This window comes from Lissotriton vulgaris, chromosome 6, assembly GCF_964263255.1.
Source record: "Lissotriton vulgaris chromosome 6, aLisVul1.2, whole genome shotgun sequence".
Taxonomy (NCBI): Eukaryota; Metazoa; Chordata; class Amphibia; order Caudata; family Salamandridae; genus Lissotriton; species Lissotriton vulgaris.
The window spans coordinates 1,708,538,627-1,708,682,805 of record NC_141694.1 but is presented as its reverse complement, the minus strand read 5'-3'; positions in this window follow the sequence as shown (position 1 = coordinate 1,708,682,805).

The following is a 144,179-nucleotide window of genomic DNA, read 5'->3' as shown; positions in this document are numbered from 1 at the left end:
CAAACTGCTGTCGGCGACGCCTGTGTGAGAACAAAAGTACTCGAAGCTGCCGCAGACTGACACGATGACGCTCCACCTGGCGCTCACCGAGTGGCTCAAAGCACGCTGCTGCACCAAAACTCATCAAGGCAGCAGAAGCAGTACAAACGAAGACAGACGTCATAGAGTCAAGACGGGTGCCGCTCTGAAGAGGTAAGAAGTGCGCAGCTCGTGCACATTTCGAAAATTTAAACATGTCAGCTCAACAGTGATGCGTGCGCCCCGTGCGCATTTCCAAATTTAAAGATGCCGGCACAACAGTGACGAAGAGGCGTCACACACAGCTTCAAAGTTGTACGTGCGCCCTGTGCACTTTTCCCAAAATGAAAGATGCCGGCAAAACAGAAATGGAGGGGCGGCCACTGATACTTTTAACTGTGACAACAGCCAAGACCTCACGACACTCTGAACAGGTGAAGTAACACTCAGGGCAAAGTAAAACACTGTCCACACTTGGAATGAAAAAACGAGACTTCACAGACTTCACAGGTTGCTGTGCTTGAGAGAGTGTACTGCCAGCGCCAGGGCAGCACCATAAGAGCAAACATAAATAGTGCTGAAAATAAATGCCCACACTGTGTCAAAATACACAAAACACAGTGGTTGTAATAAAGGCGAACTGTCAATGCAAACAAGAAAGCCGGAAGGCACAACAGGGTGATCAGGCCCGCTGAAATAGTGGCTCTTGTAGCTGGAAACAGTCAGTGTCCAGATGACAAAGAAACGGCAGTTAGTTCTCTCACAACACAGACGCCCAGGGTGCAGGCTGTCCAAGATAAAAAGGACACTGGCGGGGTTTGCTGGGCGTTACTCCAATTAGAAAAGAATATAAACTTACTTCTGTTTGAAGTTTGACTAGGTCCCAAAACAGTCCTTGGTTTCCTTAGTGCTGAGTTGCAGTCCTCTTTATGCGCAGGATAGGTTAGTCCAAGAAACGTTGCCAAAATGTGGTACACAAACAAGGATGCGTAGTCCAGGTGTAGAAGTAGATCCCTCTTTATTAGCAGGTAGTAAGGTGGCAGGTTACAGGATAGGAAGTTACAAGGAGAAACCCCACCAGGAGAGAGCTACCAGCTCCTCAGCCTGAGATGACCAACTGACAATCTCAACACAGTGAGGCACACTAACATTCCATGATGTCACATGACATTCTGATAAAGTGGTAGAGAGGGAAAATACATAGAACCATTTACCACAGAAGTCTGCCTGCACGTTCTTCCCAGCAGTTAGCCCCACACTCAAGCTTCCTGGATGGGGAAGTTCTTTTGAAGAGCACAGACAGAGCCTGGCCATTGTCATAAACCTATTGAAATTAACATTCATTTAATTTTGATCGCCAGCCCAACAATGATGGGTGGCACAAGGATTTCTTTATCCTTGCATTTCTCATTGCCTGGAACAAGAATTTGTTTTGCCAGGCATTTCACCTGCATCCCTCCCTTTTTGCCAGTCCCCGGCTGTGGAAACAGTTCAATTGCTCACAGTTTGGACGGAAAACAGGTACTTCCGCCCAGGCAAACTTGTAAGCTAAGCAACAAGCTTCCAGCAGAAAAAACAGTGGGGAAAATATTTTAGAACACTGAGGGCCAGATGTAGGTAGGCTTTTACCGGGTGGTAACGGCCGAATTCGGCCGTTACCACCCGGTAAAAGCAATTTGACATGTAGGTCCCTGTAATTTACAGACTCGGTAAATTTACCGATAGGTAAATTTACCGAGTATGTAAAATACCGAGTCGGTAACATTATGGATACCAGTAAATTGGTATGTAGGTGGGACTCTTCTGAGTCCCACAAGCAGTACAAAATCGGTATTTTACCATCAAATAATACTTGATGGTAAAATACCGTTTCAGGTGTGCATGCACATGTGTGCATGCACACCTATGCCATATGACAGGCAGACCTGCCCTTAGGGCAGGTATGCCTGCCACATGGCACCCGAGCCTCTTTTGGGGGTGCCAGAGGGTGTCAAAGTGACACCCCCTGCACCCTTGTGGCTATCGGTATTTACCGATGTGGTAAATACCGACCGGTAAATGCCCGTTCATTCCTATGGGCTTCAAAGCCCATAGGAATGCATGGGCATCAACTGGTCGGTATTTACCGCATCGGAAATTACCGACTGTTTCCGATTCGGTAATTGCACATCTGCAATTACCTACATCTCGGTATTTTTATTTTCCGACCTCTGAAATACCGAGTCGGTATGACTCGGTATTTAAGAGGTCGGAAAATAAAAATTACCTACATCTGGCCCTAAAAGTGCCAAAATATCAAAAAATAAACCAGATAAAAATGGCAAAACAATTTAGTAGAAAAGAAGGAAAACATAAGGAATAAGAAAACACTAAAAGAACAATTATTCAGGATGTTGTTTAGCTTCTGGTTAAAACTGTCCCAGGCATACACCGCTGCTCATTCCCCTGACCAGAGTGATCATGTCTGAAGGTGTGGCCTTTGCCCATACAGAGTTCCTAAGTCAAGCACCATGGGCCATGCTCTGCACCCAATCCTCATGTTACAAAGCCCACTACACAGCCTTTAGCCAGGCAGAGCAGTCAATCGGTGCATAGGAAGGGTTTTGGCCTAATCCACACACAATAGTTGTGCCTAGGGTGATGTTTTATAGTAGTTTATCCCTGGCTAACTTATAAGGTAGAGAATGAGCAAAAGTTGGCAGGTCTTTGGCTCTGCTTCTTCTGCACTCTACACAGTGGTGGCTGCTGCTGATACGAAGTGTGGGAGGGGGGCATCGCAGGGGCAGCATGGGGGAAAAACTTAAAAAAATAAATAAAAGTACACTTAACTTCCTGCTGCCGGCTGCCGCCTCGGTCATCCTCTGTTCCCACGCCTCACCGTGTGCGTGTCTGCTGCAGGAACTACAGTCCTCATGATCACAGGCTCCCATATTACTCAACGGTTAATCCCAGCACGTCTTGAGAAGCACTGGGATTGGCATGAGCGGGTTTGTTTTCCACTCCAAAGTGGACTGGGAGCCTGCGTCTGCTGTTTATTCCACCTGGAAATACAGATCGGGTTTGGGAGATGTCAGTGCGTGTTTCGGTATGGCCCTCCTATCAGCCAGCCAATCAATCAATCAATCAGGAGTTTGTTAAAGCACGACTACTCACCCGTAAGGGTCTCAATGCGCTAGGGGTGGAGGGGTGGATGGGGTGCAGGTTCCATTCCATCAAGGAGGGGGTCTGTCGAAGAACCAGGTTTTGAGGTTTCTTGCAAAGATGGGGAGCGATGTTGTCTGTCTGAGGTGGAGAGGAAGGGCGTTCCATGCTTTGGCCGCGAGGAAGGAGAAGGAGCGGCCTCCCGATCTGGTCTTCTGGTGCAGGGGACCATGGCGTAGGAAACCTGGGCTGATCGTAGGGTCCTTTGGGGTGCGTGGAATTTGAGTTGGCTGTAAAGGTATGCTGGTCCGGTGCTGTGGAGGGCCTTGTGTGCGTGGGTGAGCATCTTAAAGGTGATTCTCACCTCGACGGGGAGCCAGTGGAGTGTGCGCAGGTGCTGGGAGATGTGGCAGTGTTTCGGCAGGTTGAGGACCAGTCTTGCGGCGGCGTTCTGGATGTTCTGTAGCTTGCGGATGAGGTTTTTGTTTATTCCGGCGTAGAGTGCGTTGCCGTAGTCAAGTCTGCTGGTGACCAGGGCGTGAGTGACTGTCTTTCGGTGTTCGAGGGGGATTCATTTGAAGGTCTTACGAAGGAGGTCCATTTTGAGCTCGGAGTCCAGGATGATTCCCAGGTTGCGTGCGTGGTCTGTGGGGGTTGGCGGGTTTCCGAGGGCGGTGGGCCACCAGCTGTCGCTCCAGGCGTCGGGGTTTGGGCCCATGATGTTGGTGTTTAATTGTAGGCAGCTGTGTTTCATCCATTTGGCGACGGCTTCCATGCCTTCTCGAAAGTTGCGTCTGGCAGTTTTGGGCTCGTTGGATAGGGAGAGGATGAGCTGGGTGTCGTCTGCATATGACACGATGTTGAGTCCGTAGGTTCTGACGATGGGGGCAAGTGGAGCCATGTAGACGTTGAAGAGCGTCGGGCTGAGGGAGGAGCCCTGGGGGACTCCGCAGGTGGTAGGTGTGGGGTCCGAGAGGAAAGGGGGGAGTCTGACCCGCTGCGCCCTGCCGGAGAGGAAGGAGCAGATCCAGTCGAGGGCCTTGTCCTGGATTCCTGCATCGTAGAGTCTGCGTATTAGGGTGCGGTGGGAGACTGTGTCGAACGCCGCTGATAGGTCGAGGAGGATGAGGGCTACTGTTTCTCCTTTGCCCAGTAAGGTGCGGATGTCGTCTGTTGCGGCGAGGAGGGCGGTTTCCGTATTGTGGTTTTTTCTGAAGCCGGATTGGGAGGAGTTGAGGATGTTGTGTTCTTCAATGAATGTGGCGAGTTGGCTGTTGATGGCTTTCTCGATGACTTTCGCTGGGTACGGGAGCAGAGAGATGGGTCTGTAGTTTTTGAGGTCGGTGGGGTCCGCTGGGGGTTTCTTTAGGAGGGGGTTGACCTCGGCATGTTTCCAGTCGTCGGGGAACGAGGCGGTCGCCAGGGAGCGGTTGATGGTTTGGCGGGGCATGGGTGCGATGGTGTTGGCGGCTCTGTTGAAGATGTGGTGGGGGCAAGGGTCCGTGGGGGCCCCTGAGTGGATTGACTTCATTGTCTTCAGTGTGTCTTCGGTGGTGAGGGCTGTCCAGTCATCAATCGCTGGTTTCCGGGTGTCGGGGGTGGTTGGTGAGGGTTCAGTGTGTTGGTTGTCTTCGTCGAAGTTGTCGTAGATGCTCTTGATTTTGTGGTGGAAACAAACAGACCTGTGCGCTGACAGCAGTACCCTGTGCCCACCATACCTGCTACTGATGGTCCTGCCCCAAAAGCCAGATGCCAGTTCCGACTCCTACAGGTAAAATAAAATGATGATAAAGCAGTTTTATTAATTGCTTTATTATCATTTTATTTTAAGTTTTGATCCGCTGCTTCCAGCAGTGGGGCGACTCTCCTCCGCCATATCGGAGGAGCCGCCCCTTACCCTGCAGCAGAAAATCTTCTTCTGTGCAGCAGCTGCTCCTTCTATCTCTTCAAGATGGCATGAATAATAGGAGGGTTCTCTAAGCAAACGGGACCCTATTATCTAGAAAAAGAATGTTACACTTTCTGAATGCCATAACTTGTTTTTTGTGGAAACCACTTTCACTGAATTACTGTGAAACAAAAGGTAGGAGACAGGAGATGGAGAAAACAAGCACCTACCAATGGAGGAACTTGCCAGTATCCATAAGACTTGCCAGCCTCTCACTCACAAGCCTCTTTCACTGAACATTCAAACTTTTTTCAAGAACACTGTGCCCAAAACTAAGTTTCACAGCCAAACTCGCTCCACTCCCGGGTAAATTACAAAAGTGAAAATCTCAAAACAATACAATAAATCAAAATATTTACTATCAAAGGCCAAAGCTCTATAACATATGTATTTACAAACCAACACTATTGTAAAAACAAGTCATTGGTCGATGGGTGGATGAAAAAATGTTTATTCGAGTTAAACATATAAAACCCACCGGTGAGGAGAGCAGAGCACCTCCAGCACCAGTCAGCTCCACACCGTTAAAGAACACACACATTCCAAGATGCTCACTTGGCAGCAGCAAGATTCCACATTCTTATAATGACATATTAACTCAATGGCATGCATGTCATTCCACTCAAGATGTTTCTTTTTTTTCTTTTTTAATATATATAAAATATAATTCAACAAAGTCCAAAAGGCAAAGGAAAGAGAAGAGAATGGAGACTAAAACAACAAAGAAAATCAGCAACAATGAATTACTTTAAAATGAAGTCTTCCAATTTGATAGTTAATTTAACCACCCTTTTCCGACTGAACCGAAATGTCATCTCCTTCCTGCACAGATCCCTTAGAGCAAAGAGAACTATCTGTGATATTGGAATTAGGGACACAACAGTCTCATGGGTATTACCACTGGAATCAGGCGACTCTGGAGGCAAACTTACTTTAGAGTCAGAGGACACAATGGTCTGCTGGGTATCAACAGCAGAATTTGTCATACAAGGAACAGGCAGTTCACCACACTCACCTCTACAAGTTTCTCATTTAAAGCATCTGGATCAAAAGACCATTCAGAATTCAACTCATTAAGCATTCTTTCCTGACCAGGTTTTCACACAACTATGGAGCTTTTGTTCCACCGACCTCTTTTAAGTACAGCACTGCCTGATACTTTAATAACTTTTACAGGTACAGAAAACGTTGTAAACCAGACTTTATGATACAAACCCAGTCACCTGCACCAATCATCTTGGATTTGCTGCTATGCAACACATCACGATATTCTTTGTTTTTCAATATAGCTTCATTCAAATTCTTCTAGACTTTACTTACAACATTCTCACAATCTTTGTGAACACTGGTGTCAAAACAAGGAGATACAAAGGTACAACTCTTTCTCCTTCTCATCTAGTAATACGGAGATTCTCCAGTCCCTGAATGGGTGTGGTATGATAAGACCACAGATTTTCTTTAAGAAAATTAAACACATTCTTATTTCCAAGAGCAGCCTGTCCATTTGCTTTGGCACAATATAAAGGGGCTCTTTCAACCTGAATAACACATTTCTTAAGAAATTGTAACATCTTTGAAGAAATAAACTGAACACCATTGTCAGACATAAGCAATGTGGGAAAACCTTCAATTTGAAAAACATTTTCCAAAAATGTAATGACTTCATCAGTGTTAGGATTCTCTACAAAGGTATGAGAGATCCACTTGGAAAAATTATCCACAAGCAATACATTTCGTAAGGTCCTGAAAAGTCGATGGATGTCTTCTCCCAGGGCCTTTGAGGACCATCCTGAAGACTGACAGGGTCACATGGGACCTTCCAATGCTTGTCCGACTGCACACACACTGAACAAGCATCCACAAACCTTTTCACAAGCGCATCCCAATCCAGGCCACCCATAATACTGCTTGAATTATCTTTTGGTGCCAGATACACCAAGATGACCATAATGGGCCAACTCAATGAGTTTAGACCTAAGACCCACAGGAGGAACTACAAATTATGCTTAACCAGTATGCCGTTCTCAATACTAAGTTCACTAGACACCTGAGCGTAACTTTGCAACCCTGCATCCAGATTTCTACGAGGTGGCCATCCTTAGTCAAGATACTGCTTGACTTTATTCAGCAATACATCCTCTTCATAACACGTAATCCACTCCACTTCTGAAATATTACCATTGCAATTGTGCAAGACATCCACCACACCAACTAAACATTTCTGCTGGTCAGCAATTTTTTCCTCACTCACGCTTCCGGATGGTAATCTAGTTAAGCAATCGGCTGTCACACTTTTCCCTCCGGAGATATACTGTATCTCAAAGTTGAACTCTTGTAGCCTTTCAATGGGCCGTATAAGCCTTGAAGAACTCTTGCCAGACCGCACACATCTATCATGTACACTAATGGCTTGTGATCAGTGACCAACATAAAAGGCTTTCCCTACAAGAATTTCTTACATTTTTCTACAGCCCAGATACACACCAGCGCTTCCCTCTCAATCGTGCTGTAGTGTAACTCTGCACCCCTGAATGCTCTGGATGTAAAGGAGACCGTTCTTTCCTTACCATCTACAAAATGACTGAAAACGGCTCCCAACCGAATTGAACTGGCATCAATAGTAACAAAATATTTACTATTGGGATCAAACATTTTGAGGGTAGGTGCTTGTGAAATAAGTGCTTTGACTTTGTCAAAGGCTGAATCATGTTCCTCCAGCCAAACAAAATACACACCCTTCCTAAGAAGTTGCCTTAAAGGCTCCACAACCACAGCACATCCTTGAACAAATCTGATGTAGTACTCTCCAAGTTCCCAATAAGGATCTCAGGGATTCCTGGTCCTAAAGTTTGATGGCATTATTTAATGCGCTGGCCAAATCAGCTTTAGGATAAATGCCCTCACTTGAGATTTTGTGCCCCAAATAATCAATTTTCTTCACGAAAAGCTTGCATTTTTCTTTGCTAGCTGTCATACCTCTGGTTTCCAACATATAAGTACTGTATCCAATAACTTGCCGTGTTCCTCATGGGACTTTGCGAAAAAGTTTATATCACCCTGGAAAACATGTACTCCCACTAGGTTCTGAAACAACACATCAACCAACTTCTGAAAAATGAGAGCCGCTGAAGCTAGCCCGAATGGTATTCTCAACAACCTATACACACCAAAAGGAGTGACAAAATCTGTAAAATCCCTAGAATCATCATCCAGCATTACTTGATGATATGCCGACTTGAGGTCGAATATAGAAAAATACTTAGCATCATTGACAGCCTCCAGTAATTCCTGTATCCTGGGTAACGGTGACTGTCAATAGCAATATTCTTATTCAGCAACCTCAAGTCCACACACAGCTATAAATCCCCATTTTTCTTGAGTGCAATTACAATAGCCAAAACCCATTCGAAGCTGTTAGTGAGTTCAATAATCCCTTCAGCACACAAGGTATCAAGGTGTGCTTTGTGCCTTTGATGAACCCATAACTGTACCATACATACTTTGTGTCGAACAGGTGTGGCACTCTTTTTTACTTTAATATCATGAGAAAAACCCTTCACTTGTCCCACTTTATCTGTAAACACAACATTATGCTTGGCTATGAGATATTATCCGTTCTTTAGTTTTGGATTCCAATTTGATTCACAGAAATATCTCGTAAGACAATAGGGCAATCTGTGCCAGGACAAAACGTTAATCCGAGTTTGCCTAGATCATACCATCCTACAATGTTTTTCCCATTAACTGCAACTTATATTTTTGTAAAAATGCTGCGCTCTTAGAAATCCAAATTGTTTCCTAAGTAGCTCAACATTTCAATGTCAAAATTGCCAAAAGCTTTAGGGTTAACATCATTGATTATTAACTGCATACCTTTCCATTTTTCTTCAAAAGTGACATCAGAAACAATAGTAATAGGGGAACCTGAGTCCCTATCACCTCTAACCTGACATTCCCAATGTGTACTTCCCATAAAGGGGCCTTAAATCCTACACCCACGGCATTCACGTCCAACCAAACCATGTGAAAATCAAATTCTCTAAATTGTCAATAACTTCACTGAAGGCATTCACACTTACACTTGCTCCACTCTTCATACTTCTGTACACACTTTGGAAATGACCAAATGTATTGCATTTCTTGCACTTTCTTTTGGTGGCTGCGAACTCTGCGCTTTTTGCAAGATGTGACCTGTATCAGAATTTATAGCAAAAGGACTTGTTAGGCCTAACAACACCACTAGATCTAACCATTTTCTTCCCTACTTGAATTGCACAGACCGAACTATTGACATAGCATTCTTCTGAAGACAATACTTTAGAGGATTGAATAGATATTTCTATTCCCTTGGCTATATCTAAAACTTCAGTTAGCATGGGATTACAACCGGCCAATAACCTTTCTTGTATTATTTTGGATTCGTAATTAAAACAAATTGGTCCATTATGTAGATGTGTTAAACAACTAAAGAGTGTTGTATGGTTATACAGGACCACACGTAGGAGCAAAAGGATAAGGAAACCGGCCTCACTTAGGTAGGTTAGGAAGGACCTCACTCACCACCTAGTGTTGACATGCTTCATCATTGGGCCCCACTAAAGAGGCAGAGTGCCTCTTTAGTGTGCTTCGACGCCAGATTTACTGCGGAGCAGGATTTGTGAGTCAGGGCGTGCAGTGAAAGTAAATTAAATGGTGGTGAAGGGTATATAAAAATGTCTAAGTGTAGCCAAAAAATTATTTATTGTATGGTCACTTAGGGCATATATTAAAAATTATGTGTTGGAAAGTAGTCCAAAATTAATTGTGTGGTTATTTCAAAGAGTTATCGTCAGTCAACATGTTTCTGCCTATGAAACGGTGTAAAGTTACCAGGCATTCATCAGGACTATAGGAGTGTTCTAGACCCTGGCGGTATGGACGCGCTAAGGCCCACCCTTACCTAGGGGCGTGAAAGTGAAAAGGGTGAAAAAAGTGCAAAAGGGAAGAAAAAATATCTTCCTTGTAACTCCTGGTTTAGGAGGCTTCTAAACATTAGGTTTCTGCGCTTTAAAGGTGTCATAAGGGTACACCATGGGTCACGGGAGGGGGGTGGAAGCGTATTTGGCACACCGCCCTTGACGCTAGGCACCCGCTGTGTACCTGCGAGAACCCTCTGACCGGACCCCATTATGTAGATGTTCACATTCGATCCAAACTCGCAATTAGTTGCAAGTATTCTTAATTCTGCAACAGACTCTTCCCCAAACTGCCTCCTCTTATGAAAAGCATGCTGTTCTATTAAAACATTAGGCTCAATAGTAAAGTGTTTTTGAATCTAGCAACAACCTCTTTAAATAAGTCCCAAGTGTCACCTGCATCCGCCGGTTCTCCTATAGCAGGTACATTTTCAAATATTTCAATAGCTGCTGAACCTAAGTAAGTGAACAGTAGTGCTTTTTTCCCCTCAGCACAAAACATTTTCCTATCAATAGCAATAGGGTAATTCTCAAAGGTTTTATACTATTTTTTCCAGATCAATGCTGGTTTCCCATGTACAGCCAAAAATATTGATGGTTGGTTAAACATCTGTGACAAAACCATTACAATTCAACTGCAATTGAACACAAATTGTAAACAAACACTAGCAGCTAAGTTAAACGATTGTTGATGATAAAGCAACAAAGAAAAATACTCCAGAAAATAACAAAGGGAAAAGGTCTCAGTCAGACTCAGTTGTGTGCATCACCAATATGTGACACAAGGTAGGCTTGAAGTTAAATGTAGATGAAATCTTCAGAGTGTGCACATCACTGATACAAACACACACTTAGAATAGAGTGTGTGCATCACTGTGCTTGGGCATGAAGAAAAAGAATGAGTAGTAAAAGTGTGCATATCACTGGTTTAATAATACACACACCATTCCAAATGTGTGCATCACTGATACACTATGGGGTCCATTACGATGTCGGGCGGATCGCCACCGCCATGGTGGCGGTGGCGATCCGCCCGACATAAATACCCACCTGCCACCCTTTTTCCCCCCGCCACATTACAATGGCGGGGGACCGCAATGGAGGAAAACACCGCCCGCCACATTTCTGCCCCGGTCGCCTTGCGGCCGGGGCGGAAAAGGAATAATATGGTGGTGGTGTCTAATAGACACCGCCAGACATATTATGATGTGAGGTCTGCAGTGCCTTTCCGCGGCGGCACTGCCGCCACGGAAAGGCATGCAGTCTTCACTCTGGGGGCCCCCTGTGGGCCCCCAGAGTGAAGTACAGGTGAGGGGTGCACATGGGGAGTACCTGTGGTACCCCCCTTCAATGTGAAAGTGCATTTTCAGCATTGTGGCGGGTGGTGCAGAGAGCACCACCCGCCACAATGCTGAAAATACAGGATGTGCCCGCCACTGTGGCGGGCACATCCTAATGGCACCCCCGGGACCCCCGCCCTTATGGCGGGCTGTCCCGATTTACGATGGGATGACGGGCGGGCAAAGTCCGCCTGTCATCCTAATGGACCCCTATGTGTTGTACTGCACGATAAATAGCTGCCCGACCAGCTGATCGGAGTGTAAACCTACGGCCGATTCAAAATGTCCGTCAGGTACAGCTTTGCTGACGTGATGTTTCTCCATGACGTTGGACTTATTGTGGTGGCCCTTGACGTAATCATGTGACTTGTAGGATGACAGATGTGAGCTGGAAGCAGCGCGAGTCATACAGGATGGGTTGCACCCATCCTCAGAATCAGCAGCGTGAGTCACACAGAATGGGTCGTGTATCGGTACCCACTCAAACTGCCAACTGGCGCCCCCATACAGCCAAGTAAGAAACAGTAACTTGAATTAAGTTTAAAGTTGAGGAAACAGCAGTGGTGCTCCTGTGGCATGTAGTAGTGCTAGGAGCGTGTAGATCCTGTCGATTTCTGGTGATTTTAACAACAAGAAAAGGTATACTTCAGCCACGATGTGCAGAGCAGTCTCCGGTTCTTCCTTCACAGTGGGTAGTTGGGCACCATTCTTCCCAGTCATCGCCAATATAAAAACAAGTAGTTGGTCAATGGGTGGATGAAAAAATGTTTATTTGAGTTAAACATATAAACCCACCGGTGAGAACAGAGCACCTACAGCACCGGTCAGCTCCACACTGTTATAGAACACACACATTCCAAGATGCTCACCTGGCAACAGCAAGTTTCCACATTCTTATAATGACATATTAACTCAGTGACATGCATGCCATTCCACTCAACAACTATTTATTGGGTTTAATAAAAAACAAATACATCTTCTAATGTGATGGAGGGTAATTTTACTGAGTAATCAGACCTTTGACTCATCAAGGCGCACATTATAATTAGCCTTGAATAATCTGCGCTATTTCTGTCCTTCGAAATTAAAGTTACCAACGGTCTAGTTAATTCTGGGATGGTGGAAGTAATGTGGATCAGAAGTTTGGGAAAATACCTTACAGGAATCGGAATAATGCATAGAATTTAAACCACTAAGGTTTCTATTATTTAATTGAACATGACTGATACACTAAATGTTTCCTTAAATGGATCCTTCTTGTCTGCAGGAATTCCTTTCATGCCTCTTTAGATCTCTCTTGTTACAGATGGGAAATCAGTGAATTCATCAAAAGGGTGAAACGTGGCAACTGTCTATTCGATGCAGTACCGGGCTCCTGTTTCTTGCACTGTTTGCAGGTACTCGTTAATGTCCCACTACAGAAGGTTGTGCTCCTCTAAGAAGACCATTACTACTACACTTCTGGGACAGACATTTTGGATACAGACAGTAGCGCGCTATTGCAGTTTTTTCTTCATTGAGTAAACGTTTAGAAACAATAGGTACAAAACGACTGCAGGTGCCATTGGACATACATTGTATGATATGGATTAATTTAATGCCACCGAAAATACAAGATTCATGGATATGATGGGAATTGGCGTTTGTTCTTCAAGAAGGCTGAAAGGCAAACGTCTAGGTCCATAACATCACTGTACCCCCTGAAGATAGCAAACAATGTAACTGGCAACATGAATTGTGATGGCACAACTCATATGTACTAACTTATTAAACTAGATGAGCTATGCAACTTTCTTCTACAGTTGACTAGTGAAGTCAGAACTAGTCTATATCTTGAAAAATAAGTAGGGTTTTTTTACAGCTATTTAAGGTTTTTGTATTTTATATATGGGAAAATATGCTCTTTGTTGTATATTATTAGGATATTGCAAACTATGGGAGTTTCATGACCATAAATAAAGACTGAGGAGCAAGTGACCTTGAAAAGCTTGTGGGGATTTGCAATATCCTTTCAAGTGTACAGTTAGAATATGTTGGGTATGTGTCGTTTACTGTGTATTATAGCCTCTTATGGGCCTTGAACAAGTTCTTATCATTGAGAAGTAGGTGGCAACATGGTGAAGCTGCTGCATTTTTTACTGGGCCATTGAGAGACTGTGGGAGGGGCCAGAGTGCATTATGTATACTGTCACTGACAGGCTGTGGGAGTTAGCTGCAGCAGCGTACACGTCCCCTTCTGAGAGAAGAAGGCAGCGGGCTCGTGCTGGGATGCATGTCTTCTCCTGTGACAGCCTCTTGTGTCACCAGGAGACCACAAGAGTCAGTGGACCAGTGCCCGCATGTAAAACTGTTTTGCTGAAAAAGAGAAAGAAAGCCTGCACAAGGCTCTCTGCTCCCATGGGTGAGGTTGCAGAAGAGAAGGAAGCCATTAAACCAGCAGTGGGAGGCACACATCTGCTGGACTTATTACAACAAGTAGTGATGTAATTCTCATATCATATGTGTGTTCTGTGTTCAGAATGCTCCTGTAGCAAGAAAATTATGTGCACACATATATTCACTTTCACTATTTACAGAGGAAAAACATGACAGTGATTCTTTTTTATCGCACAAGTCTACAAGCATTTGGCATGACAGTCATCTTTAAGTAAAGAACTGTATTTGCATTTAAAATGCTAGGATTATTTGGGTCTATAAGGAATGAAGTGGAAATGGAAGTGCCCCAAATCTGTGTGCTTTGCGCAATAAATGAATTAGATATAAAACACAATGTGAGAATTAACATGCCTCAAAATATTAACATGTATCCGTTGTAACGACTTGCTTGGTAAAGGAATGTGTTGTAAAGATGCTATCGTGGTTTGGTTTGCGTTATTAAGGTAGGCGTGGTAAATGCATATGTGGGTCCGACATACAACTCAGTCTAATAGATGCAGATCTAAATGGCTCTCCTTCATAAATATCCTAATATGAGTCGAGGAAAGGAATTAATTTCCTTCCAAAGCTTGTTAACTTGGAAGAAAAACTTGAAAGAATGTTCCAAGCCAAGGAGAACATATCCAACATTTGCTGTGCTGAAGTAAATACTTTTTGGATTGTATGATCATAAATATTTCCAATCCCCTTTGAAAAGGTCCCAACAAGAGGGCTCTCTTTTCTGGAACACCAACAGGTTTGGACAACTTAAGTGATCCGCACACAGAGGTCATGTCAAGTTTAATGGTTGTGGCTATTTTAATTCCAGAGTTGGCTACAGTGATGGAAAATTAGGAAGCTGAGCAACTAATCATACTGTAGCAAGGGGACCTGTGGGGGTTCCTGAAGTTGTAACATGCCTGAAGATATCAGGATTAATGGGAGAGACAGAAGAAACATAACCGTAATGGACACAAGCTGTTGGTAATTGTCAATGGAGATGGTTGCCAAACATCCGATATATTTGAATCCAAGGAATAGGGGTCAGTTCTTGGTGTCTGTAACATTATCACAATGATTTCATTGGATGCAACTGAGTTAAAATCGTAGGAGGCCTCATAATAAGTATTCCCTATTAGTCTAAAAGGTTGCTCTTTTACTAACACTGCGTTGGGAGAATGTACTATGTTGACAGTGAACAAATGTGCACCTCAAAGACACAGTTGAAAGGCGGAAAGTTGAACTGATAACTTCACATATTCAATCAAACTAACATAAGTAACAAACTGACCACTTTTCCAGACATGACATTTCTTAGTATAAGCTTTGCTTTGAGAGATGCTGGAACTGAGCAAAGAGAAGCGGTTTGTACACAGTATAGATAATGATGTTTGGCCATTATGTGCGATCATGCTGTGTCCCTGCCCTGGATGGTGTGGGCATGTGATTGGGAGCCTGCTCTGATCGCCACTACACACATGTGTGTCCGCACACAGACAACCCCACACCCCACCCCGATGTTCAATTTGTCTTCAAACACGCATGCCCAGTGTGTTGTTGTGAAATAGAGGTGAGGACAGGCAAAAGTAGGAGTTTTGCCATGTGTCAGACTGAGAAAGCATCTTTCCTTGAGCACAAAGCAGTCATAGCTTTCTGCACTTGGCCACAGCCTTTCCTGCTGTTCCACTGCAGCCTTTCCCTTTCTGTTTATTACCTCTCACTTGCCACCTGCGCCCAACAAATTGGTCCTAGGCATCCTCAGGCCCTGGATGGAGAGAGCTGCCAGCTCAGTTTTCTGTTTCCTGGAAGGGACGAGGCCTAGCTGCAGGTGGCTCAGTGACATGTCCCTGCGGCTCCCTCCACGCGCCACCAGTTGCAACCTTACCAAGGAGCTGGATACCGTTGAAGGGCCACAGGCCAATATTTCTGAAATTGTCTCGTAGACAAGTGATGAGATGTGAGAAAAGCAGGGACTCAGAGTTAGTAATAACTGTATATATATATTACCTACTGGCGGTTGCCAGTAGGTAGTTATACTTAGGATTTTTTTCAATCCAAAATCTCAAAATTCTATTGTGAATAACTTTGGCGCCGGTTGACGAATCTACGTGAAAATGTCCTCAAATTCGCCTCGCGGAGCTCCGGTCCTTCCTTCAAAGTTGGGGGGGGGGGATTCGTCAAGCAGGGGCCGAGATAAAAGGGGGGTCCCAAAACGTGTTTTCCCCATGTTAATTTCCATAGGGCGGTCGACCTCACTTTTAGCTCAAACGGCTGAATAGATTTCCACCAAACTTGGCAAAATTGTAGAGACTGGTAGCCCGATGTGCCTTTGCTATGTCTCAAGATATGTGCTACAGGGGATTTTGAGTAATTTAGGTTAAAAAAATATATATATCTATAAGCGCTCCCCGGTACGCGCACCGGGGAGCGTACCAGCACGCTACGTGAGTTCGCGCGTGGAAAGCGAATTGACTCTCGGGTGTCTGTAAACATTCCAAACAGTCCGGAGTGCCCGCCATCTTGTGTCTCGGTAGGATCGAGACACAAGATGTGGCCAAAACAAAGGGGGAAATGACCAAAAGGGGGCAGGGTAGACCCCCCCTGACTCCCTAGGATTGATGTGGGGGCCATAAAAGGGCCCCGAGGGGCAAAAAAATAATCTTTTTTTTTCAATTTGCGCGGGGGTGCGCCCGGTACGCGCACCGGGGAGCGTACCGGGAAGCGTACCATGGGGAAAAAAGAATGACAGAGTTTTTAAAAAATGTAGTCTTTTTTAAAAAATTGGAGGTAGTTCTAAGAAGAACTGTTTCTTTTCTTCTTTTTGTTGTTTTATATTTTTTTATTGTTTTTTTGAACATTTTTTACTATTTGGGGGTTTTCTGAACAGTTTTATATTTTTTTTGTATTTTTCATGGGGAGAAACAAAAAACAGGGAATTGTAAATGGCTCAACTGGAGCAAAAAAATAACCAGAAAAAATTAGGGATTTTTCGGGCACTTATGGTTATTTCCAGCACAGATGATAAGTTTTATACTTTGCTCACCATAGCAAATTAACTTTCCACAATATTTGCACATGATTTTAAAATCGTAATATTTTGGTTGTATGATAGGCATTGTCTCTGTAGCCTCTGAACCCGATGGATTTGGTTCTTTCGATGTTGAGGATCTTGATGTTGATGGGGGTAGCTTACTGCAGAGGTCCCTTACCTCTGCAGCAGAATAGTTGATTGGGTGCCAACGGATCATGTGCCGAATCATGGTATGATTCCCGAAGGAATATATTTTTTGTTAGGGTTCCCCCTGGACAGCTCTGCATCACAAATCAGACAAGTTACCTTCGCAGCGTTGACTTTTTTGTAACCCCTTGGGATTTTGTAGAACTGCCATATGAAGTGCTCTTTGGGTTTGTAGGGCTGATTAACTTCAGGCAGGAAATGCCTTGTCTGTCCCTCCTCTTCATCATCCTCCTCCTCTTCTTCTTGACCACCAATGTGATCTTCTGGTGGTCTTTTTGATGGTGGTGGTGGTGGTGGTGGTGGGGCAGATGCTCCAGCTGCTGCTGCTACTGTAGCCATTTAAAATTAGAAAAGATTAGAGACAGATCTCAAAACAGGTCTTCCTCAGTCAAAGGACAAAGTCAGAATAAGGAAAAAAGGTGGGGGCTTTCATCATTTGGAGAAAAAAAACTGTTCTGGACCAATGAAAAGTGTTATTTTCAAGTCACATGAGCAGGGTTTCATCATTTGGAAACCAAAAGTGTTGTGAACCAATGAAAAGTGTTATTTTCAGGTCACATAACCCGACGCGCCGCGTAAGCGCGTCAGGACGTTTTGCTCGCGTACTTCCGGGTGCGCTTACGCTGGGCGTCATATGGCGCATCACGCGGCTACGCGATACGTCACGATGTTGTTTTCGTTCGCGGCAATAGCGCTAACAGGAAGCTCACCGGTACGCGCCCTGGGGCGCTTCAAAAGACTACACTTTCCGGGGCACGCACCGGGAGTGCTCCAGGGCAAAAAAATAAATAAATAAAAAAACAATATACATAAAAAAAATTGTTGAACATAAATTTATAATATAGAATTCATTTTCACAAATATTACATTTCATAGCTATAGACATTTGCTATTAAAAAAACTTTGAAATTCACTGAAAAAAACATAGGTTTGGGGCCTTATATATAGTTAGGAATTAGCATTTAAAAAAACCTATGAAATTCACTGAAAAAACCATAGGTTTCACATCAGTTTTAGTTAGGAATTAGCATTTAAAAAACCTATGAAATTCAATAAAAAAACCATAGGTTTCACACCAGTTATAGTTAGGAATTAGAATTTTAAAAACCTATGAAATTCACTGAAAAAACCATAGGTTTCACACCAGTTATAGTTAGGAATTAGCATTTAAAAAAACCTATTAAATTCACTGAAAAAACCATAGGTTTCACACCAGTTATAGTTAGCTGGAAATTTTACTGACATAAAACCATTGAAATTCCAACGTTATAGTTAGTTGGACTCACTATAACAAGCGCGCCTGCAATGCACTGCTGATGACGTCACATATTACATCACTCATGACATCGTCAGTGACATCACTCATGACATCACTGATGACACCAGCCAGTGAATGTGTGTCTTTCTGAAAAATTTATATGTTTGATATTTGTATTTGTAAAGGTTGAATACGCGAAGGGCACAAGTGGATTGCCCATTCACGACAAACAAACTTTTGGACATACAAACTTTCAAAATATACACCACCTGGCAGTATTGTGAGAGACCATGGCAGCCAGTTTGGAAACGGAGCTGGAAGTGGCGGCAGATGCATTGTTTGCACAAGTGCCACGAGGAGCAGGCAGCAAACAAATACAAGCTAGCGCCGCCACGGCAGTTAATCAGGACGTCAAAAAAATGTTGAACTTGCTGGAAAAGAAATCTCGGTCTGAGATTACCAAATGGTGGGAGCACAAATCACTCACTAAGTATGAGGAGGCTGGGCGGGTCCCGAGAGGGCTGCATATCATGCTGGCCCCGAGTTTTGCGGACCCCAATCCCAACATGCTGCGTGAATGGGGGGAATTAAATCTGGGAGCCTCTATGAACTTAATTAAGCTCCTAATCAAATATGCAATTTTGGGCCGCGCTGTTTTACTGGACGAGATAAAAAAAATAAACACAGACCTGGATGCTTTCACAGACAGTGAAACCCAAGCAGTGATTATCAAAGGACGCAAAGACATTAGCAAGCGTTTAAAAAAACATGAAGATAAAATAAAGCTACGCAAAGTAAACAAGTTTGCCAGAGATCTCAACGACTATGAGACAGGTCAAATATATACAATTGCACGCAAATTTGACCAGGTACAGGCAGTTCATCAAGACTCAGCTGAAGCATTGGAAAATCAAGAAATGTCGGCAACGGATACCATTTCGCTTGCCAGCTTATCAAGCACATGCGGCTTATTGTCAAGCTTGCCCGAGGATAATTTACCACACGCCGTCCTCGACTTAGGTGAAGAAATTGATTTTTTAGTCGAGGCTCAAATGCAATCGTTAGGTCCACGGACGCGGTCACGGAATGCAGGAAGAGGAAGAACACAAGGCGAAGGGCAAGGAGAAAACGTGCAAAAGCCACCGCAGCCGCAAAAAAAGAAATGGTTCACAAAGAAAAACAACAAACAGTGATAAACGCAAGCACCATTATAAATTTATCTGACATAACGTTAACCAAGGCTGAGCAACAAATACTTTAGCTGGGTCTCAATTTTTGCCCAGAGAGCTCTTTTGACTATACCAACACCAGAGCTGATGTCTTCTTATATATTCGAAAATTAAAACTTAAGAAGTTTTATGCCATCAAATATAAATCCAATGTGAACTCATCAACAGCCACTAGGGAAGCCAATTCAACTGATGCATCCCCACTGGTTCCTGCCAGTGATGCCAGAACACTCATAACGCTTTGCAATTTGAACAGCGGAGCAGCCCCACCAACTTTGAATATGGATGTTCCTGAAACACAGTGTGAGCTGCGAGCGATCGACATTCCACAAAAGGGAGCCGGCGAGAGCCCCTTCAAACCAAAAAGTAAATTTGTCCCCGTCATGCCAAAAGACGCAGTGGATATTTACCATGACTGCATCATCGAAGATTTGAAAAAACTTAACAAATCTACAGTAAAAAAAACATGTCCAATTTTCAGACCAAACAATACAACAATTTAATGGCCAAATTATCAAAAAATCAAGAAATAATCGTGAACTCTTCCGATAAAGGAGGAAACATTGTTTTGTGGCAAAAGGACCAATACATCAAAGAAGCAATGAGACAATTAGAAAACGCCAGTTGTTATGTGAAAAGCAACGGCGTTCAATATAAGCACGCCAAAGATAATGTAAAAAAAATGCTGGTATCTTACAAAAGAAACAATTTGATTACAGCTACTGAGTGTGCTTTTCTTTTGGTGGAACATCCAGTCATGCCACATATGTATCTTATTCCCAAGGTGCATAAAATGCAAAATCCAACACCAGGGAGACCCATCATCTCAGCGATCAAAAGTATGGGTGAGAACATTTCACGGTATATTGATTTTTATTTACAGGAGCATGTCCAAATGTTGCCAAGCTATATCAAAGATACAGGGGACTTTTTGACTAAGCAAGAGTCCATACAGTGGCAAGAAAATTGGTGCTTCATCACTCTAGATATTGAGTCACTGTACACCTGCATTGAGCATACGCAAGGTATAGAGGCGATCAGACATTTCTTGGGACGCAAAATGATATGTGACTTGGTGCAATGGTGCCTCAATAACAATTATTTTTTGTTTGGTAAAGACATTTGGAGACAGATACGCGGTGTTGCCATGGGATCCTGCTTCTCCCCCAGCTACACGTGCTTGCACGTGGGGCTGTGGGAGGAGCAGGACCTGATTGGCGTCCCTGGTTTTGAGCACATCAAGCACTGGATGCGTTTTATTGACAATGTTTTTTGTATATGGGAGGGTGATACAAACAGTGCACAATTATTTGTCAATGCGCTTAATACCAACCATTCTAATTTATTTTTCACATCTAACATCAGCACTACATCTGCTGAATTTCTTGATGTTTGCATCAACATCAATGGTGCTATGATTGGTACATCCCTACACAGGAAACCCACTGCTGGTAATAGTATTTTACATGCCAGCAGTGGTCACCCCAAACACGTCATAACCAGTATTCCTCTGGGTGAATTGTTGCGTTTAAAAAGAATTTGCAATACACAGGAGAAGTTTGAGGAAGGTGCAGTTGTGATGATGGCTAGACTCCAGGCAAGGGGGTATAGTCAAAGCTGCCTATCCAACACACTAGAAAAGAGCAGAGAAAGGTCAAGAGTCTCTTTGCTAGCACCCAAACCTCTTGACGTTAATGCCAGTGCAGACACTACCAGACTCATAACACCATACAGTAGGCAACACCGCCAAATCAAGTCTATTGTCAACTAACACTGGGCAGTACTAAAGACTGATGGTGTTCTACGCGACATGACTCCAGACAGACCAGTGGTTACATTCAGGCGTGCATTCAGTATGCACAGCAAGCTGGTCAAATCCAGCCCTGATCTACCCAGAGCTAATGAATGGTTTGGAGGCAAAGGCTTCCACAAATGTTTCTCATGCCGAGCATGTAAATTTGGGCAGAACACCACCCATTACAGCACTCCATTCTCCGATACAGAAACACCTATTCGTGGCAACTACAACTGCCGAACGGAGTTTGCGGTTTATGTCCTGACATGCACCTGCGGTCTGCGCTATGTGGGCAGTACCGGTGCTCAGGTGCATGTCAGGATACTGCAGCACCTTCGTGCCATTGTTAACCACGATGGGGCTTACCCAGTGGCGCGTCATTTTAACATCAGACATAACAGGGATCTGTCTTGTCTCACATAATATGTAATTGACGCTGTTGCCCCACTCAGACGCAGTGGCGACCGCGACAAACTACTACGCCGAATGGAAACGCGTTACATTATTAAGCTCGACAGCAAACAACCCAACGGGTTGAATGAGACAGAGGATCTGCACAATTTATTGTAATATTGTTGATCAATCACACAAACACTGCAGTCAGGTCATTCAAACTCATCAATGGAGGTTCCAGCTATCATTTCATAGTGTACAGGATATTGAAGTACATATGATTTAAACATTATGTAATATATAATAATGTACTCAATTTTGGTGATCTGCAGTCCTACTACTGTTTTTAGATTGGTTGTTTATGTTTTTGAACAATGCAGTCTTTTAAAATCATTGGTTAAAAAAAATTCTTTAGGTGGTTTATTTACACTGTGAATATATTTGAGCACTCTTTTCACTTTTGCATATATAATTTTTGTAAATAGTTCTTAATATTTATGAAATATGAAATTTATTATGTATAAATTTTAAATAAATATATAGGACTGTAGCTCAATATCACGGTTCTACACTGAGGTGCATTTTGGTGGCATGTCCCCCTTTCTTTCACAAGTTCCAGTCGAGCTCTGGATCAGTTTTCAACAGTACTGCAGTTAGGCCCAACATTTAAATCTTTTTATAATGCCACTATACATTATATACTTGATTGTTCCATTTGTTTGATTTCAACTGATCAAGTTATGAGTTATGCAATTAAGCATATCATTTAAGATTCAGTTTATGGACAATTTTCATGCATTTGTGCAGTAAAGATAAATAGTCTTTTAATGTATTTGTACAGTAATATATATTAATTCCCATGCATTGGTGATCATTACGATGAAATTGACATCAGACGCATTATTTTTGCTATTTGAATTTAAATGCGCTTTATGCAATTGTATCCAACATCTGTGATGCTAAATGTGTACAGAGTAACGTACTGTTGCTTTAAATTGTTGAATCCAGGCCGTAGGCTGGACCATGTGATGCACGTGTGGAAGGTGTGGCCCATAGGTGGGGTCAGGACCAACAATATAAAAGAAAATTCCAAATAAGAATGTGGTGTGTGAACAAGAGTACGCTAGTACTCGAAACGTTACATTTTGAAGGCTTGTGAATAAAGACAACTTGCCTGGATATCGTGGGGTCCGCCTCTTCTTTCGCCGCTTGTGTGGAGGTTTGAAGATTTCTCGCTATATATATATATATGTGTGTGTGTGTGTGTGACTGTTGTGGTTTTCTATAAGAGTAAGAGTTTATGATTGTGAGTGTGTGTGAAGGAATGTGTGAGAAAGAACATGTTTTTGTGTGTGTATGTAACTGCCTGACTAAGGAGAGAAGCATACCAGTGCATAGTATATTTAGGCCTTATGCCCTGTCCTACAAGTATGAGAATAGGTCACGTGTTGAAATCAAGGTTATTCATTGCAACTCAGAGGTCATGTGCCTCATACATAAAAAATAATGATGTTCACTTGACACTACTGGGAGGAGTGAGCATAAATGGAAATAAATGTTTTTGCAATCACAATTGCGTATCTATTTCCACTTAATTGAAGGTGAAAAGGGAGAAAATGCCAAAGCATCAATTCCACAAGGCAACTGGATTCTAAAGAAGGTACAAAAGCTGGTTCAAGAAGCTGCGTTCAGTGGTCTGTTGAGTGAGACAATGGTGTAGCCCTGTTGGAGTGGAGGGGCTACGAAAGGTACCAGCTTGTGGAAGAGTAAAGTTCTCAAAGCTGCCGGAGAGCATAGAAAGCAGAAGCACCACAGCACAATAGTTCACTTGGATATGGCACAGTCATTGCCAAAATCAAGATGTTGAGGAAAACAAGACCTGCAATTAATAATATAAGGAGAAAATCAGGATGAAAGTGCGAGCCAAAGGGGCTCCTGATGCTTGCTATAGCTCTGAAGGTCTCTGTGAAATAATAAAACAGTCAGTGCCAACACTACTAGAAGTAATGGTCACGCCTGTAGTGTTGTAGACAGGGAGCACAGAAGAGAGGAATTACCCAAAAGTCACTGTATGTATAAAGGCTTAGGATGTGGTCAAATTAAGCTGTAGACTGCAAAGTGGTCAGGTCAACAACATGCTGCTGTTAGATAAACATCCTATTGCATTCAAATTTAAATCAATGTTGCCATTTTATCGAAGAGCAAGCATAAGGTACTTCCCATTTTCATAGGAGATAGGAGATACGTGCTATGTATACGTTGATACCAACCCAGAGAGAAGATTCTTTCCTTGGGATGGAAAGATGTGATGAGCAAGGAAATTATAGAATGTACCAGCAACATTAGTGGAAATTCAGTTAGAGATAATGGTGTAGATTTCAAATGTTGAACTATGTACATTCTGTTCACAAATAACTTCGGAACGCTGTGAGGTTATATGAAGTAAAAATACATCTTGACTACCTGTGATGTCCAGTAGAGTTGAACAAAACTCTCGTTAGAATTTCTCTCTACCTAAAATGTGGTGAATCCTCTTTTATAACTTTTAAGTGGAAATTGTAATTTGAAACTCAGAATGTACCTTCTTTAACACATCAATGAAATTGTTATCAGCAAGCAATAGGATCATAAGGCCTCATTTATGGTTTGATGGAGGTTTAGGGGGCCAAAAAGCATCCAGCTTCCTACCGTCCAAAACCTGCAGTTCATAAACCCGATTTAGAGGAGGAGATACAGATGGGTTTCTATTAGTGGAGCCTCAATTATTCTACTAATGGTAACCTGTTTTCTGGTATTACGTGTGCGTCAGGACCACGGGGGCAGAATGCGGGCCTAAAATCTTCATTTTTAGGTCCTTTATGTCTCTTTGTTTTTTCCCCCTCTCCCCATTGGTTTTGATTATATGAATCACTGTAGTTAAAAGATGATTTATCTATATCAACTTGAATATACATTTAATATTATTTTTTATTTGTATTGTTTGCACACAGGTCTAGAGCACTTTTTGATCATGGAGAGTACTAAGATCAGCGGCGCACCATTATAATGATCAACATGGTAGAAAGCTTATTAATGTGATTACATGCAGAGAGTAGCCTACTTGGGCTGGCACCAGTAGAGCCTGTTGGCTGGTGAACAACCTACAGCTGTACGGGTAGGATAAACTTGTTCCTTGTTAATGTGAAGGAGCAAGTTGGTACAGCAGTTAAAAAAATAATAAAAATAGAATGGTATATACCGGGACATCAGCTGAGATCCAGCAGTCAAACGTTGCTCTGTCCCCGAAGAATAAAAAAAAAGCAAAATGGGGGGTGGGGGGGGTTTTGGGGGACACCATCTTCAACCTAGCCCAGAAACACTGGAATGTTGTGCCAGAAGACATTCGGGCCTGTACTAATCTGGCACAATTTAAGAAACGTCTGAATACCTGGCTATTTTAGGGAAACGGTGCTCAACCTCAGCATCATCTACTGTCTGTCTCCTGGGTACTGAGAGATCCCTCCGGATAATTCGTTGTGCCATACAAAAAGTATATAATAATAATAAAATGATCGGACTCAAAATTGGTTGTAAATTAAAGAGCTGCATCCTACCAAATAACACACTGGGCAAAACACAATTTGTCATATACAAGCACTGAGATATATATGCCAAATAAGCACACAGAGGTTACTGGTTGGAGACCGTCCTATATTAATGAAGCAGTATGCCTCATGGATGTGGTTTGAGTTCGGTATGTTACTTTTTAATTAGAAACCAGGCATACAGAATTATAAGTAAATATTATTATGAACTAACACATTTTGGAATATGACAGCGTTTAAATGTATTCAACAGTTTTTGTTCATCAATTGTATATGTGAATAGCAACAATAACAGCAAGAGTAATCACACTGACACAGTATTTGGAACACACACATGCCAAGATGGCGCTTGCTTTCGCACTGCTCTCCCGACATCCAACATGTTGATTGTCCTACGTTGTTAGTAACTACAATGTTTATGAAAAAGAGCATGGCGGCTGTCATGCAATACCGTGAACAAGGCGAAAGCAGAAACACGTTGGTACAAGGTATCACTGCAGGAATAAATATTTGAAGTATCCCGGAGTTTCTTGGTAATGTTTTGACTGTGGGGATGGTTGGTGGACTTTTAGGGCTGCCGAAGTCCAATCAGGACTGCAGTCAAGTTCAGCCTTGGGTCTACAGATCATACTGTGATTTATATTCAATTATCATAAAATTAAACAAATAATAATATTGATATAATTAAACAACATAAACAAATATTTAAATCTGGGAATAATACAGATTCTATACCAACTCTAGTGTGTGCAGCAGTAGGGAAAGTGTTGGACTTCAAAGGGATGAGATTTACTATTCCCACTCCAGTTTGTGCACCAGACAGTAGGGAAAACGCTGGACTCTGCAGGTGTAAAATGTACTATTCACACTCCAGTGTGTTCAAAAGTAGGGAAATTCTTTCACTTCAATGCTTTCTCTACTGTTGCACGGACTCCAGTCTATGCAACAGTAGAGAAAGCATTGGACTTTGGAGAGGTAAAAAGGAATATTCTCACTCCAGTCTGTTCAACAGAAGGGAAAGCGTTGGACTTTGAAGGGGTAACATTTACTATTCCCACTCTAGTCTGTGCAACAGTAGGGAAATTGTTGTACTTCAGAGGGGTTAAATTTACTATTCCCACTCCCGTCTGTAGAACAATAGGGAAAGCATGTGACTCCGGGGGTGAGGGTAAAGTTTACAATTCCCACCCCAGTCTTTACCACAGTAGGAAACGTGCTGGTCTCCAGAAAGGTAACATTTACAATTCCCTCTCCAGTCTGTGCAACAGTAGGGAATGTACTGGAGTTTGGAGGGGTAACAATTACTATTCCCATTTAGGAAAGTACTTCAGTTCAAAAACATAACATGTATGAAACGTAACCCTATTATTTTAAAACCATTTTAAAACAAACAAAAAACTCTTAAAATAAACTTGACTGTTTTACCAATAACTTGTAATTCATTTATTTATTACCTAATTAAATTGCCACATTATACCCCCACAACCCTACCAGCCCACACTACAGTGAAAATAAATAAATGTAACACAATTAACAATTAATAACATATTAGTTAATAATAAATTAAGTACTAATTATTCATAACCTAAAACACTTTCCTCCCTCTACCCCTACAAACCCAAGAGCCCACACATAATATGTAACTTAAAAAATATAACCATTAAACAATTTAACAAATCAACAAATAAATAATAATTGTTTATTGTTATTTAATTAGTTCCCTACCCTGTACCGCCACAAACCGAGCAGACTGCATCTAATATATAACCTTAAAAATAAAATTATTAAACTATTTCATAGTTAATAATCAATTAATTAATTAAAAATGCATTATTAATTAATTGTTAACTAATTTTTACTTAATTAACTTATCCCCCATACCCCTGCAAACCCAGTAGCCCACACCTAATACAATTATTACACAATCTAAATAATTAATAATCAATTAAATAATTAAGAATACATAATTATTATTTAGTTATACTTAATTGACTTCTCACTCTGCTCCTCTACAAACTTAGCAACATGCTACGACATTATAAATTACTATTAGCAAGTACACTAAAATCATATACACCACTTGAAATTTCAAACCATATTTAAAATATTATTAACAATTATACAAACAATAACACCTACAATTTATATTAGAATTAGCACACATAAAGATAATTAAAAAACAATATGTTTTACAACTGTATTATTGAAAACAATATTTACAAGAACAATATTATTGAAAACGATATTACCTAACCTCATAGCTGCTATTACACATTCCTCCCCAGTGCTGCGCTGTCCATTAGAACTAGTGCTGAATGGACGTTCAATGGTCGTGCGCAGCACTGGGGAGGTAGCGCTGCTGACGACCATTGGCCGTCAGCAGCACTTAAGGGGCTAAACAATTGTTATTCTTGACAGTCATATATTTGCATCACAATATTTTTGTATCACAATATTTTTTCTCTGATATTTTTTCAACTCGGTGGGCCCAATTCACAAAGGTAAGTTTAGACCAAAAGTCTAAGTTTACGACTTTTGGTATTCATGAAGGGACTTATGAACACTACCTTTATGTCTGCAGAGTTCTTTTTTATATCATAACTTTATTTCGATCACAAAGATCTTAAAAAGTACATGGAAAAAAGGCAAGTTAAGATGCATAAAAAGATAAAAGCCATGGAAAAATACAAGACTTCCATATATACAAATAGAAAATACAATTAAAAGATTGCATACAATAGATTTGGAGCGTTTGATTTATAAAGCTTGCCAATATTTGGCCAAACCGAAAACTATTACTCTGCGAGTATCTGTGGATAAAATTCTCAATATATCAAGGTAATGGCCTGGACTTATAAGCCTACACAAGGGAATTATCCACTTACCCGACAGAGTCTTATAATGGGGCAAAAAAATAACAAATGCACTATGGATTCGGGGCTTTCTTTATAAGCTGGACACTTGTCATCAGAGGGAACATTAGAACACCACTTATTACAAAACAGTTTGGTGGGAAGAGACTTGTACCGAAATTGAAGAAATGATTTACGTGCAAGGGGTGGGACAATTTCATCAATGGTTTCCTCAAACAGCAGAACAGGTTTAAAGTGCATGAATTCCTGGGTCAGAGTGCCCACCGGTTTAGACACATATTCAAACAAGATAAGCTCCCAGTAGACAGTTTTTACCCTGCTCTCTGATATTAAGCACATGGTTAGACCAATAACCCTTCATCCCTAATTTCTTCAACAGGTTTCTCAAATTTCTAAAACAAGGGATGGTGGTTACCTGGGACTGTTTCAGTAGACCCATCAACGCAACTCAGTAAGGGGCAAGCTCCTCAATGGACTACAGAGGATGCCAAAACATTAGGTGCTTGTAATTCAAATTATGGGCCAGTTCCAGATCGATTGTGGTCATAGGGGTACTAGTTGGTAAGTTAAAAAGCGATCTTATGAAAGGGTGTTCTATGGTGGTAAGCCAATCCGCTACCCCATAGTTTAGCCCCATACAATGTGCCCCCTAAGACTTTAATATTATAGATTTCAAGCGCTGGGGCCACTTTCCTTGACACCGTATTTTTAACGATCTTACTCATGTGAGTGGTCAATGGATTATTGTCATCTGTATTTTCTCAATATAAGGTGTCCAACACAGGCTTCAGATTTTTATTTATGTATTTTAGTTTTTTGAGGAGCTTTAAGTAGCACAAACATGACCTGTCTGGGTATCAGAGCGCGGGACATTTAGCAATCAAGTCATAGATAACAGGAAAAGAAAAGAGCAACTGACAGAGAAGGAAAAGCACTGAGCACAAATATTCAACATATCATTCAACGTGGAGTTCTAAGATACAGGGGAGTCCACCAGATGCTAGACAAGCTGAGAAGGTTCAGGACTCCTAGAGAAGGAATCTATGCATTAGAAGCTCTTTTACTTCTTTTTTTAAGGTGTTTGTCGAGGGGTTTGTCCTGGTTTCTGGTGGTAATATGTTCGAAATTCTTGGGGCAAGGTGGGAGAAGGAGCAGTTGTATGTCTTGTTTTTGTTGAACTTCTGTGGTTTCAACAGAAGACATTTAGCTCTTCTTAAGGAATGACTACCGCCGGATAGCTCGAGTTTTTTGGCCACGTAAACGAAAGTGTTATAGTGATGGGTCTTGTGCATCATGCATGCAAATTTCAATTGGATTCTATCTTCCAACCGGATCCATTTTAGTTGTTTTAGGTCTGGATTTATGTGGTTGATTCTTCTGGACCCTGTTATGGGTCTGCTAGCGAAGTTCAATGTTGACTTTAACAGATCAAGCTTTACTTTGGATAGACCAGCAAGAGTAGCACTCCTGTAATTACTCCTGATTACTCAAGATTGTACTGCGTACAGAAAGTCCACAGGGGCGGGAAGGGTTTTATTTTCCTTAGAATGCTCATTTGGTAATTGGTTCCCCTGATGGTTGCACTGATATGATATGAATATTCAGATGTTTTTCCAATGTTATGCCTAGAGATGGGGTAGAGTCAATAATGTGGGGGGAGCAGTTGAGAGCTGTTAGTTGTTCGAGCCATTCTTCTATGGAGGCAGAGAGAGTGTGAGTGGCAATCAAAAGGAATTCTGTTTTGAGGGTGTTAAGCATGATGTGATTATGGGTCAACCACTGTTAGGTTCTCGAAAGGATACCGTTGACCGTTTTGATATCTTCAGGTGAGAAGATTTTCAAATACAATTGTGTGTCATCAGCATACGTGTTTGATAGCTTTTGGTAAGAGGTTCCAGAAAGAAGTAGAATAGTGTAGGTGAGAGCATGGAACTTTGAGGTACTCCAATTGTTACCGGCATGAAGTCAGATAGGGATTGATTGAGTTTGATTCTCTGCATTCTATTATGAAGGAACTATAGCCCCATCCGATTTTTGAGGAGGTCAATCAAACTATAATGTTTGACTGTATCAAATGCAGAGGAGAGATCAAGAAGTATAAGTAGACAGGGTTCTCTCTGACAAAGTAATCTGTATCATTAACTATTTGTGTCAGAGCCTTTTTGGCGCTATGTCCAGTTCTGAAGCCAGATTGGCAATGGTCTAGAACACGGGTACTAGTAGTACGGCCCACGGGCCGCCAGCCACCCGGCAAGCCTTCCTTGGCGGCCCACGGACCTTGCAGACATCGTACCCGTGTTTAAAAAAAACATTTTTAAAGAGTGTCTGCAAACACTGCCGGTTGCAGCAGCGACACTCTGAGAGACTCTGCTGCTCTGTGGGGGCCGGGCGATTCATTCTAGCAATACTCAGAGTGGAGCTTGCAGGGGCGCTAAGAGGAGGTGAAATACAACACAGCCCCATTAACATGGAAATGGTCTTTTAAAGACCTGTAAAGTGCTCGGGTGCGGCTGTGTGTGTTCATGGGAAGCTGTCTCAGCCTGGGCTGACACACAGGCAGTTTGAGATGACAGAGGGTGACAGAGGGAGGTAGAGGGAGGGAGACAGAGACAGAGGGAGAGGGAGGGAGGGAAAGGGGGAGAGGAAGGGAGGGAGACAGAGGAAGGGAGGGAGCCAGAGGGAGAGGGAGGGAGACAGAGGGAGAGGGAGAGGAGAAGGGAGACAAAGGGAGACAGAGGAAGAGGTAGGGAGGGAGAGGTAGAGGGAGAGGGAGGGGAAAGGAGACAGAGAAATGGAGACAGAGAAAGGGAGACAGACAGAGGGAGAGAGACAGACAGACAGACAGAGGGAGGGAGATAGACAGAGGGAGGGAGGAGGGTGACAAAGGGAGGGAGACGGAGTGAGGGAGACGGAGTCGGAGTGAGGGAGGGAGGGAGGGAAGGGAAGGGAGAGAGGGAGTGAGGGAAGGGGAGTGTGGGAGGGAGGGAGGGAGGGAAGGGGAGTGAGGGAAGGGGAGTGAGGGAGGAAGTGAGGGAAGTGGAGTGAGGGAGGGAGTGGGGTAAGAGGATTGAGGGAAGGGGAGTGAGGGAAGGGGAGTGTAGGAAGGGGAGTGATGGAGTGAGGGAAGGGGAGTGAGGGAGGGAGGGAAGGGGAGTGTGGGAAGGTGAGGGAGGGAGGGAGGGAGTGAGGAAAGGGAAGTGAGGAAGGGGGAGTGAGAGAAGGGGAGTGAGGGAAGGGGAGTGAGGGAAGGGGAGTGAGGGAGGGAGTGAAGGAAGGGGGGTGAGGGAAGGGGAGTGAGGGGGGGAGTGAGGGAAGGGGAGTGAGGGAAGGGGAGTGAGTGAGGGAGTGAGGGAGGAAAGGAGAGTGAGGGAGGGAGTGAGTGCGGAAAGGGGAGTGAGGGAAGGGAAGTAAGGGAGGGAGGGAGCGAGGGAAGAGGAGTGAGGGAGGGAGTGAGGAAAGGGGAGTGAGGGAGTGAGGGAAGGGGAGTGAGTGAGGGAGGAAAGGAGAGTGAGGGAAGGGGAGGGAGGGAAGGTGTGGGGGAGGGAGGGAGTGAGAGAAGGGGAGTTAGTGAGGGAAGGGGAGTAAGGGAGGGAGGGAGTGAGGGAAGGGGAGTGAGGAAAGGGGAGTAAGGGAGGGAGGGAGTGAGGAAAGGGGAGGGAGGGAGTGAGGGAAGGGGAGTGAGAGAGGAAGTGAGGGAAGGGGAGTGAGGAATAGAGGGAAGGAGAGTGAGGGAGGGAGGGAGGGAGAGGGGGAAGAGGGAGAGGGGAAAGGGGAGGGAAGGGGAGGGAGGGTGAGGGAGGGTGAGGGAAGGGGAGTGAGGGAGAGGGAAGGGGAGTGAGGGAAGGGGAGTGAGGGACAGAGAAGGAGAGTAGGAAGGAGAGGGAGGGTGACAGGCAGACAGACAGAGGGAGGGGGACAGACAGAGGGAGGAGGACAACAGAGAGAGGAGGGCAACAGAGGGAGGGAGATGGAGTGAGGGAGACGGAGTGAGGGAGATGGCGTGAGGGAGACGGAGTGAGGGAAGGGTAGTCAGGGAATGGGAGTGAGGGAGGGAGTGAATAAAGGGGAGTGAGGGAGGCAATGAGGGAAGGGACGTGATTGAAGGGGAGGGAGGGAGGAAAGGGGAGTGAGGGAGGGAGGGAGGGAGTGACAAAAGTGGAGTGAGGGAAGGGGAGTGAGGGAGGGGGAGTGAGGGAGGGAGAGAGTGAGGGAAGGGGAGTGAGGGGAGGGGAGTGAGGGAAGGGGAGTAAGGGAGGGAGTGAGGAAAGGGGAGTGAGGGAGGGAGTGAGGGAAGAGGAGTGAGGGAGGGAGGGAGTGAGGGAAGGGGAGTGAGGGAAGGGGTAAGTCAATTCTTATCTATTGTTTCCACGACTGTAGAGATATATTTCTTACTCTTGGGAAACAAAGTTGCCATGTTTATGTGGTTGTCAGAAACTAATCCCTATTTGTGAATTTGAGAAAGTTTCTAGTGACCTCTGAGCTAGCTGGTACTCACTATTAAGTGTAGTATATTCGATAAAAACCTAGTTGACCTCAGTCCTACATCTAATCTATAGGATATATTATTCCAATGCGCAGAGCCTATATGTAGTTCCTATATTCCCAATAGGCTTTGCGCATTGGAATAATGTATCCTATAGATTAGACGTAGGATTGAGGTCAACTTGGTCTCTATCAAATATACTACACTTAATAGTGAGTACCAGCTAGCTCAGAGGTCACTAGAAACTTTCTTCAATTCACAAGAAGGGATTGGTTTCTGACGACCACATAAACATGACAACTTTGTTTCCCAAGAATAAGGAATATATCTCTAGAGTTGTGGAAACAATAGATAACAATTTCACACAGTCAATCGTGCATGCTTCGGTTCTACATAGTTGCAGAGAAATAGAGAGACAGGCGTTTTCAATAAAAAGGGTTTATTGAACAGTCTTCTTTCTCATGCAAAAGAAATGAACTGCTACAATCGGTTTGCAGACTGCAAAGTATAATGCATACAGCGAGAACAATATTATATGCTTTGATTCTACAGAGTTGCAGAGAAATAGAGAAATGGGCGTTTCCAATAAAAAGGGTTAATAGAACAGTCTTCTTCCTCATGCATGAGAAATGAACTGCTACAATCGTTATGCAGACTCCAAAGTATAATGCGTACAGCGAGAACAATGTTATAAAATAATACTGTAAGAGCATTGTATGGTTTCTAAGCCATAAATATACATACATAAATAACAATGACTAAAAATACTCAACTGGTGCTTCTGAAATCCGCCTACCCCAGTGTACCTAACCTAAGTCTAGTAAGAGGGAAGAAGTAAGTATTGTGTAGCATAGGTTTAGTTTTCTTTGCCAAGAATCTATCCAAGATTTCTCTTAGGTTCTAATCAGCTCCATACCTTAGTTTAGAATGTAAGAGGTCTGGTATCTCTGTCTCGGGGCTCGATTTCCCAACACCCCGCAAGGAGAGGTTGGAAACATTGGAGCTGGATTCTCAGCAAGAGAAATGCAGTCTCTCGATCAGTGCGTCAGCTGGAAGGTCGGCTTCCTTCGGCATTTGCTGTAGCGAGCTGCGTCGAGCAAGTAGATAGTCGAACTGCTCCGAACCTCCATGTCTTACCGTAGCAAGTGAAGGCATATTTTACCTTGAAGGTGTCTAGTTTGACGTAAAGTTGGGCATAATAACATCAGGAAAGAACCCCTAGGGAATAGTAGTTCTTCGCAAAGTACATGAGTTCTTGGACAAATCAATATTCAGGCAAGGGAAGGTCCCTGACAGCTTTAAGCCGATTTTCCAAGAAATCATTGTGACGTTTGGTATGGGTGGAAGTAGCCATGCCTGTATTTGGTCTGCATGGGCTATGTCTAAATAAGGGAATGACTTCTATGCCTATATTAGGGCAAGGTGAATCGTACCTATATAAGGGCATAAATCGGGAATTCACTTAGAGCCCAAAACGCCACACAACACCCACTCCACTTTATTATGTACGGCATTATTAAGTTCTAAACACATAAAAACTTATCTAAACGTGATGTGTTAAAAAACACACAAAAATGCATTGGTATTGGTTGTACATGTAAAAGAGCAGTTGTGCTGTATGCATTAAAAGGTATGTTTCATTCAAAGCATATAGATGACATTTGAAAATGCTATCCGAATGATTCACGAAAATACATTTATGAAATGGCTCTTAAATACAGAAGAAAAAGTCGAGTCCATTCCATGGCAGAACATATAAGCTGTTTGAATGTGGACAAGGTCACATATTGTCTCTTGGAAGTCTTTCAAATAATTCTTGTTCTCTAAGAATAGTTCTACTTTAAGCAGATTACTTTGTGCCAAAAAGAAAAAATACAAATTTGGAAAAAGTCTGATCATTGAGAGAAAGAAAAATAGAGTTCCAAAGTTAGAAGTTTGTTTTGAGAAAATGAAGGTCGAATTCAGAGTCTCACATAATACTGTGTGCCAACTTGAAAAGAGTCAGTATCAGTGTTAGGAGAAAACGTCAAATCTTCTAAGCTGGTAAAGAATTTGTCTACTACTGTAGGTGAAAGTTGGACTACCTCGTTAAGCAGATCAATAGTACATAGATGCGAAGCATCGCCGTCAGCCGCATTAGCAATGTTCGAAGTAGATGGTACCTGAGCGCCTGTTGCACCACGTATCTCACCGTCAGCATGTTGCGTCTGTGAGATCTTAACGAATGCCGTCATCAGAATTGGTAGCTGCTGGGGACAACATAGTGCATGAGCCGTTACTGGTCCAAGCAAAGTATCAACTTCCATTGGCAGGACTGATGGGAGTGTCAGACAGATGTCCAGCATGCATTTATCTCCACTTAGCAGGCATCGCAGAACAGGTAAGATGCAATCTTGCCACATTGGTCTGAATGATAGAAACCACGTGGTATTCAAATCTCTCAAACGAGTAAGTCCCTGAATCTGTATCATGCGCTCACGACACTTCATTGCCAGGAGGGTATTCTCCAAGGTGATCTGGGTGTCGATGGTGACTTGACCTGCCATATCTGAGCAGAAGGAGCAAAAATAATATCCCTGTTACGAGTCCCAAAATGAGAGGCTGGCCTCCAAACACAGAGTGCACGAAGTTTGGAAAAATGACTAGGACTGCTTCAAAGGGTGCTAACAGTCCTGAAAAAACTGTCTTAAATACATGTACAATATCACTGGTATCAGACATGTTCAAGATACGACCTAACATTTCTGAAAAATGTATAGGGCAGTTTGTGGATAAAAGGGCATGTATCTCTGCAGAAGTCCTTACAACTTGCAGATCATACGTCACTTTGGACGAGGTCGGTGGCACCGTTTTTTGTAAAAGAATGGCTTTCATTCTGGTTAAAGTATCAATTCGTGTAGAATAGATGTTCAGTGAAAGCCATAACGGCGACTCCCCGTCTGTCTTAGTTTTAGGAAACAATACTTGCATACAGCAAGTGACCCTGTCTGACACACTTACGAGATAGGATCTTCCTGGCAACATGCCACAGCAGCTGTGATCATTCAACATAATATAACTTCCTAAAAATTGGAAAAATCACTGCAGCTGGAGAACCTTGCAGGTGGCGGGATAGGTTGTTTGAGGAACCATCGCAGGCCCCGTGTAAATGAATACCCTGATGTAAGTGTGAACCGCTTAGTGATTTTTCACAATTTGTACCACTAAGAAACACTTCTTTTCCCCCACTCCAACATCTGTGTGTATAAGGTAGGATGTCTTGATGTATTCTTTACCCAACCTTTCATATACGCCTGCTGGTATATGTTTTAAGCAATACTGAAATTTGAAAATTGTAACAGTGATTGTACCATGTATTATCCATTCTGCTGCTGGTTTCTCAGAAACAGTTAATGGCAATCATTCCAGCTTTTCAATGCTCAGCACCGTATAGTCTGCTCCTCTTTGTGCCAAAGTGATTTGTTTATCTGTAAGGCTAAATTCAGAAAGCAATGACGTGGTGTTGATTAGACGCCATGGCAAATAGCCTGAACGAAGATTATGTAACGTCCAGCCCAATAGCATTATAGAAAGCAATTGTGACTGACCATGTTGCAACATGACCAAATACTGTTCCATTATTTCTATGGCACAGGATCCTTTGCTGTCAAAAGAATATATTCTGGATGACAATTGTTAACCCATTGTCAACTACAGAGAGAGATTTCTCTAAATTATTACGATCAATTTCGCATATTCGTTCTACAGTCTCTGCTTGCGTAATTTTCCACGCCTCATTATAAATAGCATAGATACTGGTGTATATAAAACTGTTATGACGCGGTTTGTTAAGTCCTTATAGGAGGTTCCTTAAATCAACGCCATCTTTAAGTAAAGATAAGTGTTGTTGTATATCTTTTAGTGTAGATTTGTGTAGCCACTCAAGGCACAGTTTTCCTACAATGTATGATGTTACTATCCCTGGATGATGTCTCTGGACATATCTTGGATCTGGCCTAGTGAATGTGAGCCCTTGTGTTCTATTCAGGAATCTATCTTGGCAGTTGTTTGTGTCTTTGGGCCAGATTAACCATTTTTTCCAATCAGGATCTGTTCTGTTTTTAAGTAAAATAGTATTTACGTCGACCACCCCTTCTGTAGTGTTCTTACTATCAGTTGTAGGTTTAGGTGTAAACGGATTGTTTAAATATTTTATCTTGGCTAACCCAAGACAAGATGTCTGTTGAACACTGTCATTCAAAAACATTATTTGTTCATGGATGATGCAGGCTCTAAATAAAGCTTCTAATCCCTGCACCTGCCAGTCTTTTGTACCCCAGACAGTTTTTGTCTCAATGTTGTCTTTCCAAAAGTCAAATCCTAATGTAGACAGCTGAGCATAAAAGGCCGCAGAATGAATTTGCTTTGTGTTTGTCAGCATACTTTTCATTCCTGTCCTATTAACATTTTTATAGTAAAATGATTCTGGATTTGAAACATTAAAACCTGGAAAGTATGGAAATTTGTCATAAAACGTTTTCGAGCTACCCTTTGGTGGCGTTGGACAATGTTCCCATTAATATTAAGTATAAACATTTATAGAATTTGCAGATTTGTGCAAAAAATTATGACCGTAGTGATTATAACAGTACATTTGTCCATAATCTGATGAACCTTCTAAGTATTCATAATTTGTAAATTTTGCAGACATTTCTAAGTCTGACATCATATTATTAACAGTCTCAAAGTCCCAATGATCAGAAAAGGTACTAGACGAAACAAAGTCACTCAAGGAAACTTTGAATTGGTGTGGAATTTTCAACAGCTCGGCAGGACCAAAGATGTCATAATCAGTTCTGTCCCAAGCTATACCACCAGGTATAGGAATGGCTGTGAAATTCACTGATGACAAGTCTCTTTGTTCACGATGAGATGATTTGTGTGGTTTGAGTAGTAAGTTGATGTTCTTACTTCCTGTGTCCTTTTTAACATATCTTCCATTTATCAGCATTCCCAAAGTTAATACAAGAGTCAACCTAAGTAGAAGAAAAAGTACACCCAACACAATCCAAAGTTCAATCCATGGTGAAACCAGATAAGTCTTTTCCAGTTGATGAAAAAGTTCTGCAGCTGGTACTTCAAAAGTTCTTTTAGCTGGCCTCGTTTCAGGCTCGCTGGGATCCTCGGAAAACATATCAAAGTTAATGAGGCAGTCCTGTCAATTGTAGGGATTGCATCAGGATTAGTTGAAATCGCTGGAACTACTTGATCACTTGTAATATTAGTATAGTCAGATGCTATAGCCTATATCATTGTAGACAGGCGTTTCTTGACGACCTACCATTTGGGTCTCAAGAGGTACAAGTTCCATGGCTTTGTTGCATAGTCCTTTTTTTGGCACTGCAGATTCCTCAAAGGCAATGAGTCTCTCAGTTTGAACCTCTTGGATAGTTGCCAGATTCGGTCGTCTGCCACATCTTTGGAGTCCACTTGGCCTACTACTTATGATCGGCCACATGATGTGGTTTTACCAGGTCGATCAACACAAACTTGTTCTCCATTCTTCCAGCGAGGGGTGGCAGTAACACTGTTCTTGATCCGTGGATTGCTAAGACAGGTACTGGTTGTCTGTAAGAAGGCCCAAATTCCTTCTTGTCCGTGATCTTTCCTCTGACTAGATCCCCAATCTTTGGAATCCAGGCAGGCCTTGTTGGGAGGGGTGGTTTCTCTTCAGTGGTCGTTGGCTTCTGAAAACTTTGCTTTGGCCTTTTATTATTTCATTTAAGTCCTGCAAAACAGCCCAACGATCTTTGATATCAAAAGGTTTTTGTTCTACCACTGAAGTGTGACGATCAAGGTCCTGGACAATCATTCTAGTTCCAAAAAGGATTTCATATGGAGTGATTCCCCCTAGAGAACTTCTTGGCAGATTGCTAAGACTACGTTGGACACTTATTAAATGCTGAACACACCCGTCACCCGAGTCTGATACCCTAGCTGTTATAGATCGCTTTATATCCCATTTTTTTCTTTCCACAACCGAATTTAACTCAGCATTGAATGGACTTGAATACCGCAATCTAAAGCCCAGTTTGGCCATGGCCTCCTTGTAAGCCTTTGAGCTAAACGCAGGACCCTAGTCAGAACGTAGAGTGCCGATTGCGTATGTACCGATAAAGACTCGAAAATCTTTTATAACAATTCGAGCGTCAACCGAGAGCTGAGGCCACATCCAAATGAACCTTGAGCATGAATCCACTGTGACCATGATATATTTATAGTTACCATCCCTCTGTAAGGGACCTCAGTGGTCCAGGTAAATGCAAGCTAATGGTTTATCTGAAATTAACAGGGGCGTCTGTGCAGGACTTTTCACTGTAGAGACTTTCATCTTTTTGCAGATTTCACATTCCAAAATATAGTTTTGGGTCTGTTTCCTCATGCGCGGCCACCAGTATCTCTGACACTGTGGCGGAAACACGTGCATGTGCAGAGGTGAGCCCTTCATGTGCTGCTAATATTAGTCCTAATCTATGTTCCATGTTTGGAATTACTCTATCCCCCACTCGAGGGATTCGAGCAAACAGAACATTATTTGCATCAGTTATGTATGAGTATTTGAGTGGAAAGCCTTTTGGTAAAGTTTTACCACTGTCTTTGCTTGCAGCACTGACAGTTTGCATTATTTCGCCTTCTATTTTCGTTTTTGAACGAGTGATTGCAGCTACGGAAGCCGTTTGCACAGCTGCCTTCGCGGCTTCATCAACCATTGAATTCCCTGCAATGTGAACGCCATCACGTTGATGACCAAGTGTATGGATCACATGAGCTTTTTGTAGTTCTTTTTGTAACTGAATTATTTATTAACAAAGCAACTTATGCTTGATTGTGCCACCTTTTGCATCTTTGAAACCGTTTTGAATCCAATTCTGCAAGTATTCATTGTAAGATTGAACGCAATATTAGAAATCGCACAATATGAGTGTGGGGAATTCGCGATCAGTATTTCAAGCGCCATCTCGAATGCTTGTAGTTCAGCTTGCTGAGCTGTACAATCTCCTAGAGATTGAGTTTTGTTGACCATAGGTCGGAATTTACCATCGCGCCAGCGACATTTAACGATCGCCCACGCAGCACTATAAGCTTGTTTACACCCAATTGTGGGTTGTGCTGATCCGTCTGTATAAATTATACATTCATACTGTTCTAAAGACAGAATTTCAGTAGGTAGAGGACATTCTTGTTCGTATTGTAGCAATTCTTGTGTTTTCAAATAGGGGTCAAAAATGAATTCAACGTCTGTTGCAGCAAGAGAATTAACCCATTGTATCCATCTCAGATGTAGAGCCTTTTCATTCGGAATGCTCGCTTTTGTCACTGCCTCTAAGGCAGGTACAGAAGTAATGACCATTATGCGCTTACTCTGTACGAGAGCTCTCTCTTTTGCTACTGCAGTTTGAACCGCTGTCAGAATTTTTTCTGTAGAAGTGAATTTCATTTCAGTTTGTGTGTACTAGTGTGATTTATAAGCTATTAGTACTTTTTCTCCTTCATGAAAGTTTAAGTATGTGAATCCGCATCTTCCTGGAATGATTCAGTTACAAGGTTGCATATGTTTACGTGTGTTTGTAAATGTGTTGTTGCTAACATGTCAGTTTGCAGTGAACGCAAACTTTCTGTGTGTATTTGAGTCCCATTAACTGTTTTGAAATAAGGTTTTATTAATTCGTAGAGAGGTTTAATCCTTTCTGCGTCATTTAAAATGTATGTTCTTCCGAAATTTAGGAAACCTAGAATCAACTGTAAGTTTTTCAGCATTTTTGGAGGTTGGAGCAGCGCACACTTTTATAAAAAGTTGTCTGGCAGGCTTTTGCCTTCACTTGATAACTCGTACCCTAGCAAAAGGAGGTTGAGGTGGACAATTCGAGATTTTTTAAAGTTGAATTCATACCCTTCAGAGGTGAAACCTAGTATAATGGTATTCACTCTGTTCAAGTGCCTGTCCAAATCATTGTCTGTTAGATAGATGTCATCGACATAGGATTATGCCTCATCATCATACATTTGTAGTAACTCTGTTACTCTGGCTAAAAATAACCCTGGAATATTCTTGAATCCCTGGGGGAGACAACAGAAGTGACGCTGTCTCCCCATAATTGAGAAAGCGGTCAAATACCTACTTTCTGGTGCAATGACAGAAGAAACCGTTAGAAATATCTAATGTGCTTTTATATTTTTTACGCACAATGATATTCATTAGTGCTGAACTGTGTGCATTTTGTACTGCAAAAGTTTTGCAACAAGAGTTTAAATGTCTGTAATCCAAAACTAGACGATATGTATTGTCTGGTTTGGAGACAGGAAACAAAGGATTGTTCATGGACGAGGTGCATGTTTCAATCACCCCTTGGTATTCAAGTTGATCTAATATCTCCCTGACCTGTTTTTTAGCTTCTTGTTTAACTGGATACTGCCTTTGTGCAGTTGGTTGAGTTTTCAATTGGATTTTATGGTGAGGGGAATCCTCATCCCATACTACATGACTTTTGTATAATGCAGGAGCCTGGGCTACTGCCCATTTCCTGGCATGAGTATATTTTAAAATATCTGGAATATGATTGGAGAAGGCTGGCATAATGATGTCTTCACCATGTGGGCACTCTGTGACAAATTCTGGTGGCCAGTCTTTTTCAGCTAGAAGAATGTCATAACCCTTAGAGAGCTTTTCCCAAAAGAGTGCTCATATATTTCTAGTTATGTCCCAGTCCATCCGGAGCGTTAGTTCATATAACTTATGTGGTACACTAACCCTGGTATCTGCAGTTTCAACTTGGATGTACTCGTTCAAGTCCACTGTCTCCAGATGAACCTTCAAAATCTTGCGAGATACGGTTACTTCTGCTGCGCTGTCCAACATTGTCTGAGCCCACTCTGCATTTTTTGTTGTGTCCTCAAGATCCTCAGCATATCTGATTTTTAGATCTGCTACCTTCTATTTGGTGAATTGAGTTTTCTTTTTTTTTGGAACGTGTTGATCGTCTTTGGACTTCAAGCATTCTTCCTTGTTGTCTGACCGTCCTCTTCTTTTGGATTTCTGTGAGAAAGTCTGAAAGGTACGAGTGGAACGTGTATCATATCTTGATATCTATCAGGTTTTCTCAAATTATCCCTATTCCTGAGGTTATACCTCCTTTCAGAGGGCTCCTTTTGAGGAGACCTACCTCTTGATTGAGAACGCTTCTCCTTAGAAGTTTGTTTAGTGTTCTCCCACTTCTTTTTTGAAAGAGTAAGAGTGTGTTAGACCTTTTCAGGACTTTCAGTCAGTTGGGGTTTCACTGGTTTACCACCCAAACTGTCTCTATCTAGTTCTTCATAGGATTTTTCAATTATTCTGGCCAGTTCATATGGTTGCTCATTTACATCAAATTCTCTTAGCTTTTGGCAGATCACCACAGATGCTGCCTCACCTTTAATATTAGCTAATATTATTTTTGAGACCTGTTTGAAATCCTTCAATATTTTCATACCTAGATTTAAAGCAGGCTCCGCCCTGTATTAATTTTGAATCTGTTTCAGGACGTCTGGTATTACCTCCATAGACGGAACACCGTGTGTTTTGGTGTAGATTGTAGCAAAGACTATACCCCAAGTGTCACAGTCCTCCAGGTGTGGTGCGATCTACATTGGTAAACAGACTGTTAGAATTCTGTGTTTCTCATGAGGGGTAGTATCAGGAAATACTGTCTTGATTTGAGTAATTATTTGAGCTATCCAGAATGGAATTTGTTCCCGTTTTGCAGGCAATTTACCAATGACTGAATGTATAGTCTGTGGTGTAATTTTATTTGTGCTCCCTTTGTAAGGCGTGTGTTGTGGAATCCTTATAGGAGGTTGGACTGTTAGAGTCCGCATGATATATTGAACCAATTTTCTATGTATTTTGATTAGTTATTTTTGTTGAACTAATAGTTCAGCACCTGACATTTCTTCAATGGCAGGATGTGGTGTAAAGCTGGCTAATACCGGCCATGTTGCTCCTGGTCTACCTAGTGGATCGAGCCTGGTAATGTGATTTTGATGTTGTAGGGTACCTTTAAACCAGAGCACGTGGAAAGAGGAGAATACTCGGTCCCCCCGAACTTATGGATGGGTGCCCCGATCCCCCGGGAAACCATTGTGGGCGGGGGGCCTGTTCCGGCTGGCATGCCCGAAGCGGTGTAGCCTGAGCACGCCCCTCCCGCCCAGAAGAGGTTGGCCTAGACACCCGCCCGGAAGTCCGTGCACGGATGGGCATACTTGAGGCGGGCCCCCGCCCACCCGCGGATGGATAAATAGCGGGGGAATCCAACAAAGCTTCCTCTTGTTCCTGTGCTCTGAAGGCTGCACCACTCGTCGCTCGTGAGCCCTCAAGGGAACAAGCTGCACTTTTTTGAGAACTTGTAATCTTTGTCTTTCTCTTTCAGTACCAAGGCGTGTGGAAGATCGAGTCACCTTTGCGAGTCAAGTCGGACGGAGTGATCGAAGTCATGCCTGGCAAGAAATCCGGAAAGAGGTCCGAGATGGAAAGAATGCTGCGCACGTTGGTGAACCAAGTGGCGGTGATGGACCGAAAGTTGGGTAAAGTTGACTAGCTCGGTCGTGGCCTAGCGGCCATCAGGAAACAGGTGGAGGCCCAGAATGCCCCCTCGGGGCGGCCTAAAAGGGTCATAGGACCGGCATTGCCGAACGTCACCCCAGGGGATACCGGTAAAAAAAGGAAGGGGAGGGCAGGTCCCAGCGAGGCCCCAGTCCCAGTAGTAATTCCACCGAGTCCCGTCGCGGACATTCCCGTCACGCCGGCGGCCAGCCCGGTACCAGGACCGGATGGGGGATTGCCAATTCCCGTGGTTATCACGCCACTGGGGGATGACCAGATGCCCCCAGAATTAGCACTTCAGTTAGCAGCTGTATTACCCTGGCTAAAGAAGGGAGCAGGGGGATCAGCGGCTGCGGGAGACCCGGCCGAAGAAGCCAGATTAATTATTGAGCAGTTGCGGCAGCCAAGGGATGCCGGAACAGCGAATGTACCTTCTTTTTCCCCGCGGGATTGTTTGGATACAGTGTCATGGCATGCTCAGCTCTTGCCAGGACCGGCGGGTACTTCGGTACCGAGCACGAGTGGCTCTGGGGGATTCCATGCGAAGCCGTCACAGCCCTTTCGGGCGAGCGCCAGGGGGGATTCCCAGCCCAGGTCTGGCGGGAATGGAGGCAAGCGAGGGGTTTGTTGGGGATTTAACAAAGGAACCTGTAACAGGCCTCAGGGAACGTGTAGGTTCCGGCACGCATGCTCGGGCTGTGGGAATTCCTCACACCCGGAAACCAGTTGCCGATCCAAAGCCAATGGCGCGGGAGGAAAGGGGGGATCCAAGCAGGATTGATGCGGTGCCTCGGATGCAAACATCTTCGCCCGTAGATATCTTGGCTTTGACCCCTTGGCTGAACCGATACCCTGATCATGCGTCCGCCGGGACTTTGAGGGATGGCTTTTTATATGGCTTCAGGATCCCGGCGGGCAAATTTCGGGGGAGCCCTTCCTGTAAAAACCAGCTGTCTATTCAACACAACCCTGCGGTGGCCGCCAAAAAGATAGCGAAAGAAGTTAGCTTGGGGCGAGTGGCAGGACCATTTGGCGGCCCACCAGTTGCGGAATTTGTGTGTTCCCCTTTAGGAGTGGTTCCGAAGAAAGACCCGGGGGAGTATAGACTCATCCACAATCTATCGGCCCCTAGGGGGGCCTCAGTAAATGAAGCTATTGACCCCGAGGTATGTTCAGTGAAGTATGCATCGTTCCATGACGCAGTCGTACTGTTGAATCACCTGGGCCCCGGTGCATTGTTAGCTAAATCAGACATTGAATCTGCATTCAGGTTACTCCCAGTACACCCTCAAGACCAGCGCCTGCTGGGATTCATGTTTCAGGGGAAATTCTACATGGATAAATGCATGCCCATGGGTTGTTCGATTTCATGTGCCTATTTTGACATGTTTAGCTCCTTTTTGGAATGGGTTTTCACAGAGGCCACAGGGCATAGATGATTTCCTCTTTCTGGGCCCAGCGGGCACTCAGGACTGTGCGCAGGCATTGCAGGACTTCTGCATGCTCATGCGGGGTTTTGGGGTCCCATTGGCGCCAGGTAAGACGGTGGGGCCATCCACCTCACTCGAGTTTCTGGGTATAGAACTAGACTCGGAAGAGGGGTGTTTCCGTCTGCCGGTTGAGAAGGTGGCCAAGTTCAGGGCTTCCCTGGTACAATGTCTCCAAAAAGAGAAGGTGACCCTACACCAGTTGCAATAGACAGTGGGTCAGCTTAACTTTGCCTTAAGAGTGATACCGATGGCTCGCCCTTTCTCTCGTTCCATAGCACAGGCTATGGTGGGCCTTAAAGAAGGACACCACCGCAATAGACTGTCGGCAGAGGTTCGGAAGGACATGCTCATTTGGTTGGCATTTCTGGCGGATTTCAACAGTCGAGTGGTGTGGAACAAACCCCCAGCCTCATTGTGGGAACTAGGATTGTGGACCGACTCGGCGGGGAGCGTGGGGTTTGGCGCAATCTTTGGAAACCGGTGGTCGGCACAAACATGGTCGGCGTGGTGGCACACAAGCGGCCTAACAGGTAACATTGGATTCTTGGAGCTATTCCCCATTTGGGTGGCTCTGATGGCATGGCCAGAAGACTTTAAGGACCGCTCAGTAGTGTTTTGGTCAGATAACATGACAGTGGTCGAGTGCATTGCACGCTGCAAATGGATCTTACGACTGTTGAAAGAAATTGTATTGCGATGCATGAGATTGAATGTACAGTTCAGGGCAAGGCATGTCCCGGGTGTACTGAATAATGCAGCTGATGCACTCTCTTGTTCAAACATGATGGCTTTCAGGGGTTATCTACCCACAGCGGAACTAGTGGCGGCACCTTTCCACGAAGCACTATGGCAGATCGGTGCCCCGGATTACAAGACCTCGTGGCAGCCAGTTTAGCGCCCAGGACGAGGAAAGCCTATGAAGGAGCGTTCCGTTCATACTGCGCCTTTCTGGGGCCGGTAGGGGAGCATAGATGGGGCGGGAAGAGTCCTTGCTCCAATTTCTGGTGGCACTTCATAAGGAAGGCCGGTCGGCGGCGACCGCCAACAGGCATAGGGCCGCCATATCATTTATGGCACAGCTCCACGGGATACGGGACCCGACAAACTCCTTCTTAGTCAGGAAGGCTCTCCGCGGCTGGCAGCACCTGGAGGGTCGCAGACAGGATAACAGGCACCCGATTGGGTTGGATAGATTGTCCACATTACTAGCGAAACTGGATGAGACATGCTCCTCGCCCAGTGAGGTAATACTGTTCCGAGCAGCTTTCGCATTGGCATTCTATGGGGCCATGCGGGTAAGTGAACTAGTGGCAAGGAATAAGAAGGATGTGGAGGGAGGTCTATGCAGGGATCACGTCCAAGTAAGGGGCAATTCTCTGCTGATCTCGATAGCCAGGTCAAAAACAGACCAGGAGGCGTTGGGGAGTAGTGTGGTGTTGCAGCACGCTCGGGGGAACCCCGGTTGTCCAGTAGGGCATGTGGAGGCCTACATGAAACAGAGGTTGACAACATGGGGGGGGCCCTGCTTAGACACGAGTGCGGCACCCCGTTGACAAGATTTCAATTTCGGAGGGTGCTGGCAATTACGATTGCAGCGGCGGGCTTGAACCCGTGTGATTTTGGGACCCACTCATTCAGAATAGGGGCCGCTACGGAGGCTACGGCTCGGGGTCTGCAGACAGAGGAGGTGAAACAGTTAGGCCGTTGGTCCTCAAATTGTTTCAAGAGGTATGTGCGCCTGCACATGTTGTAAAAGACTGATGAAATGCACTCACGCTTGTTGTCTTTTGTTTGGATTACAGTTTCGCAAGCCTGTAACGCAGGGCGGAAATTGGGATCGGCACAACACCAGCTGACCAGCGGGAAGGGTTCACCGAATGGAGATCAAGTGGTCTGGGTCGTGGGCCACTCATACGTGAGGCGTGCCGGGGACATATTCAAAGCAGGTGACGCGATCCACGCATCTGAGGAGTATGGGTTCAGAGTGCCCTTCCATGGGAAGGGAGGCCTCTGTATTGACCAATTGCAAAATTTTGTGGAGGAACTCTTAGGGCGGCACAGGTCACCGCCATCTGTAATCATAGTGCATGTGGGAGGCAATGACTTGGTGAAACTGGGAAGACAGGTGTTAGTTGAGCACATATTGTCTGCAGTTAGCTGGTTGGCCAAGAGGCTCCCTGGGTGTACGATCGCCTGGTCCCACATGATTCCCAGGAGAATATGGCGGGGGGTTTGTCTATGTCAGCGTTGAACCACTCGGTAAGGAGGGTCAACAACAAGATTGGGAAACTGTTTCGCTCCGCTCATCTCCAAAGCATTCCCCTTGGGTGTATTAGGGGGGATCACTATTATTTGAATGATGGGGTGCATCTGTCCAGGGCTGGGAACGACTTACTCATAGGAGACTTCGTAGTTTGGCTAGTGGGCTTGAGGAGGCATGACCTATAGGAGGTGTGGGGGGGCCGGATAGTCGGTCAACTATCCGGCCTGTGGCGGTAAGGTCATGATCGGTGAGCAGTGATTTCAAGGTCCCTAGGGGGGGCGCCACCCATTATGGATGGGAGCGCCCGGAGGGAGGTGGCCATTGGCCCCTCCCACGGCGAGGCAGCACCCACTACGGATGGGTCGCCCAGGGGGAGACGGCTATATGCCCCTCCCACTAATTTCCCGGGTGCCGGATATCCGCTCCGGCGGAAGAGAGTGTGGGGAAGGGGGGGAGTCCACGCTGTCCTTCTTACAGATACCTCGCACGGGAACTCGGACGACCTTAAGATGGAGTCGAGTGAAAGGGGGCCCCCACGACAAGGGAAGTTACAGTTGGCTGCGAGGGTAAAGTCCTCTGCGCATGCGCCACTCACACCGTGAGGGCGAGAAGTTGGTGATAGGGATCTGACACCGGTTAAGACCTTGCCGTTGGCCCTTAATGCTAGGTTGTACAAATTCTAAAATGTAATGCATTTTCAGGATGCTAGACTCGGCTAGGAAACCTTTGTATTAGAGATTTGTTAAGGTTAGCCTAAAAACCTGACTTCATCAAAATGTAATTGAAGTGGAATTTGTACATGATTCATGAAACGTTTTAATTTAAAGTTTTAAATTTTGTTTCATATTTTAATAAATACGGCTGGGGGGTCGTGAGGCCCCCCCGCCTTCCAAAAGTTTAAACCTGTGTCTGTCTCCTCCCATGGGGAATTGGTGTTGGGAGGGGTGGCGGGCATCCCGGCCCATATGGAAAGGGGAGACCACTCGGTCCCCCCGAACGTATGGATGGGTGCCCCGATCTCCCGGGAAACCATTGTGGGCGGGGGCGTGTTCCGGCTGGTATGCCCGAAGTGGCGAAGCCAGAGCACGCCCCTCCCGCCCAGAAGAGGTTGGCCTAGACACCCGCCCGGAAGTCCGTGCACGGATGGGCGTACTTGAGGCGGGCCCCCGCCCACCCGCAGATGGATAAATAGTGCGGGAATCCAACGAAGCTTTCTCTTGTTCCTGTGCTCTGAAGGCTGCACCACTCGTCGCTCGTGAGCCCTCAAGGGAACAAGCTGCACTTTTTTGACCCACCCACCAGCCCCTTGTTGCAGATTTTGTGTAATAAAGTAATTTTCACGATGATTATTTTGATGTAATAAAAAGGTACAGTCATTTTTTGCATCATGAATGTATGCATATAATTGAATACTTGCTTGTAGGCCTTTTTTCCTTTGTAGAAACGTAAAGGAATGGATTCATTAAAGATTGTGTTTTTTGCTTTAGGACTTTTTTCCCTTTGTAGCAATGTCAAAGTCGGTGAATTGTCAAACTGTTGCAGATTTAGGCATAGTTTTCTTTCCTTAGTAGGTAAAACACTGTCGTATTTATTTTTGGTCGGGCGGTAAGGTCATGATCGGTGAGCAGTGATTTCAAGGTCCCTAGGGGGGGCGCCACCCATTATGGATGGGAGCGCCAGGGGGGAGGCGGCCATAGGCCCCTCCCACGGGGGGGGCGGCACCCACTAAGGATGGGTCGCCCAGGGGGAGACGGCCATAGGCCCCTCCCAGGGGGAGACGGCTATATGCCCCTCCCATGAATTTCCCGGGGGCCGGATATCCGCTCCGGCGGAAGAGAGTGAGGGGAAGGGGGGGAGTCCACGCTGTCCTTCTTACGGATACCTCGCACGGGAACTCGGACGACCTTAAGATGGCGTCGAGTGAAAGGGGGCCCCCACGACAAGGGGGTAAAGTCCTCTGCGCATGCGCCACTCACACCGTGAGGGCGAGAAGTTGGTGACAGGGATCTGACACCGGTTAAGACCTTGCCGTTGGCCCTTAATGCTAGGTTGTACAAATTCTAAAATGTAATGCATTTTCAGGATGCTAGACTCGGCTAGGAAACCTTTGTATTAGAGATTTGTTAAGGTTAGCCTAAAAACCTGTCTTCATCAAAATGTAATTGAAGTGGAATTTGTACATGATTCATGAAACGTTTTGATTTAAAGTTTTAAATTTTGTTTCATATTTTAATAAATACGGCCGGGGGGGTCGTGAGGCCCCCCGCCTTCCAAAAGTTTAAACCTGTGTCTGTCTCCTCCCATGGGGAATTGGTGTTGGGAGGGGTGGCGGGCATCCCGGCCCATATGCTCTTGGTATGTTAGTGGAATTTCAATATCCTCAAAAGGAATGTATTCCGTTGGATGTTCCTCTTCTTTGTAGAAGTAAAACACATGTGTTACTGGATTTGCTTCAGGGAAGATAATCCATTAATAGAATACCTCTGTCTGTCGATATTCATGTGCCTCTATGACAAAAATTACCCTACCACCTCTTAATGATAGCCATTTGTTATAGGTTTTCTAGTGATGGTTTTCCTTGTATTTTCTGGGATGATTATTGCATCCGCGTCTGCTTCATTAAAGCCTGTAACGTCAAGACCTGGTAGGGCTGCATCTGCTGCAGCTCCGCCTGTTGCGTTGTTGTCGCCGTTATTCGACATTGTTTAATTAAAGATGCAGAGCAAGTTTCAAGGAAACAAAGATAAGGTGCACAATATTTTGGAACACTGTATCCTTCAACGTTGAACAAACCAAAAACTAATACGTAGGATTTTCGTCCTACTCAGTTATGGTGGGTATTTTATCCTTTTACCCACTCCAGACGTCTATTGGAGTATGTTATGGGAAAAAGGGGTCTCTGAGAAAAGCACGACTGAGTTACTCTAGTATCTAGTGTTAAATTAGTGCCTTACCAAACGTTGGGCGCCATGTAGTGTAGTTCCTATATTCCCAATAGGCTCTGCGCATTGGAATAATATATCCTAAAGATTAGACGTAGGACTGAGGTCAAGTAGGTCTCTATCGAATATACTAAACTTAATAGTGAGTGCCAGCTAGCTCAGAGATCACTAGAAACTTTCATGAATTCACAAGAAGGGATTCGTTTCTGACAACGGCATAAACATGACAACTTTGTTTCCCAAGAATAAGAAATATATCTCTAGAGTCGCGGAAACAATAGATGAGAATTTTACTCAGTCAATTGTGCATGCTTCGTTTCTACAGAGTTGCAGAGAAATAGAGAGACAGGCGTTTTCAATAAAAAGGGTTTATTGAACAGTCTTCTTTCTCATGCAAAAGAAATGAACTGCTACAATCGCTATGCAGAATGCAATGTTCAGAGAGAACAGTATTATAAAATAATACTGTAAGAGCATTGTATGGTTTGTAAGCCATAAAAATACATACATAAATAAGAATGACTAAAAATACTCAACTGGTGCTTCTAAAATATGCCTGCCCCAGTGTACCTAACCTAAGTCTAGTACGAGGGAAGAAGTAAGTATTGTGTAGCATAGGTTTAGTTTTCTTTGCCAAGAATCTATCCAAGATTTCTCTTCTAATCAGCTCCATACCTTAGTTTAGAATGAAGGAGGTCTGGTATCTCTGTCTCAAGACTCGATTTCCCAACACCCCGCAAGCGGAGCTTGAAAACATTGGAGCTGGATTCTAAGCGAGAGAAAGGCAGCCTCTGGATCAGTGCGTCAGCTGAAAGGTCGGCTTCCTTCGGCACTTGCTGTAGTGAGCTGCGTAGGGTAAGTAGACAGTCGAACTGCTCCGAACCACGTGTCTTACTGTAGCAAGTAAAGACATATTTATACCTTGAAGGTGTTTAGTTTGACGTAAAGTCAGGCATAATAACGTCAGGAAAGAACCCCCAGGGAATAGTAGTTCTTTGCAAAGTACATGAGTTCTTGGAAAAATCAATATTCAGGCAAGGAAAGGTCCCTGACTGCTTTAAGCCGATTTTCCAAGAAATCGTTGTGACGTTTGGTATGGGTGGAAGTAGTCATGCCTGTGTTTGGTCTGCATGGGCTATGTCTAAATAAGGGAATGATTTCTATGCTTATATTAGGGCAATGTGTACCTATATAAGGGCATGAATCGGGAAAATTCACTCAGAGCTGAAAACGCCACACAACAGGGAGCAAGGGAGTGAGGGAAGGGGAGTTAGGGATAGAAGGAAGGGGAGTGAGGGAGGGAGAGAGAGAGGGAGGTGAGTGTGGGAGGGAGAGAGGGAAGGGGAGTGAGGGAGGGAGAGGGGGAAGGGGGTGAGGGGGAAGGGGAGGGAAGGGAAGGGAAGGGGAGTGAGGGTGAGGGAAGGGGAGTGAGGGAGAGGGAAGGAGAGAGGGAAGGGTGAGGGAGGGCGAGGGAGGGTCATGGAGGATGAGGGAGGGAGAGGGAGGGAGAGGGAAGGAGAGGGAAGGAGAGAAAGGGAGACAGAGAGAGAGGGAGTGAGACAGTCAGAGTGAGGGAAAGAGAGGGAGAGAGAGGGCGTGAGACAGTCAGAGTGAGGGGGAGAGAGGGAGTAAGAGGGAGTGAGACAGTCAGAGTGAGTGAGACAGAGGGAGACAGGGAGGGAGAGAGGGAGGGAGAGGGATGGAGTGAGGGAGACACAGAGAGAGAGATAGAGGGAGGGAGACAGAGAGAGGGAGACAGAGAGAGAGAGATAGAGAGAGAGAGGATGGAGGGAGACAGAGAGAAAGAGAGAGATAGAGAGAGAGAGAAAGAGAGAGAGAGAGATGTGTGTATGCCGGGTCTGGTAGCTCAGTGGACGAAGGCGTCCACTGCAGGGATAGTTGTTCAACCTCATGGTCAAAGTTTTTTTTGTTCTAGCCCAGCCACCTCCCCCACTGACCCCACCCCCACCGGTGCAGCCCTCGGACACAAATCATAGTGTAAATTTGGCCCAGAGAGAAAGTTTGTGAGCACCCATGGTCTAGAAGTTGTAATTGTTCAATGTGGTTGCGGAATTGCAAGTGCACATATTTCTCAAGTAGCTTTGCTAGAGTCCGGATGTTGGAAACTGGGTGTAAATTGTTCAGGTCTGACTCCTCCAACTTAGGGTTTTTTAATTGGAGCGATCTGTCCTAGCTTTTTGAACTCAGGAACCCTTCCCTGAGAGAGAGAGAAGCATTGAAATGTTCGTCCATTATGGGAGATGTGAGCTCTTTGATGAGCTTGGCGGGTAGAGGATTATTAAAGTAATTAGATGGTTTTATTGATGTTATTACTGTGAGTATGTTGATTTTGCCAGAGATTTTGAAACAAGGCCAGGTAGCCTTATATTTTTAGTACATCCAGTATGAGGGGTACTGTCCAGGTACAAAACTGGGCTGTTCAAGGCTGAGCAGTCGCTGAGAGACGAGTTGCAGTTCCAATTCGAGCTTTCTTGTCCTATCAATGAAATGGGGGGAGAACTCATCACCATTTGGTAATGTCTCATTGTCTACCAAATGGTGATTAGAATGGCAGGTTGCTTGTTGGTTATGATTTTGAATATTTTTTGTGTCTGTTTTTGGCATTATCTAGTTGCGCCCTAATGTATTCTGCTTTTGACCGACGAATGTGTTTGTTGTAGGAACTTTTAATTGCTTAAGGTCATTCCAATGGATGTTGAAATCCCCAAAGTAGATCGGTGTGTTGGTTTGGGTTAGAGGAGATGGTCTCCATCATTTGTTCAGTGTTAGGTATGGTGGTAAATTGAGTGAAGTTTACACAGAAACATATAATTGCTCCAAATTTCAATACCTAGGTATTAGAACGAGGGCATTGGAACCATTTGTGATTGTTTTAGGGTGAGCATGGAATGGTAAATGCATGCTATGCCGCCTCCAGCTCTTCTTGATCTGTCCGGTCTGCTGATGTTGTAGTTGGGTGGTACTAGAATGTCCAGAGTGGGTGGGGAGAAATCATTGAGCCATGTTTCAGTTAAGATAAGGAGGTCAAGGTCTTGGGCAAGAATGAGATCAGCCATGACAGCTGCGTGTCTTACGCTGGCCTGCAATGAAGGAGCAAAGATCTGCGATGAGATCTGGTAACAAATGTTTCATGATATGTAGTGGGGACTTGTAGCAGATTATACTTGTTCATGGATCAATAGCTGAGACTGAGTTTTCTGTGTGTGGTGGGTTGGGTTGGAGTTGGAGGCAATAGTCTGGATGGTGACTAACGAGGTGGTTGAGTCCTTATGTATATTGGTGTATGATAACAGAAGGGAGAGAATGTCAGCATAAGAAAGGTGTTCTGTAACCCTCTGTGCTCTGGAGGTAGGGTTGAAGTGGGGTCGGGATCACATGAACCAGTTGGGTGACTTCTCGTTATTCAATGACAAATGATGGGAGAAGTTAGGCCAACCCCTTGAGAGTGAAGTATATTCATTTTTGTGTGAGATTCTGTCAGCCCAAGAGGTCAGGTTAAGACTCCAGTGGTTCTTGAGATTCTAGGTGATGTATACATGGTTTTGGAAATAGGCTTTGACTAACTGGGGTCTTGACTAAGGTCAACGAGTTTGTCCTCAAGGTAAGAGAGGCCATCATTGTGGATGGGAATGTAGTATGGCGAAGGGATGGAGGAGGTATAAAAAGGTATAAAATGTCATCACAGAGACCATTTAAGAAAAAACATTTTCAGAAAAACATGAAATTACAATTAATCCTAGTTCCCCCTTTGTTTAGCAATTCTAATGCTCTAGTTAGACCTTACTGAGATCCAATAGCCCTTCATCTTTTGTGTAGAGCCTAAAGTACCAGACTTTTCTAAGTATCTGGTACTGTAGGCTCTACACATTTTTCTGAAAATGTTTTTTTTAAATGGTCTCTGTGATGAAATTGTATGTGCAAATTGTTTTTATGCTATGTAGTGTGTTTTATAATGCTCTGTTGATGCATATGTTTTCAGGTATTTTTCTGAAATTTTAATATTGGTACAAAAGATATCTTTTTTTAATAAAAAAAACGTTACATTTTAGTTGGCATATATATTTGGATTTAAACCTAAGACTCTATGATGCATTGGTATGGAAGAATAAAGAATGAAGTAGATAAGGATACATTGTGATTTTCAGGGATTTCCCTTTCTGGCTTTAAGTGGACTTTCCACACTCAGAGCAGAATATCCCCACTTGGGATGAAATATGTGCACTCAGGTGGAAAACTCCACTATGAGAGCAGAGTATGTTTTCCTTCATCCTGACATGCCTGTGTCAGTACCTACCATGACCCTACATAGCTGAAAGTCGTTAGTCGAAAGGCCAATACCAGCCTGGCTGCATACCTGAACTCAGAACTGTAACACACAAACCCTTTTCAGACCTGTCAACATGTTGTGAAATGTGTTTGTCGGTTTGGCCCTTGTCATGAGACAGATTCATTTGAGGAGAAGCAGGAGGAGGACAGCAGAGAGGATCTTTAAACAAAGGATCACTCTCTTAGGGATGTCCAGCCAAGATGTCAGGTTCAGAAACTGTTCTCCCCCTGATGGCATCTTGACAATGGTTTGTGAGTGGGAGCAGGATCTTGACTCTAAGACATGCCGCTCCACTCCATCGCTGCCTATGTCAAGACCTTACAGCTCTCCCTTTCTTTGTTACGAGTGGGCACATGCATCATTGTTATGTTTTGCGATTCCTTATTTGTGATGTTTAGGGAATCGCAAATAAGGAATCGTAAAATGAAATGCATCAAAAAATTCGCATAAATTATGCGATTCAATAAAAACCGCAATTTTTACCGAATCGCATGAAAATGCGAATTCTTAATTGCGAAAATCGCACACATGATGCATCTCATTGCAATTACTGGCAGGAAGCTAGGGAAGCAATCAAATGCACCTGATTCTGCATTTGAACTGCAGGAGAGACATCTAGCAGTTGGAGCAGTGCCTGTTGGAAGTGGAGGAGCCTGTTTCACTTTTTCAAAGCAATGGAGCAAGAAAATGTGTCTAAAGAGCAGCATGCAAGGAAAAGAAAGGTTAAATTTAGTGACCAGGAGTTGGAGATTTTAATAGAAGAGGTCACAGCAAGAAATGAGCAGTTGTTTGGCAAACAGTCCCTTAAGGTGCCTGAAGGAGTGAAAAGGAAGCTTTGGCTGGCTATCCAGGCCAAAGGGAATGCTGTAGGCGTAGCACACAGGGACATCACCAACTTGCAGAAAAGATGGTATGATCTGCGCAGTCGCACAAAGGAAAAAATTGCGACACGCATCAAGACTGCCAGAAGGACTGGTGGAGGACCTCCCAAAGACAAGCCAAATACACCCATTGAGGACCTTGTTGAAGGAACCCTTTGCCCAGAAGCTGTGATTGGATTAATAGACATTGACACCTCAGAGCCACCAGGAACCTCTCAAGGTAAAAAAAAAATCTGTGTGTTTCTATGTAATGATTGTCTTAACTGGCCATGACAAAGTACACCATAAGTGATGTTGGTGTGTCTCACCATCTGCTTCAATGTGTCACCTATGGATGTGTGTGCAATACCAATTTTCATAGTAGCTGCAATGCATCATGGTACTTGTAGTTTAGTTCATCACATATGTTGGTAAAGATTTTCAATTGTGTTTTCTGTTAACAGAAAGTCTAACATATGGTAACAGACAAGGAAAGTAGGCTGTAAACATGTAGTGGATTAAAAAAAAGTACTTTATTTAAAGCAACATAAAGTACTTTTCACACATAGTAATTTTTTTTCACTTCTTTAACCATAGATGCAGACCTGGGCACACACTTCGTAGACTTTGCTGAGTCTTTCACTGAGGATTTGCTGAATTCTGTAGGAAGTCGTTCCCAACCATCCTCACCAACAGTCCAGAGAAGTCATTGACGTCAAAGAGTACGTCAACTTCCGGATTCTGACAGCGATGTACCACAAAATGATGTCGCTGAAGTCCCAAATACTCCCCAAAACCCTGCTCCTCCACAAAGACAGGTTGCCAGACGTCAGAGATTGCAGCAATTTTTCAGGCGCAGGACACGTGATGGTCAGCGCAGATCTAATAATGATGATGACACCAGTGCCACTGTGGTGGAATTAAAGCTTTTAAAAATTCAGCGTCTGCAAGGTAAAGACATTAGGGTCATTAAAAGGAAAATCAATGACATCAGTGTTGATTTCAATGACATTAGTACAAGTTTAAGAAAAATGTCTGCCTTCATGGAAAATGCACATATGGTGTCCTCAGAAAAACTTGACAGAATTGCTGGTTCCATGGATTCCATGTGTAAAACAATGCAGGCACAATATTTATTACAGACCAAAAGGTCACACCGGTCTTTCACCACAATGCAATCATGCACTAGGGCAATTAATAGGATGTGCATGGCCACAACGCAGCTTATCAAGAATACAGTTGCCATGCAAAAGGGCCTGACAAAGTGCAGTGATTATGTTTCCAGAGGAATGTCCTCAATCATGACTTTAACAAATAACATGCCAGTTGTGAGAAGTATTGAAATGCCTGTTGAACAGGTGGTCAGTCATGGTGGGCCAGATGGAGCAGAGCAAGGGAGTAGTAGCCAAAGTGTTGAACGCCACAGCAATAGAAAAACTTGCAAAGGAACCAGCATGGGCAAGGGCAATGACAATGTCACAAGTAAAGCCATAGGGGTGAGAGGTAGAAGGATGTTTCCTAAAGTGATAAGATACATTTGACATCATAAGAGTTATGCTTTTCAACAGTTTTCAATGAGTCATTATGTTTAAGTTTGCTTTCACAAAGAGCCATTATGATGTCTACATGTTTTCTTTTGAATTCTTTTCAAATAAACCATAATAAACAGAACTTGTCACAAATGAATCTGCAGTGCAAGTGTCTTACCTGTGTTAAAAGTAATGTTGTGTGATCTCTGCCCTCCTTCTCCTTCCCTCTGCAGCGTCTGGTCCATGTATTCTGGCTTGGGGTTTTTGGGGTTGGTTGTCATTGTTTTGCAATACATCCTCAAAATCCAATTCAAGTCCTCTCTTAGTTGCTACGTTGTGCAGCATGGCACATGTTGCTACAATCTTACAGCACACTTCTGGGCGATATTGTAAGGCACCTCCTGTTTTATGAAGTAAGGGAAATCTTGATTTCATTACTCCAAAAGTTCTTTCAATGACATTGCATGTAGAAATATGGGCATGGCTGTATTGTTGCTCTTTGCGAGTAGTAGGAGTCAGATAGGGTGTAAGTATATATGATCTGACACCATAAGCACTATCACCTACAGTACAAGAAAAGGTGGAATACAAGCTGTTAGTGTTACTGCTGTGTATTATGTCATTAGTTAAAAAATGTATATCATCAAAATCACTTACCAAGCAAATACCGATCACCAAATTCTCCAGCCAGCAGTCTCGCATGTATAGCACTGTGTCTGAAAATGAAGAAATCATGGGCACTCGCAGGGAAGCTAGCAACTAGATCTGTGATGATAGTTTTGGAGTTACTTATAGCTTGGATATTGAGGGAATGGTAACATTTCCTATTGCGAAAAATTTACTCATTGTCAGAAGGAGGACAAATAGGAATATGTGTGCCATCTATGCAGCCTATCACTTGTGGGAAATGAGCCAAATTGTAAAAGTCTAACTTGGTCTGAAGCAATTCCTGCGCAGTTGTAGGGAAACTAATGTAATGCCTTATCCTAAGCAACATTGCATCTGGAAAATTATTTAAAAACCTAGATAATGAACTCTGGGAGACCCCACCAGCAATGGCAATGACACCCTGGAAAGACCCAGAGGCCAGAAGGTGGAGCGAACAAAGAACCTGAACATGAGTAGGAATGGCTTGGGTCCTACATGTCTGCCTCTGCAAAATTGGGTCCAAATCTGCAATCAACTCTAAAATAGAATCAGCATTAAGCCTATATTTATCATATATCTCTGGCTCAGTCTGCCCTAATAAAGTAATGTGCAATCTAAATATTCTTACAGAAAGCACCCTTCTCCTCCTTGCAGCTCTCATCCTCATCCTACGTGCAAATGCAATGACCGCAGCCATAGTGAAGGGATGTCAGATGCATTGGTGTTCCTCTTATATGCCTTTCTGATGACATTCACCTGATGCACTGTTATTAAAAAAAATACCACCAGCTCAGACCTCTTCTAAAAATAGGAATCGCAATTTGCGATTTCTAATGAAATCGCAAATTGCGATTTTTCATGCATACACTTTTTTGCTCCTAAATTGCAATTCCTTATTTTTGCGAGAAATGTAAGAAATCGCAAACACTATTGCGATTTCTAAATTTACGATTTTGACTTTTACATTGATGCATCCCAAAACTCATTTTTGCATTTGCAAACGGACGATTTCTGCAAATCGCACTGTTTGCGAATGCGAAAACGGATGATGCATGTGCCTGTAGGTCTTTTCAGAGGGTCGTTGACCTTGTGGTCATCTCTCCGGCAAGCCAATCCCAATGCTTGCATCATGTACTGAGCTGCATCAATAGGAGAGTTCATCTCCACATATATATGACCCACACACTGGCAGTAAGCAAAGCTGAGATCAATTCAGTGTAACTGAATTGATAATACTAACTGAGGGGGGCTTGATAAGTACCCTCAGCTTTATGGGGGTCCAGAGGAACCCCTGAGTATTTCAGCGTGCACCAGTTTCTGGCAAGATATTGCACCATGCTGCAGTGCAGTGGGTATTTACCAACAGCGGGCCGAGATGTGTCTCAAGCGCTGGGAGAACCTTTGCGCTGGGCCTAAAATAAGGCACATGACTTATTGGGCCTGTCCTCCCGGCCTCACTTACAGTGCCCCCCCCCCCTCCTTAGCCCACTGTAGGGGAAGGTCCTGAAGTCAGCCTGGCTGTCCTTTTTTGAGCAGAGACTTGGTAAGCCCATAACCTTCATTATGTGTCTTGAAGTATATGAGAGGTGAAAGAAATGTACCATCATGTGTCTTTTGTCACCTTTTACTTTATCAGAGTAATGGCTGCAGTACTTATAAGCATCATTGGAGCACTTGGAATGCTGATTTCTGAAGGCCTTCTGGGACTTGTAGTGTTCTACACACAACTGGGTAAATCACCCTTACAGTAGCATTGTAATTCATAAATGCACTTACATCATCATGACTAGTGATCTAAGTGCCTTATAACTGTTGTATGCAATGGTGAAGGAATGGCTTAGACAATGTCTGGTGTTGGTATGACAGAGGTTTGGGTGTTGAATGCTGTGTCATGCATGTTTTTGTGTGTATTTTTCTCCAATAAAGATATTATATTTATCTACCATGAAGTAAAGGCTGACTTTGTGATACTTTTCTCACTCAAAATGATACAAGCATATCAAGGGGATATAAAATACACGCTTCTCCTCAACTGTGCCACATATGTCATTTCTAACATCTAGGTAGCTGTACCGACTACCATCACACGTGTATCAAAGGGACAAGAGGTTTTAGCTTTCCCTAGTCCCCCCATTTCATACATCAATTCACACAAAAAAGGGGAAGCTTCCATATATTTTATTTATCAAAGTCTGAGAATTGGAAACCCTAGCGGTTTGTTAACACTGCCCTCACCCACTAGATAGTGGCATGCTTCATCATAGGGCCGCTACTACAACCTGCTACTGGCCAACCTACAGGGTGAAGCGCAAAAATATATTTTTTTAAAAACACCAGGCATCCACTTTGCAGAGGCAGTAATAAGATAAAACTATCTAGGACTGTACACTTTCTACTTTTTATTCCTGGGCCCTTCCTGACAGGATTTTAAAAAAATCTATATTTCTGGTGTACTTAGGTAAGTAGCATCCCTGTTCCCCTCTCTGCTTTGTTAAACATGTTTCAGCCAATTCCATCTGCCCCCTAGAGGAAAAACAGTGGCTCCTGTGGAAAAAATACTCAATAGTATAGTTGTAATGGTTCGCTTTTCTCAATTGTCGATGGCGTTTTGACCATAGTATGGATGTAGGGTCTCTTCAGGACCTACGATTTGAGGGACATCTGATTTAGGAATTTGCTAGAGTGTTTGGGGTGTGCGTGAAAACCGTGTGCAGGTGAATTAAAATACTCACTAAGAAACCCGGGTTCCCTAGCGAACGTGTGAATTTTCGCAATTCTTGGATGCACAATGGCTGTCCTCATGGTTTCCTGGCTGGTATTTAGAAGGTTCATTGACCGGATGTAGATGTTTTACTCCACGTGGGCCAAGGATGGCAGTCACCGTGTGTTGTATAGATTTTTTTCTTTACTTGATTCCGTAGAAAAAGAACCGCATCTGTCAGTTCTCAAGCGGTGCAGTGGCCTGCATCCATACTATTGTCGAAACGCTGTCGACAATTGAGAAAAGCGAACCATTACATTGGCATTCTTTCTATTATTATATAGATGTTATGTATTTTGAAATAAGAAAATGGTCGCTTTTGTGAAACAGCATTTGTTTGAAACCTGTCACATATTGCTTCACAAATGTTATTCTTTATGTCTTGGTCCATAATTTCACTTGGGACACAGTACACAACTGTAAATATCTTTGTTATAAGTGTGAAACTTTTCCGTTACATTTGAAATTTCAATATAAGTATTGAAGAACTGATTCAGTGCGTATGAGTCTCTTTCTATCTGGCATCTCAATTCAATCCCTGCATATGTATGCGATTTTCCCCTTTTTTCTCTCAAAATTACTATTAAGTATCTTTTCCACGGGAGCCACTGTTTTTCCTTAAAATACTTAATCACCCTGGTTCTGTTGTGAGTAGGGTTCCCTTGTTTTTCCTTTACGACCCTAGGGGTCATAGGCATTCCTTAGGATATAGATCCCGTTAACTCGCCTCCCCAAAATATTAAATACGTGGAGGTTTTATAGGCTACTATACATGCCCATTGTACTAACACTCCAGGAAATTCCAGAAATAAAAGAATTGCCTTGTTAGTAAATGTGATTAAAAGCAATTCTTTTAAGTCATATGCATTCATCTGTTGACTTTAATGGCCCATGGGAATTACTCCATTCTCTGACTTCTATCACATTTCCCTATCAACTTTATGCACTTTAATTCACACTAGTATCTATGAGTGTGTGTGTGCTTACTCAACTCACGCATGCCACCAACCCCCATACAAGGAACAGTGTAACACCTCTTTTTCTTTAAAAAACGCCTTTTATATTTTTAATACATATTTCGAAAACAATACATAAAGGCTATTAGTCTCTTACCCGAGTTTCATATAATCCACTTTAAACTCAGAGTGAGAGTCGGACCTGTAGTCACACTCTAAGTAAAAAGGAGACATGTTCTAGTGGGTGAGGGCAGTATTATTAAACACATAGGGTTTCCCATTATCAGACTATGATAAATACAATATAGGGTAGCTTCCCCTTTTTTTGTGTGAATAGCTGTACTGACTATGAAAATGTGATTACCAGTATACAGCACAAAGGAAGCAGTGTTGACATGCTGAATGTGGCACTTGCCAAGTAGAGTGTATGATGTTGAATGGGTATCTTCCAATATTTATTATCACATCTTAGCAAAGGTCATATCCAAGTCCTTGTTTGAATAAGTACACCAAATTTCGCATGTATGTTGGGTTTTATTGGTTATTGTAAGACATTTTAGACTGCATATTACTGAATAAAACTGGATCCACTTTTAGGTGTGGATATATCCATCCAGACTGTGTCCCATCTCCACTTGTAGATTTACAATGGAAGATAATTATGTTTCGTTGTTAGGAAACACACATTGCACTAGTGCTGAAGGTGAGGTTTAGTAAATACTGAAAAGTATACTGATCTAAACTGAGAAAGATGTCATTTTGTCAGTAAATTCTGGAAATTACAGTGAAAGTACACATATGTTTGGGTCCAAGACACATATAATTGGTGAGATCAAAGAAGTACAAAGTCAGCATTTGCTTTATGGAGTCACATGCTTTGTGATGAATTGTTCACCAACTACATATTTGTTTGCCCTCTCTTCAGTGGACCAGGCTGGCCAAGACCAACAGGACAGGACCAAGGGCAGAGCAGGACATCCTCGTCTCATCGGCGGGCACTTTCACTGGATACCACCAGCGAGGATGTGAAGGGATCTGAACCATCAGGCAGGGATGGTGCGCACACCTGGACAGAGCCCTCAACATCCACAGCAACAGCCCAGGTGGAGGCTGAAGTGAAGGGGAGATATTGATAGAGACACCTGCAGCCAGGGTGGGAGGAATGTGTCTCTCCCCCTGGCTAGCAAGAACTTGACTTGGATGTGGAGTCCCCGAAACAGGCCCCATCACTATCTGGGCCTGCCACTGACCCCTCCCTAACTCTTAATGACCCCCATTCCATCGTTGCCTCCAGCTGCACCACCTGCCGCTAGTCCTCTTCCAGGTGCCTGCCTGGAAAAGCTGAGGGAGATATATGCCCATTATATCCCACACTCCTCATCTTCTTCCCAAACCCCTCCAAGTGGTTGCATACCTGGATTTGATGGTGGCGTCTAATGTGGAGCAGAATGTGTCCTCTCAGGCCTCACTGGAGATCCGGGACTAACTAAGTTGCAAGAGGCTCACTCCAGTGAAACTGCCAACATCAATGCGTCCATCACTTCCTTGGGTGCACTTATACCCAATGACCAATGACTCACCACGACCACTGTAGTTATGTCTCCCAGTTATCTTCCCTCAATGTTTCCCCAGCTAACGCTCACCCATCCATATGTTGCCTGCTCCCGTGGGGTGCCTGGTCCTGTTTTGGACAGCCAGGATGAGTCCACAGGAGCAGAGGATCTTCACATTGTGGAGAAAGAGAACAGTGAGGATGACCAGTGACTAGACTATGTTTGCACTGTGGACTTTTTGTTTTGCCCACATACATAAATTGCTTCCCCTGACGCTTCCTGGCGTGCTTTATTTCTTTTTCCCAACCCCTTCCAAGTTCCGTTACCCATTTTGCCTGAAGATTTTTATTTGATTTTTTTTCTCTATTTCCAATGGACAGTTTTTTACTTAATTTAACACCATCATTGTCTTGTGTTGTTCATTATATATGCTGGTTTAAAAGTATGGAAGTCAACATTGGTAAGTGTTTAGCTATGCATTCAACATGATACCTTGTTCCACAGATGGTCCTACAAATCTACATGTCTTACTCACACATATTTTCACATATGTGGCCTACAACCAGAGTAACCAATTAACCATCATCAACTATTGTGCAATTCAGTATTTGCAATTGTGTTTGTGAGTATCTCTGTGAGTAAGTGTGTTTATTGTATTGTTGCTGATATGTGGGTGGGTGTGATACATTTGCCTGTACAGCTGGTAGGTGTGCAGGGGTAAAGGTGTCTGTACAGGTAGGGAGATACCTGTATAGGGTGTGAGGGTGCCTGTACAGCTGATGGCTGTGCCTGTACAGCGGGTGAGGGAGGCTGTACAGGTTGTGGAAGTGCCTGCACAGGGGGTTGAGGGTGCCTGTACAGGTGGGAAGAGGTGCCTTTGCTGGGGGTGAGGGCGCTCGTACAGGTGGGGGATGTGACTAGGCAGGGGTGGTACCTGTGTACATATGAAGGTGCCTGTGCAGGTTGTGGTACAGGTGGGTGGGTATTGCGTGGTACAGGTAGATGTGTTGGGTCCCCTCCATGTGTTGACCATAAAGGTAGAGCCTGGTATAGTTTCAACATGCCCTCCATCATCTTCATGGCCAAGGCATGGTGTCTAGCATTTTCTTTCCTATAGATTGCTATGATGTCATTTTGCCCCCTTGTCATGTCTTGGCAAGATTTCTCTATCCTGTCCAGGACACTGGTCTATCTGTCAATCATCTGAATAATTTGTTGTATTCCCAGTAGGTAGTCTGAAATGTCAGACAGAGTAGCCCCTATGGCATGAATGTCCTGCCTCACATCAGCCTGCTGTTGGAAAAAGCATCCTCTCACTGTCCACCATGACCATTTGCCCGCCCCTACGCATGGGACAGCCTCTGATGCGACCATCAGGTCAACCAGCATGGGAAGGCGTGGCATGTGTGAGGCTGTGGGGAGGAGATTGGTGACTATGGGATACTTGCTCCTCACCAGGGGTGTTAGGTTCCTCAGATGCTTGAGAGAAGGCCTGGAAAGCACTGCCATGAGAGGAATATGTAGGAGACTCAACACGTCTGACCTGGACACGAGGAGCTGATAGTTGTGTTGTGGTAGGTGAATGCTGTGGCTTTTCGGCTGACTGTTGGGACTGGGCAATCCTCAGAGGTGAAGTGGCTGGCACAATGCTGGCCAGACCTGTTGTAGGCTTTGATGTTTTGCCCAGTGGGCCAACAATGCACTCCTGAGAACCTGACTCCTCCTCTGCAACCAGCATGATATCGTCTTCTTCCTCCTCATCCTCCTCTTCTTCAGCAGTGCTGTCACTTGACATTGCTGTTTGGGTGAGTTTTGGGTTCTCTTCTCTGATTGCCCGTCACACTCCACTGGTGAAGGGTTCAGCTTTTTCAAGCAACTCATTGTCCTCAGCACCTAAAATACAGAGATTGCAAAAGGATAAGTATTTCCCATAGTATATAATGTGCCACAACACAAGGGTTGGGTCAAATATTCTTGGAATCTATCTGATGTTTCTCCTGTGACCTGGTTTGTGTACACCTACAAGTGACAGCTCATACTGTAGCACTGAGGTGATTAATGTTATGGGCAACTGGTTAAACTTAGTTTTTTTGCTTGGCAGAGGTATGCACCCTGTTGAACCATGAAAAGCACCCTAAATGAGCCTGTGCTCACTCCCTAGTAGCTTGCCACAGAGCAGTCAGGCTTAACTCAAGAGGCAAAGTTGAAAGTATTTGTGCAATACTTCAAACAGTAAAACAGTGAAGACACTGCACAAAAAGACACCACACCTGATTAGAAAAATAGAGCTTAATTTAGTGGACAAATCAAGACCAAAGCAACAAAAATCCAATTAGTAGAACCAGCTTTATGCATTTCTAAAGAATAAGCTAAAATGTAACGCATAAAAGCATAAATCGCAAGCCGGGGCTATCTGGTTTCACTAGACCGGGACAAATCCAAAAGCTCATGCCAACCATGATGGAGTGCTTGTCAGACACAGGAATCAGCTTTGGCCCACTGAAAAATACCTTGCTTGCATTGAAATTGAGGGAGATGCGAAGAGCAGAGGAGGTGGTGTATTGTTGTCGATCCTTAGAAGTGAGATGATGTGTCAGCTCCGAGCTGCACAAAGTTGGAAATGCATCAGAGATGGAGGCGATACGCCGTGCCGTCAGCAAAACAAGACATACGCATCGATGACGATACGCTGGTCGCGAGCAGTAAAACGGCGTTGATGCTTAGATTTTTGCTGGAACTGCACTTTATACCCATTTCTGAGGGCCCAGTACTGGATTGGCACAACTTGGCAGGGCAAGACTCACCAATGGCAGAGTCCAGGTGCTGTAGCAGCTGAGCTGAAAGTCTTTTGTATCCCTGAGTCTTCAATCAGGAGGCAAGCCTGCATACCCTTTGAGTCACTCCGGTTCTGGGTTCAAGTGATGTGGGTCCAGTCCTTCTCACCCAGGCAAGGAGGGCAGCAGACAGCAGGTCAGAACAGCAAAAAAGCAGTGCTTCAAGAGCAGCAGTCCAGCAGAGTGGCAGTCCTACAGCAGCCCAGCAGTCCTTTCTAGGAGAGTATCCACTGAGGTGGTGGGGTCAGAAATCCAGTTCTTACACCAAGTGGTGTATTGGGACTGGGAGTGACTTCAAATAGGGGCTTTTCAGTGCACAGAAGTCCTCCCTTCCTACCCTGGCTCCAGACTCACTACAGGGGGTTAAGCAATCCTTCTTGAGGGGACAAGACACAACCTAAACAGGTGTAAGTCTGAGGCTGTGTCCAACTCCTCCCTCCCATCCTGCCCAAGATAGCCCATCAGGATCTGGATGGCCCATCAGTCACACCTAAGCTCCCGTTGTGTGCGGATGTCTAGAGGGAATGCGCAAAGCCAATCTGTCACTCACCTCAGACGTGTTTTGGAGACAGGTTGCAGGCACACAAGGCCAAGAGCAAAAAGAATGACATCTTTCTAAAGTTGGAATTTTTAAAATTGTAATGACGAATTGAACATTAACATTAAAGAGAATTTATAGTTACAATTCGATAGGTATTAAACATGACAGCTCTACAACCTTCCACTTGGCAATAACAGGAATCCCCAATGTAATTATCATTGTGGGGGTGGGTAGGCCTCCCTGTAGTAAAAAATGAATTTGGGAGTTTTCACTACCAGGACATATAAAGTCTAAATGTACATGCCCTACCTTACACAACATCCTGCCCTACGGGCAACCTAGAGCCTACCTTAGGGGGTGACATATGTTATAAAAGGGAGGTTTAAGGCTTGGCAGGGGGTTTTAAATGCCAAGTCGACATGGCAGTGTAATCTGCATAGCAAACACAAGGGGAAGATCGACGGAGTGCTGAAACTTTTCAGACACTCACCCCCAGTCACAGATCTGGGTTGAATTCATCATTGTGCTTTAGCTCACTTCGCCACCCCAGTTCAGACACAGCTATATGCAAACCAGTCTTGAACCTGTGCCTCATGGTAACAGTCCATCCCGAACCGCCAAGCCATGTCTTCACTGGTCCGGAAACAAGCGTCCTGGGACCATTTTAGAGCTAACAGCCCACATCAGCCCGGCTAGCTTGAATCCATTGGCAAAGTGAGCAAGGGACCAACATCTGGGCATACCCTTCTTGTGTTTGCAGTGTAAACTGCATACACAGGCTCTGCACTGGCAGGCCTGAGGCAGGTTTTAAAGGGCTAATTAAGTGGGTGGCACAATCAATGCTGCTGGCCCAGGCTCGCATTTAATTTACAGTGGACGTTACCATGGACTTAGAAGTAAATAAAATATACTAGTTGTGGATAAGTCAATCAAACCATGTTGATGGAGGTAGCCCATGCACTTTAGCACTGGTTAGCAGTGGTCCTAAAACCAAGAAAAACAAGATCAGCAAAATTGGAGGCAAGCAGGCAAAAGGTTTGGGGGAAGACCATTCTAAGGCAGTCAGGTGTAACAGCAATTGTTAGGAAATCTTTGGTATTAATCAGAGGCTGTGTTGTTGATTTATTGATTTCCACACAGCATTCAGTACATTAGATAGAGGGCGTCTGTAGTTAAAGCTTAGTGCCTGAAGGATTCCCCTGGACCTGCTTTCTGCGCATCAGGCACTCCACTTGTGTTATTGGGCACAGGTGGAGCTGGATACATCAGGGAGATTCTCATAAAAAATAGATATTAGATGGGGGATGAGACATGGCAGTGTATTTGCACCCACCCTTTTCAGTCTGCATGTGGCTGATTTACCTGCTGCATTAAGAGGAACTAAATGATGCTCCCCCAAAATAGGAGCCACCCACATTTTCTGTTTAGTTATGCAGACAACTTACTTGACTATACATCCATGGGTCTCCAGAGTAAATTCGACGCGTTAGGTCTTTATTGTAAAGAAAATTGATTTACTATAAATTTGGAGAAAACTGAGATTCTGGTCTTTGGAAGAAAAGTAAAAGATTTTTAATTGGTTCTTGGAATCCAATCAGACTCAGATTGTGAAGCATTACAAATATTAGGGTCCCACATTCTCAAGTAATCTGAGATAGGGTTTGCATATTGACTGCACAAAGATCAGAATCGGGCTTCAGGCAGGCCCGCATTTTGTGGGCCCCTCCAATGAAAGCTTATAATAGCAAATCCCTTTGATGGCCTTGTATGGAGTGGAGATTTTTTTTCCTAGACTAAAGGTATCCGTGGTATTGCGGTCCTAAAAAGATTATCGTGTTTATGAAAATGATCAAAGGTCCAAGGGATCGGGTGAGAAATCAGTTTAACATCTTGGTATCTGATGGCTGTTATCCGTTTCCTTAGGTTTCTAAACTAACTAGCTCAGAGCCTCCCTAGCCTAACTAGCCTCCCAAAATGTTGAGGTTGTGTTGGGAGGAGATCCTCATTAGTAAAAGGGAATGGGCCAGAGCAGTGGTCAGTAGGTTTAATGAGTTCAAAATGCTGTTTACTTCCTTGAGAGAATGATCAAAATAGCATCCCTTCCCCTCTAAATGCCTAAATAAAGGGGTCAGCAGCTATTGCGTCTGCAAATATTTATGTTAACTATTTGTCAAAGAAGTCTTTTATTACCTTTACATATAAATCCTTAGGGCATGTGAATATTTTCTCAGACATGCCTGATCTGAACTACCGATTAGAATTGCTTTAATTCCAACTTGAGTGTAATCCTGTATAATCTAATCAAAAGTGGTATAAAAGCCTGCAAATCTATAACGAGGAGTGCCTATGTGACCTAAAAAGGAAGTGGTCCACATGTAATTTTTTAAAAGGTTGTTTGCAGTTTAAATCAGTGTTAATCAGATACATAAAACCCTTCTTCATCAAGTATTGTACATTGTCTAAATTGGAAGGGATAGCACTTTTGTCTAATATGAATTTTTTTGATGTCGCTGAAGACAACACATGTTTATTTATCCAACATCAAATATTAGGGAGGAACTCTTTGATAATCCGAAAATAATGAAATCCATTGCGCACAGTTTCCATAATTTCCCAAGATGCTTGAAGCATGATAACATGATATTTCTTAACATATTCAAACTACTCCTGTTAGACCTGTCAGCCTACGGGTGGACTTCCCCCAAACATTTTGCTTACCTCATCCATTTTGTTGATTTCGTTTTTGCAGGCCTTAGGACTCTGTGCACTTTACCACTGCTTGCAAGCGCTAACGTGCATGTGCTCACTCAAAGTATGGTAAAATTGGCTTATCCCCAATGGGACTAATTCATTTAATTTTACGCTCCTAGTAAAGTGGCACTTTGTGTACCCAGGACCTTAAATTAAATACTACTAGTGAGCCTGCAGCACTGGCTGTACTACCCACTTAATTAGCCCTTTAAACATTTCTCAGGCCTGTCATTGAAGCCTGTGTGTGTGGTTTTAACCTGGCAAATGAAACCTTTTGCCATGCCCAAACCTTCCTTTTTAATACACGTAAGTCACCCCAGGGTAGGCCCTGGAAAGCCCGTAGGGCAGGGTGCGGTGTATGTTAAAAGTAGGACATGTTCTTTTAAGTTTCATATGTCCTGGTAGTGAAAACGTCTTAAATTTATTTTTCACTACTGCAAGACCTACCTCCCCCATAGGTTAACTTTGCAGTTACCTTATTAACATTTAATAAGCTGTAGATTACAAATGGGAACACCTATCTAGCTCATGTTTGGTGTGTTTGAAATTGCAATGAAAAGTCCTCTCTTATGTTAAAGTCAGATTTTAAATCACAATTTTTGAAAATTACACTTTTAGGAAGTTGGCATTTTCCTGCCTTAGCCATTTAGTACCTGCAGTCTGTTGCTAAGTCACATGACTGGCTGTAGTTAGCAGTGGGGCTTTGTGTATTGCTCCTAGACAGCCACACACAATAGAGGACTTAGGTGTGCCTGAATGGGTCATCACAGGGAAGATGGGAGGGCGGAACTGGGCACAGCTCTACTTACACTTGAATAGGCATTGTACTGCCTTCACACAAATGGTTGTATACCCCGTGTAGTTAGTCTGGTACCAGGGCAGAGGAGGCAGGAAACATGTGCACTTCAAATGGAAACCTATAGAAGCTTCTCCCCCTTCAAATGAGGCTCCAGGTATAAATATATCGACCTCAGACACCAACTCTTCAGTACACTTCTGTCTTGCAGAGGATGGGTGAGAATAATTTCAGCTGGAAGAAGCATATTTTAGTGGATTCACTTTTTTTAATTCAAACATTTTGTGCAATTCCGTCCAACAGCAATAACGTTCTTATGAAAACAAAAAATGCCTTTCCTATGGATACTGTGACCTAATTATAATTACCAAGTGGCCACTGTCATTGTGTTATATCTATATATCTATGTCCCAATGGGATTGCACTAATTATGCTGGTGTTATTTAAATTTCGCCCAGACCTATCTGCCTCCTTTTCTCTTCCCATTAGTTTGTAGCATAATAATTGATACTGACTCAATGTATTGACTATTTTAGGTCTCACAACCAAAGTAACAAACAAAACAAAAAAATGCTTCTTTCAGCTGAAGTTTCTCTGACCGATCCTGTCAGTCTTTGAAAGCACCTCTGAATTTCTGTAGTGAATGCAGTGATTCCGTCCAGGATAGACTATGGCAGAAAAATTTTGCTAGCAGCCCCAAAAAGCTAATTTCATATTAGCAGATACTGCCAAATACTGCAGTTTATCTGCTTAACCTCTTCGACGCTCATGACTAGCTGAGCTCGTCATGAGCCATGGCACTCTGGTGCTCATGTCGAGCTCAGCTCGTCATTGCCCGTGGAACGCTCAGGTGCGGGGAGAATTCCCCCGCTGTGCTGAACGTTCCACGGAGCCAATGCACCTGTGACGAGCTGAGCTCGTCATGAGCACAGGAGCACTGTAGCTCATGACGAGCTCAGCTCGTCATGAGCATGGGGGCGCTGTGCGTGCCTCCCTGCCCCCAGCACAGTCGGGGAATAATCCCCGCAGCGAAGGGGTTAATGGCCTTCAACACTATAAGGCAGTAACATCAACAAGAAGAAAATTGCACCCTGTTCAGAACAGAATAATTTGAAAAACATTAACTATTGTTTATAAAGCCATTTAATATCAAACTCCTGATTTTTTGGCCACAACATTTGTTTCAATATGGTCCCTCAAGACAGAGCTGGACTGGGAACTGAATCCAGTCTGGCAAAGAGCTCGGCCGGCTCCTACGGGGGTTGGGGTATGGGTGGAAGGGGTGCTAGAGGAAAGGTTTGTGCCAGTTTTGTTGCTGTGGGCTGATATTGCAGCTACGCTGCAAAACTGCCCTGGTAACAAAACTGGCCCGCCAGGGGTCTAAAACCGGCCCCCACCATGGTGGCTCACCGGGGAAATGCACAGTGCTTCCTACAGCCAGTCTGTCCCTGCCTCTAGACACCTCTGATCAGACCAACAATTTCTTCTGCAAATTCGAATAGGTCCGACTTCTACTTTTCGTAAACAGACCTTTTCTGTGACAGCTGCTAAATCCGAGAATGTTCTCCATTTTAAGCTCCAGGGAAAATCCTCAGTGCTCCTTTTCTGAAAATCTTTGAAAGCATTTAATTTGAACCTCGTCTATAGGAATGCTATTTAGCTATAGCAGTAGTAGTGTCAATAAATTATTGGTGAACGTTGCACTTACCAAAGACACCATAACTCTAAATCTCAGAACCATATCGGACTGCACTGTGGAGATAAAAGTGTCTACTGAGACCCATAGGGTATATGACACTGACCTTAATATCAGCAGTTGCACTCTGGTTGTACATAGCCGTCCAAATTGAGCAAATGTGAATATAAATGATCTTATGAGCCATACATTACATGCGGGCACAGGGCATATAAAGCTGCATTTGTTCATTTTGATCTGCCCCTGTGCATTTTAACCTGTCCCTGGAAACTTTAGGCTGTAAGTCGATATTAGAGGCTTTAATTTGAGGTCTGGGGCAATAATTGAACAAATAGGACTGTACCTGGTTATTTGGGCCTTCCTTTGTGTCTCTACATTTATATCAGTGCCCGTGTTTTTGGCATTTTTGGATCTGGCGTTAGGTAAGGCCTTCTGATTTTACCAATATTATACGTCTAATATACTTACACAAAGTGGGTTTCAGCCATCTCTCCTAAACCATTGGTCTGATCTTATGTAATTAACATTTTGCTTCATTCCACTACAGCAAACACTATGGGGCAATGGGTCAGCCTACTCCAGCCACTGGCTGACTTCAATTTGAGTGACTGCATTTAGCCCTTTCATAAGCTGCACATTCACACACAAGGTAGTTCCCTTCAGTGCCAGTGCTAGTGTTTTTGTTTTTACTTTATTATTACTTTAGCGTTGCCTTTCTTTGTAGAACCTGATGTAATAGCAGGATGCTTTCTATCAGATGAGAGCACAAGGTATATTCCAGCATTTTCAGTTCCTGTCTCCTTCCAATGCTGTTTTGAGGTAGCCTATCTGATTTGTGCTTTTTGATACCATACCAGCAGCTCCCCTGAACTTTGAATGTAAGCTCTTGTGTATATTCTACCTGTGCAACCCTGTCTGTCACCATTCCTTCTGTCTGTCCTTGTTTCCTTCATCCTATCCTTTTTTCTCCTTTTTTCTTTTTTGGTTCTTTTTTTCATTCTTTTCTTTCCCTTTTTCTTCTTTCTTTCTTTCTCCTCTTTCTTTCTTTCCATTTTCTTTCGCTATTTCTTTCTTGCCTTCCTCTTTTCTTCTTTCTTTCTTTCTGTCTTCTCTTCCTTTCATGCTGTGATTAATTCTTTGATTTTTTCTTTCTTTCACTCACGTATTCAAACTATTGATTCTTTCTTTCATTCTTTTTTCCTCGTCTTCTTTTCCAAAGGCAATATGCTGGCACCCAATGACAGACCAACTGACTTCTTTAAGTTTACTTAAGCTAGGACCTTTGATTTGACTAAAATGATGTGTATAACATAGTTATCAATAGGATTTTTCAAAGAGACTTTGTTCATTGGGTGTGTGGTTCTGTCATTCACATTTTTTGTCCACTCACTCCAGCATATATCAAGGGGAAATGTGTCAGCCCACTTTAGCTATTGGCTGACTTCACTATGAGTTATGGCTTGCTGCTATTTTACAAGGTGCAAATGAGCTCTCAAAGAAGTTCCCTTCAGTGCTTTTTGAGATGCCACCGATATGTTAGTGAGGGGAATACAGTAATATGCCATGAAGGCACAGGATATGCAGTACGAATAGCCTTAATGAACCCTAGTACAGTGATTGAATGCTTAAGTACAACCACCTGTACTCAGCTACTGCCCATGTACTTAAATGACCAGGCACTGTCATAAATGCCCAGGACCAACGCACAGTGTCATGTCAAGAGAACATAGCTGTCCCTGAGGTTACACAGATCTTGCAGCAAAATTATCCTTATGTTTAAGCAAATGTTTGACAATCATGCTTCAGTCAGCTGTACTAGCCCCAATATTCAGCAGATTGTATAGGCTGAGCTGTGGGCAGCAGACTTAGTCCTCAGATTACCAAACCTTATTAGTTTCAGGTTTAATACAGTAGATGCATCCATAAGGTTAAACAACTCTTGAAGACTGAGGTCTGAGACAGCAAGCTTATCTGGCAGGGCACACAGATTTTACAGCTCAAACCTCAGGCTGCAGAGGTATCACTTAGACTTTTTGAATCTCAAAGATGAAGTAGAGCGATCTACCAGATTACACCAACCTTGAAGGTTCAATCACATGTTCCCTCTAGTTTCCCAGATTTTAGAGGCTCAAGTCTCAGAAGGTAGAATTGTCACAAAATATAAATAGACCTTGTAGTCCCACTCTTCAAATGGCAGAAATATTCCTTGATTTACACAGTTCCTACAGCAGAGCAATCACTTACTCTACTGGCATCAAAAGTGCCAACTTCCCACAAGTACAAACATCAGGCTGTATAGACCTTACAGGCCCAGGCTTCCGACAGCAGAGCCATCCTTCAAATCACATAGACCTTTAGCTCAGGCTTCTGGCAGCAGAGCCATCTCTCATGTCACATAAATCTTGAATGATTAGACTTCAGGTAACGCAAAGCCTGTGCAGTCACATAACAGAAGTGGATTGTATAAATTCAAGCAGACACCACATACACAGCTGTCAAGAGGCCAAGCTAAGTTATTTATCCAAGATACTTTGAACTATATCACATTTAGATGTGTGCCTATAACACCAAAACATGATACAACAAGCCCCAGAATGCATAGTGCATTCTAGTTGACTAAAGATTCACTACTTCCTAAATGTTTTACATGTGATATGTGGTTCTTTCTTCACTCTATGCGCGCATGTTAAGGTGAAAGCAACTGTGAACTTATTTACCCGTTTCTCAGCTGCAATAGACTGAACATTAGGGGATGGGGGGTGTAAGTTTCCTGATAATGCCTTGATTTGACAAAAAATGTTGAATTTGTTTTTCACCTCCTCCACCTTCTAGCTGAAACTCTTCTGCACTATGCTGAATCCCTGATAAGTAAGGGAAGCAACCTTTTCTTCATGAGAGGTCCTTGCTGGTGAGAAGCGAGGGTCTACTGTAATTAACTTCTCCTGAGGCATTGCTATGGGGGCTGATACTTTCAAGCAACAGCCGTTTCCCTTCATCAATGTTGAGCCCTTTGTTAATAAAGTAACACTCAACCAGGTAAGGTTGGTAGTATTTATTTGTAATTTCAAGTGCAGCTTTAGTAGTGCCATGTCGTACAGCGAAACTCTGACTAAACCCCTCCAACCGCCAACCTCGAACCCACAATCTCATTCCCATTCCTTATGCTACTCCCAACATTCCTCCACCATACCACACATCTTCTCCGTATTAAACCACAAAGTGAACTATATACAACTTATCATGAACACTGTAATACAATAGAATGCCACATATCACTTTTCCCAGGGGGTGATTAACTCAACTGGTAATCCCCAAAATGAACAGGGAGTTTCGTCACCCTTATACCCTGATGAACTTTAGAATCGCTTCTATGCTCCCCACTGATCCAGCCACATCATCACCACTACCTTCTGCCGCACCCCCAATACTCCCTGTATCCACCAGACAATCCTTTCCCAACACATAACAATTTCCTTCACCTGACTCCCTGTTTGCCCCCTTCCACAACGTGACACCACCATTTTTACCATTGCATAAACTCACTTGACATAAATTCCACCATCTACCATCCTCCAACTCCACCGGATTGCCCATAACTCTCCACACCCTCAATGGTTCTGACCAACATGCAGCACCTTTAGCAATGAATATGGGATTTTTGACACGTACTAATTGACCCACCTTTACATCAGGCCACTTGTTATTGGAAGTGGTACAGTCTTGTAGCTTCTCCGCCCTCAACCTCATACTCCAATCACAAACCTCACTCCGTATCCCCCATTCCTTCTCACTAACCACCAAAGTACCAACTTCATGAACGGTTTCCTTCCTTTCAACAATTTTAAAGGCATCATACCAGTCACTGAATGAGGGATAACTATATAAGATAACAATCTATCCTGTAGAGCCCTTCTCCATGGTAAACTAGCCACAAGGGCCAACTGTATTTAACCGCTCAAACTGTCCATTGCTTTCTGGGTGATATAACGCCATCCTTACATGTTTGATTTCAGACTCAGCTAAGAATATTTACATTTTAGTGATGGTCAATTGCACCACATTATCACAATAACTCTGGTACACCTTCTTGGGAATATACATCCTCCAGGAACTCAATCACAACATCTGTTGTCACATTCTCCACCATTCTTACTGCTGGCCATTTTGAGTAATAATCCTCTAGAATAATAGTGTACTCATCCTTAGCAGACAAAGTAGTAAACAGACCCATAAAATCAACAGCCAGTTTCTGCCATGGACCCTCAGGTAATGCTACCCTTGTCATAGGTATATTCAAGGGGTCAACCACCTTGTCACTTGAACTGCATGATTTACTATTCCTAACCCAGTGTTCCACAATGCCATCCACTCCAGGTCACCAAAAGTTCTCCTTAATTCTTCTTTTAGTACTCAACATAAAAACATGTCACTTGTGATCAATGCTTATAATGCAATTCCATACACCTACTGGAGGTACAATTCTGTCACCTCTCAAAATCACCCACTTGGACACAGATAATTTATCCTTCACCTTCCAAAATGTGCTACACTCTACTCTCAATTGCCCTTCTCTTGACCAACCACTCACCACATACCTTCCCACAGCCTCCAGAACTCCATCTTTCTCCATCTCCTGTTCCCACAAACTTTCTGTCAGTATTTGTTCACCTCCCCTTATCTCTGCTCCACCACTTACCACATCCTCATAAGTAAACGCCACTTCACTTTCATCCTCCATCATCCCTTGCTCCACCACACAATCTTTTGGCAACCTTGACAATCCATTGGCAATGGCATTACTTTTCCCAGGAATGCACTCAATATCATAATGAAACATTTGCAGTTTTGATGCCAACCTAGCCAATCTTCCCTTTCTTCCCACCCTCGAGTTTCAAAATATTCGTCAACAGTTTATGATCTGCACACATTTTTAATTTCTTTCCCCACACATACATACGAAAACATTCTGCCCCCCACACAGCTGCAAGTAATTCCTTTTCTATGACAGAATGAATCTGTTCAGAATGTGATAGTGTGCAAGAAGCATAAACCGCAATCCATGAAGCGTTTTTACGTGTCTGTTTAAAAACAGCTCTGTTGGAATTAGGTAGCCTGGCCTAGGGCAAGACTAACATTCAGAGGCACAGTGTAAAGGTTGCAGACCACCCAAAAGTAATTCCACGCAATAGCACTCAAAAAGAAAACACTACACCAAAATTATATGAAAATACGTACTGCTTTATATAAAAATAATATGCTCTGTGTTGTCAAATTTCAGTAGCTCACATATAAATAGTTCAAAGCAGTTTAGATCACTTTCAGGGTCAGTAATTACACTTTTTAAATTACTAGCAGATTATCACTTAATACATTTCAGGTTGACTTAGTAATAGCAAACACTTTTAACCGGATAAGCAATTCTCCAGATAGATTTAACATTACAGTACATTTGTCATTTAGTCAATATTAACACTCTCAGGTCTGTTAATGTAAATTAAACTTCAACAGTGCACTTGCTTAGACTCCAGAAATACTGTGTATGGATACTATGCAATGTACTATATTCGTCTCCCCCAGCACCAGTATTCCCTCCTTCTTCTTACTACATAAACTCTGAGGATTCAAATATACCAACTTTACATAGCCAACAGCAAGTTTTCTGGGATTATCCAAGAACTCAACTCCAGTAGAAGAAGGGGGGCAAACTGTCATAAGATATCAAGAGCCAAGGGTTTTATATTGACTTTATGCTCCTGGAACCCCCACTGGTGATCAGGGTTCTTGAGTCAGCCAGTATTTTAATTGTTAAGACTTTCGTTTCCAGGCTCTCCTCCTCTTGTTCTTAATTATGGACAGTGGAGGGAAGAAGCTGAACGCGTAGGAGGCCTGACCAGCTCTCCCACGCTACCCCACACTCCTCCCTGCTTACTTGAGAAGGGGGCCGGCAGACGGATCTTCCGCCCACCCCCTGTACCTTGGGACCGCTTCTCTCCACACACACTCGGTCTCTCCGCCTCCGGGGAGAACAGAACCGGAGCGCTACACACAGCGCATCAGCCGCTTGACAGGCTGCTCCTCACACCCGGATCTGTCCCTCGGCGCGCAGGTCAGACGCAATCACTCGCCGAAGCCGCCTCCTCACAGCGCTCCTCAGCCGAGAGTGACGACGTCAATTTCCACACCCCTGGCCTCCACTGCGCATGCGCGGGGGAAAAGCGACTCCGCTCCGGGCCTGCTTAATCCTCGGCCCCTTCTCTCACCACAGTCCCACAATTCAATGGGGAATTAGCGCGCTGGCACCGGGAAGGAGCACTGCGCTCTCACTTATCCCAGGATTCACCGGACGCCGACACAGAGCGCGACAGGTGCCCCCGGGGTCCCGTTTTCGGCGCTGGCCTCACAAGGTTGCCCAGGCTCAAGGGAATCCTCCACCAGGCTCCAACCACTGGTCCATCAACACAGGGTCGGCTCCCTGCCAGTTCTGACCCAGGTAAGAGGTGCCCAGCGCCACCCAGGACAACAGTTATCTTCTTGTTTTCAACAGGAAAAGGGGGGGATCAAAGGAGCTTCCACAGAATGAAGCCTCAGGGCGCTTTCTCCTCACTAGGACCCCAGCCCTCTTCACTGGACAGTTAATAGGAACCCTCTCAGTTCAGTTTCCAATGCTGGGCAGAGGACTGCACTCCACTGCGCTGCAGTCTCCTTACCCTACCTACACCCTACTATTTTGAAGTTAGGGGTCAGTCAGGCGCCCAGGGTCTCCCTTAAACTTTCCCAGCGGGGACAGGACAAGGAACCCACAGGAGGAATAGAGAAGTGGAATTATTAGGCTGCTTCCCAGTCCAGGAGTTCAACCCTTACACTAGTCTCCTCCCACCTGCCAGGATAGCCTGTCCTCCAGCTGACTCTCACAGGTAGACAAAATGGCTGCCCCACATTCCGCCTTATATAGGCTGCCCTTCAGTGGTCCAGAATGGACCAGAAGGTTCTGGAATGCCCTATGTTGGGCTATGGCCAGGTTCTGTTGGTGACAGTTGGGGCAGTTGGTGGCCACCATTTTAGGTGGTGCCAACTTTCCTGTCAGAACAGGCCTCTGGGCCTAAGGTAAAAGATTATGAGGGGGGAAGAAAACACCTATCCCCCTGACCAACACCTACAAAAAGTCAGTAGACACAAAAATTAACAAGGGTATGAGGGGCAAAAAGGGGACAAAATAAATAAAAATTAGGAGGGACTTCGCCAAAAAGTCAGACAGGTCTAACACGCGTCCCCCCCAGCTGAAAGTGGGGAGAACTACCCAACCCCTTGGGAGTCCTCATCACTAAGGCGGAAATACCTGGAGAGACCGTCTGCATTGGCGTGGTCCACTCCAGGCTGATGTTCCACCCGGAAGTCCATTCCCTGTAGGGAGATGGACCACCTCAACAACTTGGGATTTTCCCCCTTCATTTGCATCAGCCAACGAAGGGGTCGGTGGTCAGTCTGAACCAGGAAGTGCGAGCCAAAGAGGTATGGCCGCAACTTCTTCAGAGCCCACACCACCGCAAAAGCTTCCCTCTCAATGGCACTCCACTTCTGTTCCCGGGGAAGCAGCCTCCTGGATAAGAAGACTACAGGTTGATCCAGGCCCTCTTCATTGAGTTGCGATAACACTGCCCCAATGCCATGTTCTGATGCATCCGTTTGGACAATGAACTCCTTGGAGAAGTCTGGGTCCCTCAGGACCGGTGCCGCACACATTGCCTGTTTCAACTTTTCAAAGGCTTGCTGACAAGCCTTTGTCCAAACTACCCGTCGAGGTTGTTTCTTGGAGGTGAGCTCTGTGAGGGGCGCTACAATAGTGCCATACCCCTTCACAAAGTGACGGTAGTATCCGGTGAGGCCCAGGAAAGCTCGGACCTCAGTCTGTGTCTTGGGGGGTTCCCAGGCCATGATTGCCTCAATCTTCGCCTGCAGGGGCTGCACAGTCCCCCTACCCACCAAGTGTCCAAGGTACACAACCGACCCCTGCCCAATCTGGCATTTGCTGGCTTTGATGGTCAATCCAGCTTGTCTCAGGGCCTGGAGAACGGCCTGCAAATGCTGCAGATGGTCCTCCCAACTGCTACTGAAGACAGCAATGTCATCCAAGTAAGCAGCAGAGAAACTCTCCATTCCAGAGAGGACCTGGTTCACCAGCCGCTGAAATGTGGCACGGGCGTTCTTGAGCCCAAAGGGCATCACACAGAACTGGTAGTGTCCCTCAGGCGTGGAGAAGGCTGACCTTTCCCTTGCTCCATCTGTCAAGGAGATCTGCCAGTACCCTGAAGTGAGGTCAAAGGTACTCAGATATTGGGCAGCTCCTAGCCGGTCAATCAATTCATCCGCCCTAGGGATCGGATGAGCATCAGTCCTTGTCACTGAATTCAGTCCTCGGTAATCCACACAGAACCTCAGTTCAGGTGTGGTGCCTGGGGGTGCGGCTTTTGGCACGAGCACCACCGGACTGGACCAAGGGCTGTTGGAAGGTTCAATTACTCCCAGCTCTAGCATCTTGGCAACTTCTCCATGTATGCTAGCCTTCACCTTGTCAGACAGCCGGTAGGTCTTGGACTTCACTGGTGGGCTGTCTCCTGTGTCCACATCATGGGTACACAGGTGGGTCCTTCCCGGGACAAGGGAGAACAACGAAGAGTACTGCTCCAGTATCTGGCGGCAGTCCTCCCGTTGCTCAGGAGTGAGAGTAGGAGAGAGATTCACTCCCTCCACTGACCCATCCTTCTCTTGGGACGAAAAGAGATCTGGGAGAGGTTCGCTTTCCCCTTCCTCTCCCCCGTCAGTCACCATCATCAGCATGACTTCGGGCCTCTCATGGTGGGGCTTGAGTCGGTTGGCGTGTAGCACCCGTAGGGGCTGTCGAGGGGTCTTAAGGTCCACCAGGTATGCGGCCTTACCCTTCTTTTCCAACACCTCAAAGGGGCCTGTCCAGCGATCCTGGAGGGCGCTAAGCTCTCCAGGCTCCATCACCCACACTTTCTGTCCAGGCTCCAGTTCCACCTGGTGAGCGTTGTGGTCGTACCACTCCTTCATGACTGCCTGGCTGGCCTCCAAGTTGTCAGAAGCTTGCTTCCACAACTTCGCCATTTGGCTCCTGAAGGCCAGCATGTAGCTCACCACATCCTGGGGGGGTTTCCTGGGAGATTTCTCCCAACCATCCTTCACCAGGCTGAGAGGACCGCGTACAGGGTGCCCATACAGAAGCTCAAAGGGGCTGAAGCCCACTCCCTTCTGGGGCACTTCCCTGTAGGAAAAGAGTAAACAGGGTAGGAGGACATCCCATTTCCTCCGCAGGCTCTCGGGCAGACTTCTGATCATGCCCTTCAAGGTCTTATTGAACCTTTCAACCAGTCCATTCGACTGGGGGTGATAAGGAGTGGTGAACCGGTAGGTCACTCCACACTCCTTCCACATGGCCCGCATGTAAGCTGACAGGAAGTTGGTCCCCCTGTCGGACACAACTTCCTTGGGAAATCCCACTCGGGTAAAGATTCCCATTAGGGCTCTTGCCACTACAGGTGCAGTGACTGTCCTCAGAGGTATTGCCTCTGGGTACCGTGTGGCATGATCCACCAGTACCAGGATAAACCTGTGACCAGCTGCTGTTGGTGGATCCAAAGGCCCTACAATGTCGATGCCCACCCTCTCAAAGGGGGTGCTAACGACTGGAAGTGGTTCCAGGGGAGCTTTTAGCTTCACCCCTGTTTTCCCACTGGCCTGGCAGGTTACACACGTCCTACAGTATGTGTTGGACGCCGCTTTCATCTGAGGCCAGTAAAAGTGGAGTACAAGCCGTGCAAAGGTCTTGTCCTGGCCTAAGTGTCCTGCCAGGGGTATGGCATGAGCCAGTTCCAAAAGAAAGGCTCGGTACTGTTGCGGGACTACCAAGGCCCTCGATGAACCAGGCGAGGGTACCTTGGGTTCACTGTAGAGGAGTCCATCCTCCCAGTAAATATGGTAATGTCCCGTAACATCACCTGCTGCTTGGGCTTCAGCCTGTCGCCTCAGTCCCTCAAGGGTGGGGCACTCCCTCTGCCCCTTACAGAATTCCTCTCTGGTAGGACCTCCCTCCACATGCCACTCCGCAGGGATGGGCAAGTCCTCCAGAGAATCTACTTCCCCCTCCACGGACTCCTGGTCCACCACCGCGGGTGGCCGATCTGTCTCATGGGGTGTGGAAGCCGGAGCAGGCTTTCTCTGTCTCCGGGTCTGTCCCTTCTTAGCAGCTGGTTGGGCCATTGTTCCAGGCTCCAACCCAGGTGAACTCCCTCTCCGGGCAGTCGCAGACCGTGTGCTGACACAGGCCCAGTCAGGTGTACCCAGCATCGCAGAATGCGTCCGGTATTCCACCTCTCTCCAAGTGTTGTGTTCCATGTCATTCCCCAACAGACAATCGACTGGCACGGCAGGGCTTACGGCAACTCGAAGTGAACCTGCAACCCCCTCCCACTCAATGGGAACCTCAGCCACTGGATAGTGGCCCATTCTGCCGTCAGCCATCGCGGCGGGGTGAAGTACATTAGGAACAACCTGCTCTGGGGACACCAGCTGACTTCTCACCATAGTCATGCTGGCTCCTGTATCCCTCAGAGCCTCCCCTCTCTGGCCATTGATGGTAACCCATTGCCCATACTTTGTAGTATTTGGGGGCACCTGGATCTTTGGCACCATCTCCCGCTCTCCCAGGGACACTAAGGTGACACCCGCCCACTCACCCCCCTTATCTAAGGGCAACTCCTCCCCGAGCGCTACACTAGCTACTCCCGGTGACTTTCCTCCGGTGGGAGGGGGTGGTCTCTTTGGGCATCTGACATCTCCCTTATAATGTCCAACGCCACCGCATTCAAAACAGTGGAGAACCCTGGGCTGCTGGCTCTGGCCAGGATGAGGGTTCCGGGGCGGGTTTGCCCTAGGGGTGAAACCTGCTCCCTTCCCTTGGAAGTTATTTTGGGGACCTTTAGAGAACTCTTTCTTTTTCTCCCCCCCCTCCTTCTTCTGGGGGGCGCCCTGTCCGGCTTTTTGAGATTCCCCTCCAGTCCCCTTGGTGGACACCCGGGTACTTGTCCAGATGTCCGCCTCCTCTGCAAGCTTCCGGGGATTGGTCAGCTTGCTGTCTACCAGGTGTTGGCGCAGCTCGGGAAAACATTTCTCGAGGAGGTGTTCTCTCAAAAACAGATCGTACAGCCCCTCATAATCCTTTACCTCACTGCCCTTGACCCAACCCTCTAAGGCCTTTCTGGCATAATCGAGGAAGTCCATCCAGTTCTGAGTACCCATCTTGTGGCTCCCCCTGAACTTCTGTCGGTACCTTTCTGGGGTGAGCCCGAACTTCCTCAATAACGCCAGCTTCATGGTGGGGTAGTTTGTCTGTTCCTCTGGATCCAGGGCCAGCAAGGTGTCCCGACCAGCAGGAGGCATGTACTTGTACAAACTACCCCCCCAGTGCTTCTCCTGCACTCCATGAACCTTCAGAGAAACCTCATAAGCGGCCAGCCACTTAGCTACATCGTCCCCCTGACTGAAGCTCGCTATCAGGTCCTTTGGGATATAGGGTTTGGTCTCCCTGGCTGACTCTTTCAGTTCGCTGCCACCATTCCTAACAGGAGAGGACCCCCGTTGCAGACTTTGGAGCTCCAGTTCCTTCAGTCTAAACTCGTGGACCATCCTCCTCTCCTCTTTCTCCAGTTCCATCTTAGCCAAGTCCCACTTTAGCTGTCTTTTCTCCCTCCTATCGGTGAGCTCGGCTTCCGTTAGGCTTCTCCCAGAAATGCTACTGCCCTTTCTGGAATAGGACACTGGTCCGGTGAGCAAGTTTTCCCCCTCATGGCGGAATAACTCTTCTACCTCCCCCACCGCGTCCTGGTCAACCTCTTCATCCTCCTCCTTTGTCTCTTGGTGTGCCTCCACCCAGGCCCTAAGGCTAGTCTGGAGCTCCCCCTTCCTGGCACCATGTTTGAAAAAGACCCCCATTTGTTGGCAGAACATTCTCAATTGGGGCACGGAATAGACTTTCAGGTTTTCCACCGCAAACTCCATTGTGAGTCTGGCAAACCTGGATACACACCAGAAATTCTAGAGTGGCGAGGGCAACCTAAAACCAACTCCACCCACCACCAGGAATAAATTTAGAAAAAACAAAAAGACTAATTGGGAGGGCCGCAAGGAGAAAACTCCTGGTGTAGGTTGGGTGTATTACGTCAAATTACTAGTAAGTAGCTGCAACCAAGTCCGCAATCCCACCGCTAGGCACCTATATGTTGGAATTAGGTAGCCTGGCCTAGGGCAAGACTAACATTCAGAGGCACAGTGTAAAGGTTGCAGACCACCCAAAAGTAATTCCACGCAATAGCACTCAAAAAGAAAACACTACACCAAAATTATATGAAAATACGTACTGCTTTATATAAAAATAATATGCTCTGTGTTGTCAAATTTCAGTAGCTCACATATAAATAGTTCAAAGCAGTTTAGATCACTTTCAGGGTCAGTAATTACACTTTTTAAATTACTAGCAGATTATCACTTAATACATTTCAGGTTGGCTTAGTAATAGCAAACACTTTTAACCGGATAAGCAATTCTCCAGATAGATTTAACATTACAGTACATTTGTCATTTAGTCAATATTAACACTCTCAGGTCTGTTAATGTAAATTAAACTTCAACAGTGCACTTGCTTAGACTCCAGAAATACTGTGTATGGATACTATGCAATGTACTATATTCGTCTCCCCCAGCACCAGTATTCCCTCCTTCTTCTTACTACATAAACTCTGAGGATTCAAATATACCAACTTTACATAGCCAACAGCAAGTTTTCTGGGATTATCCAAGAACTCAACTCCAGTAGAAGAAGGGGGGCAAACTGTCATAAGATATCAAGAGCCAAGGGTTTTATATTGACTTTATGCTCCTGGAACCCCCACTGGTGATCAGGCTTCTTGAGTCAGCCAGTATTTTAATTGTTAAGACTTTCGTTTCCAGGCTCTCCTCCTCTTGTTCTTAATTATGGACAGTGGAGGGAAGAAGCTGAACGCGTAGGAGGCCTGACCAGCTCTCCCACGCTACCCCACACTCCTCCCTGCTTACTTGAGAAGGGGGCCGGCAGACGGATCTTCCGCCCACCCCCTGTACCTTGGGACCGCTTCTCTCCACACACACTCGGTCTCTCCGCCTCCGGGGAGAACAGAACCGGAGCGCTACACACAGCGCATCAGCCGCTTGACAGGCTGCTCCTCACACCCGGATCTGTCCCTCGGCGCGCAGGTCAGACGCAATCACTCGCCGAAGCCGCCTCCTCACAGCGCTCCTCAGCCGAGAGTGACGACGTCAATTTCCACACCCCCGGCCTCCACTGCGCATGCGCGGGGGAAAAGCGACTCCGCTCCGGGCCTGCTTAATCCTCGGCCCCTTCTCTCACCACAGTCCCACAATTCAATGGGGAATTAGCGCGCTGGCACCGGGAAGGAGCACTGCGCTCTCACTTATCCCAGGATTCACCGGACGCCGACACAGAGCGCGACAGGTGCCCCCGGGGTCCCGTTTTCGGCGCTGGCCTCACAAGGTTGCCCAGGCTCAAGGGAATCCTCCACCAGGCTCCAACCACTGGTCCATCAACACAGGGTCGGCTCCCTGCCAGTTCTGACCCAGGTAAGAGGTGCCCAGCGCCACCCAGGACAACAGTTATCTTCTTGTTTTCAACAGGAAAAGGGGGGGATCAAAGGAGCTTCCACAGAATGAAGCCTCAGGGCGCTTTCTCCTCACTAGGACCCCAGCCCTCTTCACTGGACAGTTAATAGGAACCCTCTCAGTTCAGTTTCCAATGCTGGGCAGAGGACTGCGCTCCACTGCGCTGCAGTCTCCTTACCCTACCTACACCCTACTATTTTGAAGTTAGGGGTCAGTCAGGCGCCCAGGGTCTCCCTTAAACTTTCCCAGCGGGGACAGGACAAGGAACCCACAGGAGGAATAGAGAAGTGGAATTATTAGGCTGCTTCCCAGTCCAGGAGTTCAACCCTTACACTAGTCTCCTCCCACCTGCCAGGATAGCCTGTCCTCCAGCTGACTCTCACAGGTAGACAAAATGGCTGCCCCACATTCCGCCTTATATAGGCTGCCCTTCAGTGGTCCAGAATGGACCAGAAGGTTCTGGAATGCCCTATGTTGGGCTATGGCCAGGTTCTGTTGGTGACAGTTGGGGCAGTTGGTGGCCACCATTTTAGGTGGTGCCAACTTTCCTGTCAGAACAGGCCTCTGGGCCTAAGGTAAAAGATTATGAGGGGGGAAGAAAACACCTATCCCCCTGACCAACACCTACAAAAAGTCAGTAGACACAAAAATTAACAAGGGTATGAGGGGCAAAAAGGGGACAAAATAAATAAAAATTAGGAGGGACTTCGCCAAAAAGTCAGACAGGTCTAACAAGCTCCAAATACCATATCCACTTGCATCCACAGATAGTATGCAATCAAGTTCACTTTCAAACGGCTTCAAACATGGTGCCAGAGATAACTCCTTCTTGATCACACCAAAACACTCTTTTCTCCCCAGACCAGACACATTTTTTATTTTTTTTAAAATAAGTTTTGTAAAGGTTCCATTCTAGATGCATAGTTCCCCACACATCTCGAAAAAAAAGTCAGTGAGACCCAAAAAATGCCATCAACTGCTCCTTGTTCTGGGGCTCTGGTGCATCCACAATAGCTTCCACATGACTTGAATTACATGTTTTGAAATTACATGGCACAGGTACTCTACCTGTTGCTTACCAAACTCACACTTGTCCTTTTTCACAGATAAGCCATGTTCTCTGAGGGCCAACAGAACCTTATGTGACACTTCATCGTGGGAGCACATGTCTTCACCGAAAATCAAAATATTGTTGTAGAACACTTTCGCTCCCTGCATCCTTTTGAGGATGCTGGACATTTCTCTTTGGAAAACCGCTGATGCAGTTGCTAGCCCAAAAGGCATCTTGCTGTACTGGTACAATCCCTCAGATGTACTGAAAGCTGTGCAATGTTTTGACTCCTCTTCTAATTCGATTTGATTGTAAGTACTAACTAAGTTAATTCTTCGTAAAACAAGAGGTATTTCCTATTGATAACATCAAGTCTTACAAGTTAGGCAAAGGATAAGTATCAATCCATATTACTTCATTTAAACACCTCACGCATAGACGCAAATCCCCATTAGCCTTAAGGGAAATTACAACTGGGGACACCAAATCAGAACTTTCCACCGGCACAATTATCCCCTTATAACATAAATCCTGCAAAATACATTTCAGCTTTTCTCAGTAATTCACTCGCACATTCCTTAATTTCTGTCTAATAGGTATTGCGTCAGTACGAAGAATTATTTTATGTTTGAATTTCTTCATCCTTCTTAGTTGCCCACATAGAACATCCGGATACACACTCTTCAAGTTCCCATATTTGCCCACATTAATACACTTTTACACACAAACCTTTGTTCTCGTCCAGCATTTTGTACACTGCCGGATCAACATTTGGATCTATTTTTATTTTAAGTTCAATAAAGTGTGGCCACCCAAGAATCATGGCGATACAAAAGGGGATGATGGACGGAGCGTTTGAGCAAATCAAACACTCACCCCCAGTCAACTGATCTGGGTTTAATCCATCACCATTCTTTAGCTCACTCAGCCACCCCAGTTCAGACATGGCCATATGCAAATCAGTCTGACCCTGTGCCTCATGGGAACAGTCCAGCCCGAACTGCCAAGCCATGTCTTCCCTGGACCGGAAACAAGCATCCTTGGACCGGTTTCGGATTCATAATCCTCATCAGCCAGGCTATCTTGAATCCAGTGGACAAGTGAGCAAGGGACTCACGTCTGAGCATACCCTGCCAACCTAGGGTGAACAATTCTGCAGATGGTAGCATCCACTGCTGGTGCCACGCCAACCATCAATCCTCGCCATTGTTAAGAAAGCAGCACTCCACCAGGTAAGGTTGGTAGTATTTATTTGTACTTTCAAGTCCAACATTAGGAGCGGCTTAACTCCGTCTCAACCCCTCTGATCTCCAACCTCAAATCCCCAAGCTCATTCCCATTTCATATTCTACTCCCAACATTCCTCCACTACATCTCACCCTTCCTGCCAGCAATGAGCCTGTGAAAAATGATTGCCTTCAAAGTAAGCGAATAAACATGTTTATAAGCCCTGCTTGTCTTCCTTTCCAGGTCATGCTCCTGCTATGACCTTTGAGGCCAGTTGTGCCAAGGACAGCCAGAGGGAGGATGCAAAGGGCAAGCCAGCTAGAGGTGACATGCAGCTGCTACCTCTAGCGAGCCCCAATTGAGCTCTAAGCTTGACATCACTTCTTGTGTTGAAATCAGAGTCGAGGGTTATATAGGAAGTCGCTTGTGCTACAGCTTGCATTTTCATGAATCACCATCGAGGACTTAAGTAGGTGAACCATTTTAAAAGTCTCCAGATGAATTCAGCAATAGCACTATATGTCTGCTATTAAAAGATGTCAAAGAAATCCATGAGGACATATACCAATCAGATGTGTCGATAGAAGGTTTAATGTGTAGCAAGAGTATGTGATAAAATGTATAGATTTCTCTTTAGTACCACAACAGCTAAATAAAAAGTGATTAATTTGAGCCAAAGGTTGAAGGTGGGGCACTTATTTTTGGGGAACTAGCACTTTTTCCTAATAAATCTTTGCACCATGAACAAGAAATAGAAAAAGTCAAAAAGGGAAAGAAGGAGGAAGAGAACAACAGAAAACAGTGACAAACAACGAAATCAGGGAAGAAGAAGAACCTGAATGAGTAAAATGAAGGGACAGGGAATACTTGACAGCAGATGAAAAAGGCACAAGGTGGGATCAAGACCACGCAGCCTTGGTAATCGGCAACACTGACACGAGCCTCTGAGACTTCTCTGAGACATCTTTGAGCACTGGCACTTACTATTTTTATAACTCAAGTGGACACTTTTGATGGCTGCTGGACTTTTTTCTAGGTGGGAGCCAAGACCAACACCTTTCAAGATACCCTGCTGCTTGGAACAATGAAGGTAGGAAATAGTAATAGGAGGAGCTAGAGACTACATAGCTCTCTGTTCTCCTGCAACACTGAAGTCTTTTAGTTTTTGCTGGACTTTTGCCTGGGATAGAACCAAGAACTACAGCTCCCAGGATACCCTGCTGCTGTGGACCCTGTAGGTGGGAAGGAGAAAGAGGAAGAGCTAGGTTCGACATAATATGCTCTGCTCTTCTGGTGTGCGGAATGCACATTGGCTGTACCCGCCCTGTGTCTGGGCAAAGACTGGACTTAGGGAAGACCCGTCTGTGCTTTGTACTGGGCTGGGCCACCCCTCCTACGTCTTCCCTTTTCTTACCCCACCTTTGTCTTCCCTTTTCTTACTTGGAACTCTCTTACTCAATGGGAAAGCATAAACTGCAAGGTAACTCTAATGCAGTTAATAACGGCCTTCTCACACCACCATTGAATGTTTTTGTGAGTGTGCTGATGGTGTACTCACCAAAGAAATTGAACTGGGGGAGAGGCATATCTCTCCCTCTATATCCTCAACTGCAACACCTACAACTGCAGGGCCCTCCACCTCTTCACACATGTTATTTTCTGGCACAGCCCCTGACTCTGAACCATCTCCTGAATGTAATGAGGGTCATGCTTTGCATCTTGCCATTCCTATTGACAAAGTGTAGAGTCTTCTCAGTGGAAGTGGAATGTGAGGCTTGTTTTCCGGATGGAATGTTACTCTTTGAAGTAAGATGGAGTTGGAGATAAGAGATCTGGAGGTACTTGTCGTTGCATCTTACCAATAAAGATAACCATCTTCACTTACTGCGTTGCAGTGGATCTTTACATTGGCGAAGAGTTGAACCCAGTCTGCGCATGGGGCAGACATCAAGAAAAGTACTCCACCCCTGGAAAATTCCTACCAAGCTATAGATCTCTTACTTATTGGTATGTAAACTGTGCCTTCTCTTATCCTTCCTGTTGTGCCTTCTTCTTTGCAAGAAATTACTCTGCTCCTTATTCGTGCTACAGGATAACTGGACCCTTCTTCTGAACTGAATTGTGCCTAGAACTGTGCCTAGAACTGTTCACTACTGCTTGATAAGTTGTGCTTCACATTAAATTGCCTCTTTTTTTATCTTAACTGGACTAGCGCTCTAGTGGCTGTTAAGTTTGGGAGATATTTGGAAGCGCTGCGCCTTGATCCTTGAACTTTGGAAGTGCCACAATACACACCCTTCTTTGCGCTGTGTTTTGAAAAGTATTGTATCTTGCGTGCGTCTCGCTGGAGCTGTGGTATACTCTAACTTAGTTGCGCTGCACCGCGCTCACTTCCGAGTCATATGCACCCCACGGCTATTGCTGTGTGATTGTACATCATGCCCCAGTGTGCTGTTGGGACCGTATTTTACTATTTTAACTGCAGTATACTGAGACTTGTTTGCGCTGCATCGTGCTCACATCGCAGACTTATATGCACTATATTGCTTTGTTGTGTGATTGTATATCGTGCCCTGCTACTGTTGGGATCGCAGTTTACTTTTGGGGCTGCAGTGCACAGAGGCCTGCTCGCACTGTGCTGTGTCCGCATACTAATTGAATAATAACACCCAATGGATTTTTGTCAGAATTAAAGATGTTCTGTGCTTTCAAGGTGATGTGATGGTTGTGGGAAAGGACAGTGCACACCATGATAAAGTGATGAACAAGGTCCTGAGGCGAATGGAGAGTCACAGATCGACTATAAAAAAGGATAAATGTCAATTAAGGAAGAATTGTGTGATGTATTTAGGACAAGAGATATCTGATGCAGTGATTAAGCTCAAGAAGAGTATTGTGTCTGCTGTCAAAGATGCCCCTACTCCTCTCAATAAGGAACAGCTGCAATCTTTTCTAGGGCTGGTGGAATACTGTTCCAAATTTATGAATGGCTTTATGGAGATTTTGGAACCGCTGAGGTTATTAATGAAGAATGATGTTGCATTTAAATGGGATGACAACCGTGATAAGGCGTTCAATAGAGTGAAGACTTGTATTCGCCATGCCCCCACTCTTGAGCATTCCAATGTCAAAGCTAAGACTTTAATTACTACTAATGCCAGTGCCGTGGGAATTGGTGCTGTTCTGAACGAAGTGAATGACGGAGAGGAAAAGATTATTGGGTTTGCGTCTATGAGACTTCATGTGGCAGAAGTATCATATTCTGTAATTGAAAAGGAGGCCCTGGCATGCTGTTGGGGCATTACGCATTTTGTCTGGGGGTTACCTTTTAAAGTTTGCATGTACCACAAGCTCATTGTGTATTTGTTTAAGGGGGTAGGGGTTTGGAAGGCAGTGTGACTCTCAGGATTTTCAGATGGATGTTGTCAGTGCTTGAGCAAAACTTTGAAGTTGAATATGTGGGAGGTCTGGAAAATGTGGTAGCTGGATATTTATCTAGGATGCCAGTGAATGTGGACATGGAAGTATGTGTTAAGGTTATCAGGTGTAGTGAGGAACAAGCCTTTACTAGTAGGAGTGGAACACTGCTCTGTTGAATGATGAGGTGCTGCAAAGGGCCATGAGTTGTGTGTCGGAAGGATGGAGAGGAAAGCTTACTCAAGATGCTCACTTCAAAAGTCATTGCCATGTTGCAGCAGAGTTGAGTGTGAGTAAAGGGAAGTTGTGGAGAAGGAATCAAATGGTGCCACCGGCTGGTCTTAGGAGTAAGATAATGAACTTAGCGCGTCAGGGGCATTTGGGCAGAAATATGACAAAGAAACGTGTGCGTTAGTCATTTTGGTGGCCGGGCATGGACAATGATATTGAGGAGGTTGTTAAGGAGTGTCATGCGTGTGCCAAAACCGATAAGACAAATGTAATGCTGTAAGGCAACTTCCCCTTGCATGTGAGGCTTTTCCCAAGCATCCTTGGCAGAGGGTGGCGGTTGACTTTCTCATCCTATCTTCAAACTTAGTTCGCGTATTACGTTTTTGATGGTCTTAGTGGACCACTCTAAGTGGTTTGTCATTGAGATTGAGAAAGTGACAGGGGTTCATGAAAGAGTGTACATAAATAAAGGGATACCTAAGGCCCTTGTATCCGGCAATGGAGTTCAAATAGTATCCAAAAGAATGGATGAATGGTTCTGCAAATTGGGAATCAAACATGAAAAATTTGCCATGTTCACACCTCAGACAAACGGCTTGGTTAAAAGAATTAACCACTTAATAATGAACAACATTTAACTTTCGATCTCTAATGGTTTGTCGTGGTCTGAGGAACTCAAGAAATTGGTGTGGTCATATAGAGTGACCCTTCATTTGATGAATGGGGTGTCGCTATTTGTCTATCTCAAGGGGCATGAACCTGGTGTGAAAGAAGTCCCTGGTTGGCTTAAACATAAGGATTGTGTATGGGTTGATCCTGCTGCTGTGGAGAGTGATGCTGCGAAACAGCAATTGGCTGCTACAAACTACTACAATATCAGGAAAGGTGTCAAAGTTCCTGATATAAAGGATGGTGACTGGGTTGTAGTGAAACAAGGGGATTGTCACCAAATGTGAAAGCAAATTTTCTAAACCTATGCAAGTGAGTACTGTGAAGAAGAATATTCTCATTTTAACTGATGGCTCTGTTTGGAGTACTGGAAATGTTTGTAAATGTTATGCTCCCCAGCCAATTCTTTGCAATTAATGTGTCTGTGCTTTCATTGTTGCCTTCTTGCATTGTTAAGTGGGATATTTTGTGGGATGTTTTTCTTACTGTATATAGGGTGAAGATGTGTGAAGTCTTCTCAGTGGAAGTGAAATGTAAGGCTTGTTGCCAGGATGGAATGCTACTCTTTGAAGTAAGAAGGAGTTGGAGATGTGAAGCTTGAAGAGAGAGCTGGAGGTACCTGCCATTGTATCTTACCAATAAATATAACCATCTTCACTCACTGCATTGGAGTGGATCTTTATAAAAACTCAAGAGAAAATCATCTAACTCCACGCTCCAAAGCGCCTGTGTTACATTGCATGACTTTAGATGAACCCCTGTTACCTTCTCTAGTTAAAGGTCTCTTAGACACCATGTTGAGGAAAATCGCTTGTGTGAATGATTCATGTTTTAAGATAGTTTGCGATAGGCTGTTTGTGTTTAAATCTTTTTATTAAACTTTCAAGTAGAAAATGCATACAATAAAGCATACACATGCAAGACCGCTCACAAGAAGACATGTCAACTAAATAACAACCGTAAAGTAGAGCACCTTATAAGCTCACAATACCCTTGACATACTCTAAAGCTGTATCAAAACATACAACAAGAAAGGATGCATGCAAGTTGAAAGCCACAGGTAGGCCATGGAGGTTGCCATGAGTGGGGTGCCAGTATGGCGTGAGGTGTGGCAGGTTATGCGAGTCAGATAGGATATAGCCATAGGTACAGTGAGAGGTATAATCTGGTCAGTGAAGAGAGCAGCGAGAGAGCTGCAGTGAAGAAGGAAGGATGGGGAAGGGGCGAATAACATGGTGTAGGGGGGCCCAAATATCAGTGAATAAGTGTTCATGATCATTCAAACAGTAGATTAGAAGTTTATGTTTGGCTGGGGTCACCACACTTTCATGCCAGTCTTCTTGAGTTGGAACAACCGGTATGTACCACTGGCGAAGGATGCACAGGTTAGTTACAGTCAGTAGGGACGCCACACAATGGTCCTTATGAGAAGTGAGCATTGTAAGGCCCTGTGTGCCATGAAGGATCCCCAGAGCAGCTTGGAGGAGAGTGGTGTGGATGAGAGTGTCTTGCAGGAGATGATCAACCCCGGCCCAGAAGGATGTGAGATTCTGGTAACACCAAAGCATGTGCAGCATGTCATAATTTGGGGCATGACGCCCCTAGCGTACAGTGTCAGCCGTGCCCGGTGTAACAGCCTGGGACCAAATGCCAGTTTTGCAAGATCTTGAATTAACTAAACTTCATTCTGGCTTCCGGCAGCCCCTAACCATGTCATGAGTGTGCTGGAGAATAGTCAATTTGTAACGCGTCTCCCATTGCGTCCAAAGGTGTTCACACAATTTAGAAAACAATTTGGACACTAACAGACCATAAGGCCCATTTTTTTTGTCGGAACACCATTGCGCTAAGTAAATGTGAATGCAGAGGGGGCTGGACTCCAGGCGCAGTTGTGAGTAAAGGCAATTACAGAGCTGGAGGTACCTCTTTAAGTGGGAGCATGGGATGTGGTAGTCTGCAACAATGTTTAAAATAAATAGGGGGACACCCTTTATGCTGAAAAGGGAACGGGTATATAGACTACAAAAAACAGAGGTTTCCCTTTCCTTGGTTATAAGTGGTAGGACGAACTGCAGATAAGCAGTCCTACTACCCAAGCGTAATATTAAGCTACAGCTGGAGGTATAATCAAATATAGGGCGCACCACACAATAACAAATTTACATTTCGTCTCTAATCAGTATGACTAAGGTTCTTATCTCCCACCCAATTTGAAACACATTACACAGATATGTAGATGGTCAAACGAAGAATAATGATCAGTATGAGTAAGGTTCTTATCTCCCACCCAATTTGAAACAAATTACACAGATATGTAGATGGTCAAACAAAGAATATTGATCAGATCATAGAGGTTCTATTACTGGAAAATTTAGTAATTTATTTATAACAAAGGATAATAATTTACATTCATTGACATTCTGTAAAAACACATTATCACATCCATTTTATTTAAAAAACATCATGAGACACATTTTTTGTTAAAAAAAAGGAAAAAGCACAATACTGTTGTTGCGGCATTTCGGTGAACAGGTTGAACACCTTCTTCAGGACAATGCTTTCTATAGTTAAAAACAATCTATATTGGACAAGATAAACAAAACATTCAGCACCACCACATTATCACTCAGCACCACCACAGCACTACTCAGCACCACCACAGCATCACTCAGCACCACCACAAAACCACTCAGCACCCCCCCAGCATCACTCAGCACCATCCCAGTATCACTCAGCATCACCACAGCACCACTCACCACCACCACAGCACCACTCAGCGCCACCCCAGAATCAATCTGCGCAACCATTCAACAACAACTGGTTCAAATATGTTCTCTCAATGTTTCAAGCTTTATTACAAATGTCACAAAAAGATGTTGATATTTCACTTCTGTTCTTGGATTTTCGTCACAATAAAATACACTGAACATAATCTTCACAAAAGTTATTTACAAAAGTTTAAGCCATTGCCATTATAAATTAAAATCACTTTTATTTAAGTATTAATTATTTAAAAAAATTAAAAGCCATTGTAATTTGTAATATCAATACATCTAAGTCACGTAAATACAAAACATGTTGCATTACAAATGTTATAGGTGTCACATTTGCTAAAGTTATAACTATTGGCATTGTAAATGACAAAGCTATTATTTTAGCTATTTTCAAAGCCAACACATAAATAAAAAAAATTGTCATTTACAAGACCAATAGCTCAAACTTTCCTAATGCGAGACCTATTGCATTGCAAATGCTTGTTTTTTTATCTGTCAGTGCTTGCTGTTGAGGTTTAATTTTCGTGACAGTCGCCTCATTGCCTACTTCTCTCTGACCCTGCTTCAAGGGTCAGAACAGGGTCAGAGAATAGTTGCAAGTAGGCAACGAGGCGCCAGGTAGCACTTACAGGCTTACAGCAGCAGGTGCCCAAGTTGAAGTTAATTTCTTTGTAACCCTTTTGTAAAAGGTTACAAAAAATTAGCTTCAACTTTTGCACCTGCTGCTGTAACCCTGTAAGTGCTTGGCTGAAAATTCGTCCCCGCTGATTCACGGATTTTACAGCGATTTCGTGAAATTCGCGGATCGCGAAATCGCAGAAAATCCGCAAATTTCGTGAGCGGAGCGAATTTTCAGCCATGCTTAGCATACAGCAATAGTTTTAATGACCCTGCCCTTGAATGAATACCCAAGTTGTGTGCCAAGGATCTAATGGCTACGCCATCTTCTCAATGTCAGGACAAAGAGGATGGGTGACGGGGGTATCCCTGCCTGTTGCCCAGAGTAATGGAGATACGGTCAAAGAAGATGCCATTACAGTTGACCAATACCAGAGGGTTTTATATAAGCGATGGACAATTTGGATATACTTGGGGCCAATTTGGACTCCAGCAATGGTGTGGAAAAGTTAGGGCCATTCGACACAATCAAAGAACTTCTCCAGCTCAAGGGAGCACATAAATTTCTCATTCGGATCCGACTTGGTAGACCATATGATGTGCTAGCATGCACAGGTGGTTTCTGGATGATCGGAAGGAGATGAAACCCACCTGGTTGTCATGTATCAGTGACCTGACCACCTATCCCAATCTAGTGGCCAGGACCTTGGCCAGTATATTCACATTTGGCGCTTTTTTGTGTGTGGTGATGTGTATGTGAATGTTTGTGTATATATCTGATGGTACAAAAGGTGTGTTTGAGTGGATGAGTGAATGTACTTTGTGCCTTCTTGAATTATTATTGTGTGTCCTAGTTTGTATACTGTAGCTTTGTATATGATTACGAAATGTTTCTCAGATGTTAATACACTGTCTAATTGAAATGATTTTTCTATGAAAACGATTTACATATATATATATATATATATATAAAAAATAAAATTAAAAATCTTTTGAACAAATTTATTTCTGTTGTGGTTGTGTGGGCTAGCTGAATGTGAAAATAGAAATTTGTTCTCCTGGTACTTAGGGAACACCCTTTTCATGTTTTTCTCTTCAGTATATTCACATCACAATACAGAAACAAAATGGGACAGTAATTAGCTCAGCAGAAGCGATCTTTTTTGCGGTTTTGGAATGAGAGAGATATGCGCTCTATTGAATTTAGGACTAAGCAAACCTGTAGACGTGGCTTCCTGTAAATCGGCAGTGAGGAGAGTGATGGTCAGGCCCTGTAGGACTCTAAAGGAAAACCATCTTCCCATATATTTTGGTCGTGTTTAAGGATTTCATGGCCTCAGCAACCTCCTCCTCTGAAATAGGTGAGCCAGGACCTTCCGATCACTCACAGGAAGGGTGTGATGTTCAAGATCCGAAATGAAATGAAAGCATGCTTTCATGTAGTATAAGCCAGGCAGTCCATCGCATAAAGTGCTGTATAGAAGGTGGTACAAAAGGGTCCATCACCACCCCCTTTTGTATAGAAGGTGGAGCATTCCTGCACAGAGTCAAGTGGGTGAGTCAGGAGGGACCTGGCAGCCATCTGGAGTGCCGGGATTGCCATCCTTGCTTCTCGTTATTTCAATTGCATCGCCAATCCTGTCCTCCCATCAAGAGCCATAGAGCATGCAATACCAGCCTCCCTCATCAACATACAGCTTAGGTACACCCCCACCCGCCCAGAGGTCAGTGTTGGTTCAATAATCGTGAGGTAGTCACAATGTAAGTTCTGCCGTCGAGATTTCTTCTCTGGTGATTTCAGCGGCGTAGTATTCAGGTGCCAACTGCGGGTTATATGGGTAGCGTTAATTGCAGAGTGAGAATGACAGGGTGTGATTCTAAACTGCTCCGACATCGATACAGCACATGCAGGTTAGCGGTAGGGCCCTAGCAGTGATCAGGAAAAAGTGTAGCCATAATTCCGAACTGTGGGATGGGGCAAACGACCTATATTCTCTGTCTGTAGGATAGAGAAAGTGACACACATTGTGCAAAGAATGGTGTTCCATCAAGTCATGGAGCGCAGCCTGATCATTGTCTCGACGCAGATCTGGTCTACCCGATTTATCCAGGAGAGGATCCAGAATCAAATTCTTGTCACTACCTATGATGAGCTTATGAGAGCCAAATTCAACAAGCAGTTTGTGAATGTTAGAGAGCCAGGGGCGCTTTGCCCCCACAGGGGCATATATAGATCCGTCAATCAAGATCTGGTCTGCAATTTTAATTTGTGCAAAAATATAGCATCATTGGTCATCTGACCATGATTTCAGGACTTTAACTGGGAGCCTTTTGTAAAATAAAAGTGCCACTTCGTTCTTCCTGGGGGAAGACTTGTTGGTACAGGTCGCAGGTAGGTCCTCATTGAGCCTGGTGGAAAAGAGGACCATGCCCATCCAGTCACTTTTAATCTTCGCTAATTCTTCTGCCATAAGATGCATTTCCTCACATAAGGACGATATACAGTTGCTTAAAACCTGAGAAGGTGAGAACATTTTGCATTTGATAAAGTGGGTCAAGCCATTCACATTGAGGGAGCAAAGAGACAAGTGTGCAGTACGATTTTGAGGCATAGTGGATTAAACAGTGAAAGATACAGGGGAGAAGAAAGAGGGGTCAACGTGACATTCGATGGGGGTGACAGACCACCCTGGGTGGCCACCGCTCCAAAGAAAAGAGGGAAGAAGAGTAGATCAGGCCAGGGAGGGGAATGTGGTGCACAGCAGCAAAGCGCTCAGTCAATGATGGGCAAGACTTATGACTTATGAGAGGACCAGGATTTACCGCTATCTTGGTGATGATCCAACTTGGGATCTCTGTCCGAGTCTCTAGTCCTGGTAGTCACCTCCCTGCATGGTGCTGGGAGAGGAGGAAGTGAAGTAGTGTCCATGGATGAGTGCCGTTGGATTTCCATGGCATGCAGAGGTGGAGTGGGAAGCAGTGTCATGGGACAGTTCCAACTCTAGCGGGAAGGAAAAGGTCAAGCCCAACAACTGCAGAAGGATGGATTGAAGAAACTGGGGGACATTATGTGAGCCTACCGATTAGGGCACCCAAAAAATATTGACATTATTTCTACAGCTGCGATCTTCCAGGTCCAACAGTTCCTTTAGGGTGCTCCAGAGTTCAGAGCTCCAGATCATAGTCTCTGTCACCCGCAGGTCAAAGTCATGTACTTTGTGTTCTGTAGTATTAATGCGATGTTGCAATTGTGTCAAGTTGCCTTTCAATAGTTTGAGTTCCACATTTTATTTCTGTAGTGGCAGATTTCACCATGGCAATGGAGACCTGCATGACCTTTAAGGTGCTCATTAGGGACTCCAGGATGATGCCGATGGGAGCTGAGGACCTGAAGGCCGATAGTTGTTTAGTGGCCTAAGTAGCCTCTGTACAGGTAAATTGAGGTGTTGCTTTGACTGGAGTCATAGGTGGAGTGGAATGCTATGGTATGAGAAGAGTACAAGGGCTCAAACTTCCACTGCACCAGAAGGAAAAAAAGGGCATGGTACACATGTAGCTGGATGTGGCCATTTTAGGAATTCAGGGAGGAAATGCAAATGCTAACTGAACAGTTCTTGAGCCAGTCTCCCAGGTGGCCGGATCATAAGCGATCCCAGGAGGCAACCTCCAGTAAAGTCTATTGTAAATAGGGGCAAGACAGGTCTGGAGGGGGGTGGGGCCTAAAAATACACTTAACAGATGGCTTGCCATTAGCAAACACACCAGCAGCCCTAGCACTCTACTGGATTGCAAAGTCCAAACTGGCAGACGTTCACCTGTTGTTGATAGTGTCCCCCAAGTGGCAGGGCACAAAAGGATAATGGAGCCTCAATGGAAAGGGGGAGGATCCAAGGTGTCAGTGGCTCCAAGCAGTTGAGGCTCAATATCACCAGGTTAGCAAAGGTGGCGGGTGCACAGGGTAAGTCCAAGCATTAGCTTAACAGGCATCATGACCTGACAGCACAAGCACCGCACCACAGGGCTCAAAGTAGGCGCCCCAGGTGGCTGTTTACCAGACTCAGCACTGCTGCAGCACCCCTATGTCTAGTCTAGATTATTCTAGCTCTCTTCTGTTAGGGGCGAACCAAGCGGAAATCTCTCGGCTGCAACGTGCACAGAACGCTGCAGCCAGGGCCTTGGTGGGTCTACCAAGGTTCTGTTCCGCTAAAGCTACAATCCGTGCTCTCCATTAGTTATCAATTAGGCAAATGATTGACTTTAAGACTCTAGCTCTATCCTTTAAAATCTTGGAAATGTCCTCTCCTCGGATTCTTGAGAACTTTCTTACCCCTTACATTCCGTCATGCTCCTTGAGGTCATTGGGGCAGAACTTGGTTGTTGTTCCTCGCTGTAAGCTCTGTAGAGTTGGCGGACGATCTTTCCGTGTTTTGGCTGCAAAACTCTGGAACTCTCTTCCCTGCCATATCCGTGCTATTAATGATTTACTTAAGTTTAGGAAGGCGATCAAAACCTTTCTGTTTCCTTCTGAATGCTAGGATTCTTTCTGCTGCCTCCTTTTTGTTGCTCTGCGTAGTGTTGTGTTGCTTCTGCCTATCCAGAGCGCCAGGACGCCCCTTTGCTGGGGCAGCTGTGCGCTATAGAAGTGTGCGTAACATAACATAACATAACATGTCAGAGAAGGCCCCAAGAGGCAGAGCTCTGGAGGTGAAGGAGATGGGTCCGAGGTCATACAGTCTGCAAGGAAATCATTGAATGAGCAGTTCCAGCACCTTTAAGAGTTTCATCGTGCTGAGGGGATCCTGCAGCCGCTGCAAGGATAAGCAGGAGGATTCCGGCAGACACTTGGGGTGGTGGCTAACCGGGAAGAAAAGCCCGCAGCATTTGCACCGCACCACCGACGGTCATGGCAATGCCATAAAGACGTCCCCAGGCTGCTGCTTCCAGGGAGAAGCCCATCGGCAGCATCACCCAGACCTTCAGGCGGTGAGTGGCAAAGGTATGAGGGCATGGTCTGCTGTCATGTGGAAGCATGGTGAGGACAGGGTCCTAGGGCTGTGCAGATCCCCCACAGCATTGACCAGTCCCAGGGGGTTCCAACGGGGGCTGAGGAGGTCAGGACGGCAGCCAAGCACACAGGGACAAGAAGAAGAGCAAGAAGGCCACCCCCAGCCTGCGGTAGGTTGCCATATGGAGCACGGCTTCGGCGCGTCCAGAGCCTGGAAGGACCTTCCGCTCCACCTCAGACAGATAACATTGCTCCACATCTTCTAAAGAAACCTCAAAGCCTGGCTCTTCGACAGACCCCCTCCTTGATGGACTGGAAACTGCCAACCCCCCCACACCTTCCCCACCACCCCCCAGCGCCTTGAGACCCTTACGGGTGAGTAGTCGCACTTAACAAACACCTGATTTGATTTTGAGAGGTCCCGAAAGCTTCACATAGTCGCCATCCTCATTCACGGTGTAGCTCCGCCAACCCCAAAGGCAGGCTGTTTGGTATTGAATGTGCTGTAGACATATTGATTAGCCATCCTATCAATACTTTCGTTTCTCTAGCAGGTCCCACTAATGTTGCTGCACCTAGTTCCACTCGTGCTGTACTAGGTTTGCATGCACCTATTTCTGGTCTTTGACCTGTTATTGGCAATTGTTCCCCCTCTCCTGATATCCAGCTCATTCATCTTGTAGGTATGGCAGTTAACAGACTGCCTTTGACTTTATTACTTCAACTAAACCATGTCACAAGTCATTTACTATATGTATTTCTCTACCTTTGACGATGCATCTGCGTCTTAAAGCTTGCCCTTATGCTCCCATTGTGCCCCCTAAAACTACCAAGACCACCTATCAACGTATAATGGATGCACTTGTTGTCCCCTAAAATAAATGTAAATGTTGCTTTTTATGACACGGGTTTGCTTGTGTGGCAAATTCCCCTGGTCGTCTTATCACCTCAAAACTATCAAGGGGATTGAGTGGTTGTTAATTACAAATATCCTACCAGCCTAAAAGATTCTCCTTAAATGTAAATTTCTGAATCCTGACACTAATAATAATACAGATAAGGCCTTTCCATTTGGCTTTATTTTTTTTTTTCATAAAACTTCTATTTTATATAGCTGAATACACCGTTCTATGATTGATTGGTTTGATACAAACTATGCCCTTTGAAAATAGCAGAAAATGGACATCCCTGGTGTCCAGGGAGAACTGAACCTAGCTTCACAATGACCTCCTCTAAAACTCAGCCTTCAACATATTACCTCCAGATAAACCCAGAGAAATGGGACTGCAAACTACAAACTCTTTCTTTTTCCGCAGGAACTGTTAAACAAATGGCGACCTGGGCGGTAAACAGACCAGCATTACCTTATCATCTTTGTTTGCTTTCATTTAAATCATGTTATTTTAGAATCTGCCGTACTACCATCAAGCACTTAGCGCTGTATTTTAAACATGTCTAACTTTGTTCAGAGAGATATAGTTTATGAGAGAACTGCCAAAAAAACTGTAACTCTGCCTCAACGAAATGATGGTGGGCTAATGGAAACATACCATATCACTCTATTAACCGTTTTGTCATCAGATATACAAATTAGTGGCACGTTTCGATGGACTTCACTAAAACATTTAGCCAAACATGTTTCTCATAAAATGTATTTACAATACGTTTTATTGACTTGGCTGATTCACCAAATTAACACAGGGAAGCTTCCCCCCCCCCAACCCCAATCCATTCAAAGGGTACAGAACGAACACACACTTTAACTCTGCCTTGGATTATTAGATCTGGCCAGGAGACAGTGTTAGCTAATTCACCATTTTCATATAATACCAAGTTCAATACAAATACACAAATATTTATATAGGTTGAGGGGCTTTGGATCAACGCTCTTTATCTATTGCTTTATTCAGTTGTCGTTTACATGTGCTTCTACGTGAAGCAGTGAGCTAGCCGAATTCAGCCACTGTCTTTCTTGCACTGTGTGGAGGAATTGTTTACTGATAACGTGCACGTTTGTCTGAGAAGAGTAATTCAGTGTCACCACCGGTCTCCAGTACTGTGCTTTGCCAGTGTTTTTTTCTCTTTCCGTTCTTTATTCTTTTTTCCATATTTTAGTCATTCTTGTGTTTAAACTATTATCTTCATATTACTGGAATTAAAAATCAAGTGTATGTTTTATTTGCATCAATAGGAATTATAGTTCCCTGTGATGTGCCTTAAAAAGGGTTTCTAAGTACACCTGAATGCCATGAAGCATCCCTGTTTAACTGACCTATTAAAATTATATATAAGGGTACATTTAGTTTTAAAAGAAATTTCATTATGCATGCAATGGGCCACAGCATGTAAGCTGCAGTATGTTTTTCCTTTTCTTTACTTCTTTTTTTTATTATATATGTGGCTTATTCTTGCAATAAAACAAATAAAATAATAAGTGTTGCGTCAACTTGCCAAATGTATAGCGGTTTCAGTCTACCTGCTGAATTATCAATACCTAACTGAAGTAGTCATTAAAATTCATAGAACTGAATGGCTAGATCCTTATTTCAAGGCAACATGAAAGGAAGATTTCGTAATGCCAATCCCTTTTGCTTTTGTATTCTGAAAAGTTGTTTACAAGCCTCCGTGAAACAAAGTACAAATACTACATGGCTAGCAGCAGCATGCTTACTTCCCACATACATGGAATATTGCAGCATCCCATGACTGTTCTTTGTGTTGGGGAAGCATACAACAGGGACGTGTAAAACAACAATAGACAGGCACTAAATTATAGTGCATTTTTCATCTGAAAGAGAACTTACATTTATTTATTCTTTAACGTTTGTTCATTTGATAACTTGTGTACAATAGAAAGTGATACAGCTTTACCTAGTTGTTGAGAGCTAATGCTCTCTCTCATGACTTGTGTGTGTTGTTGCATCCAGACACATCCAGACCACATGATGCTTTCACAATGTCCTTTTATATGAAATGTTATGTTATGTTATATGTTATGTTATGTTATAGTAGATTTATACCGCGCACAAATACTCAAGTGTGTCCTGGCACTCAGAAATAACAGTGACCCAATGGAATGAAGCCAATTAACATAACTGCTTGAAGAGGAGTGTGGTCAGTTGCTTTTTGAAAAGTCTGAGGTTCTGGATGCGCTGCAATGCCAGAGGCAAGGAGTTCCAGAGGGTAGCTGCTTTGACAGACAAAGACTAGCACCCCAACCGCATTCTGCGGAAACGTGGGATCGCCATCCATCTCAGGGAGGCTGAGCGCAGAGGACGATAGAAGGTAAAACGCTTCATAATATACAATGGTCTAAGATTGTGCAAAGCTGTATGAGCCAGAGTAAGAACCTTAAATTGCACTCTCTTGGCCACAGGCAGCCACTGCAGCTCACGTGGTTGCTGTTTTACGCTAGACCTTCCAGAGATGTTAAACAGAAGTCTAGACGTGGCATTCTGTATGGTCTGAAGCTTATTTTGTAGGTACCCCGGGATACCAGAAATGTGAGACTTACAACGGATAGGAGGTGATTGTAACTTACTTTTCCGACATCAGTAGCCCACCACGTTAGTTGTCTTCCAAAATTTTAAGTTTTTTATTTAAATAGCTCTAAATTTTAGAAATTACGGCACAAGCATTCAAATAACAGTGAAATAGCCATAGGGTCAGGGGCAATATAGAACATGAAAGCATACAATATTCAATACCTCGTGGTTTCCCACATTGACATGCCTATAAGAGCAAACAATCATTTGTGCATCACTGAAGCATTATCAGACCTCTAATACAGTTGAACATATTTGTAGGAGAGAGGATATTATTTATGGTGGGCAGTTGCCTACCTCAAGGCATAACAGCATAAATTTCCAGGACGAACCCATAAAGTCCCTAAATAACACTGAGCTCAACCCCATGGTAGCAATGGCACAGAGCAGACAGGCTTAATATAGGGCAATGTGTAAAGAATGTATGCAGTATAAAAACAGTTATAAAGTCAAAACACCAAACAATAAAAAATCCAAAATCAATTGAAAAATAGTGTGAATTTAAATAAAAAGAATTACAACAAAATCCAATAGGGGAATCACAGATATTATTTCAAAGATGTTATTGAAATTAGCGCCAGAAAAGCACTAAGGGCTAAAGATAGTCTATGGAAGTAGTAGACCAGAGTGCAGACGTGGTGTCTGGCTGACTGCGATGGAGCTAGGGTTGGAGATATCAAGTGGGTTTGGCCAGGCAAAGATTATACCTTCTGACATGCTCTGTTTTTAGGGAGCTGTATCTGTATTGAAATCTAACTCTTTTGCTGTATGGTCTTGTTGATGCTCTAGAGGTCTTGAAGACCAAACACTATCCAAGACCCAACCTTTCAGGGTTTCTGATGACCCTCCTAAGAGTCACTTCTAAAGTTCCAGGACCTCATGTCCACCCCCTCAGGCCCCCACACCAGTCACAGACACCAGGTCCAGTCATAGTCTAATTTTCAAAAGGTCAAGAAAGTGTTCTAAGGAGGTCTCCTTGAGATCTAACATTTATGATTTGTGCTCGCCAGTGGATGGGGGTAACTCTTGAACGCTCTCTAAACATTTGGAGTGTTTTTCACACCTCTTTAAGGTCAAGTACTGGTTAGGCAGCTGCTGGCAGGCTAATGCCAGAAGCTTCAGGCAGGGAAAAGGTACATTTATAAAAGTCATTTCTCCTAAATATTTATTAAAAATCGAACTTCACCAGTGAATTCGATCTTCAGTAAATAGGAAAAATAGTCTTTTTTGACAAAAGTTACAGATTAAAGTTTAGAATCTGTACTTTAACATTCTTCAAGATCCAGCTAGAGCCCTGCCAGTGAAAATAGCTATTGGGGGATAGTCACTGGTGGTACATGGCGTCAGTTTCAGACATGTGCCACTTTTAAATACCAGACACCCTACTTCAAAGGCAGGAAGGTATTCTTACAAGGGACCTATTCATATTTAAAATTAGATTTTCCAGTTTGACAAAACGGGTATTTTGACAGGCCTGAAAACATGGTTTTGGGCTGCTGCAATAAGACTACACACATAAGGCCTGAAGCTTTATGGTTTACAGATCAACCCTTTGGATGGCACAATAGGTACTGCAGTCCACATGTGGCATTTAACTTCTAGGCCCTGAGTGTTTAAGTGTATTTTCTACACCATTTACTAGCACTGATAGGCAATTTTAATATGTAAATCCGAAGTAAGAAGCGAATTTACCCTTGTTTAGTCGGTCAGAGCACATATACTGTGTCCTAGACAGTAGTGTCCCAGTGTGTAGAGTTCAAGAACCAGCACAAATAGAATCCAGAATAAGGTGAAAAATGTAAGGTGAGCATCTAGAAAAGGCAAATTCCTACAGTATTGTTCAAGTGAAGTAATAGAAAGGATTACTCCTTTGCCATTTAAAGGAATATCCATATCAATGTGACAGAAAATAAAAAATAGTCAGAAACGTAAATAATATTTTTATGATCTACGCTGGTTGCAGCCAACATACATCTGAGTGACTAATAAATAATCTAGGGGGTGGTATAATTAATATAACGTTGGTAATCAAACAATCATACTGATAGTACGATGATCCTCAGTGTTTCAGTCTGCAGGCAGTACACCGTGGCTTTGCTATGCCAGTAACTTATTGACCTATTAGGCGGACATTTCCAAGCCAGAATAACAACGCATCACCTTCAGAAACCACCCTACCTATTCAGATTACCCTATTGAGGAAATATAAATTTTTGGTCAAGTTGTGTTCCCTAGCGAGTACCCCACCGTCTCCATGTACCAGCTTAAAGTGCATGTAACTTCCCTCCTGTGCCAGCTATGAAGACGCAAATACATTTGCGTCCAACGTTAACATGTCCTCTTTCAGATCCACCCTGAATGGATTGAATAGTCCGTTCCTAAGTATGCTATGCCAACGTCTTTTTGTAGTGTACTTTACACGTTTTTCCAGCTCTGGCAAAGTAGGCCCTGAATTTCTGCCATCGAGCCTGTTCCTGCTTTCTGACTCCGAGAGCCTCAGCCCAGGCAGCCTCTGTACCCGTGAACTCTGACTTACTTCCAGCGCGGCCCCCCGCGCTCAGCTCAGCCTGCTGCCTGCCAAGACTGACTTCAACCTTCAAATTATCTGTTCCGCTCCTCGAAAAATACATTCCTGCCTACTAGTTTAAGTAAACATCCCCCCAGCTGCAGAGCAAAGGGCCGGCCTGTCTCCGTGCAAGTAATTCATAGCCTCTGTTACCATGCTCCCATGGAAGGCCCATGCCCCCACGCTTCTCATGCAGACACTTAGGCGCTTATACACGCACTCACAGTCAGTATAGAATAGCTTCTGCCCCAGAGACCTTTTCCGTCCAGATAATATGGTTCCCAAACATCAGATATCAGATATGATAGAAGTACGAGTTGATCTGACATGCCAGACTTCTGTCTCTTTCCGTCAGTGTAAATGTCAAGTCCCCTGCACCCTCCAGTTTCCACATCAACCACACGTCATGCAGCTGCGCGCGCATCCAAGCCTCCGATTTCTGCTGACATTGCAACATTTCTGTTAGGTGCCACCCACTCATGACACCTACCTGTGACGTTTCTAGCACACACCTCCAGTTCACGCCTAGTTCACGCCTTCTGATTACGTACTAGTAACACGTGTATGCTGTTATCTTGTCTTCTCTCAGCTGTTACGCCTACTGCATTGCTTTCTATGATGTAAATTAAGTATATAAGCTATGTACTGTCAATAAAATATAGCGCGCTCTCTATCCCTTCTTCCACCCCTGTGGTGGGAAGAACATGATATCCAGGTCTTGACCATTCCTATTAAGGAATAAAACCCCTAAGAACTCTAACACCACGGACTCTGTTTTTTTCTTTCCGATTGAGTTATTATTGATTAAGTACTTACCTGCATAGAAATTAAGACGGTAAATTATATATTTACGACACTATATCAGCATCTTTATTCAAAACATATTCTGCAGACATTGTCCCCCTTTCTCCCATGGACATCATTTGAGGCTAGTTAGGCGTCGTAGCTTAGACCTCTAACTTGCTCCCTGCTACTCCTGGCACTTACTTTGTGAGCCCTGGCCTCAGAAGAGGCATAGGCTGGGCGCCTCCTGAGGCCAGCGGTCACAAAGAAAGTGCCAGGTGTAGCAGGGAGCAAGTTAGAGGTTTCAGCTGCGACCCGTAATTAGCTTTAAATGACGCCCATGCCTTTTCCTCAAGATAATCAACTCCGCTGTAGAAAAAGGATTCTTCCCTGAAACACTAAAATCTGGCCTAATATCTCCGTTCTCAAAAAAGCAAACCCTCAGCCAAACAATCTTGAACGTTTTAAACTCATAACTCAGCTAGAATGTTTAGGAAATTGCAATCACAAACCAACTGGTGAACTGCATGTTATAAAGAAACCTCCCAAAAAAAGTTTAAGTGTGGATTCAGATCCAATGGCAGCACAGACTCAGCCTCCCAACAAATTCTATATGATATTCTAAAATGACTAAACAATAGAAATTCATGACTACTGATATTATTAGACTTACCTGCAGTGTTCAAATCGACAAGAACACAATTTGATACTACACACTCTCAGTTCTTCTCACTACCAAGTACATTGTGGAGTAACTTGGGGCTCAGTTATTTTTCAAATTTCTTCAATCTCTACCTTGAGCTGTTTAGCACATTGGTCCGTGATCGGAAAATATTCTTACATCAAAAAACTAACAATACCCAGCTATACCTTCTTCAGATTTAACAGTTCTAAAGTTCTTTTTGAAAAGCTTGTTAATGGTTGTCGGCCTTCTCTTTAACCCCTTCGCTGCTGGCCCGTTTCCGCCGCTGTGCGGTAAACAAAAGAACAGGGGCGGGCCATGACGAACCCCAGCCGTCATCAGCACACGAGCACCGTAGTGCATGACGGCTGGGGTTCGTCATCAGCATACAAGGGGTTAAACCTAAACACAAATTAGACTGAGTGCCTACTACTATATACAATCCAATTCTCCTTACCCACTGCAAAAATTGCATGACTCCCTTATCCCATTGGACATTCCACCCGTTCTAGAACCACCAGCAAAATTCTTTGCTTTTGTTATTGACTGCAGCCTCAACCTAAGCAAACAGCAATACGCTAATCAGTTCAGTATTATACCAACAGTACCTCCTAGTGTAAATCACACTTTCTATTTCTCAAAAAGATTGCAGGACCTTTGTTCAACTCCTTGATATTTTGCGTATCGTTGAAGGTAACACTCTACTTTTTCTCATTGTCAGTCTTCCAAAATCCTCCACTGCACCCGTCATAAACCTCAACATCCAGCGGCCTGGCTCATCTCTGAGAAAAGAGTCAGTTATATCACCCCAATCTCTTAGCAAATACACGACTACCACTAGAAGCCTGCATCAATTTCCAAACCGTCACATTACCCACAAGGTAACCCACGCCTCTCTTGCATCTTACTTCAAAGACAAACCCCAATTGGGGCACGGCGAACTAATGTTCAAAATGGCAGCCTCATCACATGCCCATGTTCCTCTGTTCCGTAATCCTTTATATCCAAGCTGTCATGAATGTCATTCTGTCAGCAGCCAGGGGGAAGAGACTGTGTTGATGTGGCTGGTTCCGTGGGAAAGATGGGAATTCTTGGGACTACCGAAACCGCCGGGGCCTGACAGCAGAATGCAGCCTAAGCCAAGGAGGCGGGCACTGCCTGTGGCACATGGACAGCCACAGGACTTCTGCTCTTTTCCTCTGCTATCAGACAACTTGAAGTGCCAGGGAGGGCAAGCATGTCTGCTCCCTCTGGCTGACTAGCCAGACAAGATGTATTTTAATGCCAACAAGAACAATGCACCTAATGCAAGATTGGACCTTAGCTATTGAGGACCTCATAGAATGAGAACTTGGAATCTCAATCCTGCAGGAATAATGTCTGTATAGTGGACTTCCAGTCTCCACAGACCTTACATACACTGAAACCTTTGTAGAGAACCTCATAGGAGACCTGCTGGGCACAACCAACTTTTTTATTTTCTGGTTATTGAAAGAGCGCAAGGATTGCTGGGTCCCAGGCCACTACAGGCAGCCAATAGTAGCCTGACTACTGAACTATAAATTCCATGGTACAGCACTGCATCTGGCCAGACAAAAAGGCCCACTGCAGTACCATGGCACCAAATTGTACCTGTTCCCATATTTCACAATGGAACACTAGAGACCAAAAAAATATACATAAGAGGGAAACAAATTGCTGAGATCTCACAATATCAAATCTGCAAAGTGGTGGGTTTATTGCAATAACATTTAGGGTGTTCAGTGTGTGTGGTAGAAGTGGTACACATTCAGGTATTCAGGCGATAGATATAATGTGATGAGTTACAGCCAGATGTACTAGGAGAGTGCCACATTAGGATGGGATATTGTGCAATATGGTATTTTTAGGAAAGGAGGGTAGACTTAGTAAGACTTACACACTTGGAACAATAGTATTCTGGGTAACCCAAAGAAGACAAAATAGATGTTAGCATCTCAGGTACAGCATGGTGCGCAGCTGGCAATGCACAAAAACTCATCTGGGAGGTGGAACATCCAGCTCCATTGCCTTTGTAGGAGCCAAATAGATATTTTGCATCTTTCAGCTCATATTCAACCATGTTGCCATACTAATATGGAGATCTATATGTTTTAAATTATCCTACATGTACGTTGACTCTTTGGGCAGGTTGATGTTATTTGATAGGTGTGCTGCGAGATGCCCCTTTTTACCTGTTATATACTTATGTTTCTAATATAGATGCGCCAAACCTATTTCAGAGGGCTTGAGAGGGCTGTGGCACTCTGAAGATAGCATGGGCTGCCCAATATTCTATGGAGATGTGATTTTAATTTAAATAATTAACCCTCCTTGTTAGAAACTGGTTTTCTGGTTGCCAAAGGTATGAACTCCGTCCAAGAAGGAACCCCAATCCTGGTCAGTGTAAGCTAGATACACACTAAAAAATAACATGTGCTTTCTTCTGGTAGCTTGGCAGAGAGCAGTCAGGCTTATCTAAAGAGCCAATGTGTAAAGTATTTGGGCAACAGACACACATAGAACATAATGAATACACCACAAAAAGTCTCTACACAGGTTTAGAAAAATAGATGATTATATTCTGAACAAAACAGACTAAAACAACACAAATCTAATAAGTACAAGTCGAGAAATAATTGTACAAGAATAAGTGTAAAAATAGAGCTTAGAAGCAGCAGCGCTATAGGGGTTACTTGACATCACGCTGGACTGGGGCAAAGACAACAGTTCAGGCCAACCGCGAAGGAGCACAGGCCACGAACAAAAGCACCCAGGCCCGGTAAACAAAGTACCTTGATCCTTGTCACAACAGCGAGAAGCGGGGTGCAGACAAGTAATGCATCTATGTCAGCCACACAGTTGAGGTGAAGCATTGATTTTCTCCACACAGTGGCAGCGATGCATCAGAGTCCATTGAGCGAAGCGGCGGTTCCAAGTGTAATTGTTCTGAAGATGATGTGGCAGATTAATCCACAGTGGAGGAATGATGGGTCGATCTTCTCCACACAGTGGAAACGATGTGTTGTTTCCGAACCGGCGGTTCTCAACACGATGTAGAGGTTCAGAGTGTGATGCACCGGGTTCTACTTGCTCAACAGGGTCGATGCACTGGTTCTCCTACATACAGACTGGAGATGCACAGATATCCGGGATGCAAGTATCTGGGTCCACTTCCAGTGAACCAAGCACAGGAGCAGGGGTAGAGACTTTGTTATCCCTGAGTCTGAAGCAACAGGAGGCATGGCAACAAGCCCTTTAGTTGCCAGGCAGATTCCAGTTCTCCCTCAGCAGGGTCAGAGAGCAGCAGGCAGCAAGGCAGCACAGCAGAAAAACAAGTCTTCCAGATCAGCAGTCCAGCAGAGTGTCAGTATTTGATGCAGCACAACATTTCTTCTGACAGAGTCCAGTTGTAGGTCCAGAAATGTCTGATTTGGTTGGGTCAGAGAGTTAGTATTTTTAGTTGTTAAAGCACCCTGTTGTGCTTTTGAAGTGGGGATGACTTCAAAGAAGGGTCCTTATAGTGCACACAGGTCCTCTCTTCTCATCCCTGGCTACAATCAGTAAGGGGTAATCAGCCCTTTGTGTGGAAAACAGGACACTGCCTATTCAGGTGTAAGTGGCAGATCCCCCTCCCTTCCTGCTCTGGAAGAGCCATAAGTATGCGGCTAAACCTAACCTTCTCATGATTGTGACTGTCTATAGGGATTGGACAAAGTGTATCTGTCACCCATGAAAGACGTGAATGGGAGAAAGTATGTAGGCACACAGAGCAGTAAGAACAGAGAAATGCACACTTTGTAAAAGTGGCATTTCTGAAATAGTAATGTTAAATCCAACTTTTCCAGAAATAGGATTTATCATTACCGTTCCAAAGATATAAAACATGCTGCAACTACTCCTTTCCAATCAGGAATTACAGCTTAAAAGTGTTTTAAGGAATCTCAAATGTTAACCTATGAGAAGAATAAGCCTCACAGTAGTGAAACATGATTTTGGTGCTTGTCACTACCATGCAAAAGTTAAAAGTACATGTCCTATCTTTTACTTACACAGCACCCTGTCCTATGAGCTACCTAGAGCCTACATTACAGGTGACGTATGTGTAATAAAAGGGGAGTTTAAGTCTTGCCAAGTAGTTTTAAATGCCAAGTCGAAGTGGCATTAAACTGCTCACATAGGTCCTTCAATGGCAGGCCTGGGACAGATTTGAAAAGCTGCTTTTGTGGGTGGCACAATCAGTGCCACCCACACAAATCACTAGTAGCATTTACGCCACAGGCCCTGAGTATGTGCTCTACCACTTTACCAGGACTTACAAGTAAACTAAACATGTCAATTGTGTATACGCCAATGTTACCATGTTTAGGGGAGGAGCACATGCACTTTAGCACTGGTCAGCAGTAGTAAAGTGCTCAGAGTCTTAAGTCCAACAAAAAGAATGAGCAAAAACAGGAGCTAGCAGGCAAAAGGTTTGGGGGAAGACCACCCTAAAGAAAGATAAGAACTCTTATACGTGCCCTCCAGCTGAAAGTGGGGAGATCTATCCAACCTCTATGGAGTTCTCATCACTAAGGCGGAAAAACGTGGATAGACCATCAGCATTGGCATGGTCTACCCCTGGTATGCCTTCCACCCTGAAATATATACCCTGTAGGGAAATAGAACACTTCAACACTTTTGGATTCTCACTCTTCATTTGCATGAGTCACCTGAGTAGCCTGTGATTAGTCTAATTCAGGAAGTGAGTATCAAACAGTTATGGTCTCAACTTCTTTAATACCCAGAGCAGAACAAAAGCTTTTCTTTCGATAGCACTCCACCTTTGTTCCCTGGGGAGTAACCTCCTGGAGATGAAGGCTACAGGTTGGTCTCTGCCCTCCTCATTAAGCTGTGACAGTATCGCCCCATGCCATGTTCTGAGGCATCTATTTAAACAATTAACGCCTTGGAGAAGTCAGGGGCCTTGAGCACAGGAGCTGTGCACATGGCCTGCTGAAGGGAGTCAAATGCAGATGACGCCTTACCATTGTCTGGCCAGCACATGCATCCCTCAGAGCCTCAACATTTTGCCCATTGACGGTGACCCATTGCCCATTCTTTGCATTATTGGAGAGCACATGGATCTTAGGAACCATCTCACTCCCCCAGGGAAACTAAGGTAATCCCACTAAACTTTCCCCCATTAACTGGGACAATCTTCTCCCCCAGCACCTCAATAGCTACGCCTGGAATCTTTCCTTCAGTGGGAGATGGTGCTCTTTTTGGACACTTGGAATGCCCCTTGTAGTGTCCATTCTCAAAACACTCAGAGTACTTGATGGGTTTAGGCTGCTGACTCTTGTTAGGGTAGTTTTCCTTCTGGTGGTCAGTTTGGGAATGAGAACCAGACCCTCTCCCCGTGAGTTGTTTTGGGGGCTTTTAGAGAACTCTGTCTTTTTATGTCGTCGTTCCTTCTTCTGTTCGGAACATTACTGTCTATGTGAACATACTACCACAATGTTTTTTTTAAATCATGCAATGGACAGTTTATTGTGAAATTATCAAAACAATTGTATATAATTGATTGTTACAGCACAAGCACTTTAGTTGCACAAGTACTTTTTATTCACTTCTCACAGAGGACCTCGTCCTTCCATTCTATCTTTTTGTGCTTTGATCAATATTATTTCTTACGATGTAAAGAATTTTGCAGAGGTATGATTATTCTATTTGCTCAATTCCTGCCTATGTGTCTGTGTGGCGAGCATTGGGAATGTTTAACCCAGAGGGAGGATCGGACCCCTTAATGGAGAATGATGCACATAAATTGATGCAACAGAACCATTATCCTGTATACTGTTCCCATGTTATAGGCACTGACACTGGGCAGAATGGAAGCTGTATTATTACTGCTTTCATTCAGGAATGGTGACTGATACATACTGGCGGGCAGAGTGAGGAGCCGACATTCCTGGGCAGGACGTAAGTCTCCAGTCCCTGTAGTCAGGCACATTTCTCAGGTTCTACTGAGAAAGTGAGATATCAGTGGCTAGATGCTCTTCTTTCACTTCCCACTAAATCTTTTATATGTCAATTTGCTAATCTCAGTCTCCCCATTCTCCACAATTGTGTGATCCTGGGCAAATCAATAGGAACCATATGTAACCCTGACCAGGATAGCAGAATCTCTCTGATAAAGATCCCATCCAGGAAAACGACATTCCTCTTGTTATGATTGACCAGACACGTAGCACACTCCACGCGGACTTGTGTATTGTTACCCAACAAAAGCTGTTATTGTAGCAAAATAAAATGGCAATCATTGTGTCCCCTTCAGAAATCAGAACTATGAAGAACTGAATCAGGGCCTGTGGGATTTAAACCTTTTTCAATGGTCTACCTGTCGTGACCTCGACTGGCTAACTTCTTATATAGCAGATCTCTCCCTAGCAGTCTCAAGCTACTTTTTCAATCCTACTTCAAAGACATCGAATAGGTACGGCACTCTCATTGGTGGCCTAAAGAGCTCCGCACCCTCCTTCGACCCCTTCTTGGTCTGCTAGAAATCTTGGAATCATCCTTTCATGAGAACTAAAACAATTTTGTTCTGTTGAAAGAGCTGAAGAAATTAGACCACAGAAAAACCAAAGTCCAAGGGGCAGATTTATGAAGGGCTTGCGCCACGTTTACGCCGCCGTTGCGTGACGCAATGGCACGGAAACGTGGCGCATCCCTGCGCCCTATTTACAACGTGACGCATCTAGGAGATGCGTCACGTTGTACAGCACTGCGCCATGAGGAGGCGTTCCTGCGCAGGGGGGGCGTTCCTGCGCAGGAACGCCTCCTGAAAGTGGCTGAGTGAAATCTATGAGATTTCACTCAGTCACTTTCAGGGCAATGCTGCGTCAAAACCCTGCGCCTGCTTGAAGCAGGCGTAAGGTTTGAGGCAGCATTGAAAGAATAGGCCCCCCCAGAGCATTGCTGGAGCTGCGTCGCGCTTGCGACGCAACTCTAGCAATGCGCCACATTTCCGGCACAGATGCGTCACGCATCTGTGCCGTTTTTGCCCCATGGTGCGCCGCATCATAAATGCGACGCACCATGGGTGGCGTAGCTGTGGCGCACTGTGGCGCATGTTAACTGGCGCATCCCTCGGGATGCGCCAGTTAACATAAATCTGCCCCCAAGTGCGCATTGATCTAGCCTTGATTATTGTCATTCTCTTCCTTAGCCCCCAAAAGGCAAATTCACTGGCTGCTGCTAATCCAATAAACAGTAGCCCATCTCCTGCTGGGGAGCAGGAAAGACAGACCAATTACCAAGCTCCCTACACTCCACTCTCTATCATTTGAAGTTTAGGAAACAAAGAAAACACATCAATTCACTTTCTAACCTTCCTCTTCAGTCACAGCCAGGTCAAGTGGATGAATACGCCTACTATAGGGGCCTGTGTTCGGCCCCATAGTCGCAGGTTAAAATCCCGAAGGGTCCACTCAGCTTTTCAGTCTTCTGAGGTTGCTAAAATGAGTACCGTTGGGTAACAGTAAATATCTGTTATTCAGCGCCAAGATTCCCTTCGGTGAAGATGTGCTTTACAAATACTATGTTAACTGTGTTCTGTAGCCCCAGGAGACCCTGCTGGGTTAGAGAGCGCTTTATAGAAACTAAATAAATCAATAAATTAATCTGCCTATCTGATATATCGTGATCATTATGGTGCCTTGGCCTAAAAGTCTCCCACTTGCCATTTTGTGGAAATTTCTAAAAATTGTTTGTGGCTGCTGCAGTTATCTCATAATTATTATTTACTGCGTTTTAAAATTAGCATTCTAAAATGGCAAAATCACCAAATATATCAGAAGCTGCATTTCGGTATAAAACACTGTTTCAAAAAAAACAAACAAGGTTTTATGCGGGAGGGTCCCTTGGGTTTACTTATATATAAAATGAAAAGATTAAAATGTATGCATTTTCAGAAAATGTCTTACTGACGAAATTATTTCCTCATATTCTATTTAATGTTGATATGTTACTTAGTTAAGTGAAACCTGATGCTGAATGCATTTACTTTTTTTTTTTTTGTTGGATTTGGTTATTGATTTTAATAAAAAAAAGAAACATCAGTAGGCATGACTGGTATTGCAATATGAGCCATACAAAACAAACCCCCCAGCCCGCTTCCACCCACCCGCCCCAAGACTGAAATAGATATAGTTCCAAAACAATGGGAAACGTACATTTGGCGTAAGAACATCCTACAATGAAAACAAAAAACTGATACCTTAAAGACCTGGAATTAAACAGGCAGCAAAATCATAATTAATCCACCAACCAAGGCATTAGGACATAAGAGTACTCGCACCATGAAGAATTGCTGAGGGTAGTTAGTGAGCCCGGACAGGGAGCTAACACAGACCTATACATATAGTATCATACTGAGTCTGGACAAGTGAGCAGATACGCCATTAGCGGGGCCCAGACGTCCTTTGGACGTGAGGTCTCAGGAAGTTCCTCCTCATAGGTTTGTAACTGAGCTTTACAATACAGCAGGTCATGGAGCCACTTCTTTTTGGTCGGAGCCACTTTCGCCCCCCAACATTGTGCCACAGCCCTCTTCGCAAACAGGGTAGACAGTGCAATTATTCGCCCATTACAGGGCTTGAAACTTTTTACATACCCTAGCAAGCAGAGTTCGGGGGTGCAGTGTACTGGTTCCTGTATGACATCCGTTAGCATCTTCATCACTTCCTCCCAGAAGGCAGACACATGCTCACATTGCCATGCCACGTGCATGAAATCCGCATCCCCCCCACACACCACACACAATGAGCATTCTCTCGCAAACAATATTTGAAAAGTTGCATCGGGGTATAATATAGTTGGTGCAGAAATTTAAAGTGTATTATTCTTAAATTGCAATTAGCTGTTAGACGACCAGTGAGAGTACAGCATGCGATCCAGGGGTGAGGGCATCTCCAAGCACTACCTGCCACTTCACAAAAGAGGGGTGCTCCTGCTGTTCTCGCTCACGCAGTGATGCGTTATAGAGTTTTGTGATTAGTCCCTGACGTTCTGCACCCGCCAACATCACCTGCATAGTCCGTAAAGTGGTAGGCTCAGCCGGGTAGTCCAGGTACGCAGTCCTGATGGTCTGTCGCACTCGTACGTACATAAAGCCAAACATAAAACCCCTTTTTGCACCCTTTTGTACTTCCTACAGGGATTTGAAGCAGCCCTCTCATACAGATCCCTGATCCGTGTGATTCCCACCTTAGCTAATTCACAAAAGGCTCGTTTTTCATGCGCAGCTGATATATCCGGATGGGATGCCAGGAGCAACAATAGGGCATATAGATACGTTAATTGCTGCCAGCTGCCGCCAAACCCAAGCCGTACAGTGTATGGGGTTGATCTCAGTCCGTGGGCCACCTGTGCCACCCGACAGAGTCGCCGCCTGCACCGCCACAGGCAGCACCGCATCTGCCTCTATAGCCACATGGAGCTGAAAACGCTGTGGGAAGTGCAAATAATGAGCGAACTGAGCCTGAGCGCAGAGATAATATCGTCTAAAATCCGGAGCCTCAAAGGACCCCTCTCAAACAGCTGCACCAGAAGATCCAACCTATATCGGGACCTCTTCCCGCCCCAAAAGAATGTCGTTATCGCGGACTGAAGAGTTTTGAAGAGTGCCACGTTCAATTTAATAGGGATATTAATTAATACATATAATAATTTAGGGAGAAAGGTCACTATTACGACTGCAATTCTATCCGCCAGCGAAAGGGGCAGATGGGCCCATCTCTCGGCTCTCTCATTGATGCACGTGATCGCCCACCTATAGTTCTCCTAAATTACTACTTCCGGGTCCATATGAATCCAGACCCCCAGATATTTCACAGGGTCCGACGTCCAGGTCAACGGGAATTCCGACACAATCTCCTTTGTGTGTGCCGTAAGGGGGAAGACCACTGACTTCGACCAAAAATAAATAAAATAAAATAAATAAATAAATTGATCCCCAGGCCCGAAAAGTGTTCAAACTTGACGTACTCCCTAAGCAGTTCAGGCAGGTACAACTTAGGGTCGCGTACGTATAGCAACATGTCATCCACGTATAATGATACTACCAGCGGTTTCTGACGGAATCGCAACTCAGCCTCACCATGCAATTGCTGACGCTTACAGGCGAGAGGTTCAAGGGCAAGTGAAAATAGCATAGGTGACGGTGGGCATCCCTGTCGTGTGCCACCCCTGATCGGGATCTGTGAGGACACCCACCCATTCACGCGCACCCTGGCAACTGGTTCGTCATATAGCACCCTGACACATTTTAAAAAGAAGGGAGGAATGCCCATCCGAAGCAGAACTGTGAACATATAAGGTCATTGTAGAGAGTTGAAAGCTTTCGCTACATCTAGCAGCACAGCAACAGCTTGGAAATCAGGGTCAAAATAATGTAAATTGGAGAAAATAGTTGGGAGATCATGCGTAGTGGATCGCGCCGTGAAAAATCCGGACTGGTCGGGTAGGACCAAGAGGAGAACCAAAGGCTGCATCTGAGTCGCAATCATTTTTGCAAGGATTTTTGCAACAATATTTATTTTTGAGAGCGGCCTATACGATTCACATTTATTTGGAGACTTGTCAGGTTTCAACAATGTCACCAATAAGGCATCCCTAAGAGAAGGTTTTTAAGAAACAAGATGTCAGCCCTACAATTCGTTTTTTTTAGCTCGTAAATTCAAGCAACAAATCAGTCCTATTTCTGGATTTGTTTGGTATAATTTATTTATACCCTTTATTTTTTCGTTTGTTCAATAGGAAATATTTTTGCAGGAGAAAAACTCATTACATTAAACATTACACATGTACATTAATTCTGACATTACATATAGAAACAACACTACATTCAATGAACATTACATATACATTGCACATCTATTATCCAGCAAATATTCAATTTTTGCATGGTTTTTCTTCAAATATATCCTTTAGAGGATAAAGTCACGTTTCAAAGGAGATAGAAAAGATTTGATTGAACGTATTAATCACTATTGCAGTCAATCCAACAATTTATTCTCTCCTTTCTGCCGACGCGTTTCGAACTCGTTATCTCAATCTACGAGTTCTCATCAGGGCTTTATCACTTTTATCTTTGACCTATTTTGTAGCAGGTTTCCCGGGGTCACTCTGGGTGCCTGATTTAATCTAATTTAATGTAATGTGTTTTTCTCATGCAAAAATATTTCCTATTGAACGAACGAAAAAATAAAGGCTATAAATAAATTATACCGAACAAATCCAGAAATAGGACTGATTTGTTGCTTGAATTTACGAGCTAAAAAAAACGAATTGTAGGGCTGACATCTTGTTTCTTATAAAGTATTATATGGTCCAGCTGACCCTACGTCCCAGGACCTGCCTCCTTAATTTCACAAAGTCCCTAAGAGAAGGTGGCAGCTTCCCCTAGTCGTAGGCTTCCGCAAATACTTCCAATAACCGTGGGGCCAGTTCTGACGCATACGCCTTATAAAATTCACTAGGCAGACCATCCATTCCAGGTGCCTTGCAGGTCGGCAGTGACATTATAGCGATCTTAACGTCCTCTTCATCGAATGGTACTACCAGATATTCCCAGTGCGTGTTAGATAACCAGCCCAATGCTACATCATCTAGGTATGTGCCAATCTCCTCAGGAGGCAGATCATTTTTGGCTGCGTTTAACTGGGTATAAAATTGTACAATTGTATCACTAATTTCAGGAGTAGAATAATGGGGTTCAACGTCTTGGTCTAGCATTTCCGCAATGTGTTCCTGGGTCCTAGGTGCAGCTAATTTCTGCGCCAAAGACCTAGTCGGGCGCCTCCCTCCCCGTAATAGCCAGCTATCTTGCGACAGGCACAGTGGAGCAGTTCCTGATCCACTGTTTAGTCATGCTCCGTGATGAGTGACCGTATGTCTTCCAGTGTTGCCAGAGAGGGGTTGACTTCATACTGCCGTTCGAGTGCGGGGATATTGGAGGCCAGCTTTTCAATGCGTCGCTGGATATCTTGCAGCACACCTGCCTGGGCTCCAATCCACACCCCTCTAATAGTAACCTTAAAGTCTTCCCAGAGCACCAGCACTGTCGACAGTGCCCTCATTTTCCCGCAAAAAGTTACCTATCGCCTCAGTGACAGTCTGCTTAGATACCGGGTCAGCCAATTCCGTGACTGCAGTCGCCACGAGTAAGGCGGACTTTTGCATGTGGGGACCTGCAGGTCCAGGGTTACCAGAGAGTGGTCTGACAGTGTTCGCGCTTCGTGCTTCACCCCTGTCATCCACGAGCAAGCAGTCTCAGAGAGCAGCCAGAAGTTCAATCAGGACCATGACCCATGTACGGTGGATATAAACGTGCTCTCCCTGCTATTAAGATGGCGGCACCTCCACACATCATAGAGGTTCCCTGCATCGCAAACTCCCCTCAGCGCCACGGATGCCTGCTTAGGGCGCGCCTCACCACTAGCTCTTCTATCTAACAGTAAAGCCAAACATACATTAAAATCGCCCCCCAAATGATCGCCGCAGGAGGAAAGGCAGAGATTCTACACCACACATCTGAATAAAAAGACGGGTCATCTGTATTTGGGCAGTACACATTCCCCAGCAACATACTCATGCCCCCCACGCAACCATGTAGGAGCGCCACTCATCCCTGTTCATCCGTCTCCTCCAGAATCACTGTGAATGGGACTCCCTTTTTAACTAGCACCAATACTCCCCTGGAATAGGAGGAGTAAGAAGACACAACCTTAACGCTCGCCCAGCGTGTACCCAACTTTCCGGCCGATTCCACAGTAAGGTGGGACTCCAGCAGCAGGGCCACTTGAACTCCCATACGATCCAAATAGGCAGAGACAGACCTGATCTTTTTTGGTGAGTTCAGCCCTTGCACGTTCCAGGTGAGAAAATGAACAGTATTATTTATACTCAGCGGTATTCAATAATGTAGAATGCTGCCACATTGCGAGATCATACATTCCAGGCCAAACAAATATAAGCAAACCATTGCACGCATGTAACCAAAGGACAAAATACATAGTACGTTCCCAGTTGAGTATTCCCAACCACTCAACAAGCCCCAGAGCCACCTAGTACCCCTCCCCCCTCCCACTTCAGCACCCCCAACTCACCAAAGCCATCCCATCCCTCAATATCCCCACCCCAACCAAGAACAAAGAACAAAATGCAGATATGGGGTACAACCATTGTGGGGCGATGAGAACTTCTGTCCTCCTATCAGATAGGAGGTGGCCAAGTAAACAACATTAGGGTCTGAGTTCCAGTTCTAAACAATATTTCCTGAAGCCCCAGAGGGCGACCATAGACAACACGTTAGGGGTATGTTGCCTGTAATACGAATAGTTACCTCTTTTGCAACCTCATGTAATAAAGACAGACATCTAATTACACCCATGCCCACCCGACTCATACATAACAATTCAAGCTGTAGCTAGTTGGCAGTGATACGTTCCCCCTCAGTCCTCCGTCTCAGAGGTTGTTTGAGATTCGCGCCGTCGTTTCTTCAACTGTTTAGCGTGGTCCATAGCGGCCTTTGAAGTGGGGAAAATTTTGAAGGCATTGTTGGACCCTATCCGCAGGTGGGCCGGATACAGCATTGCATACGGGACCCCTTCAGTTTGCAGAAACGTCGTTACAGCTCCGAACTCCCTGCGAGCCACCTGCACAGCCACAGTAAAATCCGGGAAAAAGGTTAGGGTATTCCCTTGATGTTCAATAGTCCCCTTCTCCCTGGCCATGCACAGGATAGAGTCGCGGTCCCTATAAGTAAGCACCCTAGTAATTATTGGACGCGGCGGCGCCCCCGGGATTGGCTTAGGGGCAAGAGAGCAATGCGCAAGTTCAACAATAAACATAGGTGACCGGTGAGTAGTCCCAAAGATCTCAGTGATCAGCTGCTCAATGAAGGACTCCATTTTCCCCACATTTGTGGACTCCGGCAGCCCAATAATACGTGTATTGTTCTGCCGGGAGCGGGCCTCCAACTCCTCGTTCTTCCTTGGATGAGAGAGAGGACCTTCTCCATATTCAAAGTCTTCTATGCAACCTCACTCAGTCCATCTTACGCAGCGGACACCCGTTGTTCAACCTCTCCCATGCGGGCATTTTGTTTTTCAAGCTGGGAGGACATGTGGTCTAAGCGATGGTTAACTGCTGCCATAGTGCCCTCTATGGACTGGAGGCTTCGTTGCATGGCAAGGAGCGTGGTCTCCAAGGTGGATTGTTTAGTCCTGGGGGCATCAGCCTCTGAGTCAGAGGCTGCTCTGTGGGGGGACTTAGGCGTCTTACGCGTCTCAAAATTGAGACGCGATTGCGATTTTTCAGTCCGGCCCATGATATCACCAATGGGAGCTACTTCCCACACAGGAAGGGACTGCACCCCCTATATAAGGGCAGGGAGGGTCACCTCACCCAGCAGCAAGGATCCCACACTGTTTCCGCGTAATATAGGCAGGCCAGCCAAGTCGCAAAGTCAATCCGCCGCTCCACATTGCTGATGCAAGCAGGGGCAGATGTGCAGGAATCTTAGCAAGACAACTTACAGTCTGTACGCTGGCAAGGCGCTCTCTAGAAATAGCAGGCCCCAAAGCACCAACCCACGCCATCAGTCTCCCAAGCCCAGGGAAGATTGCTCACATACATAGAGGCCGGAAAGCTGGAAACAACACCACTGTCCAAGAAAGGCACCCCACTCCGTTATATGTTCGTCAGTATACTCCAAGCCACACACCGGGGTGCCGCACTACAACCGGCAGCATTCAAAAGTTAGTGGGGCGTTAAAAAATAGCAGCGCTTGCAATGAGTAGAGGCTGCAGGTCCCGGGCATCATCAATCGCGGTCTCCAACCTAATAAACTCCCTCGCTGTGGTATCCAGTCTCGGTTCCATCCCAACTGCTATCTGGGGACAGGCTCTCAGTGGTGGATGGCACCAGTAGGGCAGCGCCGATGGGGAGGGCAGCAATGCAGGCATACACATAGGCAGTGAGGCCTAAACAACTCAAGCCCCGGCCTGGCGCAGACCCGCCTTCGCAGCAACCAGCAAGCCCCAGCACACAGCAGCGGAGCACGGGCAACAGAGAGCACCAGTACCGCCCCCACCTCCGCGGACACAGGCCTAGCAGATGCCACGCCCAACTCACCGTTACCAGCACCAGGGCCCTGGGTGCTGCAGTTTGGCAAGGGTCCTCGTTCCTCCGATCGTAGGCCGCGCACCGCCCCGTCACTGCAAGGGCCGGGAGACGCACACAGTCCGCCGCCACAACTTGGAACAGCAGCCAGCAGCAACCAGCAGCAGGGCACCAGTTAAGTCGCAGGCACCGATCGTGCCGCTGCCGACTCGGTGCAGGGTCAGGAGGCCGCCAGTGTCATGGCTCCTCGGCCGCAGCCATTTCGCGCCTCAAAGATTTCAGTCAGATTCGGTACCACTGTGCGCAGTGAATGGCCTCACGGACCCAGCATTCCGATAGGGGGTCGCTTTACCCATCAGGTACACCCCCTCAGGGCCTCAGATGGCAAGGATTGCTAGCGGATAATTAAAGGAATTAGGCTTAGCCGGGCAGAGCCTCACTCATCTTGCCGTGCGCCCTCTAGCGCCCCTCCGTGCATTTACTTGTTGAAAGAGCCCCCACACAGCACTCTTGCAGCTGTGGCACAAGGAGATATTTTATCATCAATATCAAGACATTGTTGTTAGCATAGTCATCGTCATTGCTGTCTAATGCGCACTCTAATACCCTGTAAGATTTGTGTAACCTTTAGAATGTGTTGGCTGTCTGAACCAGTGAGGTACCTGAGTAGGAGCTCTAATGTCTTGAGCAGATTAGATAGATCTGTAACTCAGGGGTCTCCAATCTTTTCTGTTATTAGAACTACTTATGTTCAATGAAAAGCACCCTGAGCTACTAAGATTGGTGATCTAATAATGACCACAAATCAAAAATGGTTGTAGCTCATGCACAGCAGGTCATTAAAATGTTCAAAAGGTTACTCTTTTCAAGTCAATAGGCATTGAAGGAGGTTAAAGACACACGTATGAAGGCTTTTAAATCCTATCCTCTGATGAAGGCCAGACTCCCCGAAATGAATTGGGAAAACTAAGGATGTGTAAACTGAAAATCCATGTGATTGACTAAAACAACTATTGCAATGCATTCTGGATATTGTATGCTTCACGAAGGAAGTTAATTTGCGAAAACCGTACGAACAATACATTCAATGAATGAATGATGAACTTGGACTACTGTTGTCATTTTCAAAAGGATCCAAAAGGAATTAAAGTCCTTGACTGATGACCAGCTTGGTGCGAGAGGGGCATTCCCTATTGGGGGATGCTACATATTGTAATAATGACCACCCCATCCACGATTGTTAGCAGTGATCACATCAGTGCATCTGGCAGCCAGGTTGCCTGCAGCAAAGTAACAAATATTATCAATTTGGAAAGCCTCTTCATGGTTAATACAAAAGAGGCAGAGCTGCAAACCCACTGGCCCCCCAAGGTAATACTATTATGGCTAGTGAGTCTCCCCAACGCCAAGTGATTTAGCACTGAAACAATAACTTTAAATACATTTTGAAAATCCAACCATTTTTCTTCAAGAGTCTTCATATGGGTTGTGAAAATTCACGCATTTCATCTCAAATATTAGCTTAGGAAAGGGAAAATGACCCTCTGGATTGTTTTTGTGGTGGAAGGTGCCCCTTCCTGCACAAAACCTATCCTGCCTACAATACAGATACCCTTGCACCATGACGCAAGGGCGCCTGCAGTGGCTCTAGGCAGCCAAAAGTGCGCCAGTGCTAGAAATGGACAGGCATGCACTGTACTGTGGTAAATATGGCACATTCCTGCCTTTCACGCAGCACAGCGTAGCACGGTGGAATGCTGCTTTGCGCTGCGTAAAATGAGCTCACTACTTGATCCTGTGTTTTCAAAAAGTTTTCCTGGGGACGGGTCTCCCACCTCGAGGAAGGCTGGTTCGCTCAGGGCAAACCAGCTTTGTGCATTACCCATAAAGGTAGCACTTACTAATTTATTTTCACAAATTAAGCATTTTCATACCACAACAGAGATCTAGAAATTTCGTTCTATACCTCAAGCTTGGGGAATAAAAAGAAAGCCAGGGCACAGATGAAGGAAGCTCAAAAGAGACACCTTGCACAGAGACATAACAGAAATATTCTGGGTGTGTATTGCTGAGTTTGCATGTGATAGTACATTAAAGTTAGATCTATTGTCTTTGCCAATTGTTGTTTATTCACAGCAAAATATATTACACTTTAAGCCAGACACAACAAGGTAATATTATTATTGCTCCAGGCAGCAGCCAACTGCTTAAATATTCACAGGAGCATTTCATTTATGAAGTAAAGTACATAGAGCACTATTGTGGACGTGATCATATTGGAAACACATTTACTGTCCAAAATAATTTCTAGTGATGTACATTTCCTGATTGCAACTCAATATTATAATTTCATGTTGAAAGTGTAACTCCGCACAGAAATTGCCAGATATTGTAGGAGGAATAAAAGTGCCCCTTTATAATTTCCATTAGCAATACAATCAAGTTTTGGAAAACATAGACACGTATTCCTGTTGCATTAAATACAAATGCATCCTTGTGAATGCATATCACAACATGCCAGGATATATTACATCATTGAATTTGTGAATCGTTTTATATTAACCTGAAGTGTTCATGAGCCTTATCATGCTTGCTTGGTTTCAATGATTCTCATAGGCATACAAGGCATTTTATTTGAGGCAGTGTATCTGCACATTTCCTCCTGCACCTCATAGTAAAGCAGAGCCACGCTTTTAATATTGGTAAACAGAAGCAAGATTTTAGTATGATAATCTTTTCAGCAGTATGTTTATGTGGCTTTATCTTTGATTCAAGGTCTTTTCACATTTTCTCATGAGGAGATCATGCCTCCTGATAATTAGATTGTTTATTAGAAGTAAGAGTTTCTGTCATATGTTTTTCCTCCTTAGATTTGAATTGAGAGTGAATAACAACCATTAAAAATTGCACATATTTTAGCATTACATACTCCAACTGGCTTTTTTAGTGAGAGCTTCGGTCAATTGAAGTGACAATTGTCTTATAATCTGCTGTGCCTTTTGCTGTTTCTACATTAAAAGCTTGTTGGACTTTTAGGTCTCCTAACATTTTGTTTTGAAAATGAAACAGTGGGTACAATTTCTGCTCCTCTTCTTAACATCATCCATGGGATTCTATAAACTGGCTGGGATTCATTGCCAGTGGCATGGCAAGGTTGATATGGGCCCTAATGGAGGAGAGAAAGATGTTCAAGTTCAAGTTCAAGAATTTATATAGCTCGCTACTCACCCAGAGGGTCTCAAGGCGCTTGAGGGAGGGCAGGTGAATTATTTATCGAAAAGCCAGGTTTTTAGCTGTTTTCTGAAGGAGAGGTGGTTCTGTGTAAGGCGGAGGTGAGTGGGGAGAGAGTTTCAGGTCTTGGCCTCTAAGTAGGAGAAGGATCTTCCTCCCATGGTGGCTTTGTGGATGCGCGGAATTGCGGCATGTGCCTGATTGGATGATCGTAGTTGGCGGGTGGGTGTGTAGAAGGACAGTCTTGTGTTGAGGCATTCGGGTCCTAGGTCATAGAGGGCCTTGTGTGCGTGGGTGAGGAGACGGAACGTTATTCTCTTGTTGATGGGGAGCCAGTGACGGTCTTTCAGGTGACCGGAAATGTGAGCTTGACGGGGGATGTCCAGTACTTGTCTGGCTGAGGCATTTTGGATTCGTTGGAGTTTTTTCTGTAGTTTGGTAGTGGTTCCGGCGTAAAGGGTATTTCCGTAGTCCAGTCGGCTAGTGAACAGTGCGTGGGTGACTGTCTTTCTTGTTTCGGTGGGGATCCAACGGAAGATTTTTTTGAGCATGCGTAGGATGTTGAAGCATGAAGATGAGACGGCGTTGACTTGTCTGGCCATCGAGAGGGAGGAGTCCAGGATGAATCCCAGGTTACGTGCGTGATCTGTAGGTATGGGTGCTGTACCCAGGGCCGGTGGCCACCATGAGTCGTCCCACAGTTTGATAGTCAAAGAAAGCCATTTGGGGTCCAGAGCACCCCTTAGATCCCTGGAGCACAGTTCCTCTGTACCAGCTGCACCATTCATAGCACCCCAGTTCTTTGCCCACATTTGGAAGATTTGCAGAATAAATCTCTGCTTTCAGAAAATGTATCTCATTCACCTTCTTTATAAAACTAGCCCTAGAAATGCCCATTTCCAAAACTATGAGAAACCCAGCAGCCGGGGAGGCGTTTTAACAGCAGATGAAATCAGATTTGGCAGGCTTGGGGTAATACCATAAGTTGAAGATCGCTATGTGCATGTTTAATAAAAATACATAATTTAGAACATCAAGCGTGTCAGTGAGGGCCCTAACTGGCTTCTTAGTGGAACAGAAAGTTACCAGCTCTCATTTTTGTGTAACGACTCAATCAGAGCCAAGGAAGCCTCTGTACAAATACAGTTTTTGAGAAATAAAGTTTAGTAAGCTCATTGAAACATGGTGAGGCAGAAATACACAGGCAGAGCCGCTGTTATAGAGAAAAAAAGTATTATTTCCTGCATTAATATTTATGACTTGTTTCGGTTTGCTTAAATTAAACCAGTGGTCCAGCTTGAAGCTGAAATTGAGTGTGTGGGTAGCGAAAATGAGGCCAGTAATATATAAGGCGACTTGAGGACAGGCCTCGTTCTCCACTTGAAGAATGCAGCAATAAAAAGGAGAAGGTGGCTTCCTCCAGCTAGGTCCCTAACTGACACATACAATGTACCTCCATTGCAGTCCATGCACTAAAATGGAAGTACTGCACAGGTGGGCTGATATACCTAGTGCATCAATAAAATCAGTTAGTGACAAAGATATACTATTTTGTCTAGTCCAAAAAGTGAATTGCACTATCTTCAAGCAAAGATTGAATGGAACTGACCCAAGCAAACTAATGGCTGAAGGGGAGTGCCTGGGGCAGTTTAGGCTCTCATGACAAACCATGAGTTATAGGAATATTTTGTGAATGCTTCTTCATAACTGCCTGTAAGACCTATAGATTTTCAGTTAATGTACTTGAAATGCTCTCAGATGCACCATTTCTCCAACACTTTATAGAGGGTGAACTCCAAGGTTGTGTCAGCTTGTCTTTATGGGTGTCAGGGTTCCGCCTTCCTTGTTTTCGGACCAGTTTTTATTACACCAGCAATGAATAACACCCTACAACCACTAGTATAAAAGAAAAAATACTGGCCCTGAACTTGAGCAGTAGCTTGAGGCAATGACATCTGTCTGATGGCTGGTGCTGATGCATGAAGGTGCCTGCATCAGCCATCAGAGAGCTTGTCCAGGTCTGTTGAAGTCCTGCTAATGGCCTCAGGGGCCTGGCACACCTCAGTGCCTCCCATCTGTGAAGTGTTGCTGCTAAAGTTATCCCGGGAGATGTAGGTATAAGAGCTACCGTGCCTCAGGCTATACACTGATCAGCCTGCCACTCTGCCCTTTCCCAACTGGTCACAGTAAGGAAAGGGTGAGGTGAAAAAACAAGTGGCTGAAACCTTGAAATTCATTTAAATATTGAGCACTTGCGTACATAAGAGTTTGTGCCTGTGAGAGGAAGTGTTTCATGACCTGTGTCTATTCCATGACCTATGCCATGCTATGCCATGACCTGTGTCTATGCCTGAGCATGTGTGTGAGTGAAAGTGAGAGTGAGTAACGTAGAGTGAGTGAAAGTATGAGTAAGAATTTGTGAGTATTGGGCGAAAATGAATAAGAGAGTGACTAAGAGTCAATGTAAATGAATGATAATGAGTGAAAATAAATGTGTGAGTTACAGTAAAAGTGAGTACCCGTGAGTCAGAGTGAGTTAGAAGGAGTGAGAGTAAGAGTGCAAGCAAGGGTGAGTGAGCGCAAGTGAGTCAGAGTAAGGGTAAGCACAAGTGAGTCAGAGTGGGTATGTATGAATGAGTGAGAATAAGTGCAAGTGACAGAGTTACTGACAATGAGGGTGAAGTGTTGTGATTTATATTGAGTGAGAATGAATGTGAGTTTAAATGAGCATGAGTAATTAGTGAATTTATGTAAGCATGAGTAAATGACAATGCCTTTTGAAGGTAATCCTTGGATTACAAACACACCCAGACAAAAAGTTGGTATTAGCATACCTGAAGCAATTTCTAATATAAGAGCACATGTGACAAAATATTGGCATAGTATAGGTAATACTTACTGGCAGTCTAGATGTATTAATTGACATATGGGACATAAATGGAGATTATTAAAGGACAGCGAGGATAGATCGAGCTACCTAGTCGAACTGAAAAGCTATAACTGTGCCGTAAAAACCCAAATAAAAACTGTTATAAAAAAAGGATTGAAGATAATGGTAACTCATCCAAAGAACTCTATAAAGTAAGTCGAGAACTTTGTAAGCCCACTAGTCTGTCTCAACCTATGGCACCTACAATAGAGAACTGGGAGCGACTTAACAACTTCTTTGCCGATAAAGTGACCAAAATCTATGCATCATTCAACAACCAGCCTGAGGGAGATAATATAGACTGGGAATCTACAACATCTCACCCCCTAGGTCATGTTCATCGGGCCACGCTGGTCCCCCTCTCAGAGGAGCAGGTGGCTAAAGCTATGACCGAGGTTAAGGTAGGGTCACCACTCGATCCATGCCCACATTTTATCTTCTCACGACTAGTGTCAGTTTTATGCACCCATGTAACAAAATTGTTTAATCGATCTCTAGAGCTAGCCTCCTTCCCACTTATATGGAAGGAAACTGTGGGTTTCCCTTTATTAAAAAAAACAGGCCTAGAAATTCATGACCCAGTAAATTATAGACCGATCTCACAGCTACCGTATTTATCCAAAGTCCTGGAGAGACTGGTCAACAGACAGCTCACTTCCTTTCTTGAGACCAACAGTTTACTGGATCTCTCCCAAACTGGTTTTCGAACCAACAACAACACAGAGGCCACCTTACTTGCAGTATCTGATAATATCAGATCCATTGTAGACCAACTCAGAGCCGTAGCACTGGTCCTTCTAGACCTTACTGCGACTTTTGATACTGTATCGCATGACAACTTAGTACAAATTCTCCACGAGAAAGGATTACTCTCAAAAGCCCTCTCATGGTAAAAATCCAAATGGGACCCTGCTCCTCTACCCTAAAAGACATCAGATATGGAGTCCCACAGGGAGCTTCTTTGGGTCCCACCCTTTTTAATGCATATGTCTCTTATCTAGCATCCAACAGCAGGAAATGGGGCTTTGACATTTGCACTTATGCTGACGATACGAAATTATTGATCCCCTTGGATGACAGATCTGCTAACACTGGCACTAAAAGCAATCTAAATAAGTGCCTGACCGAAATTGCACCAGGGATGACAGATCACTGCTTAAAGCTAAATGCTGGAAAATCTGAGATTCTGCTCTTTCGGGACCACGACTCAATTTGGGACAGCAGCTGGTGGCCCCAAGCATTGGGAACTGCCCCCGAACCCAAGCGTGTAGCTAAAAACCTGGGCATCCTATTCGATAACACCCTATCCATGCAGGACCAAGTATGCACGTTATGTGGAAAAAGATTCGCCATACAGAAACTTTTTCGCAGACTTTTTCCTTGGGTTCCTCTGAACTGTAGGAAAACAGTAGCTCAGGCCCTTTTTCTAAGTAGGCTGGACTACGGAAATGCACTTTATGTGGGCATGTCCGAATACCTTTTTTCTCGCCTCCAAATTGTCCAGAACGCAGCTGCTAGACTGATCTGTAATAAAACAGATTCAGTTCAGCATCTGACAGCATGAAAGAGCTACACCGACCGCCGGTGCGGCAAAAAGCCAAATTCAAGCTCCTCTGCTATGCTCACAGAACCTTGTGCAAGAATGGCCCTCACATCTTGCGAGACAGATTGGCGTTTCACGTCCTGTCCCGCCATCTGAGATCATGGCATCAGGCCCTAGCAAAAGTCAAACGTATCTCCAGAGCAAGGATGGAAGATCACTCCTCTGAATTAGCTGCTGTTTTGTGGAACGACCTTCCACTAGACTTGCACTTGACCTACGAATACTTGCTTTTAAGAAAGAAGCTAAAAACCTTCCTGTTTCCTGGATACTAAATGAATTAATCATTTAAGAATAACCTAAAATGCAACTAAACATTCTCTTCCAGGCACCGCACTGTATAAGATCCTTGCGCTGTGATGTCCTCTGGGATGAATGTTGCTGTCTACAAATACAAAAACATTCATGGCATATTCTTTTCCTGGCATACTTGAGGTCATTCTTGGCATCATGTGTACCCATGGCAAAATACTGACAGTGGCATACTAGAGTAATTCTTGGTAAATGGGCACCTGTGGAAAAAAAATGGAGTTGATATATTGGAGTGAATTCTCTGTATTTTAGGCACATTTTCAACATTTTGGTTCAGCACATTGAAGGTAGTTCTTGGCATATTGGAAGACAACTATTGCCTTTGGGAGGGAGTTAACCATGACAAAATGGTGGCCCTGGCATTCTAGATGTTCATTTTGTTATAAGGGTCACCAGTGGTGCATGAATGGCAAAATTAAGGCATGGGCATGTTGTAGGTGATTATTGGCATAGGAGGACACTTATGGTATGGAGGCACCTATGAAAAATCGCTTTCCTTGCATAGTTAAGGTAATATTTGTTGGCATATGGTGTACCCAAAGAATGTCTATAAATAAATGTGCTCAACTCCGTGGAAGCAGCAGGGTTCATTAGTTTGCCACACCCTGAAAGAACTTTAATATTTGACTGCTCTTTCAGAATCTATTGCTTTTGAGCAAATTTTAATAGAAATAGTTTTCTAAAATGTACTATTTGACCCCTTTTTAATGTCTTGCCTGCCGACAGCTCATGCACTTTTGCTGCGTGGGGTATTATTATATACATAGTGCATGCAGCCCACCCATTGCTTACCATATGTTGGTATCATTGTCACTCTTCTATGGTGCCTCCTAATTGGCCAGGTCGTGCTAGGCATCACTTCCTTTTCTTTCTGTGGAGCATAGACCAAGTACAGATTGATTTAGTCTAATTAGTGCCCATCTGCTTCTTGCACTGTGATTGAGGTACTATTTCTTTTTCCCTCCTACACCCCCTTGTCGAGGGTGCTTTTCCCCCTCCCACCCACCCCTTCTCCATGTTGTTTCTTCCCCTACAATGTCTGAAAGAACCATCGTAGACAGTCTGCTATGTTCTACTCTTCTCACAAGTGATTGCAACTGACTGGCATTCTTTATCATGATTGAGTACTAAGCATGTCTTCTGCTCCTGTTTGGAAAAGGCTTTTAACATTTGTAGCTCCACAACACTGGAACCACCTGGCTCCATCTCCTTTATCTCCACCCAGTACGATATAGGTTCTTCCTTCGCCCAAGATCCCCTCACGATCTCAAACACATTTATTTGTAAATAAAGCAGTTCTTGCATGAGGGTTGTACATACTAACAGGCTCCTGCATCGCATCAAAGGCATCAGATGTTTACGCAGATCCTAGATCAAGATAATTGGTAACATATTGTATTATAATTGCATTCTTACAGCACAAGGATTTGAAGAAGTACAATGCAAATCAGTGGCAACTCGGGCAACTTTCAATGACACACAATGCCACTCCTCTCCACACCACATAATTCCACTCCACTCCATGCCACACATTACCACTCCACTATACTCCATGCAACACAGTGCCCAGTGCCATTCCTCTCTATTCCCACCACACAATGCCACTCTGCTCCACGCCACACCACTCAATATGACTCCACTCAACACCAAACAATTCCACTCCACCCCACACATTACTACTCCCCACCATACAACAAAGTGTCACTCCATACTCCACCACACAATGCCACTTTACACCCCTCCATGCCACTTAACCCCACTCGACACCACACAATGCCACTCCACTCCATCCAATGCCGCTCCACTCCACAGTGAACCAACCTTTATTATGGAATGCCTTTACCACTCAGGGTTTACCACACATGCATTTACCACACTGATGTCTTTATCATGCATGGTAAATATATAATGGAATGGTATGAGATTTTTAAAGCGCATGGCTGCCCAAGAGCATCCCAGCGCTGACAGAAAATCCAAGTAGTCAGGTCAGGCAGAAACAAGAAGAAGGTCAAGGGAACAGCCACGTCTTCAAGGATTTGCGGAAGGACAGAAGGTTAGGTTGGGCACGGAGGTCCAGTGGGTGAACATTCCACATCTTGGACGCCTGATAGGAGAACCGCCGGCCTCCGGAGCGTGTTTTCTTAATCCTAGATATTTGAGTGAGGTGGACATTAGAGGATCGAGGGTTCTGTTTGTGATATAAGGCATCACGAGATCTTTAAGGACAGGCGGGGCGTTTCCATGGAGGATTCTGTGAGTTAAGCAAATGGCCTTAAACTGCACCCTTTGCTCCACCGGAAGCCAATGGAGTGCTCTGATCGCTGGCTTGGCAGAGCAACGATTTTTTGTGCCCGTGAGAATCCGGGAGGCCGCGTTTTGCACCACCTGCAGCCTGGAAATAACTTTTTTTGGTGAACCGAGGTAAAGGGCATTGCCGTATTCCAGTCTCGACAGGATAAGACCCTGTAGTAGTAATTTTTTTGACTGGAAAGGAAGCAGGGGGAGAATCTTGCGGGTGGTGCGTAGTAGACCAAAGCATGTTCCCGCTGTTTTTCTGGCCTGGGTGTTAAGGGTTAGATTATGATCCAGCCAAATTCCCAAGCTTTTGATGTCAGTTTTGGGGATTGGGGAGGGGCCCATGCTCGGGGGCCATAGAGACTCCGAACGATAATGGGACTGATTACCCAATACCATTAGCTCCGTTTTATCCCCATTGAGCTTTAAATGGGAGGCGTTCATCCAACTGACTATGTCCCCCAGGCAGGAATGCAGATCAATGGTAGGGTTATCTGACTGGCTGAGGGAGACAACCAGCTGAGTGTCGTCCGTGTAGGTCAGAAGTTTAATACCATACGGGCGACAATTTTTTCCAGGGGTGACATATACACGTTGAAGAGCGTTGGGCTCAATGACGAACCCTGGGGCACTCCGCAACGTATAGGGGTCTCCCTGGAGATGAAGTCACCCTCTGCCACCTGGAAAGAGAGGTTGTGGAGATAGGATTTGAGCCAGGAAAGGGCAGACCCTGAAATACCAAGATTTTCCAGTCGCTGAGCCAGGATGATATGGTTGACGGCATGCTGATGCCAGGGAGGAGGGAGATCGGCCTGAAGTTAGCTAGGTTGCCAGGGTCAAGGTTGGGTTTTTTGATAAGGGCTTTCGCCACCCCCTTCTTCCCGCTTGTGGGAACCGTTCCATTTTCAATGGAAGCGTTTATTAGGTTCACCATAGATAGACATTAATGCAAGTCTATCTATCTATCTAGACATTAATGCAAGTCTATCTATCTATCTATTTATCTATCTATCTATCTATCTATCTATCTATCTATCTATCTATCTATCTATCTATCTATCTATCTATCTATCTATCTATCTATCTATCTATCTATCTATCTATCTATCCATCCATCCATCCATCCATCCATCCATCCATCCATCCATCGTTCCATCCATCCATCCATCTATCTATCTATCTATCTATCTATCTATCTATCTATCTATCTATCTATCTATCTATCTATCTATCTATCTATCTATCTATCTATCTATCTATCTATCTATCTATCTATCTATCTATCTATCTATCTATCTATCTATCTATCTATCTATCTATCTATCTATCTATCTATCTATCTGTCTGTCTATCTATCTGTCTGTCTGTCTGTCTGTCTGTCTGTCTGTCTGTCTGTCTGTCTGTCTATCTATCTATCTATCTATCTATCTATCTATCTATCTATCTATCTATCTATCTATCTATCTATCTATCTATCTATCTATCTATCTACCTATCTGAGTGTGCATACACATATATATGGTAAGGCTAAAATTACGGTTTAAGGGTGGTTAGTGGTAAAGGGTGGTAAGGGTAAATTTAGAGTTTATGGTTTGGTAGTGGTAAAGGGTGGTAAGGGTCATTTTAGTGAATATGGGTGGGTAATGTTAAAGGGTTGTAGGAGTAAAGTTAGAGTTTAGGGGTCGGTAGTGGTAAGGGTAATTGTAGTGTTTAGTGATATAGGGTGCTAAGGGTAAATGTAGGGTTTGGACTGGATGCTGGTAAAGGGTGATAAGGGTAATTTAAAAAACTGTGGAGTTTGATGGTTTCCCCCCTCCTAAAAGGAAAAAAAAAGAAACTACATTTGCTTTATGTTCCATCTTTTTAGTCGTTCATCGACCACCACTCTGAGAGATCTGCAATTTGTGTTGGACTGTATGTTTAGACAAAGGTAGAACATTGGCGACCCTATGTACTTCTAAGCTGCGATATTCTAAGAACATGTGCTAAGTACCTGCTGAAGACAGCACAGTTTCATCTAATAGGGTTGCACCACGTGGCTCCATTCTGCACTAGTGTGCAGGCGATAACCGGGTTCATGATACGGCCCTGGACTTTAATCTACCACAGTTTTTTACTCCAAAGCGGGGTTGAGGGGCTTTGGAAGGGCACTTGCACTGTTTTTGTTCATGCTGTCCCGGACATGTGGTCAGAAGAATTAATTTTGGAGTTTGCTCGACCTGTAGATTTTATGAGAAATTCCATTCACACTCATGAAAAAGAGATCTTCAGAATAACATCCTAAATGCTTGCGTTTCACCCTAACCTCCATTTAAAAAGACTGCCCTCGGTCCTTTGCATATGCATGAGCTGGCAGCTGAGACTGAAAAGATGGAAGGGAATAAGGGAAATGAGGTAAGGAACAAACAGGCTCCACCGGTATATAAATACTGTGTAAATGCTGTTTTCCCCAGGTTCTGTCAAAGTGTGTGCCAGTCGTGATAAATGGGCCTCTTTGGCTTCACTTACAGAAATATGTTTAGCAGACAGTGCCAAATTTAGAATCCCAGTATACAACTTAAAGGGAAGTTCGAAACCATGAGGACACTGAAAAAATAAGCTACCGGGTTACCGATAAAGTTCATCTAACCAGATTCTTGCTCTGGACTGTGTTCCGACACTCAAAGCCGGATAACAAAACTTTTTTGACTTGCGCTATTTCATGTCCTTAGTGGTAAATTAAGGCATTACTTGGTGCAAACAACTGTTACCACTGTATTAGGAAAACAGGTTCATTTCGGTGATAATGTGTGACAAAAATGTGTATGCATATTTGTTGTGTGGCATTTTTTTCTGGTTCTGCATTTTTTTCTGGTGATGCATTTTTTTGTTCTGGTGTGTTTCTGTGATGCATTAGTGTAGTATTATGTGCTTTACTGTTCTTTTTGTGCTGAGTTTTTTTTGTTTAAATTGTGCTTTTTACGATTTCATTGTGTTGTTATCTTGTTTTGTGTGTGTATTATAATATATTCTGTTGTTTTTCTTAACAATTTCAACAAGTTCTGATATATTTATAGGCCAGTGTAATATATTTAGGTTACTGTGACAAGTAACGGGGTGTCATTTTAAGGATTTTTGGGACCCTGGGCAATGCATCATTTACCGCTCCAGCCCAGCTATTTGAGACAACAGTCAACCCAAAACCCAGCAGAGTCCATGTCTCAAGTTAGCACTCTGTGGTCACTGAATGTGATTGGGCTCTTCAAACGGTGCTTATTTAGTGATGATGAGCCAGAATTTGGTGAAAAGGTTCATCTAAAATGAAGTGGGATCCCGAACTCATTACAGTAACAGGGAGAATTATTGAGGCCATAGTCTGTATTAGCCCATAATAGACAGACACAGAGACTAGTTGTAGGTGGGGAATTGGAAAACGAAGTAGTATTGATAGTCTACAGGAGTGCTCAAAGCGTGTCATATGCAAATTAAAATGGCAAATCCTAATATAAGAACCTGAAGATGGGTGGATTTTTCCACTGCCATGAAATTAAACCTTGCGATGGGAAATTGGAGTTCCTATGGAATTGTTGGAGTTTACATTGTATGTGTGATGAATACAAAAGTCTTTTTCGCAAACATTTGCAATAGCTTTTCACACACTCACCAGATATCTGAGCTGACCTCTAATTCAGTTAAAACATCCTTTAAAAAAATGGCTGTTTTTATCGGAATATCAAAAGAGTCCCTCAAATAATAGTTCTATCTCTACATCTCTAAATTATTAATTTAAAATAATCTTAGTTTCCAGGGATTAAAAAAATTCATGATAATTTATCAAATATAATATTGTAAAAAGTGAATGAATGAATGAATGAAATACATTTATACAGCGCGATTGCTGCCCTGGGGCGTCCAAGCGCTAGGGAACCAGAGGAGGGGGTATAATGAGGCAGACAGAGACTGGGAGAAGATGGGGGGCTGAGAGGTTACGGGGATTTGAATAGATGAGTTTTTAGTTGCTTGCGGAAGGAGGTAAGATTAGGGTTAGATCTCAGGTGAGGGGGAAGGGTGTTCCAGATTTTTGAGGCGTTGAGGGTGAACATTCTTCCACCTGCTCTAGATCTCTTGATTCTGGGGACTGTTGCCATGAAAGCCTGGCTGGAACGTAGTTCACGGCCTGGGTGGTATTGGCTGACTAGGCTGCGCAAGAGTTTTGGGCCCGAGTCCCAGAAGGCCTGATGGGCAATGCACATTGCCTTGAAGGTGACTCTTTTTCGTACTGGCAGCCAGTGAAGGCTGGTCAGTGCCTCTCTGACTGGGGTTCTTCGTGGAATTTGCAGAAGGGTGCGGGCCGCACAGTTCTGCACCAGTTGCAACCTATTTAATGAGTATTCTGGGGCTCCCAAGTAAAGGATGTTGTTTGAGTCCAGGCGTGATTGTATTATGCCCTGAATAGCTGTTTGTTTGGCCTCCATTGGGAGCAGGGGTAGGACCTTCTTCAAAGTCCGAAGGAGTCCAAAGCAGGTGGCGGAGAGCTTTGTGGCTTGGGTGTTAAAAGTGAGGTTCTTGTCCAGCCACACACCTAGGCTTTTGATGTTATCTTTTGGAGCCGGGGGGGGCCTAGACAGGTGGGCCATAATGACTTGAAGAGGGTCGGGTCGGCCGGGCCTAGCAGCATGAGCTCCGTTTTGTCCCCATTCAGCTTCAGTGAGGACAGCGTCATCCAGGACTTCACCTCCTCCAGGCATTTGGTTAGACCCCCCGATGGAGAATGTTGGGCTTCCTGCGCTAAGGAGACCACCAGCTGTGTGTCATCCGCATAGGAAATGATCTTAACTCCATACGGACGAACTACCTCAGCCAGTGGCCTCATATAGATGTTAAAAAGCGCAGGGCTTAAAGAGGAGCCCTGGGGGACTCCACACTTCATCGGTATGCTGGAGGAGACGTCTTGACCGTCAAACACCTGGAATGACCTGTCGCTCAGGAAGGATTTTATCCAGAGCCAGGCCTTGTCCACAATGCCGACGTTTGCTATACGGTTCAGTAAGGTGTTATGACTGACCGTATCAAACGCCGCACTGAGATCAAGGAGGACCACTGCCACTGATCCTCCTTGATCGATGATTTTTCTGGACTCCTCGACGACCATAAGGAGGGCGGACTCTGTTCCATGCTTAGGCCTGAATCCTGTCTGTGTAGAGTCTAACAGCAGATTGCTTTCCAGGTAGTTGACCAGTTGGAGATTGATGTATTTCTCCGCGATTTTACTGACCCAGGGGAGTAGTGAGATCGGGCGGTAATTGGCAAAGTCCGAGGGGTCCAGATGAGGCTTTTTTATTAGTGCTCGGACCATTGCCTTTTTCCAGGCAGGAGGAACCGAGGCAGAGTCAATGGACGCATTCACTAGATTCTTGATGATGGGTAGAACCGTCTGGGATGCGAGTAACATTGTCTCTGGGGGGGCCAGGTCTGTTGGTGAGCCGGATTTCACTTTCCGAGCTATGGATTTGGTTGCTTCTAGGTCCATACAGGTGAAGCGGTCGAGTGTGGGGAGGGAGGCTAGATCTGGGTCTGATCCTCCGTTGTTGTTATAAGGTGACGTGGGCGCAGTGCTGGTAGGGAAGGAAGAATATATTTTGTTCACTTTGGCCGAGAAGAATTCTGCCAGATCGTTACATTGGTCGGTTGATTTCTCCTCGTGAACACTGGAGGGGGGTGGTTTAATCAGGGACTGCAAGGTTTGGAAGATTTCCCTGGATTTGGAGGTTGAGGTTAGGATTTTGTTCGAGAAGTATTCTGTTTGGGCAGTTTTTATCTGCTCTTTGTAGGTAGGTAAAAAGTGCTTAAAAATTGGACTGGCCAACCGATAATAATTGTATAAAACACAATTTACTTAGACAAATATAATTAAAATGATTCCCACAGGACTACCCATTTATTAAACTACTGAATTTACAATCATTTTCAGAAACGTATCCTGCTTAATCCAGATATTGATCAAAAACTGGCTCACGGAAAAGACAACCGGGCAGGACGGACAAGACAATGTCATGATTGGTATAATGAAAGTAATTTCTTTACAAACACATTTTGTTTTTTACAAGGAAGTGAAAAATAGGAAACCAATGTATTTTCTTCACTTTTACCCTGAAGTAAAACAGTGAAGTTCACAAACTCCCCTGGCATACTGTAGTAGTAGTCACTAGTCACTAGAGCATGCCAGGAAAGTTTGTTATCTCCAAATAATTTCGAAATGTATGCTCAACATTGGTGTACACTAGCTTTAAATTTACACATTTTGTTGATAAGCGTTTGATTGTCCATACAAAATCCTACATCATCTAAATACCATAGGGTGGGCAGTGTCAAATTGACAGTGTCATTATATACACTCTCAGGAATTGCAGTGCCCTGGTTGGCAGTAATAACCGGGTGCTGAGTTAGGATATTTGTAGTGTCAGTGCCAAGTGTTATTCTGAACTGCCAGGGCCTTTGCCATCACAATACGCATGATTGCTATGGCCATTTCATGGGGTAGTATCAGGGGGCAGTGTTAGAGTCCTGTAACTGCTTACACTTAGCTAAAAAGTCTTAGGCAGAGAAAAGCCATTTGTGACATATTTCATTACTTTGATGGTTTGGCAACGAAACCCGACACTCCTCTGCAGTATTGCAGGTTTGCATGCCCTAACATAATTTTGAGAAAATGATGGCAAAATAGTGACATTTCCTCACACAATTTCCCTAATCAGTTCTTAAAATCCGTAAATACTTATGTGGTGCAGACAGTTCAGAAAATGCAATTTCACATGACCTGTCATTTACCATACCATCAATCTACACTTCTACCTTTAATTGTCTTATATTTTTCCATGTTCCCCTTACAAGTGGAAGAGGCAAGGTGGAAGAATAGAAGAAAATATTACACAAATCTCTTATTCTCAGTTGCTACATATCAGTGTGTTATTCCTCACCCTCTCTGCAGGGGCACCCCACCTTTTTGTCTTCGCCCCTCCTGTTTTCCTGAATTCGTTTTTGTTGCTCTTAGGACACTGTGGACTTTACTGCTGCTAACCAATGCTAAAGTGCTTGTGCTATCTTCTCTAACCATAGTAAATTGGCATACATCCAATTGGCACATTTAATTTAGGTGTAAGTCCCTAGTAAGGTGGTACTACATGTAAGCAGGGCTTGTAAATTAAATGCTATTAGTGGGACTACAGCACTTATACTGCCACTCACATAAGTAGCCCTTGAAAACATGTTTCACACCTTTCATATCCCTATATTAGTCACCCCTAGGGAAGGCCATGAACAGCACATAGGGCAGGGTGCATTGCATTTAAAAAGTTCGACATATACATTTTAGTTCTAAATGTCTTGGTAGTGAAATATTCCTACATTCGTTTGTTACTAATGCAAGGCCTACCTCTCCCATAGGAGAACATTTAGTTACCTTATTACATGTAATAAGTGATACATTTTCTCTTGGAGAAGGTAGGAATAGCATATTTGGGGTCTAAGAAATTATACTTTAAAACCCTCTTCATTAGTAAAGTCAGTTTTTAAGTCACAAGCCTGAATATGGCACTTTTAGAAAGTTATCATTTTCTTGTCGTAACCATTTGCTTCATGCAGCCTGTTCCTGGGTCGCATTACTAGGTATAGTTGGCAGTTGGCCTTTTTGTATTTCTTCCAGACAGCCACACAAAAGAGAAACTGGGTATTGGCAGGATGGGCCATCCAAGGCAGGATGGGTGAGCCGAGCTCTGCACAGCCCTACTTGCACTTCACTGCCTCAGCTCACACACAAAAAACTTCTGGCTAGGCTTTTGTGCTTGCAGACAGACTAAGGCCATGGCAGGGAACACGAAATTCCAGACACTTCTGTGGGGAGAAAACTCCAGAAACTTCTTGCACTTTAAAGCTGGCATCGGGCATGAAAATGGGAACACCAGACCAACTCTTCAGATCACTTCTAGGGAGAAAACTCCAGAAGCTTCTCAGACTTTAAAGCTGGCATCGGGTATGAAAATGGGATCCTCAGACCCACCTTCAGATCACTTCTGGACCTGTGGAAAATTCAGAAGAAGGACTGCTCTGATGTCCTGCTGCTGGAAGGACTGCCCTGCTGCAAGAAGAATTGCCCTGCTGCCTGAGGAAGGAAGACTGGACTAGCTCCTTGATCCCAGAACCACCAGAGACTAAAAAGGATAGCTGACTGGCCTCCTATTCTGAGCTACAGGGACATAAGTTCCGGAGACCTGCCCAATATCTGCCCAGCTGGCCAGATCCAACTTTACCTGCCTGTGCCCTGCTGCTGGCCTCTTCTGGAGTCAGTCCTGACTCCCGGGACGTGTCCCCCCAGGTTCTAGACCCTTGGCAGACATCAGAGAATACAACTACCAATGCAAATTGGATCGGTAAATAAACAAAAGTAGTACAAAAGAGTTTTTTAATAAACGGGTGCAGGAGAAGCAATATGGGGGCATGGGTGGTGGAAGCAACACAGAAGTTGAGGTCTGAGGGTGAGCAACACAGAGGGTGAAGTGGTGAAAGCAAAACAGAGGGCAGAAGTAACAGAAAAGGTGAGAGAAGACATGGCAAGAGAGAGCAACATGGAGAGCTTAGGAGAGGAAGAGAAGCATAACTGCATGCAAGAGCAACATGAAGCTGGAGGGAAGAAGCGTTAGGGGCACACAAGGGCAAGCGCAGCAGGAGGGGGCAGGGTAAAAGCGAACAGACGAGAGAGAGCAAAATGGAGTGCAGAGGGAGAAAGAGAAATACACAAGAGACAGCTGGAAACCTCATGCACGCTCATGGAATGTGCAACAAAAACGGAAAAAGGAAAACTCACGCCTCCCCAGGGAGAATATCTTTATTTCTCCAAAAGCCTCTTGTGATTGTTTTTGTGCATGAAGGTTTGCATTCCTGCACAAAAAGGCAAAGGTGTCTGCGTTGGCATGCAACAGCCCATTGTGCTCCAATGCAGGGAAAAAGGATGGGAATGCGCCATATCAGATAGATACAGCGCATTCATGCCATTTTCTTTTGCCGTAAGGCAGACCTGCAGGAAGGCCTGCGATTCGTATAGGGCCAAGATGATGCAGCCAAGTTATTCCGTCTTTCACTAAATTGACGCATGGCACCCATCCAATGTCCTTCCAAACTACACAACTCCACAGTTCTTATTTCCTTGGTCCTGCTGTCGTGGTGAGTTCAGAGTAAGTTGATGTGACTAAACATAAAACGGTACTCCTTTGCTGCTGGTGCTGAGCCTTAGGCACTCTATCAAGTTGGAACATCGACAGCTTTCGCTAGGAGCAAACGGAAGAAGTACATTTCTGTAAATGTCTACATTTTTTTTCTTAATTTCGTTTATGATTTATAGACTTTAGTAACGTTCTTGGATGAACTGTAGACCAGTAAATGTAGTCAGGCAGCAAAAAGACCAGGACTACATACTCCCACCTGTTTCTTGGTACATGCCAAGGTAAATACCGTGCTTAAAATTATTTCTTTGTGCCACTTCCAATAGCTACCTTTGAAATGCATTATGGCCCCATAATTCATTTTCAGAGTGAAACATATCACTGTGCTTTGTGTTCAAATTTCATTGGATATATTTTCTTAGTAGGTCTGCTGGTCTTTTTTATGGGAATATGTGATTTTCAGGTTTGGACACTACTAATTGTCATTTATGGTGACTGCTGCCAGTTCAGAACCAAAAGATCACACATTTCTGTGCGTTAAAATATTTATACTCGCGGGTGTAAGGGTTCCACGGTTGGGAATTCACCAGCGATCACAGTGGTAAGCCTGGAAAACCGCGATTGCCACTGCTTTTCAGGCGTACTACTGAGAACGTGATGCGACATCTGCTATTTTGCCATTGCAGAGTTGTAGACAGAGAAACAAACTCTGCATTGTGAAAAAAATGAAAATACCCAGTGGGGGTAGTAAGCCATACGTGCAAAAGTACATTCTTTTTTCTTTTTTTCTCCACTGGACAAACATATTTTTCTGTGGAGCAAATACATCACCCTCAAAAGTTGGTGGTGTTTCGATCCTCTCTTCAATCTAGAAGCAGATTTACTTACCCCAACTCTTTGCCGGAGTAACTGCTGGATTCATCAAGGAGCCGTTTTGCGAGTCCTTAATAGCGATTATTAAGGAATCTTTGGACTGGGGTGAATGTGTGACATTGATCCACATTCTGTCCATCACCTGTTTTGTTTGCAATACCGCCATAAGTGCGCCGGGGATGCTCAGACGTGGGTCCCGGGCACTCCACACCACTGGAGTCAAGCTAGCCGGGCTGATGAGAGGTGTTACCTCGAAACCGGTCCGGTCCTCGGATGCTTGATTCCGTTCTGGGAAGGACATGGCTTTTGTAGTTCGGACTGGACTGTTCCCATGGGGCACAGGGTCAGAGCTGATTTGCATATCGCCATTGTCTAACCCAGGGTGGTGTGGAGTGCAAAAAAACGATGGATTTGGGCCCAGATCTTTGGACTGGGTTGAATGTGTGACATTGATCCACATTCGGTCCATCACCTGTTGTGTTTGCATATTCCGCCCTAAGTGCGCTGGGGATGCCCAGACGTGGGTCCCGGGCACTCCACACCACTGGAGTCAAGCTAGCCGGGCTGATGAGAGGTGTTACCTCGAAACCGGTCCGGTCCTCGGATGCTTGATTCCGTTCTGGGAAGGACATGGCTTTTGTAGTTCGGACTGGACTGTTCCCATGGGGCACAGGGTCAGAGCTGATTTGCATATCGCCATTGTCTAACCCAGGGTGGTGTGGAGTGCAAAAAAACGATGGATTTGGGCCCAGATCTTTGGACTGGGTTGAGTGTGTGACATTGATCCACATTCGGTCCATCACCTGTTGTGTTTGCATATTCCGCCCTCAGTGCGCTGGGGATGCCCAGACGTGGGTCCCGGGCACTCCACACCACTGGAGTCAAGCTAGCCGGGCTGATGAGAGGTGTTACCTCGAAACCGGTCCGGTCCTCGGATGCTTGATTCCGTTCTGGGAAGGACATGGCTTTTGTAGTTCGGACTGGACTGTTCCCATGGGGCACAGGGTCAG